We start from the raw sequence: 143,060 nt of genomic DNA on the forward strand, positions 1-143,060 counted from the left end.
TGTGAGAGGGTGCAGGCCAGGCTGAGGGAACGCCCCCCTCCCCCCCGCATTCCGTGCATGAATTTTGTGCACTAGGCCTCTAGTAAACAATAAAGATGTAATCAACACTATGATACAAGATGGGGAAAGGGTAGGGATGTCATCAGGAAAAGTTTTTGAAAGAATGTAAGTTTTGCCCTAGCTGGTTTGGCTTAGTGGATGGAGCATCGGCCTGCAGACTGAAGGATCCCAGGTTCTATTACGGTCAAGGGCACATGCCTAGGTTGTGGGCTCAACCCCCAGTGTGGGGCACGCAGGAGGCAACTGATTAATGATTCTCTCTCATCATAGATGTTTCTATCTCTCTCCCTTCCTCTCTGAAATAAAAAATTAAAAAAAGAATGGAAGTTTTCATCCATTCAGCCATCCATCATATGTTTATTGGGTACTTAATGTAATCCAATCTCTAATCTTTGTGCTAGATCTATAACAGGGAACAAAATACACAAAAATCCTTGCTTGCATGGAGCTTAGATTCTAATGAAGGGAAAACCTCATAAGATGGATAATTGTATATAGTGTTAGTTGATGAGTAGTAAGAAAAAAATAAAGCAAGAAAAGAGACAGAGTATTAGAGTGACTACGACTTCTGAAGTGACCTTTGAGTAAAGACCCAAGGGAGAGGAATTTAAGCTTATGAACATGATTGAGTTGTATTGGACTTTTCCTCCTGCATAAATAACTAGAAAACTTGGCAAATATATGAAACAATATCAGACATTGGACAACAGTTAACACAGGACTTGATTCCTGGAAAAAGAAGACAAATAAGATGAGCCTGATGATCCTCCTAACTTTAGGCCTGAAGGCACTTTCTCAAAGAACATGGAGGGGAAACCCAAGTAGAAAACGGGGGTATTTTTGTTTGAGGAGAGAAACATTGAAGTTTGAAAAGGCTGACACACTAGAATTTTCAGGGAAGAGTATCAGAGAAGAAAGAGTGACTGAGAGCTCTGGAAACCTGTATGGGGTCTCCCTTGAGTCTCTGTAGGGGTACTAAGTTGTGCATGTACAGGCTGAAACGCCATGAGTATGGGCAAATAATGATTACCAGGGAGCTGTAATTTCCAGAGTTTAGACTTGGTTGGGGACATGCATACTCTAGCTGGTTAGAGGGGAGAGAACTTGTTTAATATCTGGGGTATTCAGTAGAGACTTCAAAGGGGTCATAATAATAAAGGCTACTCTAAAGCTACCTTAATAAAGTTTAAAAAAGAACCACACTGATCCATAAGTAACTAAATTGCTTGCCCAAACAAAATAAACTTCAACATTCTTTAAAGGAAGCAAACAAAATTTAAACTCTCAACAATGGAACATTCACAATATTTAACACCTAATAAAATTCCCACTTGTGCATCCCCGTGTGTGGAATGATGCCAGGCTTGATTCTGTGCCAGTCCAGAGAGCTGAGACGAGAGTGCAGGTGTGCCTTCAAGAGGTGGAGCGAGGCACCTACAAATCAATACTACAGACAGAGTCTCTATTAATTCATTTCTCCTCAGGGTCCAGGTCACGACAGGAAGACTCAGTTGGAATTTTTGGCAGACAAATCCCGGAAGACTTTGACACTCCAGGTTTCAGGAGCACAAGGGCAGGGAAATCACAGATCAGGAGACTATCAGCCCTGATCTAGCCTGATAGGATGACCTCATGATTGCTCTTGCCTCCTTCCTAGTCTTCCTGACGACAGGCTCACCCCTCCCTAACCTCCATTCCATCCCACAGTGCTACCACAGCAATCTTTCTACATCAGAGACCTGGGTGTTTTGATGAAAGATGGTCTTGGATGGTATGTCTGGCTCCACCTCTGTTCAGATCACCAATGTCATATTTGCTTTGATGAAGTCTCACTGGTCCAACAGATTGAGAACAGCTTCAGACCTAGGAAATGGGGGCCCTGACTTAGTCACTTTCTTAGTCCCCATCCTACCCCTATGGTTGAGGCTGTTGGAGGTGGCTCAGGACCTGTATAGTTCCTTAGTCTTGTTTCTCATAGTGGCCTAGTTCCCCTTCTGCTCAGCAGATATCCTTAGCAACCTGTAGGATAAAATGTACTGGCCTTTTTTCTTTGAATGTTAACTTTTTCTGAAAAGCCCTTTCTTGTCTCTTTTACCTGGATACATTCTAGGTGCTCTTCAGTGCTCAGCTTAGGTGTACCCGGTTCTGGAAGCCTTCCCTGATTCCTCCCAGGTGGCTGAAGTGCTCCTTCTTCTCCTCCTCCTCCTTCCCCCCTCCTTCCCCTGCTCCTTCTCCTTCTTATCTCCTCCTCCTCCGTCTCCTTCCTTTTTCTCTTAATTAACACCAGCTGCACAAAATTGGCTTATCTATAATCTTGGCTCATGACACTATCATTAGTCCTTGTACAAACCTCCTCTCCTTCCCTCTTCCTTCCTTCCTTCCTTCCTTCCTTCCTTCCTTCCTTCCTTCCTTCCTTCCTTCCTTCCTTCCTTTTCCCTCCCTCTCTCTCCCCCACCTCTCTCTCTCATAAGCTTACAACTCAACCCAAGAAGGAACACCAACAAAAATTACATTTAAGTATCCATTCCCTTTTCCACCCCCAGAAAACACCATCTTGGAATTTGTATTTGTTATTTTTTTGTTTTTAAACACACACACACACACACACACACACACACACACACACACACACACACACACCATGCTTTTAATTTTTTTGAAATTTATAAAAAGTATCATTCTGCATGCAATATTCTGAAACTTGCTTTTTTCTTTCAGTATGTTACTAACTTTCATCCAAATTGTAATATGGGCTGTGGCTAATTCAATTTTGCTGCTATACATAAAATATTTTTTGTGCAAATATATCACAATTTATTATCCATTTTCCTGTCAGTGGGCATTGGAGTTGCTTCCATTATTTTCCTATTATGAACAGTACTGATAAAATAGTATTGTACATGTCTTCTGGTGCGTGTCTCCTTGTACACACTCACACTTACATACTCATATGTACATATCTTGAAGAGTAATTTCTAGGGTGTAGAATATATGAAAATTCAACTTTACAAGATAACACTAAATTGTTTTTCAAAATGGTTGTTGCAATTTACATTCCCACCAACAATGAATAGTAGAAAGATTGACTCACATTCTCTTACATTTGCTTTTGTTAGACTTCTTACTCTTTGTAAAATGAATAGGGGTAATTGGGATATCATTGTAGTCTTTATTTTCATTTGCCTAATTACTAAGGAGGTTGAGAAAATGTTTACTGAAGATATAGTTTCCTTTTCTGTGAAAAGCCTGACCATGATTTTTGTTCATTTTTAATTGCTTTTCTTTCTCTGAGTATTATAGGCATCATGTAGATTCTTGGTATAAATCCTTTGTTAGCTATCTGTTATAATTCTTTTTCTCCAGTATGTAAATTATTGCTTATCATTCTTTAAAATGTCTTTTATGAACAGAGGCAATTATTATTATTATTTTTAATAAACCTTTATTTTAGAACAGCTTTCAATTTGTAGAATTACTGCAAGGATAGTACAGAGTTTTCATGTACCTCATGTCCAGTTTTTAAATTTTTTTTTATTGCTTAAAGTATTACAAAGGGTATTACATATGTGTCCTTTTTTTTCCCCCCTCCCTTGACAGTCCCTGGCTTTCCCTACCCCCCAGTGTCTTATGTCCATGGGTTATGCTTATATGCATGCATACAAGTCCTTCGGTTGATCTCTTACCCCCCTCCATCCTGCCCCCAACCCTCCCCAGCCTTCCCGCTGCAGTTTGACAGTCTGTTTGATGCTTCTCTGCCTCTGTATCTATTATTGTTCAAAAGTTTATAATGGTCTCTATTATCCATGAATGAGTGAGATCATGTGGTATTTTTCCTTCATTGACTGGCTTATTTCACTTAGCATAATGCTCTCCAGTTCCATCCATGCTGTTGCAAATGGTTAAGAGTTCCTTCTTTTTTACAGCAGCATAGTATTCCATCGTGTAGATGTACCACAGTTTTCTAATCCATTCATCTACTGATGGGCACTTAGGCTGTTTCCAGATCTTAGCTATGGTGAATTGTGCTGCTATGAACATAGGGGTGCATATATCCTTTCTTATTGGTGTTTCTGGTTTCTTGGGATATATTTCTAGAAGTGGGATCACAGGGTCAAATGGGAGTTCCATTTTTAGTTTTTTGAGGAAACTCCATATTGTCTTCCATAGTGGCTGCACCAGTCTGCATTCCCACCAGCAATGCACGAGTGTTCCTTTTTCTCCACATCCTCTCCAGCACTTTTCGTTTGTTGATTTGTTGATGATAGCCAGTCTGACAGGTGTGAGATGGTACCTCATTGTTGTTTTGATTTGCATCTCTCAGATGATTAGTGACTTTGAGCATGTTTTCATATGTCTCTTGGCTTTCTGAATGTCCTCTTTTGAAAGGTGTCTATTTAGGTCCTTTGCCCATTTTTTGATTGGATTGTTTATCTTCCTTTTGTTAAGTTGTATGAGTTCCCTATAAATTTTGGAGATTAGGCCCCTATCAGATATGACATTGGCAAATATGTTTTCCCACGCAGTGGGTTTTCTTGTTGTTTTGTTGATGGTTTCTTTTGCTGTGCAGAAGCTTTTAATTTTGATGTAGTCCCATTTGTTCATTTTCTCTTTAGTTTCAAGTGCCCTAGGAGCTGTATCAGTGAAGAAATTGCTTCGGCATATGTCTGAGATTTTGTTGCCTTTGGATTCTTCTAGTGTATTTATGGTTTCCCGTCGTATGTTTAAGTCCTTTATCCATTTTGAGTTTATTTTTGTGTATGGTGTAAGTTGGTGGTCTAGTTTCATTTTTTTGCATGTATCTGTCCAATTTTCCCAACACCATTTATTTATTTATTTATTTTTTATTTTTTTTAAAAAAATATATTTTATTGATATTTTACAGAGAGGAAGGGAGAGAGATAGAGAGTTAGAAACATCGATGAGAGAGAAACATCGATCAGCTGCCTCCTGCACATCTCCTACTGGGGATGTGCCCGCAACCCAGGTACATGCCCTTGACCGGAATCGAACCCGGGACCTTTCAGTCCGCAGGCCGACGCTCTTTCCACTGAGCCAAACCGGTTTCGGCCCAACACCATTTATTGAAGAGACTATCTTGGCTCCATTGTATGTTCTTGCAGAGGCAATTATTTTAATGTAGTCCAATTTATTATTTTTTCTTTTATTATTAGCTCTTTTTTGGTAAATTGTTTAAGAAATTATTTCCCAGGTCAAAGTTATAAAGGTATTAACCTATATTTTATATTAAGTGCTTTAAAGTTTTATATTATCCATTTTGGTTCTTAGTCCATCTTAAATGTATTGTGTGTGTGTGTAACAAAATATAGATCCAATTTCATGTTTTTCATTTTAAAAAAACATTTAAAATATGTTTTTATTGATTTTAGAGAGGCCAGTTGTAGAAAGATCTCTTGGCATCCCTCTGTCCTTGGAGAGGTTTGAGCACCAAGGTCTCCTTAGGAAATCCCAGTGTCCGTGCCCCCCCCCCCCCACACACACACATAATGAGGCCCATATTAGATCTGGGGCCCTTCCAGCTGTGCTTGGGAGCAGTAATTTGCTAAGGGATCAAGATCTCGAAAGGCCATCACAGGGGCTGCTATCCTTGGATAGACCTTTCCTATTCAGTCAATTTGAGAGATAAGCTAAGACTTTTCTATGGGCCCCAAAGTGACCAGTTAGCTCTGATTCCTCAGAGATCATTGGGTCACCATCTACCCTAGCAGCCCATTCTCCCTTGACCCAGCTGTGACAGCAGATGGCCTGTAAGCCTTCAGCCTGGGAATTCCTGGAGGTGGGGGAAAGTCCACAAAGGGCCCATCCCAGGATCCTAGCCTTAGGCTGCAAAAGACCAGTTAAAGTTGTGTCTTCAGCCTAAAGCTGTGCAGCTTTTGTCAGGTTGGGAGTAGCCAGACCTAAAATTCAGGGACTCATATTAGTGAAAATAGTCTAGAGCTTAAGGGTAGCCATGGGTGAGAGGAAATGTTCCCCCATCTATAGCAACATCTGTCTTATATTGCTGTAGAAAAGCAGCTATGTCTCATCCAGAAGTCCTGAAATATTATTGGGGGAGATAAATATGCCTCAAATCTAAGCTACATTGGGATCATTATCTCAATCCATTGAGGTACTGCTTCCCAGCAATTGTCGACAGTTTGGCTCAAATCCACTCACAAAAATTCTTAAAAAGAAAAAAATCTCAGCTACTTTCTACATCACAAATGAGCATTATGGTTAGCACTGAGCTCCCTGGAAGCCAAGGCACAAGGGGAACCACGACAGATATCAGCATTTTGTTTCATGAAACCCACCCATAAGCTGTTAATAAAGGTGCCTTCAAAGGAACCTGAGAAGCACTGCATGGACTACACGCACATTCCATTTGCAGATTCATAAGGCATTAAATAGTGAAGGCTCAGAAGCATCTTGCAATAAAATTCCTTTTACTCAGAGTTTCCCACATGGAGATCCTTTTTCATATAAAATTTATTAACATCTTAGAAAAAAAGGCAGCATTTTGGGGATTTAAGTCTGGAAAATACTCATTTATATAGTTTTCTCCCTGATGCTAAACTCTAAGGGAGGACCAAGTATGTCTCTGTTTCCCCGCCAGTTTGTCCCTGCCCATCTGTCCGATCCTCTCTCTGCCCATGTGACTCTTTGTCAGTATCCATGTCCTCCTAAATTTCTGTGGGTTTTGGAGCCCAGGATAAATTTCCCTGGTGGAAACCCACCTAACATGGCTTAGCGAGGTGGAGCCAAAGCAAAGCTTTGTAGGTGAGCACAACGCCCTCAGGAGCTGGTCCAGGAATCCCAGTGGGAAGGTATTACAAAGTGCAGCAAGGTCTTGAGAACCTTACCTGAATACAAGATGGGTTTATGCTCAGAGACAGCTGTGGGTCTAAGCAGTTGACTTTGGTGACCCCCTTCCACATTTCTCCGTTTGCTTCTTTGGGGGAGATGGGCTCGAGGAGCAGAAAGAAGGATTATGCCAAGAGATGCGATGATTAGAGGCCTGCAGGTCACCCTGGACTTGGTTTTAGCCTCTTCCTTTTCAGGCCTAAAAAGCTGGGTCCTTGGAACAGGCTAACCCAGTGGTCGGCAAACTGCGGCTCGCGAGCCACATGCGGCTCTTTGGCCCCTTGAGTGTGGCCACGAAGTTTCAATCGCACTGTACGTGTGTGCCTGCACGTGGTATTTTGTGCAAGAGCCACACTCAAGGGGCCGCGGTTTGCCGACCACCGGGCTAACATAACAGCAGGTCTTTCCTTGACTCCTCCAGGCACACACAGTCTGCATCCCACCCTATTTGCCTGAAGCATGACTGTCTCTCCCACCAAGAATGGAGCTCCTCAAGGGCAGAGCCAGCTTCTTGTGTCATCATGGGGTTCCCAGCACCCAGCGTGGTGGGGAAGGGGCATCAGGAAGTGCTTGGCCATTAACATTTGTGGGGTAGCTCAGGTTTTCTAAAACTTCCACAGGTATGATCTCATTTGGGATTCACATCTCCTCTGCAAAACATGCCAGGGACTGTCACCCCATTTTATAGCCAAGGAAACAGAGGCTCAGAGAGGTGCTGGTAAATGGCTGGTCTATATGGTACACCCTATGTGCAGCTTCTGGAGGGATTCCCATGTGGGACGCTCAGTATAGGGGGGTTCCTACTTATGAGTGAGGAGACAGGGGGCTCTGTCTGGTCTTAGCATCCTGTGATTTTCTTCTTAGTGGAATTTTCCCATTTTGGCCAGCAGAGGGAAGCATCAAAACACAGAACTTTCTGAAGCCTAGGACTCATTAGGGAGCACTCCCACGTTCCATTAGAACCTCAGCAGAGTTCTAAGCAAATATAATGACTGCTATTTACTGCCATGTGCCACAATTATATATATGTTATTATTTCTAATCTTTAAAATAACTAGGCATGGAAGGGATGGCCATCTCTATTTCCCAGCTAGGGAAACTGGCTCACTTGCTTGAGGCCATGGAGTTAGTAAATGGTATACCTGGGGTTTGAACCGGGTCTGCTGGTCCCAAAGGACTGGTGCATCAACCTTAGCAGGCCCAGCACAAATGCCTGTTGAATGAACTTGTTGAATGAAGTCAAAGCAGAATCCTCCCCCTTCCCAGATACCCTGCTCCTCCCAGCCATTGTGCTTCTCTAAACACCACAGCAGATCCCCAGCTCAAGGAAGAAACCATCCTGCTCCTGGCTCCTACCTCCCTATCTGCCGCTATCGGACGACTCCCAAATGCCTTCTTCTTTTTGAAGGTGCCTTCAATGCTTCTTTTCCATTCTAAGCTGCCACCGAAAACAAGAGCTGGGGACTAGAATCTGGGACGTTCGATCAGGCTAGATCCTGATCTCTGGCCTCTGGCCTTCCTGCTAGTCCCACATCCAGGTGACCCTCAATGGCCACTGCCCTGTTATAAGCCTCCTCCTGCTCCCCCATCCTCCAGGTCTTTCTACCTCCCCACATTAATCCTCATATCATAACCAGAGTGGGCCTTGCTGGCAATGCCTCAATTTCCTTCAAACCTTCTGGTATTCCCCATGGCCTCTAGGACATGATCTGGGCTTTGCCACCCTCTCCATCTTCTTCCTTCAGTCTCCACCCTCATGCCCAGTCCCTAAGCTTTCTCCAACAACTGGCCAGCTGTCCCCTGTTTCTGTGGCCTTGGTCATCCACATTACTTCCTTCTAGACTCAGCTCTAGTCACGACTCTCCTGGGAAAGCTTCCATGACCTCCCTTTCCATCCTAGCTAGAACAAATTCTTCCCTCCACTCCCCTCCCTGTGGATCCAACACCAAAAACATGTGACCACCCTAATTTGCTTTGTGTCTTTCTCTCTCACTCCTCTGTGAGTTTCTGGACAGCAGAAACCATGTCTGAGATTGCTCTGTGTCCCAGCCCTCAGCATTGGGCCCAGCACACAGTAGTAGCTTAGTGGGTGTCTGTAGAATGCATTCTGAGATGACATTCATCTCAGATGGCTTAACTGCTCAGGCCGATGCTTTCAGGTTGCTGCTGCTCTAGTCTCCTCTGAGATTATAAAAAAACTGTGCAAAGTGGTATAAAGAATGATCTAGCTTCAGCGTCCTGTCTCTGATCAGACAGCCCCTTCTTCCAGACATTCTTCCACAATAAAGGCACATCTTTCACCACATCCCAGCATGGCCAGATGGAGACCCTGCCTTTGAGTTCTGTCTTGTCATAAGCTTTGAGGCACATTCCCTGCTTCCTTCTTCCCTAACAACTCCCCTTTCCAAAGGTCTGTCCACAGTCTTTATAAAGTCTCTGCACAGCTTCTAGCCTCCCACATTACTCACCCTCTGCTGCTGTCATTTATCAGGAGAGGAGAAAGAGAAAGTGAGGTTGGAGATAGCAGAGACTGACGGTACAGAGGGTGAGTAATACAGTAGTCACCCCTTACCCACGGGTACACGTTCCAAGATCCCCTGTAGATGCTTAAAACCATGGATAGTACCAAACCCTATATACAGTATACAGTTATGTTTTTTCCTTATACATACCTATGATAAAGGTTACTTTATAAATTATGCAAGTAAGAGATTAGCAGCAATAACTGATGATCAAATAGAATAATTACAATGATATACTATAATAAAAATTATGTAAATGTGGCCTCTGAAAATATGTTATTGTAGTGTACATACAGCGTGGATACACTGGACAAGGGATGATTCATATCTCAGACAGGACACAAAGGAATGGTGCAAAATTTCATCACACTCTTCAGAATGACATGTAACCTAAAACTTACGAATTGTTTATTTCTGGAAATTTTCATGTAATATATTTGGACCTTGGTTAACTGTGGTTAACTAAAACCTTGGAAAACAAAATTGTGGATAAGGGGGGACTGCTGTGCCTTTATATTCTAGGGCTTCACTTCTTAAGAAGTGGCAAGCACTGGTTAAGAAGAAGTAATTCCTCCTCTTCAGCATGTGCTGCAGGGAAGGGGGTGAATGATTTACTGCCAGAATCCTCAGCATCTTCCCTAGGGAGTGCCCTCAGAGACAGCAGGAGATGACAACCCATACCTTCTTCTTTTTGGTCTTCTTTTGGCAGAACTGGATTCACATCTTTTGCCCTTGTCTTGTCCTCTCCATTCACATATGTAATACATACAGTCTGATTGGTTTATTATTAGATACTAATCATGGTGTGGAGGAATTCATTTTTTAATGTATCTGTGCTGATTTTAATTGCCTGATTTAGTTTGGGGGTTTTGATCATGGAGGAAATATTACCTAGCTCTGGGTATGTCCAGAGAGTCTGTGTCAGTCCCAAAGTCAATTCCAGATGCTCGTTCCCAAGTCTGGAAATTGCTCTATCCTCTCTTGTGGCAACATTCCATTAAGCATCATAAATGTTACACATTTATCAGATTCCATGTGCATTCCATGAAAACAAACCCTGAACACTTCCAATTTCCCTGGGTTACTTATTTACCAATGTTTTCCAATGCCCAGGGCAGGGGGTGGTGAGTTTACTGTCTACTAGGAGTGTCAGATGAACTGGTGTCACTGCCTTGGGTTCTTCAAAGTCCTCTAGCCTCTGAGATCACCCTGTCCTTTGCTACTCAAATAGAATCATCTGGGACCTACTTCCACACATGGTGGGAAGACTAGCATGACCTTCACAATCAATATTTCAGAGATTCTCAGGGGCTTGCATTTTTCCTGGAGACCTTTTGGTTTTTGTGGTGATTTTACACATGTCTTCGAATTCTTTGATCCTCTCCCTATCAAGAGGTGGAGTCTAACTCTCCTCCCCTTAACTATGGGCTAGACTTAGTGATTTGCTCCTAATAAACAGAATGAAACAGGTGATACTGCTTGATGCCTTAGGCTGGATCATACAAGATTTTGGAGTTTCTGTCAGGCTCTCTCTCTCTGGAAGCTTGCTTTTGGAACCCAAGACATTCAGAAAGGCCATGTGCAGGTGTGTTGGTCGATAACCTCAGCTGAAGTCCAGGTGTCATGTGAGTGTCACGTGAGTGAGGAAGCCTTTGAGAGGACTCCAAGCCAAGCTATGTCCTGACTGCCATCACTCTATGTCCCGGTGGTTCTGTTCTCTTTCTTTGCTGCTTAGATTCATACACACCATTGCCCTTCTTCCTTCAGCCTCATGAAGCATCACTAATATGAGGCTACTATGTGTAATGGGTGATGCTAAAGACTAGGGGGCACAGAGGGGAGCTGCATCAAAAACAAATGAGAGTGTGGTCATGGGCGTGAGAGTGGAGCATTTTGTGGGTGTGGAGCCAATAGGCTGGTGCTTTGATATTTTGGAAAACAGAAAGTGGAAGACAGGAAGTGGCAAATGTTGGGAAATCTGGCTCTCCCCTGAGGGCACGGTTTCTTTGAAGACTTCAGAGCTGATGGCTACTATCTATTATTCTTAGAGTCTCTGAGCCTGGAGGCAGGATTCAAGAACTCACAAATTCACTGTGACCTCTTCAAACGTGTGAGTGAGGTGAAGAAGGCAGAGAAACACATCTTTTAGTGTTGCCTGAATCTCAAAGGTTAACCACAGACTCTGAGTTGAACAAGACCACCAAGATGGTCTGGTTCAACATCTCTACACTACAAGATAACCATCTGCTTGAATTGTTATCCAAATAAGGTCCATATAGTCAGGTCATGTCAGATGAATGGCAGTGTGAGAGATCCCTTTTGCCTCTCCCTTGGAAACTTTAACAAGTTGATCAACTATAACTCAATAAAGCATTTCCTGCTCAATATAGAGGCATGTCTGAGAGACCCACACATTGAAACATCTGAAAGTGTCTTTTGTATGTTTTTGTTTTGTTTTGTTCTGTCCGCACCAGCACAACAGCTCACACAATGTAGTCAGGGGTGAGCCTCACAGTCAGCCAACCTGAGGAGAAATCCCACCAATGAACAGGACAACATTCAAGACCAACTTACAACAGGAGAGCTCAAATAACTCATCAAAGGACATTCCTAGAGCATCCAGCTCAGAAGATCAAAGAGACTGAACCACTGGGCCCTACAGGACAGTTACTACATAAGACCACTCCATGAAGACTGGGAAGCATAGCGGTTCTATCTAATACATGGAAACAAACACAAAGAGACAGCAAAAAGGGGGAGACAAAGAACCCCAAAATGAAAGAAAAAGAGGAATCTCCAGAAAAAGAGCTAAATGAACTGGAGGCAAGCAATTTATCAGATATAGAGTTCAAAGTAATGGTTATAAGGATGCTAAAGGAACTTAGTGAGAATAACTGAAGATTGCAGGTAGGGAGGGAACATCAGAGTGACCTGCAGGAATTAGAGTGTGCCAGGCCTGAGTGGCAAAGGGTTTGGCTTCCATCCTGAGGGTAAGAGGTACAATTCCATTGATAGCTTCTAGACAAGGGAGTGCCATGTTTCAAATAGTTTTCTCTCTGTTCCCTCTCCTGTTCTTTGCTCATTCCACTCTCCCCATCTGAAGTGGCCAGTAGTGGCATTCTCTTCCTTGCATGGGAAGGATTTCTGGTCTCGCTCAGTCCTGCATCCCATCTTCTTCCCCTTTACTCCTAAGCCCTGCATCTCATGGCATCTTCATTCAGCTACCCTGAACTTGCAACTTATGAATATCCTCTTCACTTTTCTACCTCCAGGTCTTTGCATTTGCTGTCTCCTCTACCTGAAATACCCTTCCTAGACCCTTCTCTGCCTGATTATCTTTTACTTATCCTTCAGGCCTTGACTCTGTAGCTACCTCCCCAAATCATATCAAGCTCTCTTCCCACAGATGTTTCTGACCTGTGTCTTCTCTAGTGCCTTAAAGGGGGACCCACACTAGTGCTTGGCCTGTAACCTCAGCCCCCAGCTCAGACCTACCTGGGCAAGCTGGCTGAGTTGTTTCCTGCAGTGGTTTTCTTGGGCAGAGGCAGCAGAGAGGTAGGTGTGGGCACCTGGCACCTGTTTCTGCCCAAGGTTAAGAGCACATAGTGTACAATAGGATTATGGTGTAAATAATTTGGCAACTACAAGGGAGGATGTGGTCCCAGGGAGGGGAGCAAAAGCTCATTCTCTGGCCCTTACTCCGGCTTCTGAGTCAGAAGATCTGGCTCCTAACTCAGCACCTATAAGGACTTGCTGTGAAACTGGCAAGCCTACTTTCTCCTCCCCAATTTCCTTATTTACAAAATGAAAGGGTCAGACTAGATAGATGATCTGTCTCTGGGGTCTTCTCAATAAATAATCCTGAGTACCTTGCTGAGTCTGCTGGTGACACGGGGATGAACAGACCCCATTCCTGCCCTAAAGGAGCACACAGTCCAGAAGTGGGGCAGATTCATACTCAGATGGTTCCAACACAGAGACAAACTTTAAAGGACGGACTTTGTGATCAAACTGAACTGGATAAGTTCTGGCTGAGTCATCTCAGGCAATTGCCTTTACCTGCCTGAACTCCAGTTTCCCCTTTGGTAAAAGGAGGATGATAACTTCTGTTTATGGAGGCTGTGTTATGAGGGATAAATGAAACAACAACAACAACATGTCTAAAAAACTTGGTGCTCTAGTCATTATTGTGGGAATTTCAATGATCAAGAGAGTCCTGTGGAGAGAGGGGTTCATTCTGCTTGGGGTAGGCAGGTCCACCTAGCCCACCATTGCTAGCCAAGGGGCTGAGCTTTCCATACAAGGTGTTTGCCATCCCTGTTCTGGCATATTCTGCTCTCCTTCAGCTTCCCTCAGTATTCTGGGTTCCAGCTCTGCCCTGTGTCCTTTCTGACTGTCCTGAGCTTCTCTGGATGGCCACCATTTCCTACTCATCTTTCCTACTCTGCTCTGACCAAAACCTGCCTCCTCTTGCCTAAAAAGGATCCAGCAGTATCCTTTTTGGTTCCCTCAAAATTCCAACCCCATTCTCATGCCTCTTCTCCACGTAGGCACAGCCAACCCTTACACTGCAGTTCTCATGTCCTCTTTCATGCTTGGCACCTGGACCCACCTCTTTTGCTCCCCTCTGTCCTGAATTCACAACCTTGTTCTCTACTAGCATCTTCCCTTCAGCATTACAAAAATTCTCAGGTCTCCCGCTCTTCAAAGTCAAACACCCTTTGGTGCTCCTCAGCTTCTTATCACAGCCATGTTCAGAGTTCACTGTTGACCCTCACTATTTACATTCCTCACCTTCCACTCACTCCTCCCCGCACTGCTTTCTGTTTTCTGGCCCCAGAGTGGTTCCTAGGTTAGCAAGGCACTCCCCCAACTTGCTATTGTTGCTCAATCCATAGGACCTTTCTCTTTTCTTAAACTATTCAGTTCCCCTGAGGGCCAAGCAGTGTTTGTTTACCACAGAAAAGGGAATCTTTCCCAGGGCAGGGCAGAAAGCTGAGCAGGGAGCCAAGGTACTTAGTGAGCTCTCAAAGGTTTTGGAAGCTGTCCTAAGCCTACCTGTTCTCCACTTGCCTGAGCAGGACCCATAGGATAGTGTTACTATAACCTGAGTCAGTAACTTGATCACTTGCCCGGACCTGCACCTGACCCAGAATCTTTGGTTGTCCTGGCTAGAGACGGGACCACCATTGGGCCTGTTTTGCTGAAGTGGAGCCCTGCTCCCTGAATTAGAGAGGGAGGAGTTTCTGAGGGCATTGACTGGAACTCTGTCTCACTGACTGGAACTTCAGCTCTGCTTGCTCACTTCCAGTGATGGGGAGCTCACCATCTCATAGCTCAGAGGTACCTGCCTGTCAGGCTAGTTGTGTAATGGGCCTGGCATGGTAAGAGCTCTGTAACAGTGAGTTCCTTCCCTCTCTCCAGGAAGTGCTGCATTTTCCTACCATTGGGTGTGATACCAAGCCTTAAAAAAATTATCTTTACTGTTGAAAGTATTACATATGTCCTCCTTTCCCCCCCATTGACCCCTTCTAGCCCACCCCAGGCCTTCACCTCCCTATTGTCTATGTCCATGCGTTATGCATATATGCATACAAGTTTTTTGGTTGATCTCTTCTCACCCACTCCTGCCTTCCCTCTGAGATTCAATAATCTGTTTCATGCTTCTATGTCTCTGGATCTATTTGTTCAACAGTTTATTTTGTTCATTAGATTCCATATATGAGTGAGATCATGTGATACTTGTCTTTTTCTGACTGGCTTCTTTTGCTTAGTTTCCCTCTCTCTAAGAAGTGCTGCATTTCCCCCCATTGGGTCTGATACCAAGCCTTTTTGATGAGTCCCTACAATTGACTCAGCCCTGCCCTATGGCTCAGGAGAAGAAACCCAATGAAAGATGCATTAAACTTCATGGAGCACCTTGTTCATATGCATATGCAAATGAAATCTTGGCATCTAATCTTCACAAGAATCCTGGTTGGAATAGGTGGTATGTTTTGGGGGTGGAATGCGGAGTACCTGGAGTACTTGTTTTTTGCACTTACATAACAAGTACTTCACTTTTTACTTATATTGTACTTCTAAGGGACATGTTTATGGGAGACTCTTGGGGATTATTCAGGGTTTGGGTGGGCTAAGACACCCAAATTGCTTCTTGGGTACTGTCACCAAAAGTGTCCTCAGTATGCTTCTGTAGAAATCCCCCGCTATCCCCCTCTCTGCTGGGTGCAACATTGTTCCCTTCCCCACCCTCCCTCATGGGGTTATATCATCTTTCTTCCATTTTATTTTGTGCTTTTTAGTTTTTATTTCTATAAAAGTTGGCTTTCCCTACTTTTTCTATATTGCTCTTTCTTTTCTTTCTCACTTTCTTCTGTATTAATTGATCATTTTCTCATTCTATTTTTCACCTTCAAGTTTAAAAGTTGTTAAATTATATTCCTCTTTGTTTTTGTTGTTAATTCTCACTGGACGATATTTTTTCCATTGATTTCTAGAGAGAGTGGAATTGGGGGGTGGGGGAGGGAGAAAAACATCCATGTGAGAGAGACACATCAATAGGTTGCCCCTCGCACCAGCCCTGACCAGGGTCAGGGATTGAGCCTGCAACTGAGGTACATGCCCTTGCCTGGAATCAAACCCACAACACTTCAGTCTGAGGGCCAACACTCCAGCCATTGAGCCAAATGAGTTAGGGCTAAAAGTTGTTAAATTATATTCTTAAGTGGCTACCTAGAAATTTTAAGGTGTATACTTTACATAGCCAATTTTAGCATTAAAGTAAAATCAAGAGTTTATCCCCTTCTGAATAATTTAAGGACCTCTGAACACTAACTCTTACCTTCCCCTCCTACTGCCTACATATTATTAATATCAGTTAATTTAGTTATCATATATATATATATATATATATATATATATATATATATATATATATATTCCACTAGAGGCCTGGTGCATGAATTTGTGCACTGGTGGGGTCCCTCAGCCTGGCCTGCGCCCTCTCGCAATCCAGGGCCCCTCAGGAGATGTTGGACTGCCAAAACCAGCAGTCCAACATCCCCAGAGGGATGTAGTAGTGTGCGAAGCAGCAGGCAGCCAAGGAGGAGCCCAAGCCACGCTGCTCCCACTCATCCCGGCCCTGCTATGCCTGCCACTGCTCAGTAGCACTACCACAGAGGCGGGAGAGGCTCGTGCCACCACAGCTGCACTCGCCAGTCATGAGCCCCATGTCTGGTGCCCATTGGTCAGCTGAGCAGTGCTTCTGCTGTGGGAGCTCACTGACCACCAGGGTGCAGCTCCTGCATTGAGCGTCTGCCCCCTGGTGGTCAGTGCACACCATAGTGACCAGTCGTTCCGGTCATTCTGGTCATTCTGTTGTTCTAGTCACTTGGCTTTTATATATATACTAGAGGCCCAGTGCATGAATTCCTGCATGGGTGGGGTCCGGCCGGCTCAGCGCCAATCAGGGCGGATTGGGACTGAGCCTGTCGGGAGGAGGAAATGGTGGGAGGTTGGCTGGATGGCTCGCCCCGATCAGGGCCCGATCAGGGCCAGGCTGGTTGGGGGAAGGGGCCGCGGGCAATTGGCTGGCAAGCCCCACACCCAATTGGGATTGGGGGGCCAATTGGGGGTGGGACCAGCCATGGGGAGGGGCTGTGGGTGGTGGGCCAGCTGGCCCCACTCCCAAATGGGGTGGGGGGTGCCAATCGGGGGCCATCAGACTGGGGGAGGGACCATGGGTGGTTGGCCAGCTGGCTCTGCCTCTGATGGGATATAGGGGCCAATCTGGGGTGGGACTGGGCAGAAGCAGGGGCCGCAGGAGGTTGGAAGGCCGGCCATGCCCCCTATTGGTGTGGAGAGTGTGATCAGGCATGGGGCAGCCAGGGGGAGGGGCTGCGAGTTTGGTCACCTAGCCCCGTTCCCTATTGGGGTGGGGGGGTGTGATCAGGGACGGGCTGGCCCAGGGGAGAGGCTGCGGGCCTATCATGGGGGGGTGGGCTAGTCAGGGTGAAGGGAGGGGGCGTTTGGCTGGCAGCCACTCTTGATCCAGGTGGGATAGTCCAATCAAGGGCAGGCTGGCAGGGGGCAGGGGCTGTGAGGTTGGCCAGCCCCACCCCCTGATCGGCTGGTTCACTGGCCACAGTGGGCATCATAGCGACCAGTCATTATGGTCATTATGGATGTTGCTGGCTTTATATATATATAAACTAGTGGCCCGGTGCATGAAATTTGTGCACATTAAAAGGGGATTAATTAGAGGAAATATTTTAATATTGCTATTTGTCCTTTCTCTATAATAGAAGTGTCAGAGATGAAAGAAAATTAGTAAAATGTATATGAAAATCTTCCTCCTGTCAGAGTCTGGGGCATACCACAGGACCCAGAGTCAAGTCCCTCGGCATGCCTGCCCACCCACGGTTCCTCAAAATCGTGCAAGACCCAGACTCAGCCAGCTCCACCCCCATTGGGCGAAATCCAGACCTGGCCGGCCCCACCCTTGTCAAGCCCCACTGGGTGGGGGGGCGCAGCCTCAGGTCCCCCAGTGCACCCTCAGGTCCCTGGGCCTGGCACCAGGATGGGCGGTGCCGCCTGAGGTCATCTGGCCCAGCACTGGTGCGGGGGGCGTGCCTTGAGGTCCCCCATCAAGCCCCACTGGGTAGGGGGAGTGTTCTGAGATACCCCATCAAACCCTGCCAGGCTGGGGGGCGCAGCCTCAGGCCCCCGACCCAGTGCCAGGAGCGGGGAGCAGTCTCAGGTCCCCCTTCAAGCCCTGCCTGGTGTGGGGCGCAGCCTCAGGTCCTCCCGTGCTGGAATGGGGTGCACAGCCTGAGGTCCTCCAGCCCAGGGCAGGGGGAGTAGCCTGAGGTTCCCCAGCCCAGCACCGGGGTGGGGAGGGCATACCTTGAGGTCCCCTGTCAAGCCCCACCAGGGCAGGGGGTAGAGCCTCAGGTCCCCTGCCCCAGCCCAATGCCACGCAGCCTCAGGTTCCTGCTGATTGCTCGTTAAGGCTCGTTATGGAAACTTGGCCTCCGCTGTGGGTGCAGCCATCTTGTGTTACGGAAACCCCACCTCTGCTGTGGGAACAGCCATCTTGTGTTACAGAAACCCCACCTCCGCTGTGGGCGCAGCCATCTTGTGTTACGGAAACCCCACCTCTGCTGTGGGCACAGCCATCTTGTGTTACAGAAACCCCACCTCTGCTGTGGGGGCAGCCATCTTTGTGATGACATGATGGTCAATTTGCATATTCCCTCTTTATTAGATAGACTAAGACCTTATGATTGTTGTTTTATACAGTCAATGTTTATTTACATTTACCCATGTAACTGCGACTTTCTCTATGCACTATTGCAATCAGACCTTCCTTCCAGAATCTACTTTCTTTAGTTTTGAAGTATGTTTTTTAGAGTTTTCTTTAGTTAGAGTCTGCTGGTGACAAACTCTCAGCTTTTCTTTGTCTGAAAATGTCTTTATTTTCTCCTCATTTTTGAAAGATAATTTCTCAAGGTATATAAATTTAGGTTGATAGTTATTTTCTCTCAGATTTTGAAGCTATTAGCCTACATCTTTTAGCTTCATTGTTGCTGTTGATAAGAAAGTAATTAGTCTAATTTTCTTCCTTTATTGGTGATTATCTTTTATCTTTGCTGTTCTGTACACTCACTATAATATATTGAGACTAGAGGCCAGGTGCACGGGATTCGTGCACTGGTGGGGCCATGGCCTGTGGGGATCGGCCTGCTGTGGGAGCGTCTCTCATCCTGGTCAGCCAAGTGGCTGTGGACCCACCCTCTGAGTGGCTGCTCCCTGGTCTGGCATCTTCTGTGGAGCTGGAGCACTCACCTCTCCAGGGGACCCAGTCAGGGCTGGGCCCAGGGACAACAGCACTGAGAGGCGGCGAAGTAGGCCTCAGTCCCACGGCAGCCACAAAACTGCCTCCCAGCCTCTGGGGTCAGCTCTGTGAGCCTGGCTGCAGCATTCCTGCATGGCCTGCGGGCATTTGGAGGGGGTGGCAGGGAGCGAGGAAGTGACGATTGCAGCCTGGGTTCCTGCCTTTCAGCCCCAGGGTTTTGCAGTGGGAGCAACCGCTCATCCCGGTCAGCCGAGCAGTGCTCCCACTGTGATAGCACTGACCACCAGGGGGCAGCTCCTGTGTTGACTGTCTGCCCCCTGGTGGTCAGTGCGCATCATAGCGACTGGTTGATCGGCCGTTCTGCCGTTCAGTTGTTGGACTTTTACTATATAGGACAGTGATGGCGAACCTATGACACGCTTGTCAGAGGTGACAAGCGAACTCATTTTTTTGGTTGATTTTCTTTGCTAAATGGCATTTAAATATATAAAATAAATATCAAAAATATAAGTCTTGCCCTAACCGGTTTGGCTCAGTGTATAGAGCGTCAGCCTGCAGACTGAAAGGTCCCAGGTTCGATTCCGGCCAAGGGCATGTACCTTGGTTGAGGGCACATCCCCAGTAGGAGGTGTGCAAGAGGCATTTGATCGATGTTTCTCTCCCATCGATGTTTCTAACTCTCTATCCCTCTCCCTTTCTCTCTGTAAAAAAAATCAATAAAATATATTAAAATATATATATATATAAGTCTTTGTTTTACTATGGTTGCAAATATCAAAAAATTTCTATATGTGACACGGCACCAGAGTTAAGTTAGGGTTTTTCAAAATGCTGACACGCCAAGCTCAAAAGGTTCGCCAGCACTGATACAGGATGTCGATTTCTTTTTCATTTATCCCACTTAGAATTTATTAAATTCTTGATTCTAAATAAATTGTTTTTCATCAGCCCTAAAAATTCTCACTAATTAATAATTAAATAATAATTTCCTCAAATTGTCTCTCCTCTGTGCTCTCTCTCTCTCTCCTTATTGTAGAATTCTGATCAAGTAAGGTTAGACCTTTTCACCAAATTCTCCATGTTTATTAACCAATATCATGTGTTCTTTTTATCTCTTTATGCTTTATTATAAAAAAATTGTCTCATACTTATCTTTTAGTTTATAATTGTCTGTTTGGCTTAATCTGTCATTAAAGTTATCAGTTCAATTTTTAATTTAATATTTCTCATTTCTAGAAATTATATTTTGTTTCTTTTCAAATATACTTTGATATTTTTTATAGTTTATTCCTGACTTATATTTTTAATCTTTAAAACATTTCTTTAAGCTTAATGGAATCATGCAGGTAAGGAGTGTGTGGCACAGAGAAGTCACAGACTGGGTACCCTCAAGGCCATCTAGCCTAGTGTTTTATTTAGCCCCCACAATGTTTGTTCTTTGTTATATTTCATGAGGTGCCAAAATTTAAAAAACTGGGAGATTTCATATAAAATAGAAATGTGTGCTCTCTCTTTAGAATTCAGAAGATCTGGCAGTCCTGGGCCTTTGTCCTGGCATGGCAGTAAGCTAAGTGTCTTCTCTCTCTTAGGTGGGGTATGAATCCTCCATAGCCTCTGTGGCCCTCTAGTGTCATTTATTGCAACCTTGACCTGCTCCTTTCCTTCATGTCAGCACTCTCCAAACCTGTTTGCTTGCACCCCTGTATAAAAATAAATGATAATGTCTAGTGCTTACCCCCTCCCCAAATTTCTTTAAGATTAAAGAATACTTATTTCATAAACTGTGGCTGATAATGACAATACCTAAAGTCTCTGTGGGTCTGATTTTAATGTTTGTTGTTCCTTTTGGGTCTTGCTCATTGGTGTCTTGTTTCCTATTGTGTTTTGTAAGTTTAGACTAGAGCTATTCTTTTTTCCTGTGGGATTTCTTTGAGGCCTATGTTGCATATGAGTTCCTCCTCATAAGACTTGCATTTACTTGTTCAGGACCTGGGGTAGATAGGGGGTAAAACAAATCCAGGAGTACTCTAAACTGAATGCTTTGCTTGAGGGTCTTGCAACCACCCAAGTAGAAATTTAGGTTGAAATCCAAAATTAGGTTCAGTTTGTGGTTATGAATTCTCTAAGGAGAGTTTTTAAAAAAAATCTCTTACCTAACATTAAGGTTTGAGAGTCACAATTTTCTTTGCTCTCCCTTTAGGAGGAGATTACTTTCTAGTAAACACTTAAATAGATGGTGCAGATGTTTGGTATCTCAGAATAACAAATAGCAAGTATTTAAAAAGTGTCTCTCTTCTTTCCACTCAACATTTTATTATGAAAAAATCCCAAATTTATAGAAAAATTAAAAGCATAGTATAATGAATAGTATACTAGATTCAGTAATTAATATTTCAGCATATTTGCTTTCTCTCTGTGGTGGCCATGAGAATGCTCCTTGCAGACCTTAAATTACAGAGAGCATAGTTGACTATAATAGATGTTGCACTTGGTAGTACATTGCCTTATTTGCTCCAAGGTCACTCCCATGGGCTGATCTTAGGTCATAACTGAGAGCAACAGGGATACTAAGGTAGACCTGTTCCTAGGACACATGGAACTCTTCTGATGGCGGATTTGGCTTAAAGACTCTTGCCCAACTCCCTTAGACTGCCATTTCCTTTATGGCAGTCCAAGACACTTCTACCTAAACTTGCTTCCTTCTCTCCTTCACTCAGGGTCAAACTAGCATCAGTCTGATGGCACTCCCAGCCTTTTCAGACTTCCTGTCTTTTTTCTCACATAGGCATTTCCCCCCATAATAAAATCTTTGCACATTTAATCCTGTCTTGGTATCTGCTTTATTTATTTATTTATTTATTATTTTTTAAAATATATTTTATTGACTTTTTTACAGAGAGGAAGGGAGAGGGATAGAGAGATAGAAACATCAATGAGAGAGAAACATTGATCAGCTGCCTCTTGCACACCCCCCACTGGAGATGTGCCCGCAACCAAGGTACATGCCTTTGACCGGAATTGAACCCGGGACCCCCCAGTCCACAGGCCGATGCTCTATCCACTGAGCCAAACCAGTTAGGGTGGTATCTGCTTTTTTTTTTAATAGTTTATTTTTTTGTTATTTATTTATTTTTTTAATCTTCACCTAAGGATATTTTTCGATTGATTTTTAGAGAGAGTGGAAGAGAGAGGGAAAGACAGAGAGGAATATCGATGTAAGAGAAACACATCGATTGGTTGCCTCCTGCAGGAGCCCTGACTGGGGCCCAAGCTGGGGAGGCGCCTGCAACCGAGGTATATGCCCTTGAGCAGAATTTAACTCTCGACCCTTCGGTCTGCAGGCCCATGCTCTATCCACTGAGCAAAACCAGCTAGGGCTTGGTATCTGCTTTTTGAAGGACCTAGACTCTCCTTCAGACTCTCTCTCTCTCTCTCTCTCTCTCTCTCTCTCTCTCTCTCTCTCTCTCTCTATATATATATATATATATATATACACACACACACACACACACCGAGTGGCCAGATTATTATGACCACCTGACGTTTGTAGGCAAATTAGCTATAATTTCACGCTGAAGTTGCTTGAGTGCCAGACCATTATAAATAGGGAAGCAGGTTGTTTACCACGATAGTAGAAGTGATTTTTTTCCTGAAGATATGGGTAAACAATGCAATTTAACAGCCTTTGAACGTGGGATGATTGTTGGCGCTCAGAGCCATGGAGCGAGTATCAGCAAAACAGCCGAAGGCCTGTTCGAACAGCTTTGCTGTCTGCAGTTACCAAGATAAAACATCTCCGATTCGCACAGGAACACAAGGATTGGACAGTGGAGCATTGGAAAAAAGTCATGTGGTCCAATGAATCACATTTCCAGTTGCATCATGCAGATGGCAGAGTAAGAATTTGGCGGAAACAGCATGAAAGAATGCACCCCACATGCATGAGTACAACCCTTCAAGCTGGTGGGGGCAGTGTTATGGTTTGGGGCATGTTTTCCTGGCTTGATTTGGGCCCTTTAATTCATGTGGAACAACGTCTGAATAGCACAACATACCTAAGTATCGTTGCTGATCAACTTCATCCTATCATGTTGATGGCGTATCCCAATGGAGATGGCTTCTTCCAACAAGACAATGCACCATGCCACGGTGCTCGTATTGTGCAGGAGTGGTTTCAAGAACATGAGGGAGACTTTACCCTGCTTAGGTGGCCCCCACAATCACCAGATCTCAATCCAATTGAGAATTTGTGGGACGAAGTTAAAAGAGCCATCAGGCAGCTGGTTCCACAACCATCAAATCTCACAGAACTGGACAGTGCTACTCATCAGGCATGGTGTCAGATTCCTCGCATCACTTTTCAACATCTTGTGGAGTCAATGCCAAGAAGAATTACCGCAGTATTGAAGGCAAAAGGTGGCCCAACGAAGTACTGATGGGGTAGTCATAATAATCTGGCCACTCAGTGTATATGTAGATTCGCACACACATCAACATACATATTCTTTCTATCTATCTATCTATCTATCTATCTATCTATCTATCTATCTATCTACAGATTATTATTCTATCTATCTATATAAATAATTTTTTTTTCTGAACTATTTGAAGGTGAGTTGCATTCAGCATGACACTTCACTCCTAAATACTTGGTCTTTCGTATTTGAATGTTTCAGAAATAAAAATTACAAATGCAGACAGGCATTTATTCAAAATGCCATTTCTCCATTTCATGCCCATTGAGCAATTCCATATAGTAGTGTGTGGTTCTGACTCAATGGTGCAAGAAAGGAGAAACTGACGATCCTAGGGGAGGAAACATCTTGGAGCTGGATCCTGGAGAAGTAAGATGCAAAGAGGAGGGAAAAAGGAAGGACGACAGCATGAGTAGAGGCACAGGGCTGGTATGATCTGGTGAGATGAGGCAGATTTGTGAGCAGATGTCTTCAACTACTCCCTGGAAAACCTGTTTGGAGGTGAGATGGGGCCGGATTGTCAGCTTCCCTCAGTCCTCACCTCCCCATTGTTCTACTGGAGCTGGAGACTTGCTTTTCACCTTTGGCTCCAGGTTGTACCCTCTGGATAGACTAGAGAATTAGAGAAGGTCCTGGAGTTTGTTCCTAGGGAGGCAGGATAGTAAGAAGCTAGGGAAGTTCCTGAACAAGTGAAATGGGGAAACTGAGACAAAAAAATTAAACACGGCCAAACAATTTGAACAACTTACAGCCAACTGGTGAATTGCAAGACCTTATTTTCCCTAAACAAGGACACTTGAGAGCAAATGGTTTATACTTCTTCTCCCTAACCAGAGAATACATGGCTTAAATCACCTTGGTTGGGGACACAGAGGCCAGAGACCCAATTAATGCTATTTGTGCCAGCTAAACCCAAGGATGGATGAAGTCAGAGAAACAAACCACAAAAACCCCATTAGAGCCAGACAGGCCCAACATAAAAGTAAAACAGTAAAGCAGACCAAAGAATAATCCCAAACTCCCCTATACGTTCATTTTTTTAATTTTAATTTTTAAAAATTCTTTATTGATTAAAGTATTACATATGTCTCCTTTTCCCCCTATTGACCTCTCCCTGGTCACTCCCACCCCCCAGCACATGCCTTCACCCCCTACTGTCTGTGTCCATTGGTAATGCTTATATGTATGCATATAAGTCCTTTGGTCAATCTCCTCCCCCTCCCCCTCCCCTGCCTTCCCTCTGAGGTTTGACAGTTCATTTGATGCTTCTCTGTCTCTAGATCTATTTTTGTTCATCAGTTTATGTTGTTCACTATATTCCACAAATGACTGAGATCATGTGGTATTTATCTTTCTCTGACTGGCTTATTTTGCTTAGCAAAATGCTCTCCAGGTCCATTCATGCTGTTGCAAATGGTAAGAGTTCCTTATTTTTTACAGCAGCATAGTATTCCATCGTTATTCCATTGTGTAGATGTACCACAGTTTTTTAATCTATTTGTCTGCTGATGGGCACTTAGGCTATTTTCAAATCTTAGCTATTGTAAATTGTGCTGCTGTGAACATAGGAGTGTACCTATATGCTCATTTTGATGTATTTGCATATTAAAACTGCAACTAGAAAGCTAATGAATTTTCTACTGAAACCCTCCCCTAAGACTCTCTCACCCCAGAAGAAAGATCAAAACCCTTAAGACAAAGATTCATTGCAGGCACACTCTAGAGCAGTGGTTCTCAACCTTCTGGCCCTTTAAATACAGTTCCTCATGTTGTGACCCAACCATAAAATTATTTTCGTTGCTACTTCATAACTGTAATGTTGCTACTGTTATGAATCATAATGTAAATATCTGATATGCAGGATGGTCTTAGGCGACCCCTGTGAAAGTGTCGTTCGACTGCCAAAGGGGTCGAGACCCATAGGTTGAGAACTGCTGCTCTAGAGCATACCCATACCCCTTTTTGGGCATAAACTTTTACTTCCTCCTAAACTCTAAGTGTCCTCACGATACTTTCAACCAGTGGAGCAGCAAGCAGTGGCAGCTTGTCCCTGGCTTACTCCCTGATCCTGCCTCCAAGTTCCCCTTTTTTTTTCTGACTTTCCAGTGAGCTAACAGCAGTCTACCTTGGCTCACTTCTTTCTTATAATGTTTCTAGGGAGCCAAAGCAGAGCACTGTCTAAACTCTCTCCTGTTGCTTCTTCTACCCTTAGTCCTTTAGTTGTTTCACTGTCCCTACCTTTAATAAACATACGAATATCCTGGACTTGTATTTAGAAATCTTTCCTACTCAAAGTCAAGAACCCACACTACAGGCTGGCCAGAGGCAGACCTGCTCTGGGCTGGTTCCTGTCTGGTAACGCTAGGACCCCTGCCCTTTGAGCCACAGAACTCAGGACCCTCAGGTTACTCCCACTTGCCAGGGACTCTTTCCAATGAGGTCTGCCTCCCCACTCTGGGCTCCATCCCCTGAATAGCTGAGACTTCATGCCTCCCTACCCTGTGCAATTTTCCCTCGGGGCTTCCAGCTCTATCAGGGACTTTTATCTCAGAGATTGAACAAATCGAGAAATGGAAGTTCTCTTCCCAGCTCTTTCAGTGACTTTCTGGTTAAGTTCCTCACCTCTCTAGGACTTATCCATAAGCTGAAGGACTTACCACTAAAATTCCCAGCCCTAAACTGGGTAGTTTTGATTGTAGGAAACTGATACATTGATCATTGGCCAAAAAGCTGGGAGTCAAAATGGAGGCATGTGCCTGTGTGCTACTGGAGACAGAGCACATTTGCTGGAGGGATCTCAGATTCTGAAGAAGACTTCATGGCAAAGAGAGCTGCCTTAGTAGTTGGCAACTTTAGGCAACAATCCCACCCCATTGCCAAACTGGAACCTTCCTTGATTCTGGGACTGTGGAATGTTGGGTGCTTGCTGAACTGGCAGCAGTGAGTCATCTGGGAGCCAGGACTCTGAAATCTACTCCCAGCTCTGCCCAAGACCCTCTGGGTCATCTCAGTCTGAGAAAGTCATTCTCAACCCTGGGTTCTGAGTCCAGGAATGGGATCTTCAAGCAATTTCCATTCAAAAATCAAAATAAAAGTAGCATTACTTTCTATCTCCTTTTAATACTCTAATGAGAAAGCTGGATTTCCCACCTTCCACATCTCTGAGAACGCCCTTTGCTCCTCTCTGGATGTCCTGCTGCTGTGACCATCTCAGGAAATCCCCAGGAACTGGCTGGGATAAAAAAAAACACTTCTGGTTGAGTTTTGCTCAGGTGAGTCCCTCTGGAGCCAGGAAGACACCATAACTATCATTAGAAGCTAAAGAGACCATCTCCTCACTGTATTGCCACTGCCACTGCTGAAAGCTGTCACGAAATCATGTCCCATCTGAGACCACTGTCACACTGCTCCAAGCTCTGCCACAGACCTAGTACACACCTCATCCCTACCAAGGTGATGCTTTAAATTTAGGTCTTAAATTACGAGACAATAGTTCAAACAAACTGAAAATACAAAAAACAATGTAACAGAACCTATGAACTTACCTCCCAGATTTAATTGAACAGATGTGAATATTTTGCCAAATTTGTTTCAGATGCCTTTTACTCTCTTAAAAGCAATTAAATGTTACATATAGCTAAAATCCTACCCTCTTCCCTTCCTCTCTCTACAAAAGTCTAACCTGAAATAAAGAATGTTTCCATATAGGTTTTATAGTTTTTAAAAGTATGGTATGTGTGTAATACATACTATTGCTTTTTGTGTTTCAGTGATATTGAAATATCATCTATGACAATAGTATAATTACAAATCAGGAGGGATAAATGAAATAAATACTCAAATAGTGCTGTGACTATTGACTGTCCATGTGGAAATGGGAAAATTAGATCTCTATCTTATATCATGCCCAAAATTTCAAATGGATCAAAGACCTACACACCCCACACTGTTTATTCCCAGGGACCTGATTCTGGCCTTCCAGCGAAAGGCCCTGAGACCATTATAGAGGCAGAGTCCTGGATTGCCTTCCTGGATAGTGCCTTCATGGAACATGGCTGTCTTCCAGGCCTCCTGATCTTGCCCTGCCCTACCCACACTCCACAGCCAGAGCCTCCTCCCTCCACTTTATATACACCCAGGCTTAGGCACCAGCCAGGGGCAGCTGGGATTATTCTGAAGCAACTCTGTCTTAGTGAGACAAGCCATCTGGAAGACAAAGGAACCTCAGAATCCCGGCTAGAGGCTAGAGGTTATCTCACCCATTCTCTTTTTATTAACTCTCCATCCAAAAAAACACAGCTATGCAAATATTTAACTTAATTGTACTGAACACTCGGTGTAGAAGCTGGATGCTTTACATATGTTATCTTATTTAATCCTCCAAATAACTTTATGAAGCAGATACTATTATAACCTGTTTTCTACAGATTAGCATCTGAGATTTAGAAAGGTTAAAAAACTTGCCCAGGCGAGTCTCTGGGGACCGAGACTCAAAGGGAGAAACGGGACTGTCTGGCTTCGGTCGGAACTCGAAGGCAGCTTTCTCTCCAAGGGTTGCAGCCATTGCTGGGGCTCTGAGAGGCAGAGCCCCTGGGGAAGGAACTGAGAGTCGCCATAACTGCTCCCCGGGGACCCGTCCCGCCCAAGCCCTGCACAGCGCCATTTGCCGGATAGCCTCAGGCAAACGCTAGATTAGCACTTCCCTAGAGATCCAGCACAGAAGCCCTCCCACTACAGACACAGCAGACTCTCATAGCCAGTTAGCCTGGAGGTCAAATCACCCCGGTATTGCCGACATCAATCAAGGCTTAAAGGCAACAAGACTGCGGACAAAGACCACTAGGGGGTGCACCAAGAAAGCATAAAAAATGTGGAGACAAAGAAACAGGACAAAACTGTCAATGGAGGATATTGAGTTCAGAACCACACTTTTAAGGTCTCTTAAGAACTGTCTAGAAGCTGCCGATAAACTTAGTAAGGCCCTCGAAAAGACTGGTGAGACCGCCGATAAATGTAGTGAGATCCTCAAGAAATCTAATGAGACCCTCGATGTTGTGATAAAGAACCAACTAGAAATTAAGCATACACTGACTGAAATAAAGAATATTATACAGACTCCCAACAGCAGACCAGAGGAGAGCAAGAATCAAGTCAAAGATTCGAAATGCGAAGAAGCAAAAAACACCCAACTGGAAAAGCAAAATGAAAAAAGAATCCGAAAATATGAAGATAGTGTAAGGAGCCTCTGGGACAGCTTCAAGCGCACCAACATCAGAATTATAGGGGTGCCAGAGGATGAGAGAGAGCAAGATATTGAAAACCTATTTAAAGAAATAATGACAGAAAACTTCCCCTACCTGGTGAAAGAAATAGACCTACAGGTCCAGGAAGCGCAGAGAACCCCAAACAAAAGGAATCCAAAGAGGACCACACCAAGACACATCATAATTAAAATGCCAAGAGCAAAAGACAAAGAGAGAATCTTAAAAGCAGCAAGAGAAAGAAACCCAGTTACCTACAAGGGAATACCCATACGACTGTCAGCTGATTTCTCAACAGAAACTTTGCAGGCCAGAAGGGAATGGCAAGAAATATTCAAAGTGATGAATACCAAGAACCTACAACCAAGATTACTTTATCCAGCAAAGCTATCATTCAGAACGGAAGGTCAGATAAAGAGCTTCACAGATAAGGAAAAGCTAAAGGAGTTCATCACCACCAAACCAGTATTATATGAAATGCTGAAAGGTATCCTTTAAGAAGAGGAAGAAGAAAAAAAAGGTAAAGATACAAATTATGAACAACAAATATGCATCTATCAACAAGTGAATCTAAGAATCAAGTGAATAAATAATCTGGTGATCATAATAGAATCAGGGACATAGAAAGGGAATGGACTGACTATTCTTGGGGGGGAAAGGGGTGTGGGAGATGCGGGAAGAGACTGGACAAAAATCGTGCACCTATGGAAGAGGACAGTGGGTGGGGAGTGAGGGCGGAGGGTGGGGCGGGAGCTGGGAGGAGGGGAGTTATGGGGGGAAAAAAAAGAGGAACAAATGTAATAATCTGAACAATAAAGATTTAATTAAAAAAAAAAAAAAAACTTGCCCAGGGTTGGATGTGTAGTCAGAAACTGCAAGATGATGTTCTTAAATAAAGCTCCTGTCTGTCTCAGGCATTTGGTATGTCTGATGAAGAGGCCAGTCAAAGCTTAGGTAGTGGGTGGCCCGAATGAAGGGTTTGGCTTTCTCCTGGCTGCCCCCGTCAGGCCTCAAAGGATAGAAACTGTTGGAACCATATGTCTGGAAGATGCCAAATTGGGTAGAGTTGGACTGGGAATTACAGGAGGGCTGTAAGCCCACGTGCCAAAGTTCATTCTCTATCTGGGTTCCTCTAGAGGGGAACAAAAACACTGTTTGCTTGAGGTCACACTGCCAACTGGTCTAGCTAGCCAATCAGGAAAAATTCTGAGTCCTCATCCCTGGAGATAAAAGGGAAAGGAAAAGGAGAAAAGAAGAGAAGGAAAAGAGACAAGGAAATAGGTGTCTCCAACCTTTGGACTACCATCCTCAACTTGATCCCTACCACAATTTCCCAGGGACATTCATTAGACTGAGGGAGTGGTAAGTGTGAATTCCTGATAGGGAGAGGAGGGACCAGATTACATTTAGGGGAAGGAAATGTTATGTCTAGAACAGTCGTTCTTGATCTTGGCTGCACACTAGAATTACCTGGGGAGCTTTAGAAGCACCTGATGCCTTCACGCATCCCAGTCCTCTGTGCTTGCCCACATCTGTATCTCCTACTTGCATGGCCTTCTTCATGGGGTTGTGGTGAGGATCTTGAGAGCATGGCATTGCTTTGTGCACATTATAAGGCTGGTGCAGGGCTGAAGGGTGGTTTTCATTGCTACTGTGGTTAGTGCTCAAGGTGAGTTGGGGGAAGTAAGGGGTCAGGTTGAGGTGAACTTTGAACTTTGAACTCCCCACCAGGCTACTGGAACCCAAGCACAAAAGGTGCCAAACGCACTGTCCAGCCCTAGCTGGTTTGACTCAGTGGATAGAGCACCGGCCTGCATACTCAAGGGTCCCAGGTTCAATTCCGGTTAAGGGCATGCACCTTGGTTGCGGGCACATCCCCAGTGGGGAGTGTGCAGGAGGCAGCTGATTGATGTTTCTCTCTCATCGATGTTTCTGACTCTCTATCCCTCTCCCTTCCTCTCTGTAAAAAATCAATAAAATATATTTTTAAAAGTGCACTGTCCAGGAGGGCACAGATTCTAATATATTTTGCATTTGCCAGACAACCTTTCCTCATTTTCTCCTCCCCACGCCTATAATTGCCAATCCCTCTTGCATCCATTCAACAAAAAATTATTTATTAAATGCCTACTGTGCCAGGGAAGTGGAGAGGACCTGAACATGGCGCCTCCCTGAGTGTGGTAGGTGCACATTGCCAGCACTCTCTCAACTCATACAAAACTCAGCACCTGCAGATTTCTCAAGGTGGTCCATTCTCTCATGTATATACTTGATCATGGGTTCACTGCATGCTTGTGTCTTGTCTGATTTCAGCCAGTGAGTGGAGAGCAGGATGTGTGACAAATAGACTGTGAGTGCTGGGCCAAATTGCTGGCAGGAGAAGGAACGTAGGACCTCTAAGGCCATAATCAACAGCTACCCTGTTCTCTCTCTGACTTCCTCTTCCTGATTGCCAACCGAGGCCCTATACCGCTTCCAACTGGGCTAGCTCAGGGCTACTGACTGCACCCACACAGAGGGGGACATCGTCCTGGAGCATGTCAGTTGTTCCTCTGTTTAAGACCCCTCTGTGGCTCCCTGCAGCACAAAAAAGTCCAACCTCCTTACTCCTCTGTTAGAGACTTCGTGTTAACTCTGCTCTTGACACTCCAGTTCCCTAAGATGCTCCTCTGCTTATGTTTTTGCTTCATACTTCATACTTAGGTAGTGGCTTTTCCAAACCATGCCCTTCACTTTCACCAAAATCAGATTATTTCTTGCCCTTACTTATGGGAGGCTTGCCCAGGGCAATCTCATTTAGAATTCCTCTATGAGCCCTCTCAGTACTTCTCAAGTTAGCTCCACTACTCCAAGCATACCAGGTTTATCCCACTTAACCCTTCCCATGTTAATTCCATTCAGTTTGTCACAGGCTAGCCCCCTAAATATGTTTCAGCCCAACTAAACCAAGTCTTTGCCACTTTTCTGGGCTTTCCCCAGTATGCCACTTAGGAAACCTTTGGATTCAAGTAACAAAAACCCCAACTCAAATGGAATTTAAGTAATAAAGTAGATTTATTGGCTCACATCATGTAAAGATCCAAAGGCATTCCTAGCTATAGGTGAAACTTGATCCAGGAGTTCAAACAATGTGACTAGTATTCAGTTTTTCTCTGTATATTTCTCAGTTTAGTTCCTTTGGCATTGAGTATCTTTTTAAAAAAATATATTTTTATTGCTTTCAGAGAGGAAGGGAAAGGGAGAGAGAGATAGAACATCTATGACGAAAGACAATCATTGACGGGCTGCCTCCTGCACGCCCACACTGGGGATTGAGCCTGTAACCTAGGCATGTGTCCTGACTGGGAATCGAACCGTTACCTCCTGGTTCATAGGTCGAACTTAACCATTGAGCCACACTGGCTGGGCGGCATTGAGTATTTTCTTGTCAGGCTTTCCTCACATTGATTACTCCTGAGAGCACATGCTTCCAGGTTCAAATCCAATATCAGAGAGTCTGTTTACAGAGGGCTTAAATTATAGACCAAAATTGAGTGTCATTAGCCCTGATTGACTGACTTTGGTTGAGTGCCTATCCTTGACACAGACTATGTGAATGCAGATTGTCATAAAGAAATATGGGTCAAGCCCACTGCACCCCAAAGGCAATAAACTCATGGTACTGCTTGGAAAGGGGGAAGCAGGGCATGGATACTGGGAGTCAATCAATAAATACCCACTGTACCCACTTACCATCTTCTAGGCTAGTCCTATTCACTTCCCAGGTGCATCCTAAATGGTTCTTGCCAGGATCCATGGCTCCTTCAAGAGGTGGGAGCTCCCTCAGGCTCTCCTCAAATACTCCATTATACCATCAGGCTGAGATCATATGATAAACAAATTCACCTTAAACTATGGAAGTCTTCTGGTAGCTCTTTATGCACCCCTACTCTTTGACCTGGATGACTTCCATTTTAAAAGGAGCACTCCATGTCCTGATCTAATGAAATGAAGCACAAATGTGGAATTTCAGGAACTCCCTAGGGTTTCTCTGCTTATGGGTAGGACTAAATAGGGTGTCTCCCAGGGGAGGAGTTGGAGGCCTTGTTGGCATTGTATCATTCTCTGAGTCAGAACCTGTCATCTGAGTTCTAGGTTCACCTGTTTGCTGGTTCGCCCACTGCTGCCTCCATGCCAGGCCCAGGCTTTGTTCTTTGCCCTGCTGGGAGGTTGATTTCTGCATGCTGACTCCCTCAGGCTCCCTTGCCATCTCACTTCGGGTTGGGTTTGGCTGATCTCATCTCACTCAGAGAATGGAGGGGGTGGAGAGGAAAGGTGGGACATTTCTTCTCTGCTCCTCCCCTCTCTAGAGTAATTTCTCTGGCAATAGCTGCCCCCATCAGCTACAAGAATGCTATTTTCCCCCTTGTTCCTTTAGCTTAGGGGTGTGAATGGGCTTCCTGCTGCTGCTAGTCTCTGGAAGCCACACCCTACCTTGTTTGATTCCTTAACTCTGCCTATCCCTCTGAAAGGAGCCCTGCATCCATGTCTTTTCATCTGAAACATATGCAGTGACTTGTTTCCTGTGGGGCCCTGACTGTTACAACCCGGGACTAGAGGGAGAAATAGCAAACTCTCCCCAGGAGAGTTAGTACAGCTGGGACCTGGATCAACCTTGTTCTTTAACAGAACTCTGGGCTGGGCAATTGAGAGCTACAGTTGCCTTGCTGTGAGGCTTTGGACAATTCCCTGCCCCTCTCTGGGCCAAAGTGGCTCCCTTCATCAATCCAGGAGGGATTGAATTTGGTGATCCTCCTGATCACTCTGAAGGTAATATTATATATTCTTTAGTGTCAAGTTTGTACTATGATCTTGGGGTGAAGTTGGCCCTTTTCTGACCCAGATCTCCCTTCTGAGGTTAGAACCTTGTTCCTGAAGTGCCTCATAAAAAAGGGACTCAAAGCATCATGAGCCTGGCATAAATGCAAGCCCTCCCAGTGGCCCATATGGAAAGGGACAGTAGAAAGCACAGGCAAGCTGAGCCTCAGGTTCATTATCTGGAAAATGGGTATAAAGAGTAGTACCTGTGACCTCCTTGTTTGGGTTAAATGAGATCGTGTGTAGAAAGCACCTGAAACAACAAGGTGCTAATAGGCAGTCGTTATGCCAATGATTATAGAAAGCATTGCCTTCTGTTTGCTCCTCCAAGGAACCAAGGCAGGATAACCGCTGTCTGATCTCTTTGGAACCCACCATCTCTTTTCTCTCCAGCCCTTTGGAACTAGTCAGCCAGGCAGACTGTCTCTGCTGTTGTCTGTAACTTTTGGGGCTGCTGTCTCTGCCTTATGAAGCTCTGCCCATTCTGGGCTGCTATTGGCAGGGCTGTGGGAGGAACTGGCAAAGTGCCTGGGTCTAGAGTATAAAGGAACCTGAGGGCAGTGGGAGGAGACTGGTGGCTGCAACTCCAGCCATGGTGCCTGCCTTGCTCTCCCTGAGCCTTTCCCGCCTGGGCCTGTGGGCTTTGGGACTGATCTTGGTCTTAGGTTTCCTCAAGTTCATTCGTCTGTTGGTGCGGCGACAGTTCTTGGCCAAGGCGATGGACAGCTTCCCAGGGCCCCCCACCCACTGGCTCTTTGGGCATGCCCTCGAGGTACGTGGGGGATATGAGGAGGGAGGAGTAGAGAAAGAAAATGGCCTCTTTTCCTTTAGAGAATCCAGTCCAATCTCCTGGGGGCTATGGAGGGAGACCTAGTTGGGCAGGGAAATGATATCCTGGGAGCAAGCCATGGTTCCCATTCAGCTTTCCCACCTCAATTTCCCATTCAGGATCTCCACCTCAATCCTGCCTTCTGAGCTGGCCTGGGCGGGGGCACTTTTTAAAAAATATGTATTTTTATTGATTTCAGAGAGGGAGAGGAAGAGCGAGAGAAAGATAGAAACATCAATGATGAGAGAGAATCATTGATCAGCTGCCTCCTGCGTGCCCCCCTCTGGAGATTGACCTGGCAACTTGGGCATGTGCCCGGACCCGGAATTGAACAGTGACCTCCTGATTCATAGGCCGATGCTCAACTGCTGAGTCACTCCAGTGGGGGCACTTTAAAGTTGAGGACCAGGCAGGCCACAGACTCCTTTCCATCATTCTGAGGCCCAAGGTTCAGACAGAGCTCTCTGATAAGGGCTTGTTTATGGTATCAGTGCAAAAACCCTGGATAGTCATAAAATTACGCAATCTCATTTAAAGCTTAGCGAGTGTCCTTTTTGTTCTGTGCAATGTAAATATTTCAATTTTTAAGGCAGAAAATTGAAGGCAAAGATGAGTGCTATTACCTGAGAGACCTCCCAGGGCATCTAGCCATTGGTGCCCACAAAGGTGGGGTTCTCCTGGCCACGTCTAGAGGCTGATTCAAGAGCTGTGGCATCTTCCTGGTTCAGATCATGACTTGTCCTCCCCAGTTACCTAAGGGTGGGGAGACCACCTTAACACTCATTGTCAGAAACACCCCTTAGCTCCCTACCTAGATGGGGAAGTAGACCAGAGGTTTTTTGAACACAGGGCAAGGAACACCTGCATTGGAATCAACTGGGAGAAGTAGATTCCTTGGCTCCCAGTCCCTGGAGATCCTAATTAGCATATTGCAAGTACCAGCCTCAATTTAAAAACCTTCATGAGTGTTTTGCTCTGCAGCTGGGTTTGGGAGCCCAAGGTATAGATGCCAGAGTTTAAGACTCAGAGAGAGGCATAATTACTTCTTCTACTTCCTGAGTACCTTCCCCCATTCTCAGTCTGGGGAATTGCCTCTCCTCTATGGTTGATGCTGGGAATGAACTTGACTTTTAAGTGAGGATTGTCCAGGCTTATTTTTTTTGTCCCTACAAATAACTCCTCTCTCAGGATGGCCTAGTAATCTAAATGCACCTTGGAGACACCCAGAAAGGAAAGGATGCATCAGGGAGATGAATCAGACCCAGGCCCTGCTCTCAAGAAGCTTACTGTCTATAGAGGGGAAAATTGACACTAGAGCGTCCCCTGCCCCAGGCCGGGTAGGGTGCCTAACCAGGAGTTTGCATCAGCCCATGCTCTGTATCTCAGCACTTGTCTCATTGGGTTGTCATCTTCTGTTTATTTGTTCATCGTCCCCACTAGACTGTGACCCCTAGAGGATGGAGACCTGGCCTGATTAATCCCTGTACCCTCTAGGTCTAGCTCAGAGTAGGCATCACTGAATGAACAGTGAATGTTGGAGAGTAGGGAGGGGTATCTATAGAGGAGAAAGAGTGATGGAGAAGACAAGCGGAGGAACCAGGAGGAGACTGGAAGAGGCTTTGCTAAGTACAGAAGGAGGTAATGGAAAGATTGTGGTCTAACCCTAATGGTCTGAGAGGCATTTGAGAGACCTTCAATCCCTTTTCTCTCATATCCCCTCTACTTCCTCTTGCTCTATCAAGCTGGGTTTTCTAGAAGAGGGACCTTGCTCTCCTACCCCCTTATCAGACCTGGCTGTCTTTTCTCCCCAAATCCCCCCATGGCCCAACTTGAGAGTGCGTAGAAGGCCTGGAACATGGCTTAGTTCTGGCTTCTTGACCCTAACACAAATATGTGAAAGGTCCTGGCACCAGGAAGGGCAGAGAGGGGTGGTTGTTCTCTAGCACTATTAAGGTTTCCTGGGGAACCATGGCACACCTAACTCCTCTGCATTCTCCTGGGACTTGGCACCTCTGGTCTGGTTGGATCCACACTGGATCTTAAGAAATGGGAGGGGAGGGATAATTTTTCATAATGTAAAAAGTAGAAAATTGAGCTTCATAAAGGGCAAGGAATTTACCTATGTCCATGTAGTAGTTCAGAAATTGAGTCAAGGCTGGACCCTAGATTCCTGCCTTTTCATTCACACATAATCAGGTCATAAAAATCAGGTCTAGGTTTGATTCCTAGACCTAGTGATGGTGGGAGTAGGAAGGGAGGAGGAGGACTAGTGATGAAAAGAAGGGCCTGGGGCAGGGAAGAGCTATCTGTTGGAACTAACTTCTACCTTCTGTTCTTCAGTTATAGTCTGGAGGTCTGGAAGCATCTACCTGTCATCCTTCTCAATTCTCAGAATGTGTCCCCTTGAGGTGGGGTTATGTCCTGTTCTTCTAGGATCCTGTTCATTCCACCCTGGGGCTCAGGGAGGGCTTTGTACATAACAGATGCTCAGCCATATTATTGGCCTAAAGTTAGGGATCTTGGGAGGGACCCACAAATCTGACCTGCATGCTGGGGTTGGGAAAAGGAGTTCCAGCTCTCAACCCAGGAAAGGCACTCTCCTGAGACTGCATGGAGATGTTGGTCCTCTCCTTACCTGGGCCCAGCAGAGAAGGGTATGAAGACGAAGGGGTGGCATTCAGTCACATTCTCAGAGAAATGTGCAGGGGATCAAAGACCTGAACGGTCAGGCCTTACTTAAAAACTTGCCAGGTCCAGGGGGTGGGTGACTCCCACATCCTTCTACCCCAATTCACCTCTGGGCCCAGGAATAAGGTACCGCAGTGTTGGGTCACACTGTGCTGTACCTATGGAGGGCATAGATGTGCAGAGAGACCAGGCTGCCTATGGACAGAACAGAGGGCAGGTGACCAGTTGTGTAACTTAGAGAAGCTGGCTAGGTGTGCCCTGTCTCATCCCACCCTCTGAGAAAGGACACCCTAGCCCTTTTGATGGGGATGCAGCTCCAGTAGTGGGGTCAAGAGCTGTCCTCAGCCCTACCAGATTTCTGAGGCAATCGGGAGTACATAGGAGAAAGCTGGGCATGGGGAGCCAGAGGGCTGGTTCAAGCTGTGGACATGGTCAGCATGAGGTCAGGGTCTCCTGACCCTGGTGGAGATGCTACAGAGGGGCACACCCATGGCTGATGTGGGAAGGAGTGGAACTGAGATGAACCAGATCAAGCTAGGGCTCCTTCCATCCCTGAGATCCTGTGAGTCTGGCTTCTTTGTGACTTAAGCCTCTCCCTGCCCCTGTCCACTTGGGTTCTCTGAACCTGGGAGGGATGAAGAGAAGGGGAGCAGTCAGGGTGATCAGAAAGTAAATTGGTAAGGAAAACCGAGGAGGTCAGATAGAAAAATAAGAGAGACACAGGAGGAAAGAGGCAGAAAAGGGGTTGGGAACACCAGAGTTCCCTCTTACTGGTAGATGGAGATGATGTAGTGATAAACTTTTTGACATTGTGTGCACAAGGGCACTGAAACTCTTACACCCCCACCCGCCCTGGTTAAACTCATGATGGTAAATTCAGAAGCAATGAGTGAGGAGATCTATGGGGAGATTACATTGGACTCTGCACTGGGCTTGAAAGGAGAAGAGCCCCAGAGAAGGCAAAAGATGGGTAGCTGGAGACCAAAGTAGCCAGGCGCAGTCCCCAGAGCCCTTTGGGAAAGTGGCTTGGGTCAGGCAGGATCCCTGGGGGTACATTGTCAGATGCTCAGTCTCTTTCTTCAAGGCTGTTTCCTGGAAGACACATGGGTTAGTTGGGTGGGTGAGGACCATGAAAGGGAACTTTGCATGAAGGAAAAATAGGGCCAGCACTTGCACATGACTAGCACACCCTAGGACTATGAGGTGCACAGCTTATGCCACTGAACACCACAGCTCTGACAGACTTCAATGTGCAGAAGAGAATGTAGAGCAAGCATGTCAAACTCAAAGGCTAACACGGGATAAATAAACAAGGATTAAGTTTATGTGGGCCGCAAAAAAACAAAAGCTTTAATTTTCATAGAGATGTAGGTTTATTTTGATAAAGACATGCTGAATACAAAGGGCTGAAATAAATGAGTAATTGTTAACACAAAATAATAGAACATTTTAATAAAAATTAATATTTTTTCTTGAACATTAACTTACCAGACACTAAGTAACTGCACAAATTAACAAGCATAACACAAATAAACCTATTTTTCTTGGTCTCTGAAAGTGAAATATTTCCTGTTGCACACACCAAACAAGTCAGTACAAGACTAATGATGTGGCAATCGGTGGCTGAAATATTCGCTGCTAGTATTAGTGGGGAGAAATGGTGCACTTGCGTGTAAGGCACTAAGGTAAATAAATGCAACATGATTATAGTAATCAGTCATTAGCAAATGATGTACTTCATTATTAATAATCCTATATAATAAAGAAGTAATATGCAAATTGACCATCATACCCTCACACAAGATGGCTGCCCCCTGTGTGGGCACAAGATGGCCGGCAGAAGAGGGCAGTTGTGGGTGATCAGGTCAGCAGTGGAGGGCAGTTGGGGGTGACTGGGCCAGCAGGGGAGGGTAGTTGGGGGCGACCAGGACTTCAGGGGAGGGCAGAGGTGACCAGGTCAGCAGGGGAGGGCAGTTGGGGGGGGACCGGGCTGGCAGGAGAGGGTAGTTGGGGGGAACCGGGCCAGCAGGGGAGGGCAGTTGGGGGCGATTGGGCTGGTAGGGCAGCAGTTAGGCATCGATCAAGCTGGCAGGGGAGTGGTTGGGGGTCATCAGGCTGGCAGGCAGAAGCGGTTAGGGGCAATCAGGCAGACAGGCCGATGAGCGGTTGGGAGCTAGCAGTCCCGGATTATGAGAGGGATGTCCGACTGTCAGTGTAGGCCCAATCCCTAAACTGGCAGTTGGACATCCCCCGAGGGGTCCCAGATTGGAGAGGGTGCAGGCTTGGCTGAGGGACACCCTCCCCCCCAGTGCATGAATTTCATGCACTGGGCCTGTAGTTATGTATAACAGGCATTGTAAAGATTAAGTTATGAAATTTTTATTAAAGCATTTCTTATATACCATTATATTGGCTGGGTCGCAAAAATATTCATTGTGGGCCACATGTGGCCTGTGGGCCGTGAGTTTGAAATGCTTGATGTAGGGGCTCTCATCTGAGTTAGAGCAGCACTAACCTACAAGAAATGGACAAGTCAGTTCACATCTCTGCACCTTAGTTTTCTCATCTGTAAAATGGGAGTAATTACCTATTCTGCATGAGACAATCTATGAATTCACTCACATAATACTTGACATAGGAGACACTTAATTCATTTCTGTTCCCTTTCCTTTCCTATGTTAAGAGATAGAATGCAGAAATGAGAGGCAAATCTGGACATTAGCCAGAGCAGGCAGCTTAGGGCTGGCTGGGAAAAACAAATAAAAATCTGCAGCTGTTTGCCAAACTGCCTGTCCTCATTGAGCAAGACTTTGGGCTGGTACCTCAGGAGTGTAACTGACTTTGGCCAGTGTTTACATTAGTCAGATGCTTGCTGTGCTCTCTCCCCTCCTTTCCTGCCTTACTTTTTCTTCATTTCCTTTATTTACTCAATTCACTCAACATGCACTTTATCAAGTATGTACTATTTCCAAGGCCCTGGGGTGAGGCCCTTGGTGACCTGGAGATGTCACCTGGAGATGTATCTCTGCACGTGGGAAACTCACAGCCAGAGTAGAATCAGGGGTCTTGGTTGTGAATCCTAGTTCCATTGCTACCTTGCCATGTGACCAAGCTTTTTTTCCTCATCTATAAAGTGGGAATTATGACAGTGTCTATCTTGTAGAGTTTTCTGAGGATTAAATGAAAAAATTTGTAGAGCAGGATTAGTGCAATACGCAACCACATTAAATGCTCAATGATGGCCAATTATAATATTACTAGTGGCCAGTGTATGAAGTCATGCACATTGAAAGGAATTTAATTAGAAGAAATATTTTAATATCGCTATTCACCCTTTCTCTATAATAGAAGTGTCAACCAAATTCACGATCGACAATGACAGATCGAAACACATGTGTGCGATTGGCGCCAGTGAGAGTTTTATATGTATTGTGCATGCACGAGTCAACTTAGCCTTTTATATATATAGATTAAACTTGCTTAATTAGACCTGCTTTCTGATGTAGCTAAACTTTTTCCAGCCCAGTGAAGCACTCCAACTTCTCTTTCAGGTAATTGTCAACAACACAGCAGTAAATATCAACATGAAGCAGATTATTATTGTAGATCACGCAGGGAGAACAAAGGGTAAAATATTTAACTGCAGCGGTGTTTAACTATATTCTGTGCAGTGAGAAGACCTGAAGTAATTTTCAAGGTCCACCATTTCTTACTTCTTTTCAGTTGGGTCAAGTTTCTAACTTTCTAAATCTCCATTTTCTAGCTAATGAAAAGAAAATAGGATTCCACCGAATCTCCTCTCTACCTACTCCAGGACTTCTGTGAGGATCAAATGAGATGAGGCATGGGAAAATGCTTCACAGACATTTGGTTAAAGTGTGAAATGTTTGCACCTGGCTATAAAGCAAGTCGGGTTCCTGGGCCTCTAGTCTAGTATAAAAGGCTAATATGCTTAGTGTCCTTCCCACCTTCCGACCGGTTTCTATGACACTCACTGACCACCAGGAGGCAGGCGATCAATGCTGGAGCTGCCATGCCACTCACAGACAAACAGCACCATGGATTTGGTCCCCACAAAGCAACACTTGGCTTCCCCCAAGTGGGACATAGGCTCCACCACCACCCCAGAGCAACAGCCCACCAAATCACAACTGACGCTGCTGAGAATCCATGGCTCAAATTGTGGCCCATAGGTATCAAGTGTCCAGGGGGACAGAGTTGCAGAATGTAAGCCAACATCAGTTTTCTGTTTGACAGGGGATAAGGTTTGGTTAGGCCTTTATCCAAAGATGGAAATATCTTAGGGCATGTTCAGAGCACATTCTCCAGTGTAGTTGTGGGCATTTGGGAGTAGGATGTGTCAGGAGATGCAGGGAGGAGGCTTGGGGAAAAGTAGGCATGAAGAGGAGGGAACTACCTGTCAAGGGCTCACCTTCTGCAGGATCCAGCTCTAGGTCCTTGACTGTCACACGACCTCATCCAATAACACATGCACCTGCATGATTTCACTAATGTCAAAGCAGTCCTATAAGCTAAGTATTGTCATCCCCATTTTACAGATGAGGAGAGCAAGATTCAGAGAGCCTAAAAAACTTGCCCAAATTCACATACATTAAAAAGTAGGGAAGCCTTAACCGGTTTGGCTCAGTAGATAGAGCATCGGCCTGCGGACTCAAGGGTCCCAGGTTCAATTCCGGTCAAGGGCATGTACCTTGGTTGCAGGCACATACCCAGTGGGGAGTGTGCAGGAGGCAGCTGATCGATGTTTCTATCTCATCGATGTTTCTAACTCTCTATCCCTCTCCCTTACTCTCTGTAAAAAAATCAATAAAATATATTTTTTAAAAAAGTAGGGGAAATCCATATTCAAACTCAGGTCTGTCAAGCTTGGAAGTTTGCTGGCCAGGGAGTCAACTTTCCTGATTCAAATCCCCGCTCCCTTATAAGCTGTGCGGTCCTTGGCAAGCAACCTCAGATCTCTATACCTTAGGCTCCTCTTCCCTAAAATGGGGCTTCATAGACTTTTTTAAAAAAATATTTTTATTGATTTCAGAGAGAGAGATAGAAACATCAATAATGAGAGAGAATCATTGATTGGCTGCCTCCTGCACGCCCCCTACTGGGGATCAAGCCTGCAACACAGGCATGTGCTCTTGACCATAATCGAACTTGGGACCCTTCAGTCCACATGCAGGCCGATGCTCTTTCCACTGAGCAAAACCAACTAGGGTGACTTGTAAGCATTGGATGAGGTCAAGATGCAAGGTGTGTGGAAGAAGGCCTGGCACACAGCAAGTGCTTAATATAGATTAGCTATGCCTCCTCACAACTAATGAAGCTCACACTTTATTCTGAGACCCATGGCCAGGCTTCTGAAGGATCTGAAAGACCCTCTCAAAATAGGAAAAATGGGTAAATACATAATGATACATTCTTATAGTGGAATACTATGTAATTGTGAAAAATATTGAGGGACAGTAAATTGCACTAGTTTGAAAAGAAGGACAAGATAAGTTAAATGAAAAAACGGGCAGGTTTGGAAAAGTGTTTATTGGATACTCCATTTTTACATAAACACCTCGGTGTGAGTAGGTGTGGTTAGAGAAACTCCCAGAGAGCACACAACACTCTCTGAATGGTCTCTCCAACCTCATCTTAAGTCACTGTCCCACATGAGGCAGCTGTTGGAAGACACCATACTTTTTCCCACCCCAGAGCCTCTGTGCTTGTTCCCTCGGCCTGGAATGCTCTTCCCTTACTCTTCACATGGCCAACTCCTTATCATCCTTTGAGTTTCACTTTAAATGTCATCTCCAAAGAGAGGCCATCTGGATCACTCTTATCCAAGCAGATCTCCCTATTAGTCTCTTGTGTAGCACAGTGTTTACTTCCTTCTTAGCACTTACTATTGTCTGAATCATTCCGCTTAACTGTTTACTTGTTTCTTATCAGTCTTCCCCATAGGATGAAAGGGCAGGACCATGTCTGCCTCATTCCCTTGAGATGTCTAAACAATGCCCTGCACATACTTGGTCCTCAACAAAAATGTGTCAAGTGATTTAACAGGGCTGGAATTAAGGTGGTTTCCTTCTTGCACAGCAAGCTGATATTATCTTTCTAATGAAAAGCTTCAATGCTGAAAAAAAATCCCTTTTTGGCTGCAGTTTAGATAGAGGGGTGGTGGCACCAGGTGGAGGCAGGTTGGCCAATTTAGGGCTGTTGAGCTAACCGAGGTACAAGTAGGTGGCTTGGACTTAAAGCAGTGGCTCTGGGTCTGGAGAGGCACCTGGGCCTAGAGATCGATAGGCCTGAGTGACAGGCTAGGAGAGGGCAGGCTCAGGGACTTGGGGCATGGCTAGTAATGTCAGGTGTCTGAACGGCCTGGCCTTCTGTCATCATTACAGATACAGCAGACAGGGAGCCTGGACAAGGTGGTATCCTGGGCTCATCAGTTCCCCTACGCCCACCCACTCTGGTTTGGACAGTTTCTTGGCTTCCTGAACATCTATGAGCCTGACTACGCCAAAGCTGTGTACAGCCGAGGGGGTGAGCATTCTTGGAAGAAGGGGGTACTTCCTGAGACCAAAGACACCATATGGGGAGGAGTCCTGGGTCTGCGCCCTAAATCTGCGCAGATGAAGTTCACATCCTGCTTACCAATAAGCCTCTTTTAGGAATCTCCCAGTTTTGGCTTTACCTAATCTTCTCTGTCTCCTACAGACCCGAAGGCCCCAGATGTGTATAACTATTTCCTCCAGTGGATTGGTAAGTGGCTACCTTCCCTGCCCTTGGTGCTGGGTGACCAGGATCCTTCCCTGCCCGGTTCCCACTCAGTCAGTTATTCATCCACTGGACCACCTGGTCCCATGTGCAGTTCCTAACCTCATCTGCTCAGTGAGAAGACAGGGAGGAGGCAGGAGAGTTCCTGGGTAGTCAGGGAAGTAGGGCCCAGGTACCTTATCCTTCTGGATGTCTTCTCCCCTGGAAAGGCAGGGCAAGGGATCTGGAAAATCTGAGTGTAAGGAACAGCACTCAGGAGAGGGTGGCACTAGAGTTGATCCTAGGAGATATTACAGATGGCGCTGGCCAGGGTAAGGGCTTGAAAAAAGGTATGGTGGTGGGTTCATGGCTGGTGTTACTAGAGGCTGCGTGGCTGGAAGGCAGAGCTGGGTCAGGAGATGAGGCTGGGTGGGGAGGAATGGGGTGGGTGAGGTGGGGTCAGCTTGGCCCCAGGCTGCCAGAGATGGGGCGGGATGGTGTGCACTGACAAGCCCTCCCTCTCCCATCCCTTCCCCAGGGAAAGGCCTGCTGGTCCTGGATGGGCCCACGTGGTTCCAGCACCGCAAGCTGCTCACACCTGGCTTCCATTATGATGTGCTGAAGCCCTATGTGAAGGTGTTTGCCGACTCCACACACACCATGCTGGTGAGCTCCACATGCCAAGCTCTAGAGGGCTGTGCTATTGGCCAGCCCCTCCCCACCCCAATTTCCCCTGGAGGAGAGCAGCGAGGAGAATTGCTGAGGCACTGGGGTCCTTCCTGCCGGAGCAGTGCCAAACCTTGTTATGCCAACTCCTTTTTTTTTTTTTCAGTTGATCAACAGCCTAGCCAGAATCTCTAGCCAAGTTCTGGTCAGGATCTCCAGCGAAGTTCTGGTTAGGATCTCCAGCCAGGTTCTGTGTCCATGTTCTCTTGCTAGGTTCTCCAGCCAGGTTCTGTAGCCATGTTTCCTCGCTAGGTTCTCCAGCCAGGTTCTGTCCAGGTTCCCCAGCCAGGTTCAGTCACCAGGTTCTAGTCAGGTTCTCTTGCCATGTTCTATCCAGGTTCTGTAGCCAGGTTCTGTCTCTAGTTTCTTTGGCCAGTTTCTGTCCAGGATCTTTTGCCATGTTCTCTCCAGCGAAGTTCGTCTGTCTCTAGGTTCTGTGTAGGTTCTGTGTCTAGGTTCTGTGTAGGTCCTGTGTCTAGGTTCTGTCTCTAGGTCTAGGTTCTGTCCCGACTCCTTTTCTCTGCTGGCTGCTCACTAGGTGTGGAGCTCCATGTGGCCAGGCATCGCTGGCCCCTGTCTCCACCAGGAGACCCAGCCATTTCTCCCACACCAAAGGGCCTCTGTGGGACCTGACAAGGCTCCTACTGTAGCACGAGGGGGTGCCTATATTTGGGAATATGAGGACATCCATTTATATCTAAAAAGTGTCTCCTCATTCTCTTTCTACCACAACTGCCTAAAGCAACACCATTGACAAATCATTTCTAAAAGCATGCCAGGGTTCCAGGTCAGGCTCAGCATCTCAGGGCTGGATAATCCCTAGAGGTTATTCAGGGTAGTCTTTCCCCTTTAGAAAACTCCTCCCCCAGCATCACGGCTGGCCTGATTTACACACTCACTGTGCTGGGCAGCTCACCACCTCTTTCTTGGCTCTTCAATTTCCTTATATGATGGCTGCTCTGACAGGGAGAAAAGTGTCTATGCGTCTGTGTGCTGTTCAAGGCCTGCCTCCTAGTCCTGCCCTGTGAGCCTGAAGCCCTACCTGCCCCACCCCCACATTCCAGCAGAGTCCTGGAGGGCAGGGATGGGACATGAAGCCTGCTGGCCCCCACATTACTTCCCTTCTCTGGGTTCCAGGACAAGTGGGAGGAAAAGGCTCGTAAGGACAAGAGCTTTGACATCTTCAGTGATGTGGGCCACATGGCGCTGGACTCACTCATGAAGTGCACCTTTGGCAAAGGAAACAGCGGCCTGGGCCACAGGTCAGAGGGCACTTGGAGCTGTCCATCGTCTCAACTCAGGCCAGCTCAGAGGGGAGAGTTGGCAGGACTCTTGGGTTCTGGTCTGAGAGGAGACAGGGTCTTGCCCCAGGGAAGACACATTCAAACTTTAATGGGGAGGCTTAATGGCAGGGAGGGTAAGGGAGAAAGCACTGTACCTGGGGCTAGATTCCTGGAATGGGGCAGCCGAGACTCTACTGTGGGTCAGTATCTAAATGCTCCCCCCCTTCTTCTGCTGTGCAGGGACCATAACTACTACCTGGCAGTCAGCGATCTCACTCTGCTGATGCAGCAGCGCATAGCATCCTTACAGTACCATAACGACTTCATCTACTGGCTTACTCCGCATGGCCGCCGTTTCCTGAGGGCCTGCCAGGTGGCCCATGACCACACAGGTGGGCCTTTCCCATACGGTCCGCCCACAGGAAGTCTAGGGTCTAAGCTAGCTCCTCTGGGCCCCTCTGAGATGTTTTTCATGTAGACTTCTGTTCCTCTGGGGGCAGAGGATGAACCCCAAGCAGTGACACCCTGTACTTCTGACCCAGATCAAGTCATCAGGGAACGAAAGGCAGCCCTACAAGACGAGAAAGAACAGAAGAAGATCCAGAACCGGAGGCACCTGGATTTCCTGGACATTCTCCTGGGGGCTCTGGTGAGTGTACAGTTGCCCAGCTCCTTCTGAGAACTGGTCCCAGAGGGGTCTTCAGACCATCCTCCTGGGACAAGGATCACTGGACAGCTGCAGGGGGTGTTAAGTATTTTCCTCTTCTTTCTCCAGCAAGTATGATCTGTTCCTAGTCTCATGACACACATCAGCAAAGGCTCAGAGGTGGGGAGGTGCAGGATGTGTCCGGCTGTGGCAATGGGGAGAGATGTAGTGGCCGGGACCCTGGGTAACATGTCAGAAGGCTCAAAGACCCATTCTAGACTTCTAAGACTCTGAAGAATCTCAGCACCTTAGAATTTTAAAATCTTAGACTTCATTCATTCACTCATTTATTCACTTCATAAATTCACTGAGCCCTGCAATGGGTTAGTTACTCTGCCAGGGATGCAGAAGATGAGGAAGACCTGGCACTACCCTCCAGATGCTTACAGTCTAGTGAAGAAGGATGTTGACAAAGATCTCTTCCTCTGTTGGGTGGCATTCTGTGTTTCAAATGAGCAGAATCAACAGTCCAGGCTGGGTAAGGTTGCAGGTCACTAGCAGAAGGGTCAGGAAAGGCTTCCTGGAATAGGATGCATCCAAATGATTTTGGGAGATCAGATAGAAATCTGGGGGAGGGTTCTAACTTTCAGTCTGAAACACAGCTTTCACAACCTCCCTCAGACCTTCATTTGACAGCTGCTGTTATGAGTACTTCTTGGTCCCTACCACACATGCCTTGGTTGGCTCCATTATGCCTAACTTAGGATGAAAATGGGCTCAAGCTGTCAGACGCAGACCTCCGGGCGGAGGTGGACACATTCATGTTCGAAGGTCATGACACCACCACCAGTGGCATCTCCTGGTTTCTCTACTGCATGGCCCTAAACCCAGAACACCAGCATCGCTGTCGGGAGGAAGTCCGTGAGATCCTCGGAGACAGGGACTCCTTCCAGTGGTGAGTGAGTCTGCGGGGAAGCGCAGTTTGTCCTGCTCAGCTGCAGGCTGTGTCCGTGCTGTCTGATGTCATCGCAGATGACACAGAGCCATCCCTGGAAACCAGGTGAAGGCAGCAGCAGCTGTCCTGTTACCTGCAAGGAGGGATGCTCCCCGGAGCCCCTTCTCCAACTGCAGAGTCTTTTCCAATGTGAGTAATGTAGAGAAGGTGGTCAACAGGAGGCCAATTTCTTGTGTGTTGATTCTGATGGTAGAACCTGACTACCTTTCTGGGTTCCTGGAGAGAAAGAGGTGCAAATTGAGGATGAACAGAGTTGGGAAAACCAAGGGAGCTGACCCCTTCTCACCTGCCTTTGGATGGTCATGTGCAGCCTCCAGACTCTTATGGTGAAGGAGAAAATACTGTTTTCTAAACTCCATCAATAAGAAACTGAATTATTCTGTCTCCTGGTTCAAGTTGAACTCATTAACTCAATACTATTGATGCTGACCTTTCTTTGCTGCAGGCTCTCTGGGAACCTCTCACACCTCTGCCTCCACATCCCTCTCTCCCTGCCTTCTCCCCTCTTGTCATTACCTGGACTATGTATTGGGCAGGGGTGCAGAAAGTGCTCAGCGGATGGGAGAAAGTTTAGATTTATTTGAGGGAGACACACAATTCCAGGGTCTAAGATTTAGAGGATGAAGTCTCCATTACTTATTTTTAGTGGTTGGCTGTTGGAAATCTTCCAGGGTGTCCAGCCACATGTCAGGTGCTATTGAGGGTGTGGGTTAGAAGAGGAGGAAGAGGATCCAATTTGCTGTCCTTGGACATTTTAGAGAAACTAACTCACATAACTAAAAAGCTAGAGAAAACCAAAGAATGAGTGACCCCATGTTACAGGCAAAGAAATCAGAAGGGGTGGAGCTTAAGTTGACTTTCTAAGGAGAGGTGAAACTCCTGCAAAGGGAGAGAGCTGGGCATTCTAGGTTGGGAAACAAGGTGAACACAGGCTGGAGGCATGGAATTGAAATATTTATTTTATTTTCCTTTATTCCATCTAGAACTTGAAGCAACTCAAAGGATACTTTTTCAATAAAATAGTAAAACACAAATAAAAAATGAGGACTGGAGGCAAAACCTAGGGGTTATGTAATGATGTATTGCATAGTAGTTATATTCGGACATCACAGTTGGGTCTGAGCTTCTTATTGGCAAAAGGGAGAAGAAATATATATTTATCTGAGCTTGTCGTGATTAATGCATTTATTACTTCATTCATCCAATGGATATTAGCTTCTGTTCCTTTCCATTCCAGCTCCAGAAGGGAATCTAAGCAGAACCCAAACAACTGTCTCTTGTGTGGCTTCTGTGGGGCTCTGAGAGACACAGGAGTGACCTTGTCTTTGATGGCTGGGTGCACACACTTCTCTAGGGTCCTGGGCTTTCCCCTCCCAGCAGTGAAGATGAGCGAGGGATAGAGAAACGTGGAGTCAGAACCCTGGGTCTGAGTGGCCACCCCATGTCCAGTGTGGCCCGACCACTTGGTGCACTTGTGTTCCTCTGAGTCCTGGGGTTGTGATGGTTGTGGAGGGAGGCAGTTGGGGCTGGAATCTGCCTTCCCAGAGGGCCCTGTGGCTCCCCATCTCCAGAAAAGACTGGTTGTGTTGCCGGCAGGGATGATCTGGGCAAGATGACCTACTTGACCATGTGCATTAAGGAGAGCCTCCGTCTCTACCCGCCCGTGCCCCAGGTGTACCGCCAGCTCAGCAAGCCTGTCAGCTTTGTGGATGGTCGCTCTCTACCTGCAGGTGAGATGGTGTGGATTTGGGGCTGGAACTGGAGTTCTTGAGGATGCTTCTCTGACACTTGCTGTGCCTTTGGCTCACTATTTGCAACAATGGAGGAGAACTCATGCTTTGTGTTTGGCCTGGGTCCAATCCTGGCTCTTTATAATGAGCAAATTTCTCCACCTCTAAGCCTCTTTTTCCTTCTCTGTGAAATGGCTGTGAGGAGAGTACCTTCCTTAAAGGGTTAATTTCAGGGTTGTTACGTACCACCACGCAGGTAGTGCCTTCAACAACTTCAGGAGGCACCATTCACATAGCAGAAAGTGTGTAAGAGTCTTTGCCTGTCCTGTTTGTGTTGGGTTAGTCCTTTTTGTTCCATTCCACGAAAGTCTGTGTTGGGTGCTGTGCTCAGTGCTGGTGCTACAGGAAATAGGTATGATGATGATCATAAGCACAGTGATGTGCTGAGGGTTGTCATAAACCTTCTGTCACTAGCAGAGCTGAGGCAGGGGCTGGCGCCTAGTTAGGCAGATATGAGAGGATTTGGGTCCTGTGAGGAGGTGGGCCTGGGTGTCCCAGGACCACCTGGTCACCTGCCCTCTACTCTGCCCACAGGCAGCCTGGTTTCTCTGCACATATATGCCCTCCATAGGAACAGCGCAGTGTGGCCCGATCCTGAGGTACCTCATTTCTGGGTCCAGAGGTCAAATGGGGTGGGAGGCTGTGGGGGTCACCCAGCCCTTGAACCTGGCAGCTATTTAAGCAAGGCCTGTCCCCTCAGGTCTTCGACCCCCTGCGCTTTTCCCCTGAGAATGTGACTGGACGCCACCCCTTTGCCTTCATGCCTTTCTCTGCTGGGCCAAGGTAAGGAGATGCCAGAATTTCCAGGTCCTCAGGACTAGGGAGGAGAGGATGGATGATGTTGTGGGCAAGGCATCACTTTGGGGAACTCTGTGATGAGGGCAACCATGCTGGGTGATCCTAATGCTGGCTATGTTCCAGGAACCTTCTTCCTACCATCAATATATTCATGTCCCTAGCAGGTGGTGGGGTGGGTGAGTCATTCCAAGAGAGACCCCCCAATGTGGATCTCCTTAGTCTTGGACCTATTATGCTCCCAAGCTCTGTTTCTTGAGTCCAGCCAATGATTCACACAAACATCGTTATTGATTTTTGTTGCCCCCTGAGAACACTGGATTTCATCACTCCAGACACTCCATGGCCCGATGCCTCTTTATGTGCTCACTGCAGGAACTGCATTGGGCAGCAGTTTGCCATGAACGAGATGAAGGTGGTCACGGCCCTCTGCTTGCTCCGCTTTGAGTTCGCCGTGGACCCCTTGCAGCCACCCATCAAATTGCTGCAGCTGGTCCTGCGCTCCAAGAATGGCATCTACCTTCACCTGAAGCCACTGGGATCAGGCACTGAGAAGTAGTTCTGCCAAGAGTAGGGCCTAAGATAGCTCAAGTTGTGGTCTCTCGCTGAACGTTGCTCCCTCCAGGCTGGACTGTGGAGCAGCTGTGGCTTCCTGCCTTTGGGGGGCTTTATTATAGATGGTGAGTAGGTACCCACATACAGAGTCACTGTCAGGGCAGAGTCATGGAAACATGTGTGTCTATAAATGCTTATCATACATGTAGTCTAGAGCTGACTCATTCATTCAACAAATGTGGTGAGCACCTATTTGTTTCTAGGATCTTGCTTTTTCTCCCATAATTTGCAATCTTTCTAAAATGCAGCAGAAACTTACATTCCAGCCTGGGTGATACAGCTAATGCAATGCAAGGTGTTCCGTGGGATTCATGGTTATGACCAGGCATTCACTCACTGCACATAATAGAAGAATGCCTTTTGAGGCTTACCCCTTAACTGAGATGGCTGTCTTTGTTTAACTATATGTATGTATGTGTTTTTGGAAAATAGCATATGGAGAATTTGCCAAAAGCAAAAAAATGTATAGAGCAATACATTTCTAAAGCAAGCACCCAGGAAACCACTGCCAAGGTCAAGGAATATGGAGTATGATTTCATAGGTATGTTTTATGACCTCTTGAAATGGGTATCTGTGACACTCATGCCAATGTAAATGTCTGGATCACCCCATGCTCTGGGTGTATGGGCATTGGCTGGGGGAGGTGGTAGGATGACATGGAAGCTTTCTGAAAAGTTGGTGCCTGAATTAGGCCTTGAGCCATGTATGAGATGCAGAGAAGGAATTTGGGGTAGAACCTCAGGCTGGGGCCACATGAGGAATCAGAGATCCTTCCCCAGTATAGGGAGGCAGATGAATGCATCCCATCACAACAGGAGGTGTGACTATGGCATTCAGGACCCTGACCTAGGAATGACATAGGATGGGACAGGAAGGGGACCTATGTTCAGATTCGGCAAGAGAACAGGCCTGGGTTGAGAGAGGCTGGTGGAGTAGAAAGGGAACAGAGCCCAGGGTCAGGGGGACCATCAAGCACATAGTCACCAAATGTGGCAGGAAAGGGAAGACAAAGGAGATAAAGAAAAGACAGACACATCACATTACGTTGTAAACTTTATTCCAAGGAGGAAGGAAAAAGGAGAGGGTGTGGAGATGACAAATGGGTAGGAAACACACAGAAGGCCACCAGAACGCAGACTGATGGTAGTCATATGGGGACCAATTCGGCTGAAGAATGGCTCCCAAGATGTCCACGTCCTATTCCCTGCCAGGTGTGACTATGTCCTGTTTTATCTGTGTGATAATTTATATGATTATCTATATAATCATAAATGTCCTCATAAAAGAGAAGGCAATGTGAAGATAGAAGCAGAAAGATATTTGAAAATGCTGCTGGATTTGAATATGCAGGATGTCTCCAGGAGCCAAAGATATAAAAATGCAGCTCTAGATTCTGGAAAGACAAAGACAGGGAATCTCTCCTAGAGCCCTGGAGGTTGGGTGGCCTTGCCCACACCTGGGTTGTGGTCCAGTGAAACCCATGTCAGACTTCTGACTCCAGAACCCTAAGAGAAGAAATTGGTGGCGTTCTAAGTCACTGAGGCTGTGGTAAATTATTATAGCAGCTAAAGGAGACTAATACAGAGAAGCACAAGCAGGCAGCAAGTGAAAAGTACAGAGAAAGGGGCAGACAGGCAGAGGCTGGAAAGGAGGACATCAGGTGGAAGGGCAGGTGGAAAGCAGGAATTGGGGAGATAGACAGGGAAGGGCAGGAAGGAGTTCCTCAGAGCCTGCCCTTGTCCCAACAAGGACTAGAGGAGCTTTCTGAGCTTCAGGTGGATCCCATTCTTGGAATCCAAGACGATCTTTGGGACGGGGATGGGAGCTTGGAGAGGATCTGCCGCCAGCTCAAAGCGAAGCAGGGTCAAGGCCACAGCCACCTTCAGCTCCTTCATGGCGAAATGCTTCCCAATGCAGTTCCTGGGCCAAGATGACAATATGAGGAAAACAACATGAGAAATGGCATCAAATCCTGTTTTCAGCTGGGCAGGCATCTGTCACTGAGCCCATGCCTGGAACAGGGCATTCTGATGTGAGTCAATCCAATCCCCTTCCTTTAGGTCATGCACTTCTACCCCACAAGCCTTGCTTCACATTCTGCCCCTTGACAAAGCCTATCTCTCTTCCAGAAGTATTCCTAACTCCTACTTCTGTTCTCAGCAGCCATGAAATCCTGTTAGAGAAATTCAATGCCCTATGTCATTGAATCAAGTCAAAGAAATCACTACAAAGTTAATTACTAGTTTGTTTACTCCTTCCACAAGTAAATTCTGGTTTCACAACGTGGTGGCCAGGTCAGGGCATGACATGGAGTGGGGTAGGCAACACACTCAGGTCCTAACCATCTAGGAGGATGCCTGGGACTTTGATGCTCAAAGAGAAGGAGAGATGGGATTGCTGGTGGAAATCAGAAATGCAACAAGGGAGTTTTCTGGGACAATCAGTTGCTCCACCTGCCTCCCAATGAATGTTCTGGGCTCCTGCTTCTCTCTCATCCCCTCAGTCAACCAGCTTCTGGAGCCTTCCTATTCTACTTCAGAAATGTCCCTCCTTGACATCCATTAGTCTCCTCACCTGGACTTTTCTGTCTCCCTGCCTCCCCTAACACTTCACTGAAGCTACACCCAGCTCAGCCCCTTCTAGGCCCCCAATCACAGGTAGGACATGTCCAATGCCTCAGCTGGCATCAAAGCCCTCCATGGGTTGTTGCCTCACTCACCTCTTACCTGTCCAGCTCCATTTCCTAGCTCAGCTCATGCTGTTGAGATCACAGAGAATGCCCGCCCTGCACCTCTGCCTGCCACATGTTCAAGTCTGATCCCAATGACATGCCATCCTCATCCCCCCCCCCCCCCCCCCCCGCTAGCGGTACCACTTCCTCCCAGAACCCCCAAAGCAGCATTAGTGTTTTATTTAAGAATACCTCACCATCCCGTGCCCTGGACAGTGCAAGGAACATGGAACATTCAACAGTGTGCTCAGTGAGTGAATGAGCAAGTGAAAGGATGGATGAATATTGTGTCATGAGTAGAGGTATTTGTTTCTTGACTGTGAACTCCTGGAGGCTGGGACAGTATCTTTCCCATCTCCTAGCACAGGACTTGGCACACAGGCACAGGCTTAAGAAATACGTTTATATGGGAATGGAGTCAATTGAATTGAAAAAGTAAATTAACATTGGAAGAAGAAAAAAAAGTAAACCTGAGTTCTGAGCTAGGGATTGAGCTGCCTAGTGCTCTCCTGCCCTCTAGTGGCAGGCACATGACTTCAAGCCAAGGTCTATGAGGAAGGACTCAATCCTGGGAGAAACCAAATGGTACAGCTAATCAATCTCTGGAAGAACAGTTTTGGAAAAGTGTGTTCTGTGAAAGTTGATTCGCCATTTGAAGAATTCACAGACACATGGATTCAGAAAAATCTTGTTTCTTTCTTTTTTATTTTTTGTTACTCCTTACCCGTGTTGGGTTTTTTTTCTGTCCATTGAATTTCAGAGAGAGTGGAAGGGACAGGGAGAGACACACAGAGAGAAACATTGATGCGAGAGAGACACATTGATTGGTTGCTTCCCTCAAGCACCCCAACTGGGGCCATGGATCAACCCTGCAATCATGGTACATTCCCTTGGCCGGAATCAAACCCACAACCCTTCAGTTTCTTGGCTGACGCTCTGACCCCTGAGCCAAAGCAGCTAGGGCAGAAAAAGCTTGTTTCTAGTAACCAAGTACAAAGTTTATGGAAGTTACTATTTCACAAGAGGAATTCTGTAGTCTTTGCAGATTTTCAAACAGCAGGCCATCTGGAGTGTACTTTTCCAGCTCCACAGCTGTTTCAACTATGTTTTATATTTTACACACCAGGAACCTTTCTAATGCTATGTGTCATGTGCAAAGTAGTGGGTTTTCTCTCAAAGCAATAATTGTCCTTATTTTTATACTTCTTGCCAATGTTGGACAGTGTTGACTTTGGAACTTTGCTACATAAAACCCATTTTATATAAAGAACTAGAGGCCCAGTGCACAAAATTTATGCATGGGCGGGGGGGGGGGGTCCCTCAGTCTGATCTGCACTCTCTATAATCCGGGACTCCTCGGGAGATGTCCAACTGCCAGTTCAGGCTCGATCCCTGCTGGATGGGGCCTAAACTGGCAGTCAGACATCCCTCTTGCAATCTGGGACTGCTGGCTCCTAACCGCTCACCTGCCTGCCTGTCTGATTTCTCCTAACCACTCGCCTGCCTGCCTGATCTCCCCTAACTGCCTCTGCTTGCCAGCCTGATAGCCCCCAAACTGGTCCTCTGCTGGCCTGGTCACCTCCTAAGTGCTTCCCTGCAGGACCGCATGATCTCCCCTAACCACTCTACCTGCCTGCCTGATCACCCCTAACTGCCTCTTCTTGCCAGCTTGATTGCCCCCTAACTGGACTCTGCTGGCCTCATTGCCCCCTAACTGCCCCCCTGCCGACCTGGTTGCCCCCTAACTCCCCCAGCCCCCACCAGCCTGGTCACACCTAAACTGTCCAGAAGGAAGTCAGACGTCCAGAAGATGTTCAGTTGACCTGGTCTAATTAGCATATTACCCCTTTTTAGTATAGATTAGTGGCCCAGTGCATGAAATTCCTGCTTGGGGGGGGGGGTGTCCCTCAGACTGGCCTGCACCCTCTCCAATCAGGAACCCACAGGGATCGGGCCTAAACTGGCAGTGGACATCCCTCTCATAATCCGGAACTAATGGCTCCTAATTGCTCACCGGCCTGCCTGCCTGATCGCCCCTAACCACTCTTCCTGCAGGCCTGATCACACCCAACTGTCCCCCACTTCCAGCCTGATCACCCCTAACTGCCTCCCCCTGCCAGCCTGATAGCCCCCAACTGCCCTTCCAGCCAGCCTGCTACCCCACAATTCCGCCCCCCCCCCCCCCCGCTGGCCTGCTCGGGCCCCAACTGCCCCCCCGCCCCCCGCTGGCCTGATCACCCCTAACCGCCTCTGCCTTAGCCCCGCCACCATGGCTTTCTCTGGAAGGACATCCGGAAGGACTCCCGGCCCAATTAGCATATTACCCTTTTTTTAGTATAGATTTTACCTCCTGGAAAGGTAGTCATGCTTATTTGAATATCAATATAGAGTCAAGCTTTTGTAGGATCGTCTGCAAAATTAAAGAGGCAGACATTGGAGTGAAACTCTCTTCAAAGGGCTAGTGCACCATTCCTGATTAAGGCTTGAGCAGTTAGGACAAGGAAGGTGCTAGAAACCCCAAAACACACAAATGTCACAGATACAGTGAGTGGCTGATCAGTGAAGTAGAAAAGGCCGTGGTTTGACTGCCCTGTGGGAAGAGAAAAACCCATTTTTTAATAGTACTGATAACTGAGAAAAGTAATCTGAAATTTAAATTTGTATGAAAAATTTTAACTTGGAGAATTCGTATTTGTGAAATGAGAAAATTGCTGGACTCACTGAACTTTAGAACAATAATTGACACTGAATTGTGCAAGCCCATTGGGAAAGTAGCCATTTGAGGAGTTTTGGAGCAATATGTGCCTCTCTATTTTTGCAGTCTCCCCACAAAAGTTGGACTTCACATTAACATTCACATAACCATGACACTGACAGTAGGCAAAATTCTATATATAACTTGGGATTTATATACCACAGTTCTACCGTCTACACAGTCCAACGTTGGCAAAAAGCAAAAGAAAACAACAATGACAATCAATTGCTTTTCAGAGAAAATCAGCGGATCAAGTGTTTGTGCCCTGCCCTGAAATGCCACCTTTCTTTTGTACATATAGAAAAACGCCTCCTTCTCAACACAACAATATACAAGGGCATAACAGCAGACACCACATATAAATGCAGGTCACACTAATCAAGGTATGCCCCCGGTGATGCCCACCACCCAAGTACAGGATGCCTCACCTTGATCCTCCTGAGAAGGGCAGGAAAGCATGGCTGTGTGAATCAGAACCCGGTGCAAAACGGGAAGGGTCAAAAACCTGCAGAGAGAGCAGTAGGGCCAGGACAGGTAGGGTCAGCCCCTCCTTCCAATCCATGAGGGCACAGGAGGAGGTGTTGTCTAGAGAGATCAGCTCATCCTCCCTCCCACAGCCACCATACCTCTGGGTTAGGCCACACCTTCGGATTATGGTGAAGTGCATAAAAGCTAAGTGAGACATGGACTCCTGTTGGGCAGGTAGAGGAGAGAAGACTGATTATACACATGCCAGCAGGGGGCAGATACATGCACAAAAAGCTTGGGAGCCACAATGAGAGTCACTCTGAGTGGATTGATCCTATTGCAATAGAGGTGGGGTGAAAATGGCAAAGCACATGTGCACACATTAGGAGTCTATAACCATGACCCAGGAGTGAGGAGGAAGAAAGAAGTGAAGACCTGCTTTTGGAGCAATTCAAGATAAAACTCACATTTATCAAGTGCCATCCACGAGTCCCTTGGGGATTATGCTTTAACTCATCTATCCTCACCACAACCCTCCAAGGAGGGTGCTAATACTCTCACTGTTCAGATGAGACACCTGAGCTTCAAAGAGGCTGAGCAACCTGCCCATGATCACACAGCTAGGACGTAGCAGGGTTGGGATACAGACCACCAAAGGTGAGCTAAAGAGTGGCCTCCAACCATGGCAGTGTTCTCAGATCTGGTCATCAGCTGCTCTCTGACATCAACTTGAGGGCTCCTTAAAGACTGGCCCATCAGACCTATGACCTTGGATTTCCAGATTTCCCTCATTTGCCTAGAGCCAAGATCCCATAAGAAAGAAACCATGGCTACACCTACCTCTGACTGATGGTCTCTGCCACCCTCACATCTCAGGGAATTAGACAGAGTAAAAAACAAAAAGCCACATCAAGTATCCAACATCTTGTGAAGAACATTCCATGGACTGAGTCAGAATTATATTAACTGCCATTTATACAGTTCTTTGCATTTGTCAAAAAGGACTTATGCATACATTACCTCAGATATGGAGGGAGTCAAATAAATGTGACCATGCAAACAAAATTGCCCCTAGAGTCTTGTAATCTGGAGTTGGGATTGGAACATGGAGTGTTAGAATCATAGAGCATCAGTGCCATAGAATGGAATTACTGTAGCAGGATAAAACCATGCATTCTATATGTGATGGAAGGCTAGTCCTGGAGAATGATAATTCTTAGGATCCTCTTCATGTGAGGTGTCACATAGGCATGGAACCTATTTAGGTGAATGTACTGAAATGACTTATTCTCTCTGAGTTGGAAGGGGAACTAATATTTATTGAACTTTTGCTGTGGTCCAACTCAGTGCCAGGCATTTTATATTTTTCATCTAAATTATATAGTAAGCATCCAATTAATAATGAAGAAACTAGACCAGAGAGGTTCAAAACTGCTCTAGGACACATGGATCTGATCTGCCACGGGTTCTTGCAGAATTCCTAGGTTAGTAGTATGGTAAGGTTCAGACCTCTGGGTAAGGAGCGTCCATCAGGGAAGGTGATGGGCTTGCTGAGTTCTCTGCCAACAGTTGGTACAGGTGGATAGAGTCGCAGTGCCTCCTTGATGCACATGGTGGTGTAGGGCATCTGATCCAGGTGATCCCTGAAATGAATGAAGCCCAACCTGAGGGCAGGCAGGGCCCAGGCAGACAAGGGCTTCTTGTCTTGCTGAGTGGGCAGGGCTCTCCCATCTCCTGAGCACTCACCAGGTGATGGAGGCACCATCCCCCAGGAGGCTCTGGATCTCCTTGCGGCACCTCTGCTGATGCTCAGGGTGGGTAGCCAGAGCATAGAGGGTCCAGGAGATGCCACTGGCTGTGGTGTCATGGCCCCCGAACATGAATGTATCTACTTCAGCACGCATGTCCTTGTCAGTCAAGCTACTTTCATTCTTCATCTGGAAAAGGAAAGTAAGAGTGCACTGCTTGCCCCTTCCTCTTGTCTTCTAGGCAAAGCCTCAGGATCCCCCTAATGCACTCACTCTGGCAAAGAGGAGGATGTCCAGGAAATCCAACTTCCTCTTTCTCCTGACCTCCTCAAGATCTTCCTCATCCTGCAGATGTGCCTTTCTCAGTTTGATCACTTGGTCTGTAGTAGAACAGTGGTTCCCAGGCAGAGTGGAAGGCTCTGGGTGCCCCAAAAGAGCAACCCACAGCGGCCCCATCAGCTGCTCACCCTGCTCCAATATGGGTGCCAGTGAATCAGGATGGATATGGGAGAGGTGTCCACATGAGGGGTGAGAGGTCTAACACCATCTGATTGCAAGTTAGGCCTCCCCTTTATAGCACACCCATGGAGTAGGCTCTGCTTGAATGCTGCTTGGTGAGGGTGACATCACTATGTGGTGACACATGTGAACACCAGCACAGTCCATTGCACCCTGACATTTTTGTTCCCAAGCCCTGCACCTGGTATGTATCCAGTGGGGAATGTCCTAGCTCCCAAAAGACAGTAGAGGCCAGGGCCACCCTTTTTGAGATGTGCATGATGAAGGAGGGGAGCAGTCCAGGAGGGGGAGTCCAACCTGTGTGTTGATGGGCGATCTGGCAGGCCCGCTTGCTCCGGAGGCCATCAGGCGTCAGCCAGTAGATAATGTCGTTCTGGTAGAAGAAATTCCTCACTCGAGAATAAAAAAGACTTTTCACATCCCTAATGGCCTGGATGTAGGATTGGGATTGGGATTTCCTGCAGGGAGAAGACACAGAACTGATTAAGGTATTGGGAGGTGAAATGGGGCTCTAGATGGGAGTTTCCCCAAATAGTGGGTACAGATGACACTGAGGCATGCATTGCTCCTGTCCTACAGCCTTTGTGACCCTCCATCCTTCATAACCAGAGGAACTAGACTTCTCCCTGTGCTAGTGATCAGGGATCTGTGGCTGATTCAATTTTGGTCAGGTCTGGAATTATCTATGGTCAGGAGCTCTGGACAGACTCTGGCTTTTTGTGCTCATGAGCATCCAAATTGCCTGAACTGCCTCTCCAGTAAGTCCATATCAGTTGGTAAAACAAAAGCCCAGCAGCTGCATAATTATCACTGACCTGTCCATCTGGATGCTGCTCTGCTGGCTGAAGGCGCACTTCATGATGGTGTCCAGGGTCATCAGAGAGATGTGTTCAAAGATCTCCAGATGAGAGTCTTGACTGATGAGCTCCTCCCATTTGTCCTGTGGGAGGAGGAGGACATTGACCCTACTCTGCTCCCCCAGAGGGCCTCTGCTGACCCAGCTAAGCTCTCTCTCTCTCTCTCTCTCTCTCTCTCTCTCTCTCTCTCTCAGATACCTCACTGTCCTGAATAGAGGCATTATAACATATTAAGACTGTACAGAAAACATTAGTAATGTGAGTATTGTACTCTCAGAAACTGTGATTATATAATTAAACAGGTTTCCTCATAAGAGTCTGAATTAGTTTTGAATTTTAGGAATAATTTCTGATAATTACTACTTTTTGCCAAACCAGAAAACATTGTTATTCAGGCAACAATTTGGGAATATTCCTGTCCTAGGTTTGAGCTAAACCTGAGGGATAGGTACACTTCAACTCTAGGAAGCAAATGTGTCAAGATAAGAGGTAACCTAAGAGACCAGTACTGGGGATCCTAAGGACAGGACATCAGGGACTTTAATTTCTTCCCTCATCAAATGTTAGCTGAGCATAGCTAGTAGATAAGGATCCGGGTCTGTGAGTGCAGATGTAATCTCCATTTCCTTCCATGGAGTGTCTCCATTTCATGATGAAGCCCTGGCACCTAGGCCAGAGCCCACCTGAAGGACATTCTGGGATGTCCACCCTGTCACTGAAGCTGCCACTGTCCATGCCTACCAGTGTCCAGGGGAATGACTATTGCTCTAGTCCACTGTGCTGAAGACATGGGGGTGAGAGCAGAGCAGACGCTATTTCTACCATGGTTCTGCTTTCTCTTGGCAGTGACCAAAGTAGTGTGGATCCAAGCTGGTGCCCAGGTACATCCTGTCCCATTCACTTTTGGGAAGCTCTGTCACATTGTGGGATATGAGCATGTTATTCTAGCTGGTCGTATATGATGGATGTCTGAAGGACACACGTATCCTAGTGTGGACTATATGAGCTCTACTGTGAGTGCATGTGATCAGGTGAGAGAGGGATGGACTTACCAGCATCACTTGGACAGAGTCGGCCATGAGGCCTACGTAGGTCTTCAGGATGTCAGAGTGGAAGGCTGGGGTCAGCATCTTCCGGTGTTGGAACCAGGTCTGCCCATTCAGCAGGAGCAAACCATATCCTGGACCACAGAAAGGTGTGTGTGTGTGTGGGGGGAGGGGAGATGGAATCAGGATGACTTGGGATATTTTGGGAGGAACCAAGGGTGTCAGAAGAAAGCAAATGATGGGCAAAGGCAGGAAAGGCCAGTACATTTCAGGAATGTGAATTTCCCAAAATAGCAAGTAAATTGGATGTCATCACGACAACTGTGAGTTAAAGGCTGAAGTAGAGTAGGCAGGTCATAGAAGATCATAAATGAATATTACCCTGAAAACATTGGAGAGCACTGAGAAGTGATGGGAAGAAGCTGAGTTTCAAGGGGGTGAGGGGCCATCACCATTACCCAGAGGGGTGAAGGTTTTATTAGAAGAGAAATCAGGCTTGATTAAGAGATGAGGGTGGTGATATAGTGCTGGTTATCTGTTGTTCTTTGTGAGCCAAAGAGATAGCTCTTGGTAAGTCTACCTGGCAAAAGTCTACCTGATTACACATACTTACCAATCCAGGGAGACAGGAATCTGTATGAACCATGATCCTTTGGGTCTGAAAGAAAAGACAGGGCAATGTAGGAACCTGGAGGGGACATGCTCCTTGAAGCAGCTATGGTCTAGAACACGGGCTGCTATTCCTTCCTGATCATTGTCAGCTGGCAGTGTGTCTCAAGAGAGCGTCCTCAATCTCCCACCCCAAGTTTCTCTTTTCTAATAGTTAATGTGGGCTCAGGAAAGCAATCCCAGCAGCAGAACACCCATAGGATGGTGAATCAGCCAGAAATAGTCTCTATCCTCAGTGCTGGAGAAACAGAAATCTGTGATCTTCCCACTTATTTGTGGGGGCTTAGTCATTCCATGACTCAGGATAGGCACCAATGAGGGTGCCAAACCCAACTCAGCATGGATAGGAAATTGTTTTTTAGATCTGGGCAAATTTACACAATTGGTCATCTCAATCTGGTTAAAAGAAGAATAAAAAGAATGAAAGAACGAGAGAGAAATTTTAAAAAGTGGCCCCACACCACTCTTTAAGCATTCCCTTTCAGCAGACATTGTTGGCCTTAAGCTGGCTTGTGGGCTGGCAGGGTGGTTGTTAAAGGGTTCGGATAATGATGATAGAACTGCAAATCTATTCTGGAATTATCAACTCAAGGTCATGTACCCAAGCAGAAAGAACTGCTCCAGCTGCAATTCAGGTTTCTGTCTCACCTGTTCTTGCCAGGACCACCTTCATGTAGTCAGGGTCATAAATGATGACGGTGACTCTGCTCCCCCATAGCCAGCGAGGACAGGCACATGGGAATTTCTCTACCCATTTCTGAAGCTGCTGTAGCTCCTGGTCCGTTTGGAACTATAAGCAAGGGAAAGACAAATCAATAAAACCTTTCTCTTTAGGTCTGGATTTTGGAGTGATGGTGAAGGGTAGAATGGCCACAGGGAGATAATTCAGGATCCATCAGCAGTTATTAGGAGCCTGGAACTGTATCTGATGAGCCAGGATCTGATCTGGATTCTCACTCTTCATCAAGCCTTGGTCTAAGGTTAGGTTTTGGCTTCTAGTTGGACCCTGACTCAGTACTGCCTTTAGAGTGTTACACATAGTACATGTTTTCTTTTTTTTATATATATATTTTTTATTGATTAAGATATTACATATGTGTCCTTGTCCCCACGTTACCCTCTACCCCCCCCCCCCCCCGCTCATGCCCTCACCCCCCCGTTGTCCGTGTCCATTGGTTAGGCCTACATGCCTGCATGTAAGTCCTTTAGTTGATCTTTCCCCCTTACCCCCACCCTCCCCTACCTTCCCTCCAAGGCCCGACAGTCCAATCAATGCCTCTCCGTCTCTGGATCAGTCCTTGTTCATCAGCTTATGTTGTTCATTATATTCCACAAATGAGTGAGATCATGTGGTATTTATCCGCTCTCCAGTTCCATCCATGCTGTGGCAAATGGTAAGAGTTCCTTTTTCTTCTTCCTCTTCTTAAAGAATACCTTTCAGCATTTCATATAATGCTGGTTTGGTGGTGATGAATTCCTTTAGCTTTTTCTTATCCGTGAAGCTCTTTATCTGACCTTCTATTCTGAATGATAGCTTTGCTGGATAAAGTAATCTTGGTTGCAGGTTCTTGCTATTCATCACTTTGAATATTTCTTGCCAGTCTCTTCTGGCCTGCATGGTTTCTGTTGAGAAATCAGCTGACAGTCGTATGGGTACTCCCTTGTAGGTAACTGACTGTCTTTCTCTTGCTGCTTTTAAGATTCTCTCTTTATCTTTTGCTCTTGGCATTTTAATTATGATGTGTCTTGGTGTGGTCCTCCTTGGATTCCTTTTGTTTGGGGTTCTCTGCGCTTCCTGGACTTGTAAGTCCATTTCTTTCACCAGGTAGGGGAAGTTTTCTGTCATTATTTCTTCAAAAAGGTTTTCAATATCTTGCCCTCTCTCTCCTTCTGGTACCCCTATAATTCTGATGTTGGTACGCTTGAAGTTGTCCCAGAGGTTCCTTACACTATCTTCATATTTTTGGAATCTCTTTTCTTTTTTCTTTTTCGGTTGGGTATTTTTTGTTTCTTTGTATTTCAAATCTTTGACTTGATTCTTGGGATCCTCTTGTCTGCTGCTGGATCTCTGTAAATTATTCTTTATTTCAGTCAGTGTATGCTTAATTTCTAGTTGGTCCTTTTTCATGTCCTCCATGGTCTCACTATACTTATTGAGGGATTCATTAAATTTATCGGCGGTTTCCATAAAATTCTTGAAAAACCTTATAAACGTGGCCTTGAACTCTATGTCCAATCGTTTGCTTTCCTCCATTTCTGCCATTTGTGACCTGTTTCTTTGTCTCCGCATTTTGGCAGCTTCCCTGTGTTGATAGAGTGGCCCTGCGCGCCAGGTGTCCTGTAGGGCCCAGTAGCTCAGCCTCCCCAGTTACCTGGGGTGGACACTTTTGGTGCACTCTTGGTGCCTTGGTTGTTGTAGAATCACTGGGAGGAATTGACCTCCAGGCCAATTGGCTGTGAGAATCAGCTGTGTCTAAAGTGGGAGAACTTCTGTGCTGAAGACACCCTTCTGGGGCAAGACTTGCTTCAGTGGGGCTTTGGTGCTCACTGAGCCTGCTCCCTGAGTGTGTCCCTTATGGATCTGAGGAGTTGCAGTCTGGATGGTCCCCCTCTGACCACTGGGTACAGTGGCTCCTGGATCTAAGGAGGTGCTAATTCAGCCTCTGCCTGAGGCCACACAGCAGGAGCCACGAAGAGGCTCACAGCCGCTGCGGGGCCTTGGGCCTTCTCTTGGAAGTTCCGGGTCTGCCTGGCTCGGCTGCAGTTAGGTACATTCACATGCAAAAGCCTCTGCCACAGCCTGGGTGGGGCGGGGTCTCAGGGAATCAAAGGGCGGAGAAAGCAGCTATGGCCGATTCTCCGCCCAGAGTCGCGCATCTCAGTGTCCCGGTAACGGCTGCAAGCACCTCTGAGGGAAAGCCGCCCTCAAGTTCGCCCGCTGCCGGACAGACTAGCCTCTCCCCGTATGAGTCCTGGGTCCCCAGAGACTTCCCGGAACCGGAGTTCAGAGCAGTTGGGAGCTTGTGATTCCAAAAAGACAGCCGCGTCCTCAGGCGCCACCCCCTTTCCTCGCGCGCGCGAGCCGCCGTACCTCTGCACTTCACCTCCGCAGCGCCTCTGGCTCTCAGCATGCTTTTCTTTCCTTCTAGTTGTAGAATTTACACTCAGCCAGCCTTCCTGTTGTTCTGGATGATGTTTGCTCAGTCCTTTGCGGTAATTTTCAATTGTTGTGTGAGGCGACAATTTCCCGGTGTTTACCTATGCCGCCATCTTAGTTTTCCTACATGTTTTCATAAATGTGCAGTTATGGACTAAGTGGTGTACACACTTTTTTCACACACTTAGAGTTATTGGTTGAACTATATCCCTTTCAAATTCATATGTTGAAGACTTAATCCCAAGTATCTGAGAATGTGAGTTTATGTGAAGATGGTGTCTTTATAGGAGTAATTAGTTAAAATTAGGTCATTAGACCTAATCCTATATAATAAAGAACTAATATGCAAATGGTCATCACACCCTCATGCCATCATGCTGTAATGGCTCAGACACTCAATAATGGGGAGTGAGGAATGGAGACCAGCTAGGCACAAATGAGCTCGCAAGAGAGGAATGGGGACCAGCCAGGCTGTGGCCTGGAAGTGGGACAAGCTGCATGCTCCACAGTACCAGGCGCCGATGGCTGCAACTGCAACAGTGGCCCAGACAGGGAGAGGGACAAGCCACACACAGCACAGTCCCGGGTGCCAGGTGCTGGGGCGGCAGCCTGGGAGAGGGACAAGCCGCCAGCCCCGTGGTCCCGGGAGTGAGCTGTTGCATCTGTCGCCTGGGATAGGGACAATCCACCAGATCCATGGTCCTGGGCATCAGCGGCTGCACTCGCGCCTGTGGCCCAGGAGAGGGACAAGTAGCCCACCTCGTGGTCCCAGGCTCCTGTGGCTGTGGCCCCTGGCGAAGACACCCTCCCACGTTCCCCTGTGACTACGGCCGGCCCTTGCGAAGTTGACGCGGGTCCTGGGCGCCTGCAGCTGGCCAGAGGGAGAGAAGCCAGGATCCAGGGTGCCACCGACTGAAGTCCCAGGTGTGGGGCAAGGCATAGGTGGTTAGAGGTGGTCAGGCCAGCAGGGGAGCAGTTAGGAATGATCAGGAAGGCAGTCAGAGGTGGTTAGGGGTGATCAGGCAGGCAGAGGTAGTTAGGGGTGATCAGGCAGGCAGGAAGAGGGGTTAGGGATGATCAGGGAGGCAGGCAGGTAAGCGGTTAGGAGCCAGCGGTCCTGGATTGCGAGAGGCAGTCAGACATCCCCCAAGGGGTCCCGGATTGGAGAGGGTGCAGGCCAGGCTGAGGGACATGCCCTCTGTGCATGAATTTCATGCACTGGGCCTCTAGTCCAATATAACTGTCTTTATAACAGGGGGGAAGTTTGGACACAGAAATAGTCTCTTGGAGAGGGATGATGATATGAAGAGCCATATGGAGAAGATCATGGTTTGATAGTCAGGTAGGGCGACCTGGAGCAGATGGTTCCTTCACAGCCTTCAGAATGAGACAACCCTACCAACATCTTGATTTGAATTGTAAGACTATCAATTTCTGTTGCTTCAACCACCCACTTTGTTAAGCAGCCCTAACAAAGTAGGATAATTGTGTAATGTTCAAGCACACTTATGAGTGACTTATGAGTGGGGATGGATTATTACATTATCCTGTTTCCCTGAAGAATGAGGAAACTGTTAAAGCATATGCCCAGGTGGCTGAGGACCCTAGGGTGTTTCACAGAGCCCAGGGGCCAGAAGCAGCAGGTTGCAGAAGGAGTAGATCCTGGGACTGGAGAGCTGCCAGGGCTGAGTCTCTCATTCTTTCTCTCTGCATCCATTCTCTTACCAAATGTTTATTGGGACTCTACCTGACAGTTTTCTAGAAGCTGGGAATATGCTCACAATAGACAACCGTCCCTGCCTGCGTGGAGCTAGGTCCAAAAGGTGAAGAGCACTTGAACCCTTTCTGGATGGTTGTCATTCTACCACATGTCCTATCTATGTGACATTGTGAATTCTATTTGAGAATTTGATTGTAATATAGCCAAGGTGTTCACCTGCTACAAGCCACTGTGGCTGGGGTTGAATAGGGCATTCAGAAGCTCACTCATGTTGGCGAAGAGGTCTCAGAGCTGGTGGGCTGGGAAGACATCTCAAAATGTTTCCACTACAGTGAATGATAAAATACATAAATGAGCAGATGAGTAGATGAATTTGCTTATTCATTTATTGGGTAACTACGTGTTGAGCACTTACTTTGGGTCCATTGCCATCCTAGTTGCTAAAGATGCAGTGATGAATGACACATTTCCCTGCTACCGTAGAGTTTGTGTTTGAGTGGGGGTGATGGTGGGCAGACAATACTGCTGTGACCTGGGAAGTGTCCTACTTGAAGGACTTAGGAAGAGACTTCATGCTCCAAGGTCATGTACATTATTGGGGCTGCCCTTCCCCTTTGACCCCATGTGGGGACGGATCAGTGGAAGCCTCTTGCCACCCCAGCTATGTTACCTGATCCTCTAGGGTCCCTCCTACTGGCCCAGTAGGGGCCTGGAAGACCCTTTTCAGCACAGTAGCATGCTCTCTTTCTAATTGCTTGATGCCCATGCAGTCAGCTTCCTGAAAATTCCTGCTGCTGGACACTGTCATTACTTCCCTTTGGGGACCCAAAGGAGGTAAAGTGTATTCTGCATTTTCTTTCTCCTATCTAGGCCATTTGGCATCCACTGCTCTGTCAGCCCTCCAGTCAACAAGTTTGGAATGCCATCTGTCCCTGAGCATGTGTGACTAGAGCCAGTGGAGACTCTTGTAAAGGGAATAGTGCCCATGGTGGCAGGGGTGACAACCCTGTGCGCAAATACCCAGTGCCCATGTGGCCACCACACTTCAGTCACTCCATGCAGACAGTGCTGCCCTGGAGTCATCCTCACTTGGCTGACCCTGGCAACTGCCACACCAAGAAATTTCCACAAAGGGAGTAAGTAGGTGGACAGGTAATAATGTGGCCACACGGCCATCCTCAGATGTGCACTCTGCTGGCCTGGCATGGACTCCTGGTTTAGAGGGAGGACATGAGAGTTGGGGGTGAAAATAGGGCGGTTTGGATTATTTGAAACCCAAAGATGTTAGAAACTCAAAGATGTTATTTCCACTTTCCATAGTCCCTGTGAAATACCATATCAACTAATACAGTGATTTTGTATTAACGTGTTTGCCCTTCATAGGCATTAATATTATTGTAAATTCATACAAATTAGAGTGAGTGGAACGGTGGCCTTGTTCTGTGCCAGGCACAATTCTAACATTACTAGAGGCCCGGTGCACAAATTTGTGCATGAGTGGGGTCCAGTCTGCCCTGGCCCCAATGGGGTCCAATCAAGGCCAGGCAGGTAGGAGGGGATGTGGGAGGTTAATCAATCAGCACCACCCCCAGTCAGGGGTGATGCTTGAGTGTGGGGCTGCCCAGGAGGTTGAGAGGCCAATCAGGGGCAGGGACAGGCTCGAGGGTGAGGGGGCTGCAGGAGGTTGGACAGCCAGCCACGCCCCCCATTGGGCTGGTTGGCCAGCGCAGTGGGCCTCATAGCGACTGGTCATTCCAGTCATTCTGGTCTCTCCAGTTTTCTGGTTGCTGGCTTTTTATATATATCGACTAGAGGCCCGGTGCACAAAAATTTGTGCACTCGGGGGGTGGAGGGGTCCCTCAGCCTGGCCTGTGCCCTCTTGCAGTCTGGGACCCTTCGGGAGATAACGACCTGCTGGCTTAGGCCTGCTCCCGGGTGGCAGAGGGCAGGCCCAATCCCTAGGTGCAGCCCCTGGTCGAGCTCAGAGCAGGGCTGATTGGGGAGTTGGGGCACCGCACCCTGTCATGCACAGAGCAGGGCGGATCAGGAGGTTGTGATGCCACCCTCAGTCATGCTCAGGGTAGGGCCGATTGGGGGGTTGGGGCACCGCCCCCTGTCACACTCAAGGCAGGGTCGATGGGGAGGTTGCGGCGCCACCCCCTGTCATGCACAGAGCAGGGCCAATCAGGGGGTTGGGGAGCTCCCCACTGTCATGCACAGAGCAGGGCCAATCAGGGGGTTGAGGAGCTCCCCCCTGTCACTCACAGAGTAGGGCCAAGGTTATGGCTCTACCCTGTCATACACAGAGCAGGGCCCGTGGGGGGCGGTTGGGGCACCACCCTCTATCACCCACAGAGCAGGGCCGATCAGGGGTTTGGGGCGCCACCACTGTCACTCTCAGGGCAGGGCCGATGGGGAGGTTATGGCTCTACCCTGTCACACACAGAGCAGGGCCCATGGGGGGTGGGCGGCTTAGGGCGCCACACCCTGTCATGCACAGAGCAGGGCCGATTAGGGGATTGGGGCGCCACACCCTGTCACACACAGAGCTGCAGGGCGATCAAGGGGTTTGGGCGCTGCCCCCTGTCACGCTGATCCCGGTGCTGGGAGGCCTCTCAGCTCCGCTGATCCCGGTGCTGGGAGGCATATTACCCTTTTACTATATAGGATAGAGGCCTGGTTCACGGGTGGGGGCTGGCTGGTTTGCCCTGAAGGGTGTCCTGGATCATGGTGGGGGTCCCGCTTGGGTGCCTGGCCAGCCTGGATGAAGGGCTGATGGCTGTTTGCAGCTGGTCACACCCCCTTCAGGGTGGGGGTCCTCACTGGGGTGCCTGGCCAGTCTGGGTGAGGGGCTGAGGGCTGTTTTCAGGCTGGCAGGTGACTGAAGCTCCCAACCGCTTCTTTTTTTCTTTTTTTTTTATTCTGGGCCAGCTTTAGCTCTGAGGTTTGGCTCCAGTTCTTAGGCCTCTGCTGCTGAAAGCAGGTATCTGGTTTGTTTGGGTTCTATAATCGAAACACTGTTTCAACTCCAGCTCTGAGATCCCGGCTGGTTGAAAGCAGGTTTCTGGAGTTTGTTTAGCTTCTATATTTGTAACAATGTTTCAAACTGCAAGCTCAGAGGCCGGCAGCGGCAGGCAGGGAACGTTGGAGTCCTACGTCACTGAAGCAAGCAAGCCTCATGTTCACTTCAAGCTGCCTGGCTGCCGGCCGCCATCTTGGCTGGCAGTTAATTTGCATATCGCCCTGATTAGCCAATGGGAAGGGTAGCAGAGGTACGGCTAAGTACCATGTTTCTCTTTTATTAGATAGGATAGACTAGAGGCCCTGTGCACGAAATTCATGCACTGGGGCGGAGAAGGGTTGTCCCTCAGCCCGGCCTGTGCCCTTGGGGAATGCCTGTCTGCCAACTTAGGCCCAGGGAATCAGGCCTAAGGTGGAAGGCTGACATCCCTCTCACAGTTCGGGATCCCTCATTCCTTACCATCCACCTGCTTGCTGCTTCTTACTGCTTGGCTTGCTGCTCCTCAGCACTGCCGAGGAGGCAGGAGAAGTTCCCACCACCACTGCTGCGCTCGTCAACTGTGAGCCTGGCTTCTAGCTGAGTGGCATTCCCCCTGTGGGAGCACACTGACCACCAGGGGGCAGCTCCTGCCTTGAGCGTCTGCCCCCTGGTGGTCAGTGCAGATCATAGTGACCGTTCATTCTGGTTGTTCCACCATAATGGTCGCTTAGGCTTTTATTATATAGACTATTGGCCCAGTGCATGAAATTCATGCATGGGGGAGGGGGTGTTCCTCAGCCCGGCCTGCACCCTCTCCAATCTGGGACCCCTTGAAGGATGTCCTACTGCCAGGTTACAGGGATTGGGCCTAAACCGGCCGTTGGACATCCCTCTCGCAATCCGGGACTGCAGGCTCCTAACCGCTCACCTGCCTGCTTGCCTGCCTGATTGCCCCTAACCACTCTGCCTGCCAACCTGCTCACCCCCAACTGCCCTCTGCCACCAGCCTGCTTGCCCACAAATGACCCCCCACCAGCCTGATCACCCCCAACTGCCCCCTGTGCCAGTGTGCTTGCCCCCAACTGACCCCTGCTGGCCTGCTCACTCCAAACTGTGCCCCCCTCGCTGAACTGATCACCTCCAACTGACCCCCACTGATGGCCTGCTTGCCCCCAACTGGCCCCCTGCTGGTCTGCTTATCCCCAATGGCCCTGCCCCCCACCAGCCTGATCACCCACAACTGCTGTCCCATCCTGGCCTGATCACCCACAACTGCCCTCCTCGCTTGGCCTCTAACCGCCTCTATCTTGACCCCGCCACCATGGCTTTGTCCAGAAGAACGTCCGGAAGTTCTCCCAGTCTAATTAGCATATTACCCTTTTATTAGTATAGAAGATAGAGGCCTGGTGCATGGGTGGGGGCCGGCTGGCTTGCCCTGAAGGGTGTCCCAGATCAGGGTGAGGGTTCTCTTGGGGCGTGGGGTGGCCTGGGCCAGAAGCCTGTGGTAGTTTGCAGGTCGCCCATGACCCCATGGGGTGAGGGTACCCACTGGGGGGGCGTGGCCATCCTGGATGAGGGGCTGAGGTCTATTTTCAAGCTGGCCACACCCCTTCTGGGTGGGGGTCCCCACTGGGGTGCCTGGCCAGCCTGGGTGAGGGGCTGATGGCTGTTTGCAGGCTGGCCACCGCCCCTGGCGACCCAAGCTCCCAGCCCCTCCTTTTTTCTTTTTTCAGTGTCTCCTTAAGTGGAGGGAAGCAGGTATCTGGGATTTATTTATCTACTTATATAAAAACCCTGGGTGTAACATCATGGCCAGAACCACAACCAAGAGGAAGGAAGTCAGTCCAGCAGCGGTTGTCTTGGAAACAGCTGCACCCTCCCCCCAGCTGTTTCCTGAAGCTGTTTCCTATAAGGACAGGGTTTGAGGCAGGAACCTGCCCTCAGAGCGTGGTGGCATATCTTTATAAAGTGTGCCGTGCCAGCACAGCCAAGGGTGAACTTGAGTGGTGGCGGCTGAAAGGCTTAGAAAAGACAGAAAAGAGAATGGAATCTGGATCTCGGTGGGGCGCTGCTTCTCTGAGAGACAGCGACCACGCACATAGCTGTGTCTTTATTTTATAGCAGATGCCACAAGGCAAAGTAAGGGCATGACCAAGATATTTACAACATTCTCCTGGGTTTCAATCCTACTCAACTACATGCACCTGACCATTATGGTGGAACAACCAGAATGAATCAAGCTTACATCACTCAGGCAGGTGGGGCCACGTGTTTGGACCATAGGTTCAAGCTTACAACGATAGCTGTTGGCTATAATTGTGCTGGGAGGGCCCTGCCCTCCAAGCTGGGACTTGCACATGGCTATGAGAGGACTGTGCCCTCTCATTAGTCCAAGGCTTGAACCTGTGCAAAACACTGTAGCAGCTCCCCACAATAAAGTTTTAACACATTTCGTACCGCCCAGGAGTTTTCTGGTGTTTCGCGCGCCATCTGTTAAGGACCGCTCACGAGTGTTCTCATTTTTCACGCCCATGGAAAAAGGAGCGAATCTAGATACTTATGTAAATTTTTTTTGGTCCCTCTTCATAGAGGAAAATGTTTTACGCAGTACCATATGCTAAAAAAGTACTAGGAACTTTAATTGTTTAATTGTTTTTGTAAATAAAAATGTTATAATTATTGAAAAACAACACCTAAAGAGCATTATGATGATTTAAATAACGTGCAGTTTACCCCAAAACGTGCGGTCCCTGACGTATGTCTTAGAGATTTCTATGCAGTACGCAATGTGTTAATACATTATATTAGAGCTTGTGGTGGTACTGTTTTACCCACAGCTTCTACAGGAATTGCTGCAAATTTACCTCTCGGTGGAAGAACCTTTCATTCCCAATATAAATGACCAATTCCATTAAATGAAACTTCAATTTCTAGACTCAATATTAACAGTGAAGTTGCTAAAACGATTAAAAAGGCCCAACTTCTCATTATTGATGAATGCATCATGGCATCTAGTCATGCTATAAACCAGTGGTTCTCAACCTTCTGGCCCTTTAAATACAGTTCCTCATGTTGTGACCCAGCCATAAAATTATTTCCATTGCTACTTCATAACTGTAATGTTGCTACTGTTATGAATCATAATGTAAATATCTGATATGCAGGATGGTCTTAGGTGACCCCTGTAAAAGGGTCGTTTGAGTGCCAAAGTGGTTGCAACCCACAGGTTGAGAACCACTGCTAGAAATGCCATAGACAGATTACTAAGAGAAAGTATGAATTTGAATGTTGTATTTGGTGGGAAAGTTCTCCTTCTTGGAGAGGATTTTCGACAATGTCTCAGTACTGTACCATATGCTATGGGATCGGCCATAGTACAAACAAGTTTAAAGTACTGTAATGTTTGGAGACGTTTCAATAAATTGTCTCTTAAAACAAATATGAGATCAGAGGATTCTGCTTATAGTGAATAGTTAGTAAAACTTGTAGATGGCAAACTTGATAGCAGTTTGCATTTAGGAATGGATATTATTGAAATCCCCTGTGAAATGATTTGTAATGGATCTATTATTGAAGCCACCTTTGGAAATACTATATCTACAGATAACATTAAAAATATATCTAAATGTGAAATTCTTTGTCCAAAAAATGAGCATGTTCAAAAATTAAATGAAGAAATTTTGGATATACTCGATGGAGATTTTCACACATATTTGAGTGATGATTCCATTGATTCAACAGATGATGCTGAAAAGGAACATTTTGCCATCGAATTTCTTAATAATATTACTCCTTCGGGAATGCTGTGTCATAAATTAAAATTGAAAGTGGGTGCAGTCATCATGCTACTGAGAAATCTCAATAGTAAATGGGGTCTTTGTAATGGTACCAGATTTATTATCAAAAGATTACGACCTAACATTATCAAAGCTGAAGTATTAACAGGATCTACAGAGGGAGAGCTTGCTCTGATTCCAAGAATTGATTTGTCCCCATCTGACACTGGCCTCCCATTTAAATTAATTTGATGACAGTTTCCTGTGATGTCAGCATTTGTGATGATTATTAATAAATCACAAGGACAAACTCTAGATAGAGTAGGAATATTCCTACCTGAACCCGTTTTCGCACATGGTCAGTTATATGTTGTTTTCTCTCAAGTTTGAAGAGCATGTGACATTACAGTTAAAGTTCTAAATACTTCATCACAAGGGAAATCAGTCAAGCACTCTGAAAGTGTTCTCACTCTTAATGTGGTGTACAGGGAGATATTAGATAAGTTTAATCACTTTATCAGTCATTGTTTGCATCACAGTTGTTTTTATATCATTTTTTTTGTTTTCATATCATGTTTTTGTTGTTTTTATATGATGCCTCTGTTGTTATATCCTTTTGTTACTGTTTATTTACTAATAAATTTATATATTATTTTTATATACATTTTACTAATTTCGTTTCATCTCTCACACTTCTATTATAGAGAAAGGGCAAATAGCAATATTAAAATATCTCCACTAATTAATTGCCTCTTTGAAAAAATATATTTTATTGATTTTTTACAGAGAGGAAGGGAGAGGGATAGAGAGTTACAAACATCAATGAGAGAGAAACATCGATCAGCTGCCTCCTGCACACTCCCCACTGGGGATGTGCCCACCACCAAGGTACATGGCCTTGACCGGAGTCGAACCCAGGACCCTTGAGTCCGCAGGACGATGCTCTATCCACTGAGCCAAATTGGTTAGGGCAATTAATTCCCTTTTAATGTGCACAAATTTCGTGCACAGTGCTACTAGTCTTCTATAATTGAAACTTTGTAGCCTTGAGTGGAGCCCAGGGCCAGACAGGGCAGGCGGGAAGCTTGGCTTCCTCCATCGCCGGGGGCAACCCAAGCCTCCTGCTCACTCCAGCTCCATGGCTGCCACCATCTTAGTTGGTTTAATTTGCATACTCGCTCTTGATTGGCTGGTGGGTGTGACTTGTGGGTGTAGCAGAGTTATGGTTAATTTGCATGTTTCTCTTTAATTATATAGGACTAGAGCCCTGGTGCACGAAATTTGTGCACAGGGGAGGGAGTTGTCCCTCAGACAGGCCTGCACTCTCTCGAAATCTGCGATGCCTCAGGGCATGTCCAACTGCCGGTTTAGGACCAATCCCGCAGATCGGGCCTAAACTGGCAGTCGGACATCCCTCTCGAAATCCTGGACCACTGGCCCCTAACTGCTTGCCTGCCTGCCTGATCATCTGTAACCCCCTCTGCCTGCCTGATCATATACCTAAGCACTCTGCCTGCCTGATTGCCCCTAACCACCTCTGCCTGCTTGATCTTCCCTAACTGCCTCTGCCTGCCTGATCCTCCCTAACTGCCTCTGCCTGCCTGATCACCCTAATCCAGTGATGGCGAGCTCTGACACACGTGTCAGAGGTGATATGCGAACTCATTTTTTTGGTTGATTTTCTTTGTTAAATGGCATTTAAATATATAAAATAAATATCAAAAATGTAAGTCTTTGTTTTACTATGGTTGCAAATATCAAAAAATTTCTATATGTGACACGTCACCAGAGTTAAGTTAGGGTTTTTCAAAATGCTGACACGCCGAGCTCAAAAGTTCACCATCACTGCCCTAATCACTCTGCCTGCCTGCCTAATCACCCCTAACCACCTCTGCCTGCTTCCCCAATTGCCCCTAACTGCTTGCCTGCCTGCCCGATTGCCTCTAAACACTCGGTGGTGGTGGTGGTGGGGGGGGGTGGCGGCCAGCCAAGGTGAGGTGCTGTAGTCATTCTGGTCTCTGGTTGTTCTGGTCGTTCCACCATTTCGGTCACTGGGTTTTTATTATATAGGATAGGAACTCACTTGAGTGCTATAATCATCATCATCATCATCACCCCCAACTTACAGATGAGGAAATTAGGTTGTAGAGCAGGCAGTTAAAGTATGTGTAGAGCCGGGATATGAACTCAGGTAGCTCGGAAACAGAGCCCCATATGTTCAACTGCCCACCTTGTCCCTTGTCATCTTGCCTGAAAGATCAGCTTCAATCTGAATTCAACATATGGCAGTCAATTCCAGACTTAGCCAATTACAGAGATATTGAATAAATGAAAAACTCAAGCAGTATTATAAAATCAAGGATTAGCCTGAACCGGTTTGGCTCAGTGGATAGAGCATCGGCCTGTGGACTGAAAAGTCCCAGGTTTGATTCCGGTCAAGGGCATGTACCTTGGTTGTGGGCATATCCCCAGTGGGAGGTGTGCCGGAGGCAGCTGATCAATGTTTCTCTGTCATCGATGTTTCTAACTCTCTATACCTCTCTGTAAAAAAAAAAAAAATCAATAAAATATATTTAAAAATAAAATAAAATCAAGGATTATTTACCTGCACTATCTCCTGCAGGATTACAGAGATGATTCACACCATGCATAATACTAGTTATGGAAAGAGCATTACTCACTTACTGAGTTTACATAACATCTAATGCCATCAATACATGGAAAAGTCACTGTTGGAATATTCAGTGGTTCCTTCAGACAAATCCCAGCCCAGAAAGGTGACTCCTGCATCAATAAAAGTCACAGTTTCTCCAAATCAACAAATCATCTGGAAGTCCTTTGTACCAATTTTGCATGAAGCAACTGGGCTTTGGTTGTCTCTCTGTGGCTGGTATGAGCAGTTCCCATTTGGGGCTCCACTCTGCAGATAATCTCTTGGCATCCTTCTCTGAAACCTTCTCAGATTTCTGCCGCACCCCACCTCCTAAGGCTTATTCAACCCACACACCCACCCAGATGAGCCCCTGTCCATGCAGCCCCCTCACCTTGCTCTGTGCCCTTCCCCCAGGGACTAGTGCTAACAGAGCTGGCTGGGGAGCACTGTCTGTCATCCAACCTGCCAGCTGCTCCTTTCTGTCAGTCTGCACACCTGAGTCAAGCTCCCTCTGTGTCAGGTTCTGTGCCGGGGATGAGCACACAGAAAGGGGGATGATATCCTCAGCCTCAAGGAGCTTACAGGGCAGGGGCGTGGAGAATAGGAGCTGGCAGGTAAAGAGATTCTCATAATTGGTGCGCTGCAGATTCCAGTGCTCCTTCCCTGGGACCATCTGGAAGCCTTCTTGCTCAGATGTGCCAGTAACTTGCCAGGGTTATAGCACTGTAGTCACCAGTCTGAAAAACCCCATGGTCTCAGGCCAAACAAGCTTGTTGGGCCCCTACACCCAATTTTATCCCTTTTCCTGGTTCCTGATATCTTCTCTAAATTCCTGCCTATCATCCCCACATGCTGTGAACCCCCACAGGCAGGGATCCTGTGTTCCTAGGCAAGCTCAGGGCCAGGCAGACAGGATGGAATTGAGTGAACACGGGCAGGGAAGCATGGAGAAGTTCTGTTCTGTGAGCCTGGAGCAGGGAGATTCAGAAAGGAGCAGCCCTTGTCCTCAAAGGCTGGCTGACAAAATAGCTTGCAGTCCTACCTAAGGAAGGAGGATCTGACAGACTGAGAACACTAGCACATGGGATGAGGAGCCAAGATCTGAGGGGTAATCTGGGTTTTGTTCCCATGTCCACGTGCTTCTCACAACAAGGCTTTGTCCTATAGACTTGCTGACCATGACCTCGCTCAGGGAGCCTCTGCCCTTCTTGCCCTCCCTCTCCCCTGTCCCGTTCCCATTTACCTCCTGGTTGTGCCCGAACAGCCAGTGGGAAGGAGGGGATGGGAACTCCCGGAGAGCTTTGAGCAGCCACTGCCTGAGCAGGTAGAGCTGGGCTGCCTTGAGCAGCAGCAGAACCAGAGCCAGCAGGGAAGCCACCTGCAGGAGCCCAGAGATACTGCCCAGGAATCTTGTGGGGCTCAGCACCGAGACACTCATGGTGCAGTGCGTCTGGACCTCTGACTGCCTCTGACCACCTCAGGCCAGTCTGGAAGTTTTGTCCCACCCACCTGTGGGGAGGGTGAAGGGTGAGGGCAGAGCTTGGAGCTGCCACCAGAGTTGATTAACTGTGGAGGAGCTATCTTGGGACCAGGAAGAAAAGCTTTTTTAGTTGACAGTGACAATGGCTGTGTACATTTCAACTTCCACTTATCACTTCCTAACAAATACTTAATGAGCACCTGTTATGTGCCAGCCAGTATGCCAGGTGCCAGGAAACAGCTGCAAGCAAAACAGACATGACCCCCGAGTTCCAGAAATCTCAGTCTAGTTCATCAAATGTTCAGTAGGTGTGGTTACAGAATTGTATTATCCTTTCCATTTCAGATATAAGCTAGTTACAGATACGTAAAGTGGCCAGTGGAAAGCAGCCTTTGACAGCTTGAGTTGGGGTTAGAATCCTTCTCCCTTGTCTCCAGAACTGCCTGCCTACCTGCCTCTGAAGTTTTCCCCAGGGCTTGTCCCTGTCCCATGTTCCATGTGGCCCAAGGGGGAGGTGCTGGAGGACAGAGTACTGAATCTGGACTCACAACGTTCAGCCCCAGGTCAGGCCCACCTCATATGAAGTCACCAACTGACTCCCTCTGTGCCTCAGTTTCTCCATTTGTAGGTAGAATCATCATCTTCTTTCTAAGAGCGGCATAGAAATGCTCATTCATTCGTGCATTCATTCACTCAGCATATGTTTCTTGAGTGCACAATTTAGTAGGTAAAGTCAGAAAACACTCAGTACAATGAAATAAGAAAAGTCTTTTCTTATACATCAGGGAGGGGAAAGAAAGATGTGAGCTGTTTTATTTATTTATTTATTTATTTATTTATTTATGTATTTATGTATTTATGTATTTATTTATTTATTTTTTAGTAGCACAAGAAAAATTTTATTATACTTAAAGTTAGGTCCTTTTCCATCATCTTCTTAATATCAGGACTTTAGAATCATGCTATAAACCATTATCTTGTTAAAACTTCTCAGCATTTAAGGTCTCTTCAATCTGTTCATTTCACAAAGATATGCAGAAATAAGAAAGACCCTGGAGAATTGTCTTTCAATACTCAGGGCTCTTTTTCCACTAAGTTATTCAATGAATCCCTCATTATTTTGGTGAATTCACTTCACTTCCATTGTGTGGTTCACAGCATTACTATACATTCCCTTTGGGGTCCAGCCCCAGCAGGTCCAGGGGTTCCCAAAGGTGTGGATAGAGTCGGCGAAGAAGGAATGACATGGAGACAGCGTTCAGTTGATCAGCATAGCGAGGTTCTCTAGCCAGGTTCTGTCGATGTGAGCTGTTTTAAAGAGTTTACATTGTCTACAGTTAAAGAAGGGGGGGGGGGCTGAAGCAGAGCTAGCTCTGGGATAGGTGCAGAGTTCATCAGGAAGAAACGCTTGCTCCTTTGGATGGTGTGGGCAACAGTCTGGAAAGTTCATGACTAAGCAAGAAGCATAGGTTCCTAGGGCTCCATCGCACCTAGCTGTTCTCTCTAGGTAATTGGAGAAATAGCCCCCTGAAAGTTAACTCAAAGTTTCAATGCACACTCAGGAAGGTAAGTAGTCTTTGTTGGTTTGCCCTGCAATTACTAAAGGATTAACCTCTCTTTTCTCATCCTTTCACCCTCTGGATACCTGTAATTAGTTAAGGACAACTCAGATTTTTTTCCTTTTTAGTAGAAACCATAAGACTTCAGATCTGAAAGGTAAGGAAGGGCATTATAGGAAAACTGGAGGGGACCAAACAAGGCAGACAGGCCCTCGAGGCAGCTGTGGTTCTGAGCTTGGGCTGCATCCATTCCTGATCATTGTCAGCTGGAAGTTTGTCTCAAGTGGCCCTCTATGTGCCTGCCATCCCAATTGGCCATGTCCTGATAGTCACTGTGGGTCAGGAAGGCGGACTCAGTGTCCCAGCAGCAGAACACCCAAAGCACTAGGATGGTGAATCTGCCAGAAATATAGGCTCCATCCTCAGTGCCAGAGAAAACACAGAAGCCTGTGGTCCTCCTACAATTTGTGGGGTTTTAGTTATTCCATGGCCAGGACAGGCAAAAATTAGTGGTGCCAAATCCAACTCAGGGTGGGTAGAAAATTACCTTTCAGTTCTGGGGTAATTTATATAATGGATCATCTCAATATAGCTGTGAGAGAAAGAGAGAGAGAGAGAGAGAGAGAGAGAGAGAGAGAGAGAGAGAGAGAACACAGGAAGGAAGAAAAAGAGGGAACAGGGAGAGAAAGAAATAGCAGAAGGAAGGAAGAGGCAAGTAGAGAGAGGGGGGAGAGAGGAGGAGGGAGAAAGGATGGAACAAAGGAAGAAGTTAGAAAGAAAAGAAATTGGGCCCCACATAGCTTTATAAACATTGAGTTTACGTAAATACTAGAAGACTCGTGCACAAAATCTTGCACCGGTGGGGTGCCTCTGGGTGGCCTGCAGGGGTCAGGCCCAAACCTGCAGTCTAACGCTGCCTGCAGCTCCTACATGCCGCTCCTGCTCATCCTGGCCACACTGTGCCTGCTGCGGGCTCCTGCCCAATCAATCCCAATCCAGAGAGGCTCTCGCTGCCACAGTAGTGCTCACCAGCCATGAGCTTTGGTGTCTGGAGCCCTCCCAAGGGGCGTGGCCTGCGGTATTGGGCTGAAACCAGCTCTCTGTCATCCCCTGAATGGTCCCGGATTGCGAGACAGTGCAGGCCAGGCGGAGGGACCTCACTGGTGCATGATTGGGCTGTGGAGGGACCACAGGTTGGTTCCAGAGTGTGTCTGGCCCATCTCACTCAGTCCAGATTGGCCGGACTGCAGCAGCAACCTAACCTACTGGTCAGAGCATCTGCCCCTTGGTGGTCAGTGCACGTCATAGTGAGTGGTTGAGCAACCTTAGCATATCATTAGCATATTATGCTTTGATTGGTTGTTCAGTTGTTCTGCTGTTTGGTCTATTTGCATATTACCCTTTTATTATATAGTACTAGGGGCCCGGTGCACGAAATTCGTGCACTGGGTGTGTGTGTGGGGGGGGGGGGGAGTGTCCCTCAGCCCAGCCTGCCCCCTCTCACATACTGGGAGCCCTCAGGCGTTGACCCCCATCACCCTCCAATCGCAGGATCGGCCCCTTGCCCAGGCCTGACGCCTCTGACAGAGGCGTCAGGCCTGGGCAGAGGACCCTCATTTCCCCCCATCACTGGTTCTGCCCCCAGCCCAGGCCTGATGCCTCTGGCCCAGGCATCAGGCCTGGGCAGGGGACCCCCAGACCCCTCCGATTGCTGGTTCTGCCCCTTGCCCAGGCCTGATGCCTCGGCCAGAGGCGTAGACCCCCATCACCCTCCGATCGCCTGATCGGCCCCTTGCCCAGGCCTGACGCCTCTGCCAGAGGTGTCAGGCTTGGACAGGGGACCCCCATCTCCCCCCGATCACTGGCTCTGGCCCCCGCCCAGGCCTGAGGCCTCTGGCCCAGGAATCATGCCTGGGCAGGGGACCCCCATCTCCCTCTGATCGCTTGCTCCACCCCCCACCCAAGCCTGAAGCCTCTGACCCAGGCTTCAGGCCTGGGCAAGGGGACCATCATATCCCCTCAATCCCTGGCTCCGCCCCCCACCCAGGCCTGATGCCTCTGGCCGAGGCATCAGGCCTGGGCAGGGGACCCCCAGCCCCCCGCCCAGGCCTGATGCCTCGGCCAGAGGAGTTGACCCTCATCACCCTCCGATCACCAATCACCAGATCGGCCCCTTGACCAGGCCTGAGGCCTCCGCAGAGGTGTCAGGCCTGGGCAGGGGACCCCCAGCTCCCCGCGGTTGCAGGCTCCGCCCCTGCCCAGGCCTAACGCCTCTGGCCTAGGTGTCTGGCCTGGGCAGAGGGGACCTGCAGTGGCAGCGGGGGGCGCCGCGATTGCGCGGGCTCCGCCCCTGCCCCTGCAGGACGCCTCTGGCTGAGGCGTCCGGCCGGGCAGCAGGGACCCGCAGCTGCAGCGGCCCCACGATCATGGGCTTCGCTTTAGGCCCAGGCAAGGGACCCCTAGCTCCTGGGACTGCCAGCTTCGACCGTGCCCAGCTCCCATCGCTGGCTCCACCTCTACTTCCTGCTATCACTGGCCAGGGCGGAAAAGGCACCTGATCCTCTGATCATGGCTGGGGGGCAGGGCAAAGGCGGCCCTGGGGCCGCCTTTGCCCTGCCCCCCAGCTCTTAGCTCCCCCCTGGGTTTCTGATCACTGTCAGTGGCAGGGGGCTTCTTCCTGCTTTCCCTTTCGCCTCCCTGCATTGGGCCTACATATGCAAATTAACCGCCATCTTGTTGGCAGTTAACTGCCAATCTTAGTTGGCAGTTAATTTGCATATAGCCCTGATTAGCCAATGAAAAGGGTAGCGCCGTACGCCAATTACCATTTTTCTCTTTTATTCGTGTAGATTATTGGCTGTAGGCTGGTTTGTGGGCTAGGAGTGAGGTTGGTAGAGGGCTTAAGTAATGGTGGCTGAGCTAAGTCCCCTCTTGAATTTCACAACCCAAGGGCATGTACTCAAGAGAAAAGAGCTGATTCCCATTTAGCTCTCACTGATTTTCCCAGGATCACCTTCATGTTGTCAGGGCTCAATCTGAACTTGCTCCCCATAGCCAATGAGGACAGGCACACGGGAATGTCTCTACCCTTTTCTGAAGCTGTTCTAGCTCCTGGTCCTTTTGGATCAGGAGCTACAAGGGAAAGAAAATCAATAGAACCTTTCTCTTTAGGTCCAGCTCTTGGAGTGGTGGTGAAGGGTCGGTTGGCCACGGTTTGGAGCTGTTTCTGATGAACCTGGTTCTGATCTGGATTTTTGCTCTCTTGCCAAGGAGGGAAGGAAAAGCAAAGGCAAAGGTGTTATAGGGAATGGTGACAAGTTCAGTGTAGATGAAGAGTAAAATGACAGGTGAGCAGTGGGAGACAAAGATGAAAGTAAGGGAAGGGGCGTAATGTCTGATGAGCCATGCGTTCCATAATGAGCAAGAGGACATGACATAGGCAGTGCCTACTTCACACCCATGGTGGTTCTGAAGCAAGGTATTGACATTATCCCACAGGCCACTGAGTGAAAGGTATTTTGCTGTCAGAGTGACTAGCTGGAAGGTCTGACCTATAACCCTGGCAGCAGCATGACTTGAGAGGAGGGATCAGATTGGAAATAGTTTTCAAAGGTAGAGTCAGGAGTTTGTTAGTCATAACAGGAAGAGAAAGGATCTGTCAACACTTCAGAAAAGTTACCAGTAACCCCTCAGGGTACATAGTGCCAGTTAACCCCATGGGCACCACTAGGCTCATTAAAAAGTCTGAGTCAGACCCTGTGTAGAGCCTACGTTTCCTCAAAAATACCAAGTACCTATAAGAAGCAGCCATACTCGGGTGGGAGCGGGGAGAACAAATACTTTCTGAGCCCCCAAAATAGAGAGAATTGACTTAGGGGCGTCCACCCTGAATTTTAAAATATGGACTAATGATAGGCTTTTGGATTAGGAGTGGGTTATCTGTTCCACCCTGGAATCTGGGAGATTTGGGTCTTTCCTTATCATTACACCCTAAGGTTCTTCTCTGGGTCTTGATCCACACCTTGACCATGACTTCCTCATCTGGGCCCAGATATTGGTATCCTTTGTACCTCCTCAGGTGGGTCTCTCTGACTTATGTAACTTAGCCCGTATTTCAGGCATTGAATTTTTTTCTGACTTCTCAGCTCAGTCCATTTCAGAGTGGCTAGTCATCTGATCTCCACTCTCTCCTTCCCTACATCCTCCTTCCTTGGCAGCTCCTGCATGCCCTCCAAACAGTTCTCAGAGAATCCTGGCCAGAAAGGGCTGGCACTAATGTGAAACAATACTGTTGACTTTAACAAACAGAAAGTCAGATATTTCTCCAGCCAAGTGGTTTTATTCAGGAACAACGAAGAATCACAAGTTTGGATATGCAGTCTAATGGTTAGCCATGTGCAAGTTTTAAGTAACTAGGAAAGGAAAATCTGTTATAGAGGAGAAAAGGAAGTTGGGAGAGCCATTATTAACTGAGTTCTTCCTGTTGTGTTTCTTGATCCATGTACTGCATAGAGCTCCCCCTTCTGACCTTCTGCCTTCATTTTAATGAGGTTTCTGTTTATTTTTTACATTACACATGCCAGTTCCTTTGGAAGACTCTTAAGAGCTCAAACTGAGACCAGGGACACAAATTTAGTCTCACTTTCACTTTTGGCTTTCCCTAGGTGTCTCTGTGTCCTTATCTGTGAAAAGATTCTTTTGTTGCCTTACATTTCAGAGTGGTCTGGAGGATTATGGAGTGACTATTTCTGAAAGTGATGTATTTCGTCCAGCTCTTATTATTACACTTCCTTGTGTTTCAGGAGTGGGTTATTTCTTTTTTTACATATATTTTTTTAATTTTTCAATTACAGTTGACATACAATATAATGTTAGTTTCTGGTGTACAACCCAGTGATTAGACATATAACCTCCAAAGTAATTACCCCACAAATCTAGTACCCATATGACACCATACATAGTTATTACAATATTATTGATTATACCTTCTATGCTGTACTTTACATCCCTATGACGATTCTGCAACCACCAATTTGTACTTCTTAATCTCTTCACTGTTTTTACCCAGCCCCAGCCTGCCGGGGTCCAACCCCAGCAGGTCCAGGGGTCCCCAAAGGTGTGGATGGAGTCGGCTAAGAAGGAATGACATGGAGGCAGCATTCAGTTCATCAGCAGCCTAGCCAGGATCTCTAGCCAGGATCTCCAGCCAAGTTCTGGTCTGGATCTCCAGCGAAGTTCTGGTTAGGATCTCCAGCCAGGTTCTGTGTCCATGTTCTCTTGCTAGGTTCTCCAGGTTCTCCAGCCAGGTTCAGTCACCAGGTTCTAGTCAGGTTCTCTTGCCAATTTCTGTAGTCAGGTTCAGTCCAGGATCTTTTGCCATGTTCTCTCCAGCGAAGTTCTTCTGTCTGTAGGTTCTGTGTAGGTTCTGTCTTCTAAGTTCTGTGTGTAGGTTCTGTCTTCTAAGTTCTGTCTTCTCAGTTCTGTGTGTTGCTGTCTTGTTACATCTGTATTTATACCAGTTGATTCAATCCTATCAATCTCTATTACAAAGGTTAGGGCGTTTCTTATCTCCATTCCAGGGAGTAAAGATTATGTAGCTTAAGCATGATTGTTCATAGTTAAAGTGATTAATTACCCGCCTGGCACTTAGTTGAGGGGTTTTATTCCCTCCCTAACTTCAGGGGAAAATCCCTACCTGGGGAAACAACCTTTCTCAGAGAGGAGACCTTGGTTAAAACACATAGTGCCAAGGTGAGCAAACATATTAAGAACAGTATGCCATATATGCCAGGTCCCTTGAAACAGCAAGGATGGATCGGCTCCCGGCACCAGCCCCGTCCTATCTGGCAACTATCAAAATGTTCTCTGTATCAGGGAATCTATTTCTGCTTATTTGCTATTTTGTTTTTTAGATTCCCGTAGAAGTGAAATCATGTGGCATTTGTTTTTCTCTCAGCACAACCCCTCTGGGTTTATCCAAGTTGTTGCAGATGACAATATTTCATTCTTCTTTATGGCTAAATCATAGTCCATTGTATATAAACACCACTTCTTCTTTATCCATTCATATGTTGGTGGACACTAGGCTGCTTCCATAACTTGGCTATTGTAAATCAAGCTGCAATAAATGTATAGATGTATATGTCTTTTTAAAAATTGTTAAAATAATTTTTATTTTTCAATTACAGTTGGCATACAATATTATATTAGTTTCAGGTACATCCCAGTAATTAGATATTATATAACTTACTAAGTGATCATCTAGAAAAATCCTGTATCCATCTAACATCACACATAATTATTGCAGTATTATTGATTATATTCCCTGTGCTGGACTTTACATCTCTATGCCTATTCTGTAACTACTGTTGTAATGTACTCCGCGAATCACAGAAGGATGCCTCAAGAAGTCGAATTAAAGAGTCACATTTATTGCAATCCGGGACTATGAGGGGGCATTTCGCTTTCCGAAATCTCGCAGTGATAAGATGGCTGCAACACCAGATTTATATAGGCAAAAATCACAAATGTATTGATTACATCCCAGGGTTTGGAATGAGGCCTGGTTTGCACAAAGCAGTTACAGAAGCGAGATTGAGCCGATTAGTTATCTACAAAGATTAATTATAGTTTTGGGTCTTTGGACCACTGAGTTGACAGAAACACATTATCTAGAGCCCTTGGGTCTTGGGACCACTGAGTTGACGGGGAAACATTATCTGGAACCCTCAGGTCTTGGGATAATGGTGCTGTCCTGGTTCCCAGGTACAGAGGAATTTGCTTTCTAAAACCAGTAAGATCACAATCAATGAGATATTCACATTACAATCAATAAGGCATTCAATCGAATGGGATGATTTATACAATTCAGAAAATCAAAGTAACTTTTCTATTGTTAAACAAAGCAAATAAGTACAGAAGCCAAACAGCAGGGTTAAAGTTAAACTACAGTTTCTACCTGAGATGATTGCTACCATGCTTCACTACCAATTATTTTCTTTGTTGGTTAAGGTATTACATATGTGTCCTTGTTGTATATGTCTTTTTAATTTAGTGTTTTGGATTACTTAGGATAATTACTCAGAAGTGGAATTGCTGGGTCCTTCTTTGTCTGCTGCTATAGCCTTTGTAATAAAGTCTATTTTGTCTGGTGTAAGTATTGCTACCCCAACTTTGTTTTCATTTCCATTTTCAGGAAATATCTTTTTCCATCCCTTTACTTTCAGTCTGGGCATGTCTTTCCATCTGGAGTCTCTTGTAGAGCCTATGGAAAGGTCTTGTTTGTTATCCCTTCACTGAACCATGATGGGTGGGCTGCGTGTCTTCCTCCAACCCAGTTATTTCAAGAGGATAAAAATCTATTTTTTAAAAAAATTTAAGGTTGCAAAGAAAAATAATCAAGGGACCCATCAGAACTATTACCAATAAAATGAATTCTTTAAGTAAAATCAGTATTTGTTTTGATTGGAGCATTTAATCCATTTTATTTAAAGTAATAGTTGATAGATATGTATTTATTGCCATTTTACTATTCATATTTTAAATCTGTTTTTTCTTTTTCTTAAAGAAGGCCTTTTAACATTTCTTGTAATTCTGGTTTGGTGGTGATCAACTCCTTTAGCTTTCTCTTATCTAGGAAGCTTTTTATCTGTCCTTTGATTCTAAATGATAACTTTGCTGGGTAGTTTTGGTTGTACATCATTTCATTTCATTACTTTGAATATTTTGTGCCAATTACTTCTGGCCTGCAAAGTTTCTGTCGAGAAATTATCTGACAGTCTTATGGGAGTTCCCTTATAGGTAACTAACTGACTTTCTCTTGATACTTTTAAGATTCTCTCTTTGCCTTTAACCGTTGGCATTTTTTTCTCTCTTTTTTTATTGCTTAAAATATTACAAAGAGTAGTACATTTGTGTCCTTTTTTCCCCCCCTTGACCTTACCCCAGCTTCCCCTATCCCCCAGTGTCTTGTGTCCATTGGTTATGCTTATATGCATGCATACAAGTCCTTTGGTTGAACAAAAACAGATACAGAGGCAGAGCAGCATTAAACAGACTGTCAGCCCTAACCGGTTTGGCTCAGTGGATAGAGCATTGGCCAGCGGACTCAAGGGTCCCAGGTTCGATTCTGGTCGAGGGCGTGTACCTTGCTTGCGGGCACGTCCCCCGTGGGGAGTGTGCAGAAGGCAACTGATCGATGTTTCTCTCTCATCGGTGTTTCTGACTCTCTGTCCCTTTCCCTTCCTCTCTGTGGAAAATCAATAAAATATATATTTTAAACAGACTGTCAAACTACAGCAGGAAGTTTGGGGAGGGTTTGGGGGCGAGTAAGAGACCAACCTTTGGCATTTTAATTATGATGTGTCTTGATTTGGGCCCCTATGGGTTCATCTTCTTTGGGACTCTCTGTACTTCTTGGACTTGTATGTGTATTTCCTTCACCAGGTGAGGGAAAATTTTGGTCATGCTTTCAAATAGGTTTCCAGGCCAGGCCAGGTTTTGCTCAGTGGTTAGAGTGACAGCCCACCCACTGAAGTGTTGCAAGTTCAATTCTCAGTCAAGAGCCTATACCTCGGTTGCAGGTTTGAGCCCCAACCCTGGTTGTGGTGCATAATGGAGGCAACCAATCAATATATCTCTTTCACATTTCTCTCTCTCTCTCTCTCTCTCTCTCTCTCTCTCTCTCTCTCTCTCTCCCTCCCTCCCTCCCTCTTTTCCTCTCTCCCTCCCTCTCTCTCTCTACTTCCCTCCCACTCTAAAAATCAGTGTAAAAAATATCCTCGGATGAGGATTAACAACAACAAAAATCAAATAGGTATCCAGTGCCTTGCTCTCTCTCTTTTCTTTCTGGCACCCCAATGATGCTAATGTTGCTATGCTTGAGGTTGTCCCATAGACTCATTTAACTATCCTCATTTTTTTGGATTCTTTTTCTTTTTGCTGTTTGGATTGTGTGCTTTCAGCTGTCTTGTCTTCAAAATCACTGATTTGAGACTCTGCTTTGTTTATTTTACTATTGGTTCCCTGTAATGTATTCTTCATTTCAGTTAGTGTATTCTTTATTCCTGACTGGTTCTTTTTAATGTTTTCTATCTTTGTTTATGTGTTTCCTAGCTCTTTGTTGAAGTCCTCAGGGAGTTCATCATCTTTTCTCCTATGTTCATGGAGCTTCATTATAAGTATTATTTTAAATTCTGCATCTGGTATATTTCTTGACTCCATTCTATTTAGTTATTTTTCTGAAGTTTGTTCTGTTCTTTCATTTGGGACATGTTTCTTTGTATCCTTATTTTGGCTGTCTTTCTGTGGGGGTGGGGTGGTATATGTGTGTGTTTGATATATTAGGTAGAGCTATTACATCTACTGGTTTTGGTAGAGTGGCCTTATGTAGTGGGTGTCCTGTAGGGACCAGGTACCAGTTCCCTGGATAACCAAGCTGGCACTCCAGGTGCCCCTTTCGTGTGGGTGCTGTGCACCCTCCTGTTGTAGTTGAGCCTTGATTACTGCTAGACATCAATGGAAGGGATTTGTACCCAGACTGATCAGCCAAGAGCACTGGTCATGACCACAGTGGAAGATCTTCTGTGCAGGGAAAACCCCACGGAGCTGCACTTATTTCAGCAGGACTCTGGTGCCCAATGAGTCCACCCTTGAGTGTGTTACTCAATGAAGGTGCTTGGTGGTGCTCAGGTGTGGTCTGAAGCTTTCCACTAGGTACACTGGCTCTGGGGGCTCCCAGAAGGTGCAGGCCAAGTCAGCCATGGCGTGTGCCCTGCCTTGGGCTACCTAGCATGAGCTACAGAGTGATCTGAAGATGGCTGCTACTTGTGCTTGGTTTGGAGTTGCCCAAGAGAGGCTAAGCTTCAAACCAAGGACAGCTGGCACTAGTGTGAGTACCGGGGACACTTAACAACAGGTACAGGGTATTATGAGGCAAGATGCTGCTTGTTTAGGGTTTGTGAACCTTTGGGAGATTTCAGGAGGGTCCACAGAATGAGCCAAGACCAGCTGTTTATATGGAAAGGGTGCTGGTGGGCTTGCCAGTTAGGTGGGGCGTGGTCTCATGGAATCACCAAGGCAGAGTGAACAGTGTTAGCCTAGTTGATGTAGAGTTGGAGAAGGGTGGAGGGAAAAGAACAACAATGGCTTCCTTGAAGTCAGAGAGTTCAGTTCTTCCTCATGTGTCCCTGGAGGCATTCAAACTTCAGCACCAACTTTGGAGCTCAGAGCCAGTGAGTCCCAGTAAGTAGGTGTGTAGGCCTTTTAAAAGGAATGCCTGGGACTCCAGTGGCCCTCTGGCTCACTCAGTCACAATCCTAACCAGTGTTCATAGTTAAAAGTTATGGAAGCTTCTGGAATCCTGGACTGGGGGCCTGATATGGGGCTGGAACCCCTTGCCCCTGAGTGGGAACCTCTGCAACCAGGATATCCTCCCAGGTGGGTGTGGAACCTGCCCATTCTGTACCTCTGCCCCTCCTAACAGTCTCAATGTGGCTTCTTCTGTATATGCTTAGTTATAGGACTTCTGTTCAACTAGATGTCAGGTGGTTCTAAATGATAATTGTTAAGTAGTTTAGTGATAATTTTGATGTGGATGTGGGAGGATGTGAGTATCATTTAACTTACTTACCATCTTTACTGGATCCACCCAGATGTGGATTTTTTTAAAAAATGTATATGTTTTTTATTGATTTCAGAGAGGAAGGGAGAAGAAGAAATAGAAACATCAAATGATGAGAGAGAATCATTGATTGGCTGCTTCCTGCATGCCCCCTACTGGGGACTGAGCCGATAACCCAGGCACATGCCCTGACCAGGAATCGAGCCATGTGACCTTCTGCTTCATAGGATGATGCTCAACCACGAGCCACACCAGCTGGGCCAGATATGGGATTTTTCAAAAATTTCAGGAGTCTAAATGTCCATTTGTCTCCAATGTCAGTCAATTTCTCTGAAACAAAAAGTAATTAAAGTGTTTTACTTATTCTTATTACCTAACTCATTTCTGCACATTTGAACATCCTTGTTTCTGTTAAAAAGGTTTTGAGTACTTTTCTAGTTCTTTAGCAGCACATACAATAATTTTCAGCTTTCAGCTTCATTCTAGGGGAAAGGCCACCACACCATTTTCTCAATGGTAGATATTGTAGCTGGTTCATTCTGAGTTTTTAGAAAATGTAGAGATTAAGGCACTTAAGAAAAGATTTGAATCATGGTTAATCAGTCACTTTATATACATTTACTAGGTGGGAAATATGTGGTAGATAGTAAGCTGCATGACAATGTCTCTAGCTCTGCATATTTGTTTATTGAAGAAATATATTTGTTTAGAATACGTATTATTTGTTTAATGTATGTTTGTTTATGACTGAATGGATGAATGACATACCCCTTATTTCACTTCCCTGGGACTCTGGCTGGAGCCGTTGTTTCTCTGATGACTGCAATACTGAAATTCATATGTACACTCACTGCTTCAGCACAGTGCCCAGTGTTACCCATTTGTACCCTCATGTACTTCTCACCATGACTGACAGTGGTAGGCGCTATGTCATTCCCATTTTTCACAATTGGGAGAACTGAGGCTTAGAGAAGTTGTAACTTGGTTAAATACCGCATGAGTCCAGGAGTGATGTTCCATTTACAGAGGCCAGAATATTGCAGGAAGCTAGGCAGAAGTTTGATTTGTAAGTAGATCTGAAACAAAGCAGGATAAACTTTGCTGATATTAACCCACATTTTCTTCTTTCCTGCTCCCATATATTGGCTCAGTGATATCTTGTCTTGGCAGGTTTAAGCAGGGCAGGGACAGGGCAGAAAGACCAGTTCTCCCACTGGCTGAGCATATGCAGATTGATATGCTCTCAATGCATAGCAGAGTTTAGGCAAAAGGATTGTAAACATCATTTTTGTTATGCAGTTGACAAGAGATTATTAGGAATTATAATATTTCAAAAACTAAACTGAAGATACTGACATACTTGCATTTCTTTTTTTTGAAATGTATTTTATTTATTTTGGAGAGAAAGGGAGATGGGGAGAGAGAGATAGAAACATCAATGATGACAGAGAATCATTGATCAGCTGCCTCCTGCATGACCCTTATTGGGGATTGAGCCCGCAACCCTGGCATGTGCCCTGACCTGGAATTGAACTCTGACCTCCTGGTTCATAGGTTGATGCTCAGCCACTGAGGCATGCTTGCTGGGTTGCATTTCTTCCTCCAACCCAGTTATTTGAAGTGGATAAAAATCTATTGTAAACAAAAATTTAAGATTGCAAAAAAAATAATCAAGGGGCCCATTAGAACTATTACCTATAAAATGAATTCTTTGAATGAAATCAATAAAAATGAAATTGAAAAATTAATATTTCTGCAAATCTGATGAAATCATTATAATAAATACAATATGCATGTAAGTTTTGCAAAATAGGTTCTTCACTAATATTATTTTTATAATTCCTATTTTTGTTGCTCTAGTAGGGTGTCTTTCTCCATATTAAAAATTGTAAAAATTTAAGTAACACAATGGGGTAATAGAGCTAGTGCTGTTAACTACCGAAGTTCAACAACTGAAAAAAATAGAAGTAGTAACACTTATTTATAATTTGGCTAATATCAAATCACAAAGAAGACTACTTTAAGTTAATTTTAAAAATTTAAATGTGCTTCTTAGTCAGGGGGCCGATGCTCTGTCAACTGAGCCAAACCAGCTAGGGTTGATTACCCTCTGAAGAATTAAGGAAAGAATGTTCATACCTCCAGACCACCTGAGATCCATTATCTAGAACATTGGATCTGAAAGAGTATCATCTCAGACCAATCCAGAAGCTAAGAATGCAGGACTGATTCTACCCCAAAATGTACTTTTTACTATAAGAACTCTCAGCTTTTCTTTCTTCTTCACAACACTCTGGGTATTGTCCACTTGCGAGTCTGGTTTGCAAATCTTTACTACCCTTGAATTAATCTTTGTCATTTATTTCTAGCCAAAGCCTCCCGACTCATTTACCTTCCATCAGCAAAGTGTATTCTTGATCAGATGACTTCAATGTGCTCTTAAATTCAACTATTTTGAGTTGGCACATTTATATTAAAAAGAGAAAGGCTGGTTCTTGAAGTTGTAAAATTGAGTTAATAGAATTCAAAACTGTCTATAAAAGGAAGATTGTGAGTGAGATTTACATTTTGGCTATTCTCTGTTGTGGTATGAAATGCCACAAAATGTGAAACTCTACATCTGTCCCAACCTTCCCTTCTTCCTTCTACTTCAAGGCCAGTGACTGCACTACCAATTCCAAGCTCTCTCACTCTGCAAGAATTGGGGGTGGGGGTGTGTGATAGAGTCTTAACTTCCTTTCACTATCAAATCCCCAATTAGGTGCCATCCTAAGTCTCTTCTTTTTCATAGACAAACTTTTCAGAGTTGTTAACACTTTCTCCACAGTCTCAGTCAGTTGCCATCACATTCATTCCTCAAGCCCAGGGGTCCTCAAACTACGGCCCGCGGGCCACATGCAAATACAAATATTGTATTTGTTCCCGTTTTGTTTTTTTACTTCAAAATAAGATATGTGCAGTGTGCATAGGAATTTGTTCATAGTTTTTTTTTAAACTATAGTCCGGCCCTCCAACGGTCTGAGGGACAGTGAACTGGCCCCCAGTTTAAAAAGTTTGAGGACCCCTGCTCAAGCCACTTTATTTTGGCTTCTTTGTCATTTCAACAGCTCTTCCTTTGCTTATGACTGATTTCCATGACACTGATTCTATGAACATCTTTCAAACCTGTGTCAAGGGCACTCAACATTCATCTTTTATTTCAAATGTCTTGGTGTCTGCTTGTATTCCACAACACTTGGTGCCCCTGGTTTCTCTCATACTTCTCTCCTTGCTTCTTTTCCTCCTCTGGAGGCTCACACTTCTCTACCCAGTTTTCAAAATATGGGAACTACTCAAGATAACAGAGCAGCACAATTAGATACATTTAGAGGTTTCCTTGACTCGCCTGTTGTGTCACCCAAAGGAATTGGGGAGGTCAACATATCCGGTGTGGCTCACAGGTAGGTAGCAAGGAGGAAAGGAGAAAAGACCTTGGAATTTTCAGTCTGGAGAGAAGAGGCTTAGGGCAAGCTGCTTTCCTTTTTTGGATTTAATTACCTCAATCAGAAGAAAGAACGAGTACCAGAGAATCCATATGGATTATTCCAATTACAGCATTTATCCATTGTACTGTGTCTCTTTGCTTGCCTATCTGTCCCCTCCACCAGATTGTGAACTGTCCCAAGGAAAAGCTTACCCTTGATCCTTCTTTGTTTCCTGGCATTGCCAGCGTTGGCTGGTGTACAGGAGGCAGCAGTGAGCTTGAACTGGCTCTATGCCTACTTCCTGAACATTTCCATTCTCTTACCTCCAGGCTGTTGAGGAAGAAAATGATGGAACCATGTGTTCTTGGACCTCTGCATGAAAGCTACTATGTAAATTTAACTGGTTCCTCAATATTTTAACAACTTGTTTGTCAATGCCCTCAGCATTAATTATATAAACTCTATGACTCTGAGACACTGCCAAATAACTTCTAGTTGGGGTCGAAGGGGGTGGAAGTAGGCAAGAGGTGGGAAGGTCTAGGGAAGAGGGAGCTGAAACAGGTTTGATACAAAATGAACATCTGAGGCACCATGTTGAGTATGTTTCCCTCCACATTCTGTGTGGAGTAGAGTTCGGTATCTGAAATAGGGGCCACACACAAATGAGAGAGAAATGACACGAGATAATTTTGAAATATTGGGGGACCAGGCCGGCAGTCCGGAAGGACTTCCACTGATGCTCAGGCCGCTCCAATCTTTCATTGAGCTTGGAGTAACCTTAGGTAAGGAGATTTCAATGACACACAGATCAGCAGACAATTTACAGGAATAGACAGAGTATCTGATCAACAATAATCAACAAGGATCTACACAAATATCTAAAGAATTCAGTGAACTAAGGTGGGGATAATGCTTTAGCTACCATTATCTAGATTAACTGGGTGGTGTCTAAATTAACTGGGTGATGCACAGCCCTGACCTTTGCTAGGACTTCAAAGGTTACTAGCTTTTGGGGGTCTCTGTCTATACTCAGCTAGTGAAGACAATAAATGGTTTCCTGCATCTCCCCCTTATTATTTCTTTAAAAAATCAAGTATCTGTAGATTAGAAATATAAGAACAAGTCCCAATTTCAAAGTCCAACAGTTCTGAGTCCAAGTTTCAATGTCCGACAGTTCATGTGTACATGCCAGCAATGAAATGCTGGCTCTGGATGGTGGACAAATGCAGGTCCGGTCCTCTGGTTTGGTCTTGGGCACCCTGCAGCGATGCACAGCTGCTGACTGCTAGCATGGCAAGGCGTCTTCACCACCTCCATCTCTGAACTGTCTCTTCTGTCTTTGTGGCTGGAGCAATTTGGTCAGTTTCTTTCTGGGATCCGTTGTTATAGGAATCCACATGGTCTTGGAGCTGTTCTCTGAAAGTATACAAACATATTCTCGACCAAAGGTTAATAGAGGAAACCTTATTTGGGGTCTTTTCTTTAAAATGATCTTCTCCTGGCTTACCCTGGCATCATGTGTGTTTTTCCTGGGTGTCTTGCTATAAGCATTATAAACGAAAATAATTTAATTTAGTTTCAGGAGCTATTTCCTTATAGCGCATTTTCCACTATATTTTTCCACTATCCCCCCTTTTATTGATTTAATTAGAAGGATTTTTGGAAAATTTATAATGCAGTCTAGATAACTTTAAATGTTATTTTTTAGCAGAAAAATATGACTGCTTTAGGTTCATAGCATGTTAAGCAATTTTACCATGAAATGAAAATTTTGGTTAATACTTTTTGAATAATAATTTATTTCAAGTTAGCCAAATTTAATTAATTTGAAAACTTGACAACTATTTTACTGTCAAATTTAATATTTTAACCATAATCCTAATTTACAATGTAAATATTATTTGAAAGGATCACTTTATGTCCTTGAGGAGGCCTGAGCATTCCTGTTGTTAGGCTAGATTTAGATATAGGGTCTGTTAGCTAAGCCTCCGTTTATCTGGATACTGATTTCAGCTGGACCAAGTCTCTTTTGTTATTTGGTTCCCAATCTGGGCTGGGCATGGGAAGCGAGAAGCAGCCATGGGGACAGAAGACCTTCCTCAGAAGGAGCGAGTGTTCAAGCCCCTACACAATTGGGGGGGTGAGGATCTGTGCCCCACCTCTGTTGAACCCCAAGTTGTCTTCTACTGGCCCCCTAACTGTGCTTGTCTTAGGTCGCTCCTTCCTGAGGAATCTTACCCGTCATTGACTAACCAGCCATCCTCTGGGGCCAAGCAGGGTGATGTGAGGTTCATTTCTGTCTCCTTGTTAACCTATGTCCCTGTGGCCTCTATGCCCAGCAACTGCCTTTGGATCCCCTCACCTGCTGGCGGGGCCCCGGCATTGATCATGGGGAACCCAGGTTTCTTCTCCAGAGAGGGCCCAGCTTACGCCATTGGGCAAGAGACAGATCCATGGTACCAGCTTTCATGATCTCAGCTTGAATGGAGAACTCAGATAACAGCTGTAGACAATTGGATTGTGAGAAGAGGGAATCCTCTTGGCAAAAAAAGGTCAAGAGAGGTCAATACAGAATGCTTGAGTGCCTTCCCAGGGGGCCTTCCACACAGTTGAAGGGACTAAATCCCTTCATGTCCTTAAAACCTTCAAAGAATTAATTTGTAAGTTTGTTTGGAATAAATACACAATATACTGTTGTAAAGCATCAAAAATTATTAATGAACAATCATAGTAGGGGACTTTAATACACCACTGACATCACTGGATAAATCTGCTAGACAAAAACTCAGCAAAGAAACAGCAATTCTAAATGACTCACTAGATCAGATGGACTTAATTAACATCTTCAGAACACTTCACCCCAAAGCCACAAAATATATGTTCTTCTTAAGTGCTCATGGGACATCTTCAAAAATAGACCACATATTGGGTCACAAACAAAGTCTCCCCAAATTCAAGAAGACTGAAATCATACCAAGCATCTTCTCAGACCACAAGGCCATAATATTATAAATAAACTACAATAAAAACAACTCAAAATACTCAAACACTTGGAAGCTGAATAGCATGTTATTAAATATTGATTGGGTTACCAATGAGATCAAAGAAGAAATTAAAAACATCCTGGAAACTAATGACAATGAAAACACAACAATCCAAAACCTTTGGGACACAATGAAAGCAGTCCTGAGAGGGAAGTTTATAGCTCTACAGGCCTATCTCTACAAACAAGAAAAAATGGTAGTAAATCATCTAACTCTACAGCTCAAAGAATTAGAAAGAGAGCAACAAGAAAAGCCCAGAGTGAGCAGAAGGAAGGAGATAATAAAGATTAGAGCAGAAATAAATGACATAGAGACCAAAAAAAAACAATACAGAAAAATCAATGAAACAAAGAGCTGGTTCTTTGAAACGATAAACAAGATTGACAAACTTCTAGCCAGGCTCACCAAGAAGCAAAGAGAAAGGACCCAAATAAACAAAATCAGAAATGATAGAGGCGAAATAACAACAGATCCCACAGAAATACAAATGATTGTTAAAAAATACTATGGACAGCTCTACTCCAACAAACTAGACAACCTGGAGGAAATGGACATATTCCTAAAAATACAACATTCCAAAACTTAATCAAGAAGAATCTAAAAATCTCAATAGGCCAATAACTATGGAAGAAATTGAAGCAGTCATCAAAAAGCTTCCAGCAAACAAAAGTCCAGGACCAGACGACTTCACAGGGGAGTTTTACCAAACATTCAAGGAAGAACTAAAACCTATCCTCCTCAGACTACTACAAAAAATCCAAGAGAAAGGAACACTTCCAAGCTCATTCTATGAAGCCAACATCACCCTAATACTAAAACCAGGTAAAGACAACACAATGAAAGAGAATTACAGGCCAATATCCCTCATGAACATAGATGCCAAAATCCTCAACAAAATCTTAGCAAATCGGATCCAGCAGTACATCAGAAAGATCATACACCATGACCAAGTAGGATTTATCCCAGGGATGCAAGGATGGTACAATATCTGCAAATTAATAAATGTGATACATCACATAAACAAATTGAAAAAAAACCACATAGTCATATCAATTGATGCAGAAAAAGCGTTTGACAAAATTCAACACCCATTTTTGATAAAAACTCTCAGCAAGATGGGAATTGAAGGATCATACCTCAACATAATAAAAGCCATATATGACAAACCCACAGCCAACATCATACTCAATGGACAAAAACTAACACCATTTCCCCTAAGAACATGAACAAGACAGGATGCTCACTCTCACCACTCCTGTTTGACATAGTACTGGGAGTATTAGCCATTGCAATTAGACAAGAAGAAGAAATAAAAGGCATCCAAATTGAAAAAGAAGTAAAACTGTCCTTATTTGCAGATGATATGATATTATACTTAAAAAACCCTAAAGACTCCATCAAAAAACTATTAGACTTAATAAAAGAATTTGGCAATGTAGCAGGATACAAAATTAACACCAAGAAATCTATGGCATTTCTATACACCAATAATAAATTTGCAGAAAGAGAGACTAAAAAAGCAATCCCATTTACCATCGCACCAAAAAAATTAAGCTACCAAGGAATAAACTTAACTAAAGAGGTAAAAGACCTCTACTCAGAAAACTACAGGATGTTGAAAAAGGAGATAGAGGAAGACATAAAGAGATGGAAGAACATACCATGTTCTTGGATTGGTAGAATAAACATCATTAAAATGTCCATACTGCCCAAAGCAATCTATAAATTCAATGCACTTCCCATTAAAATACCAATGGCATATTTCACAGACCTAGAACGAACTCACCAAAAATTCATCTGGAATAAAAAACGACCCCGAATAGCTGCAGTGATCCTGAGAAAGAACAAAGTAGGTGGGATCTCAATACCAGATATCAAGCTGTATTACAAAGCCACTGTTCTCAAAACTGCCTGGTACTGGCACAAGAACAGACATATAGATCAATGGAATAGAATAGAGAGCCCAGGAATCAGCCCCAACCAATACGCTCAATTAATATTTGACAAAGGAGGCAAGAACATACAATGGAGCCAAGATAGTCTCTTCAATAAATGGTGTTGGGAAAATTGGACAGATACATGCAAGAAAATGAAACTAGACCACCAACTTACACCATACACAAAAATAAACTCAAAATGGATAAAGGACTTAAATATACTACGGGAAACCATAAATATACTAGAAGAATCCAAAGGCAACAAAATCTCAGACATATGCAGAAGCAATTTCTTCACCAATATAGATACTAGGGCATTGGAAACTAAAGAGAAAATGAACAAATGGGACTACATCAAAATAAAAAGTTTCAGCACAGCAAAAGAAACCATCAACAAAACAACAAGAAAACCCACTATATGGGAGAACATATTTGCCAATGCTATCCCTGATAAAGGTTTAACCTCCAACATTTATAGGGAACTCATAGAACTCAACAAAAGGAAGATAAACAATCCAATCAAAAAATGGGCAAAGGACCTAAATAGACACCTTTCAAAAGAGGACATTCAGAAAGCCAAGAGACATATGAAAACATGCTCAAAGTCACTAATCATCCGAGAGATGCAAATCAAAACAACAATGAGGTACCATCTCACACCTGTCAGAATGGCTATCATCAACAATTCAACAAACGACAAGTGCTGGAGAGGATGTGGAGAAAAAGGAACACGTGCACTGCTGGTGGGAATGCAGACTGGTGCAGCCACTATGGAAGACAGTATGGAGTTTCCTCAAAAAACTAAAAATGGAACTCCCATTTGACCCTGTGATCCCACTTCTAGGAATATATCCCAAGAAACAAGAAACACCAGTCAGAAAGGATATATGCACCCCTGTGTTCATAGCAGCACAATTCACCATAGCTAAGATCTGGAAACAGCCTAAGTGCCCATCTGTAGATGAATGGATTAGAAAACTGTGGTACATCTACACGATGGAATACTATGCTGCTGTAAAAAAGAAGGAACTCTTACCATTTGCAACAGCATGGATGGCACTGGAGAGCATTATGCTAAGTGAAATTAGCCAGTCAATGAAGGAAAAATACCACATGATGTCACTCATTTCTGGATAATAAAGACCATTATAAACTTATGAACAAAAATAGATACAGAGGCAGAGCTGCCTCGAACAGACTGTCAAACTACAGCAGGAAGGCCGGGGAGGGTGGGAGGGCAGGAGGGGTTGCTTAAGAGATCAACCAAAGGACTTGTATGCATGCATATAAGCATAACCAATGGACATAAGACACTGGGGGGTAGGGGCAGCCAGGGGATTGTCAAGGGCGGGGGGAAAAAAGGAGACTTATGTAATACTCTTTGTAATTAAGCAATAAAAAAAAAAGAAAAAAATTATTATTTTTTTTTAATTGCTTAAAGTATTACAAAGGGTATTACATATGTGTCCATTTTATCCCCCCGCCCTAGACAATCCCCTAGCCTCCCCTATCCCCCAATGTCTTATGTCCACTGGTTATGCTTCTATGCATGCATACAAGTCCTTTAGTTGATCTCTTACCCCCCTATCTCCTGCCCCGCAACCCTCCCCGGCCTTCCTGCTGCAGTTTGACAATCTGTTTGAGGCAGCTCTGCCTCTGTATCTATTATTGTTCAAAAGTTTATAATGGTCTCTATTATCCATGAATGAGTGAGATCATGTGGTATTTTTCCTTCATTGACTGGCTTATTTCACTTAGCATAATGCTCTCCAGTTCCATCCATGACGTTGCAAATGGTAAGAGTTCCTTCCTTTTTAGAGCAGCATAGTATTCCATCGTGTAGATGTACCACAGTTTTCTAATCCATTCATCTACTGATGGGCACTTAGGCTGTTTCCAGATCTTAGCTATGGTGAATTGTGCTGCTATGAACACAGGGGTGCATATATCCTTTCTGATTGGTGTTTCTGGTTTCTTGGGATATATTCCTAGAAGTGGGATCACAGGGTCAAATGGGAGTTCCATTTTCAGTTTTTTAAGGAAACTCCATACTGTCTTCCATAGTGGCTGCACCAGTCTGCATTCCCACCAGCAGTGCACAAGTGTTCCTTTTTCTCCACATCCTCTCCAGCACTTGTCGTTTGTTGATTTGTTGATGATAGCCAGTCTGACAGGTGTGAGATGGTACCTCATTGTTGTTTTGATTTGCATCTCTCGGATGATTAGTGACTTTGAGCATGTTTTCATATGTCTCTTGGCTTTCTGAATGTCCTCTTTTGAAAGGTGTCTATTTAGGTCCTTTGCCCATTTTTTGATTGGATTGTTTATCTTCCTTTTGTTAAGTTGTATGAGTTCCCTATAAATTTTGGAGATTAGGCCCTTATCGGATATGACATTGGCAAATATGTTTTCCCACACAGTGGGTTTTCTCATTGTTTTGTTGATGGTTTCTTTTGCTGTGCAGAAGCTTTTAATTTTGATGTAGTCCCATTTGTTCATTTTCTCTTTAGTTTCAAGTGCCCTAGGAGCTGTATCAGTGAAGAAAATGCTTCGGCATATGTCTGAGATTTTGTTGCCTTTGGATTCTTCTAGAATTTTTATAGTTTCCTGTCGTACATTTAAGTCCTTTATCCATTTTGAGTTTATTTTTGTGTATGGTGTAAGTTGGTGGTCTAGTTTCATTTTCTTGCATATATCTGTCCAATTTTCCCAGCACCATTTATTGAAGAGACTATCTTGGCTCCATTGTATGTTCTTGCCTCCTTTGTCAAATATTAATTGAGCATATTGGTTCGGGCCGATTTCTGGGCTCTCTATTCTATTCCATTGATCTATATGCCTATTCTTGTGCCAGTACCAGGCAGTTTTGAGAACAGTGGCTTTGTAATACATCTTGATATCTGGTATTGAGATCCCACCTACTTTGGTCTTTTTCAGGATTGCTGCAGCTATTCGAGGTCTTTAAAAAAAAGAAAAAAATTATTAATGAATCTTGTAGAATAATACCATGTAAGAATATCCTTTGCTCTAGGTCATGACAACTTAATTTTTTAAACTCAAGGTTTGGAATGAGGAACCTAGTTTGCAAAAAAAAAGAAGCAATTTACAGAAGCAGAGCTTGCTATCTAAATTACAGTTTTGGGTAAACATATTATCTAGAGTCCTTGGGTAACTTAGGTTAAACTTAGGCATGTTATCTAAATTACAGTTTTGGGTCTAGAACTGTTATGGGTTGACTCAGCGAGATAGACCACTGACTCAGAATTTAAATTTAAGAGCCTTTATTAAGCTGGCCAGCTGACTACAGTTACAGCGCCCTGCCGGAGCAGAGGCTGAACTGCAGCGCAGATTACAGGAGTTACATTTTATAATTAAATTTTGTGGAGGCCCAGAGAAAAATGTGTCTTTCAAATTCTGGGCCCCCCAATATGGAGGAAACTCTCTTTATTTATACTTTTTCTAGTCCTTTGTCTCCAAAATTTGGAATGAGACTTCCGGGCCTTCTGAGAAAGAAGGCCTGTGTGCTGGGAAGGGGCCATGAGACCATATCTCAAGGCCTGGCCTGATGTCAGTATCTTCCTATCTATGTGTTTTAGGAACAGATAGCACAGCATGACCCATCTGGCCAAAGCACTGATATGCAGCCCAGCACAGAACCCTTGGGTGACCTCGTTAGACTTAGGCACTTTATCTAAATTACAGTTTTGGGTCTCCAGAACACTGAGTTGACACGTTAACTGGAGCCCTCTGACCTTGGGATAGCTATGCTGTCCTTCCCAGGTAAAGGAAAAATGTTCCTTCTAAGACCAGTATGAAACTTATAGTTTTTACCTGAAATAATTGTTACCATACTTCACTTTACTGTGCCCCAGGTGGTCTCTGGGCTGTTTGTTGTCCAGCTTGTCCTCCTCCTGCTCCTCACCTAAGTCAGAGGGAGGGGCCTTTGTTGTTTCAAGATGGCGGCCCCCAGGGGAGCGGCAAGCCAGGTGGCTGACATGGCTGCCAAGTCATGCAGCCCAAAGTGGTGGCTGCCTACATTGTTTTTTGCAATTAAATTTAAACTGGTTTTTATATTAAAAATTTCGGTGGAGATCACAAATTTAACCCTTTTTTTTTAGACCAATAAGTAACATATTTTGAATTCTAATTATTTCAGAAAAAACAAAAATTATTTTCTTAAAGATAAATTTTTATTTTTTTAGGCATTTAGCTATCATAATTACACAATTTTTCCCAATTCAATCAGCTTAAACTTTTAGCTGGCAAGTCAAATATTTAGCATTTCTCAATCAGTAACATTAAGAATAAACTTTAAAAATGCAAGACATAATCAAATAACAGATTCAATTCTGTTCTTTAGATTTTGTAGGAGGCATACTCAGATCTCATTTAATTCAATATTATGTCACTTTAAGATACCTAGGTATAAGTTTTTATTATTTGATTTCGAAAACTCCAAGGTCTTAAATTTCCAACAGCTCTGGAAAAGCACACTTGGGGCTGGCAAGGCAGGCCTGGCCCAGCCCTTGATTTCAAAACGACTATAATTTTTTTCTCTGGGGAAGATCAAGAAGCAAGCTTATAGCTACATAGGGGCCCGGTGCACAAAAATTTGTGCACTCGGGGGGGAAGGGGGAGTCCCTCAGCCAGGCCTGTGCCCACTCGAGCCTGGGACTCTTGGGAGATAACGACCTGCTGGCTTAGGCCTGCTCCTGGGTGGCAGAGGGCAGGCCCAATCCCTAGGTGCAGCCCCTGGTCGGGCTCAGAGCAGGGCCGACTGGGGAGTTGGGGCACCGCCCCCTGTCATGCACAGAGCAGGGCAGATCAGGAGGTTGCGATGCCACCCTCAGTCACGCTCAGGGTAGGGCCGATTAGGGGGTTGGGGTGCCGCCAATCTCACACTCAGGTCAAGGCCGATGGGGAGGTTATGGCTCTACCCTGTCACACACAGCGCAGGGCCCGTTGGGGGGGGGGGGGTTTGGGATGCCGCACCCTGTCACACACAGAGCTGCAGGGCGATCAGGGGGTTGGGGAGCTCCCCCGTATCAGGCACAGAGCAGGGCTGATCAGGAGGTTGGGGCGCCTTCCCCTGTCACGCACAGAGCAGGGTGGATAGGGAGGTTGTGGCCCCGCCCCCTGTCACATACAGAGCTGCAGGGCGATCAGGGGGTTTGGGCGCTGCCCCCTGTCACGTTGATCCCGGTGCTGGGAGGCATATTACCCTTTTACTATATAGGATGGAGGCCTGGTACATGGGTGGGGCTGGCTGGTTTGCCCTGAAGGGTGTCCTGGGTCAGGGTGGGGGTCCCCACTGGGGTGCCTGACCAGCCTGGGTTAGGGGATGATGGCTGTTTGCAACTGGTCACACACCCTTCAGGGTGGGGGTCCCCACTGGGGTGCCTGGCCAGCTGGATGAGGGGATGATGGCTGTTTGCAGCTGGTCATACACCCTTCAGGGTGGGGGTCCCCACTGGGGTGCCTGGCCAGTGTGGGTGAGGGGCTGAGGGCTGTTTTAAGGCTGGCGGGTGACTGAAGCTCCCAACTGCTCCTTTTTTTCTTTTTTCTTTTTATTCTGGGCCAGCTTTAGCTCTGGCTCCAGCTCTGAGGCCTCTGCTGCTGAAAGCAGTTATCTGGTTTTTTGGGTTCTATAATCGAAACAATGTACAACTCCAGCTCTGAGATCCTGGTGGGCTGAAAGCAGGTTTCTGGGGTTTTGTTTAGCTTCTATATTTGTTACAATGTTTCAAACTGCAAGCTCAGAGGCTGGCAAGGCAGGCGGGGAATGTTGGAGTCCTCCGTCACTGAAGCAAGCAAGCCCCATGTTAGCCTGAAGCTGCCTGGCTGCCGGCCGCCATTTGGCTGGCAGTTAATTTGCATATCACCCTGATTAGCCAATGGGAAGTGTAGCGATCGTACGCTAATTACCATGTTTCTCTTTTATTATATAGGATTGTTTCCTGCTAGTGGCTTGCTGGCAGGAAGTTTCAAAATTGGCCGGGGGGGTGGGGGGGGGGGGGGGGAAAAGGGGGGGGGACTGTTTTCCCTGGAAAAATAGGTTTGGCCTACCCTCGACCAATCAGACGTAAATTGACCACATTCTTTAAGAATTTGCTACAGGCAGGAAGCAACTAGCCCCTTTCTCCATTAGAAAGGTTTGGCTAGCCTTTTCAATTAACAAAGGGCTGGTTTTTTACTGGGCTACTTAGATTTTTATAATTAAGAAATTTTAATAATTCTTGAGATTCAAATCCAATTATTTTAAGGCATTTACTTTAGCAAATTTTTGTGACAGAGACAATTTTACTGATTTTTCTTTTGGAGGTCTTAAAGTTAGCTTTGGAACAGGCTTCACTAACATTTCAAAAATCAGTTTATTATGGAAAAATACCAATCGTGTTGCTAGAATCAGCCTGCATTTCTTCCTTGGGTCGAATTCGCTATTTTTCTTAGGTAATAATCACTCTTGGGTTTAATTTGTACTTTGTAAAGAGACTCCAGCTCAAAACTCTATCTAAATGTCCAAAATGAGACGATGCGTGCATTAATTTCAATCCAGGTTTTCTCTTTGCACGTGAACAGAAATCCCAGATGCATTTTTTAGATTTTAAATTAGAATACTGGGGAGGAGGCGTCCATATAGGATCGCCATGTGTTCCCTTCTTCCCTTCCCCACATCCTGCTTTGGGGGAAGTTTCAGCAAATGACTTAGATGGCGTATTTTCCCCAAAGTCATGCTTAATAGAAAAAGACATTTTAAATTTTTTCCTATTTCACTTACCGAAGCAATGGCTAGCACCCAAGGTTGTCTTAGCCAAAGTTTGGTTGTCATAAGATGTTCTCCGTTAATTTTTAAATATTTTAGCTTCCAAATACAGATTAAGATTTTAATTCGGACAAGAAACCACATTGAGGTGATCATGGCACTCTTTTTTCAGTCTGATTTAAAGGAGTACCTTTCAATATTCCAATTTCTTTATAATTTGGCCTTTTTGCACTGGTGATTCTATTAACAGCGAATTTAGCATTTCAGAATTAGGTCATGCAGGTGGAGGTGGAGAGGGCCGTGAAGGCCATTCCTCTAATTTTTCTTCCCACTCCTCACTAGGAGGAGTGGGTGGAACCAGTTGAGGAGACTTCTCCTCAGCCTTTCTAAAAGGCTCTAGCAAATGCGATATTATGTTCCCCATGGAAAAAGTTTTTTGAGATAAGTTTTTTCTTGCTGGTGACCTTTTTTCAAGTTCTGACTAACTTTTTGGGCAACTTTTAAGATCTAACGTATCTTCTTCAAGAAAAGCAAAGGTTATGTTCTATAATAACACGCAAAAAAAAAAAGTGTAAAAGATAACCTTCTAAAATTTTAACACTTTAAGCATGCAAATCAAAACTCTATAATAAAATTTCTTACCTTTTAGAGCTGAATCTACTTTTTAAAGCCAAATCCTGCCCCATTAGCCTGGTTAAGTAAACCTTCCCAGCCTACTTACAGACCCGGGCTTCTGAAGTTGATCGTGGGCATTGCGTGCAGTGAATTCCCCTCACCTTTTTCTGGTGAGTTTTGCACACCTTTTCGGTGAAATTTCCTTTTCTCGCTCTAGCGAAATCTTCACTTCCAGATGTCCCTGTTCGGGCACCAGATGTCGAGTATGTTTCCCTCCATGTTCTGCGTGGAGTAGGGTTCGGTATCTGAAATAGGGGCCGCACACAAATGAGAGAGAAATGACACGAGATAATTTTGAAATATTGGGGGACCAGGCCGGCAGTCCGGAAGGACTTCCACTGATGCACAGGCAGCTCCAATCTTTTATTGAGCTTGGAGTAGCCTTAAGTAAGGAGATTTCAATGACACACAGATCAGCAGACAATTTACAGGAATAGACAGAGTATCTGATCAACAATAATCAACAAGGATCTACACAAGTATCTAAGGCAGTCGTGGTCAAACTACGGCCCGCGGGCCGGATCCGGCCTGTTTGAAATGAATAAAACTAAAAAAAAAAACAGATCGTACCCTTTTATGTAATGATGTTTACTTTGAATTTATATTAGTTCACACAAACACTCCATCCATGCTTTTGTTCCGGCCCTCTGGTCCAGTTTAAGAACCCATTGTGGCCCTCGAGTCAAAAAGTTTGCCCACCCCTGATCTAAGGAATTCAGTGAACTAAGGTGAGGATAATGCTTTAGCTACCAATATCTAGATTAACTGGGTGGTGCACAGCCCTGACCTTTGCTAGGACTTCAAAGGTTACTAGCTTTTGGGGGTCTCTGTCTATACTCAGCTAGTGAAGACAATAAATGGTTTCCTTCAGCACCAGATCTTGGTCCAGATGAAGTCATCACGCTTAACCCTTAAACTGCCAAATAAAACCTGGCTCCAGAGTCTGTGATAGCCACTTGAGGAGTGGGAGACAGTGACAGGTAAAAAAAAACAGGAAGTTGTAGCAGAGGTTGTGTTTATTGTTCAAGGCTGTAAATCCAGCACCTAACAGGTGCCTATCTTAGCATAAATGCATGAATGAATTAATGAATTGTGGACAATGCCTATGAATAAGGCTGGGAGTTGGGAATAGCAGCTTAAAAAGCTGGATCTGTTGGATCCTACTGCAGCACCTAATAGGTAATAAAAATCTTATTATTGCCCTTGTCAGTTTGGTTCAGCGGATAGAGTGTCAGCTTGCGAACTGAAAGGTCCCAGGTTCAATTCCGGTCAAGGGCACATACCCAGGCTGTGGGCTTGATCCCCAGTGGGGGGCGTGCAGGAGGCAGCCCATCAATGATTCTCTCTAATCATTGGTGTTTCTATCTCTCTATCTCTCTTCCTTCATCTCTGAAATCAATGAATATATATATTTAAAAAATCTTATTACTTTCTGATTATTTTACTACATTTACTATTATGTATGCTCTAGAGGTAATTTGTGTCTCCTGTATCCAGGGCTGGCTTCATAAGCATGGTAAGTTCAGAGGCAATGAGTGAGAAGATCTATGGGGAGATGAAGACAATATTTATCACTCTGTGTAGTGATAAACTTTTTGACATTGTGTGCATAAGGGCACTGAAAACTCTTACACCCCCACCTGCCCCGTTAAACTCACAAGGGTAAGTTCAGAGGCAATGAGTGAGGAGATCTATGGGGAGATTACATTGGACTCTGCACTGGGCTTGAAAGGAGAAGAGCCCCAGAGAAGGCATAACATAGGTAGCTGGAGACCAAAGTAGCCAGGCCCAGTCCCCAGAGCCCTTTGGGAAAGTGGCTTGGGTCAGGCAGGATCCCTGGGGGTACATTGTCACACGCTCGGTCTCTTTCTTCAAGGCTGTTTCCTGGAAGACACATGGGTTAGTTGGGTGGGTGAGGACCATGAAAGGGAACTTTGCAGGAAGGAAAAACAGGGCCAGCACTATCACAGACCTCAACATGACTGGCACTTTCTAGGACTGTGAGGTGCATAATGTATGCCACTGAACACAGAAACCCTAACAGACTTCAATGTGCAGAAGAGAATGTGGGAGCTCCCGCCTGAGTTAGAGCAGCACTAACCTACAAGAAATGGACAAGACAGTTCACATCTCTGCATCTCAGTTTTCTCATCTGTAAAATGGGAGTAATTAGCCATTCTACATGAGGCAATCTATAAATTCTCTCACATAATACCTGATATATAGGATTTACTCAATATATTTCTGTTCCCTTCATTTTCTATGTCAAGACATAGAATACAGAAATAAGCAGTAAATCTGGACATTAGCTTAGGACTGGCTGGGAAAAACAAAAAAAAATCTGCAATGCTGTTTGCCAAACTGCCTGCCTTCATTGAGCAAGACTTTGGGCTGGTTCCTTAGGCGCTTGGCTGACTCTGGCCAGTGTATACATTAGCTAAATGCTGCTGTGCTCTCTCCCCTACTTTCCTGTCTTCCTTCTTCTTCATTTCCTTTATGCACTCAATTCATGCAACGTGCTCTTTATCAAGTACACACTATTTCCAAGGCCCTGTGGTGAGGCGCTTGATGACCTGGAGATGTCACCTGGAGATGTACCTCTGCACATGGGAAACTCACAGCCAGAGTAGAGTCAGGAGTCTTGGGTGTGAACCCCAGTTCCATTGCTAACTTGCCATGTGATCTAGCTTCCTTTCCTCATCTATAAAGTGGGAATTATGACAGTGTCTACCTTGTAGAATTTTCTGAGGATTAAATGAAAGAATTTGTAGAGCAGAATTAGTGCAGCGTGCAACCTCATTAAATGCTCGATGATGGCCAATTATAATATTACTAGAGGCCCGGTGCACAAAAATTTGTGCACTCAGGGGGTGGGGGGGGTCCCTCAGCCCGGACAGTGCCCTCTCGCAGTCTGGGACCCCTTGGGAGATAACGACCTGCTGGCTTAGGCCTGCTCCCGGGTGGCAGAGGGCAGGCCCAATCCCTAAGTGCAGCCCCTGGTCGGGCTCAGAGCAGGGCTGATTGGGGAGTTGGGGTGCCGCCCAGTCATGCACAGAGCAGGGCGGATTGGGAGGTTGTGATGCCACCCTCAGTCACGCTCAGGGTAGGGCCAATTGGGGGGTTGGGGCACCGCCCCCTGTCACACTCAAGGCAGGGTTGATGGGGAGGTTGTGGTGCCACCCCCTGTCACGCACAGAGCAGGGCCAATCAGGGGGTTGAGAAGCTCCCCCCTGTCACTCACAGAGTAGGGCTGATAGGGGAGTTGGCGCACCGCCCCCTGTCACACACAGAGCAGGGCGGATCAGGGGGTTGGGGCACCGCCCTCTATCACCCACAGAGCAGGGCCTATCAGGGGGTTGGGGCGCTGCCACTCTCACACTCAGGGCAAGGCCGATGGGGAGGTTATGGCTCTACCCTGTCACACACAGAGCAGGGCCCGTTGGGGGGGGGAGGGGCATTGGGATGCCGCACCCTGTCACACACAGAGCCGCAGGGCGATCAGGGGGTAGGGGAGCTCCCCCGTATCAGGCACAGAGCAGGGCTGATCAGGAGGTTGGGGCGCCTTCCCCTGTCACGCACAGAGCAGGGTGGATAGGGAGGTTGTGGCCCTGCCCCCTGTCACATACAGAGCTGCAGGGCGACCAGGGGGTTTGGGCGCTGCCCCCTGTCACGCTGATCCCGGTGCTGGGAGGCCTCTCAGCTCCGCTGATCCCGGTGCTGGGAGGCATATTACCCTTTTACTATATAGGATGGAGGCCTGGTGCATGGGTGGGGCTGGCTGGTTTGCCCTGAAGGGTGTCCTGGGTCAGGGTGGGGGTCTCCACTGGGGTGCCTGACCAGCCTGGGTTAGGGGATGATGGCTGTTTGCAACTGGTCACACACCCTTCAGGGTGGGGGTCCCCACTGGGGTGCCTGGCCAGCCTGGATGTGGGGATGATGGCTGTTTGCAGCTGGTCACACACCCTTCAGGGTGGGGGTCCCCACTGGGGTGCCTGGCCAGCGTGGGTGAGGGGCTGAGGGCTGTTTTCAGGCTGGCGGGTGACTGAAGCTCCCAACTGCTCCTTTTTTTCTTTTTTCTTTTTATTCTGGGCCAGCTTTAGCTCTGGCTCCAGCTCTGAGGCCTCTGCTGCTGAAAGCAGTTATCTGGTTTGTTTGGGTTCTATAATCGAAACAATGTACAACTCCAGCTCTGAGATCCCGGTGGGCTGAAAGCAGGTTTCTGGGGTTTTGTTTAGCTTCTATATTTGTTACAATGTTTCAAACTGCAAGCTCAGAGGCTGGCAAGGCAGGCGGGGAATGTTGGAGTCCTCCGTCACTGAAGCAAGCAAGCCCCATGTTAGCCTGAAGCTGCCTGGCTGCCGGCCGCCATCTTGGCTGGCAGTTAATTTGCATATCGCCCTGATTAGCCAATGGGAAGTGTAGCGATCGTACGCTAATTACCATGTTTCTCTTTTATTATATAGGATTGTTTCCTGCTAGTGGCTTGCTGGCAGGAAGTTTCAAAATTGGCCGGGGGGGTGGGGGGGGGGAGGAAAAGGGGAGGGGACTGTTTTCCCTGGAAAAATAGGTTTGGCCTACCCTCGACCAATCAGACGTAAATTGACCACATTCTTTAAGAATTTGCTACAGGCAGGAAGCAACTAGCCCCTTTCTCCATTAGAAAGGTTTGGCTAGCCTTTTCAATTAACAAAGGGCTGGTTTTTTACTGGGCTACTTAGATTTTTATAATTAAGAAATTTTAATAATTCTTGAGATTCAAATCCAATTATTTTAAGGCATTTACTTTAGCAAATTTTTGTGACAGAGACAATTTTACTGATTTTTCTTTTGGAGGTCTTAAAGTTAGCTTTGGAACAGGCTTCACTAACATTTCAAAAATCAGTTTATTATGGAAAAATACCAATCGTGTTGCTAGAATCAGCCTGCATTTCTTCCTTGGGTCGAATTCGCTATTTTTCTTAGGTAATAATCACTCTTGGGTTTAATTTGTACTTTGTAAAGAGACTCCAGCTCAAAACTCTATCTAAATGTCCAAAATGAGACGATGCGTGCATTAATTTCAATCCAGGTTTTCTCTTTGCACGTGAACAGAAATCCCAGATGCATTTTTTAGATTTTAAATTAGAATACTGGGGAGGGGGCATCCAAATTGGATCCCCACGTGTTCCCTTCTTCCCTTCCCCAGCATCCTGCTTTGGGGGAAGTTTCAGCAAATGACTCAGATGGCATATTTTCCCCAAAGTCATGCTTAATAGAAAAAGACATTTTAAATTGTTTCCTATTTCGCTTTCTAAAGCAATGGCTAGCACCCAAGGTTATCTTAGCCAAAGTTTGGTTGTCATAAGATGTTCTCCGTTAATTTTTAAATATTTTAGCTTCCAAATACAGATTAAGATTTTAATTCGGACAAGAAACCACATTGAGGTGATCATGGCACTCTTTTTTCAGTCTGATTTAAAGGAGTACCTTTCAATATTCCAATTTCTTTATAATTTGGCCTTTTTGCACTGGTGATTCTATTAACAGCGAATTTAGCATTTCAGAATTAGGTCATGCAGGTGGAGGTGGAGAGGGCCGTGAAGGCCATTCCTCTAATTTTTCTTCCCACTCCTCACTAGGAGGAGTGGGTGGAACCAGTTGAGGAGACTTCTCCTCAGCCTTTCTAAAAGGCTCTAGCAAATGCGATATTATGTTCCCCATGGAAAAAGTTTTTTGAGATAAGTTTTTTCTTGCTGGTGACCTTTTTTCAAGTTCTGACTAACTTTTTGGGCAACTTTTAAGATCTAACGTACCTTCTTCAAGAAAAGCAAAGGTTATGTTCTATAATAACACGCAAAAAAAAAAAAAGTGTAAAAGATAACCTTCTAAAATTTTAACACTTTAAGCATGCAAATCAAAACTCTATAATAAAATTTCTTACCTTTTAGAGCTGAATCTACTTTTTAAAGCCAAATCCTGCCCCATTAGCCTGGTTAAGTAAACCTTCCCAGCCTACTTACAGACCCGGGCTTCTGAAGTTGATCGTGGGCATTGCGTGCAGTGAATTCCCCTCACCTTTTTCTGGTGAGTTTTGCACACCTTTTCGGTGAAATTTCCTTTTCTCGCTCTAGCGAAATCTTCACTTCCAGATGTCCCTGTTCGGGCACCAGATGTCGAGTATGTTTCCCTCCATGTTCTGCGTGGAGTAGGGTTCGGTATCTGAAATAGGGGCCGCACACAAATGAGAGAGAAATGACACGAGATAATTTTGAAATATTGGGGGACCAGGCCGGCAGTCCGGAAGGACTTCCACTGATGCACAGGCAGCTCCAATCTTTTATTGAGCTTGGAGTAGCCTTAAGTAAGGAGATTTCAATGACACACAGATCAGCAGACAATTTACAGGAATAGACAGAGTATCTGATCAACAATAATCAACAAGGATCTACACAAGTATCTAAGGCAGTCGTGGTCAAACTACGGCCCGCGGGCCGGATCCGGCCTGTTTGAAATGAATAAAACTAAAAAAAAAAAACAGATCGTACCCTTTTATGTAATGATGTTTACTTTGAATTTATATTAGTTCACACAAACACTCCATCCATGCTTTTGTTCCGGCCCTCTGGTCCAGTTTAAGAACCCATTGTGGCCCTCGAGTCAAAAAGTTTGCCCACCCCTGATCTAAGGAATTCAGTGAACTAAGGTGAGGATAATGCTTTAGCTACCAATATCTAGATTAACTGGGTGGTGCACAGCCCTGACCTTTGCTAGGACTTCAAAGGTTACTAGCTTTTGGGGGTCTCTGTCTATACTCAGCTAGTGAAGACAATAAATGGTTTCCTTCAGCACCAGATCTTGGTCCAGATGAAGTCATCACGCTTAACCCTTAAACTGCCAAATAAAACCTGGCTCCAGAGTCTGTGATAGCCACTTGAGGAGTGGGAGACAGTGACAGGTAAAAAAAACAGGAAGTTGTAGCAGAGGTTGTGTTTATTGTTCAAGGCTGTAAATCCAGCACCTAACAGGTGCCTATCTTAGCATAAATGCATGAATGAATTAATGAATTGTGGACAATGCCTATGAAGAAGGCTGGGAGTTGGGAATAGCAGCTTAAAAAGCTGGATCTGTTGGATCCTACTGCAGCACCTAATAGGTAATAAAAATCTTATTATTGCCCTTATCAGTTTGGTTCAGCGGATAGAGTGTCAGCTTGCGAACTGAAAGGTCCCAGGTTCAATTCCGGTCAAGGGCACATACCCAGGCTGTGGGCTTGATCCCCAGTGGGGGGCGTGCAGGAGGCAGCCCATCAATGATTCTCTCTAATCATTGGTGTTTCTATCTCTCTCTCTCTCTCTTCCTTCCTCTCTGAAATCAATGAATATATATATTTAAAAAATCTTATTACTTTCTGATTATTTTACTACATTTACTATTATGTATGCTCTAGAGGTAATTTGTGTCTCCTGTATCCAGGGCTGGCTTCATAAGCATGGTAAGTTCAGAGGCAATGAGTGAGAAGATCTATGGGGAGATGAAGACAATATTTATCACTCTGTGTAGTGATAAACTTTTTGACATTGTGTGCATAAGGGCACTGAAAACTCTTACACCCCCACCTGCCCCAGTTAAACTCACAAGGGTAAGTTCAGAGGCAATGAGTGAGGAGATCTATGGGGAGATTACATTGGACTCTGCACTGGGCTTGAAAGGAGAAGAGCCCCAGAGAAGGCATAACATAGGTAGCTGGAGACCAAAGTAGCCAGGCCCAGTCCCCAGAGCCCTTTGGGAAAGTGGCTTGGGTCAGGCAGGATCCCTGGGGGTACATTGTCACACGCTCGGTCTCTTTCTTCAAGGCTGTTTCCTGGAAGACACATGGGTTAGTTGGGTGGGTGAGGACCATGAAAGGGAACTTTGCAGGAAGGAAAAACAGGGCCAGCACTATCACAGACCTCAACATGACTGGCACTTTCTAGGACTGTGAGGTGCATAATGTATGCCACTGAACACAGAAACTCTAACAGACTTCAATGTGCAGAAGAGAATGTGGGAGCTCCCGCCTGAGTTAGAGCAGCACTAACCTACAAGAAATGGACAAGACAGTTCACATCTCTGCATCTCAGTTTTCTCATCTGTAAAATGGGAGTAATTAGCCATTCTACATGAGGCAATCTATAAATTCTCTCACATAATACCTGATATATAGGATTTACTCAATATATTTCTGTTCCCTTCAATTTTCTATGTCAAGACATAGAATACAGAAATAAGCAGTAAATCTGGACATTAGCTTAGGACTGGCTGGGAAAAACAAAAAAAAATCTGCAATGCTGTTTGCCAAACTGCCTGCCTTCATTGAGCAAGACTTTGGGCTGGTTCCTTAGGCGCTTGGCTGACTCTGGCCAGTGTATACATTAGCTAAATGCTGCTGTGCTCTCTCCCCTACTTTCCTGTCTTCCTTCTTCTTCATTTCCTTTATGCACTCAATTCATGCAACGTGCTCTTTATCAAGTACACACTATTTCCAAGGCCCTGTGGTGAGGCGCTTGATGACCTGGAGATGTCACCTGGAGATGTACCTCTGCACATGGGAAACTCACAGCCAGAGTAGAGTCAGGAGTCTTGGGTGTGAACCCCAGTTCCATTGCTAACTTGCCATGTGATCTAGCTTCCTTTCCTCATCTATAAAGTGGGAATTATGACAGTGTCTACCTTGTAGAATTTTCTGAGGATTAAATGAAAGAATTTGTAGAGCAGAATTAGTGCAGCGTGCAACCTCATTAAATGCTCGATGATGGCCAATTATAATATTACTAGAGGCCCGGTGCACAAAAATTTGTGCACTCAGGGGGTGGGGGGGGGTCCCTCAGCCCGGACAGTGCCCTCTCGCAGTCTGGGACCCCTTGGGAGATAACGACCTGCTGGCTTAGGCCTGCTCCCGGGTGGCAGAGGGCAGGCCCAATCCCTAAGTGCAGCCCCTGGTCGGGCTCAGAGCAGGGCTGATTGGGGAGTTGGGGTGCCGCCCAGTCATGCACAGAGCAGGGCGGATTGGGAGGTTGTGATGCCACCCTCAGTCACGCTCAGGGTAGGGCCAATTGGGGGGTTGGGGCACCGCCCCCTGTCACACTCAAGGCAGGGTTGATGGGGAGGTTGTGGTGCCACCCCCTGTCACGCACAGAGCAGGGCCAATCAGGGGGTTGAGAAGCTCCCCCCTGTCACTCACAGAGTAGGGCTGATAGGGGAGTTGGCGCACCGCCCCCTGTCACACACAGAGCAGGGCGGATCAGGGGGTTGGGGCACCGCCCTCTATCACCCACAGAGCAGGGCCTATCAGGGGGTTGGGGCGCTGCCACTCTCACACTCAGGGCAAGGCCGATGGGGAGGTTATGGCTCTACCCTGTCACACACAGAGCAGGGCCCGTTGGGGGGGGGGGAGGGGCATTGGGATGCCGCACCCTGTCACACACAGAGCCGCAGGGCGATCAGGGGGTAGGGGAGCTCCCCCGTATCAGGCACAGAGCAGGGCTGATCAGGAGGTTGGGGCGCCTTCCCCTGTCACGCACAGAGCAGGGTGGATAGGGAGGTTGTGGCCCTGCCCCCTGTCACATACAGAGCTGCAGGGCGATCAGGGGGTTTGGGCGCTGCCCCCTGTCACGCTGATCCCGGTGCTGGGAGGCCTCTCAGCTCCGCTGATCCCGGTGCTGGGAGGCATATTACTCTTTTACTATATAGAATAGAGGCCTAGTGCATAGTGGGGGCTGGCTGGTTTGCCCTGAAGGGTGTCCTGGATCAGGGTGGGGGTCCCCACTGGGGTGCCTAGCCAGCCTGGATGAGGGGATGATGGCTGTTTGCAGCTGGTCACACACCCTTCAGGGTGGGGGTCCCCACTGGGGTGCCTGGCCAGTCTGGGTGAGGGGCTGAGGGCTGTTTTCAGGCTGGGACTGAAGCTCCCAACTGCTACTTTTTTTCTTTTTTTTATTTATTCTGGGCCAGCTTTAGCTCTGAGGCTCCAGCTCTTAGGCCTCCGCTCTTGAAAGCAGGTATCTGGTTTGTTTCGGTTCTACAATCGAAACTCTGTATCAACTCCAGCTCTGAGATCCCAGCTCGCTGAAAGCTGGTTTCTGGGGTTTTGTTTAGTGTCTATTTTTGTTACAATGTTTGAAACTGCAGGCTCAGAGGCCTGCAGTGGCAGGCGGGGAACGTTGGAGTCCTCCGTCACTAAAGCAAGCAAGCCTCATGTTAGTTTCAAGCTGCCTGGCTGCCGGCCGCCATCTTGGCTGACAGTTAATTTGCATATCTTGCTGATTAGCCAATGGGAAGGGTAGCAGTCATACGCCAATTACCATGTTTCTCTTTTATTAGATAGGATTAATATTTTTTGTCATAGATGCAAGCAATTATAAGACAAAGCAGACCATGGGTAAGGGACTAACAGTGCCGGAGACGCCCAGAGGAGGCAGAGTTTAGTCAGTGGGGGACAGTGAAAACAGTGACACTGTCACCAGTGGCATCTCCTGGTTTCTCTACTACAATGGCCCTAAACCCAGAACACCAGCATCACTGTAGGGAGGAGGTTTGTGAGGTCCTTGGGGACAGGGACTCTTTCCAGTGGTGAGTGAGTCTTTGAGGGAACTCAGTCTGTCCTGCTCAGCTGCAGGCTGTATCTGTGCTGTCTGGTGTCATTGCAAATGACACAGGGCCATCCTGGAAACCAGGTGAAGGCAGCAGCAGCTGTCTTGTTACCTGCAGTGCGAGGATGCTCCCTTGAGCCCCTTCTCCAACTAGTCTTTTCCAGTGTGAGTAATGTAGAGAAAGTTGTCAACAGGAGGCCCATTTGTTGAGTGTTGACTCTGATGATAGAATGACCATCCCTTTGGGTTCCTGGAGAGAACAGGGAATGCTGGGAGAGAAGGAGGTGCAAATTGAAGATGAACAGAGTTGTGAAAGCCAAGGGAACTGACCCCTTCCCACCTGCCTTGTGATGGTCTCTTCTGGTGAACTTTCTCGAGAAAATGCTGTTTTCCAAACTCCATCAGTCAGAAACTTTGAATTACTCTGTCTCCTGGTTCCAGTTGAACTCATTAACACAACACCATTGATGCAGACCTTTCTCTGCAGCAGGCTCTCTGGAAACCTCTCACACCTCTGCCCTCAGATTCCTCTCTCCCTGTCTTCTCCCCTCTTGGGATAGGCATTGGGCAGGGGTGCAAAAAATTCTCAGCTGATGGAAGGAAGTTTGTATTCATTTAAAAGAGACACACTCAACTGCAGGGCCTAATATTTGGGGGATGAAATCTCCCTTAGTTATTTTTATTGGTTGGATGTTGGAAATCCTCCAGGGTGTCCAGCCACATGTTAGGTGCTGTTAAGGGTGTATGTGGAAAGAGGAGGAAGAGGATCCAATTTGCTGTTTTGGGACATTTTTAGAGAGACTAACTCACATAACTGAAAAGCAAGAGAAACCAAAGAATGAGTGACCTCTTATTGCAGGCAGAGAAAGCAGAAGGAGTGGAGCCTAAGTTGGCTTTCTTAGGAGGGGTGAAACTCTGACAAAGGGAAAGAGAACGGGGCATTTTAAGTTGGGTAACAACATGAAGACAGCCTGGAGGCAGGGAATTGAAAATTTTTTTTTTTTTCCTTCATTTTATCTGGAAGCAGCTCAAAGATACTTATTCAATAAAATAGTAAAACACAAATGAAAAATGAGGACTGGGGAAGTGTGAGGGGAACCTAGTGGCTCTTTAATAAGGTGTTGCATAGTAGTTATATTTGGACTTCACAATTGGGTCTGAGCTTCTTAGTGACAAAAGGAAAGGGGGAAATATATATATATATATCCTATCTAATAAAAGACAAAAAGGGTAATTAACCGTACCTCCACTACACTTCCCATTGGCTAAACAGCAAGATATGCAAATTAACTGCCAACAAAGATGGCAGCTGGCAGCCAAGCAGCTGAAGCGAGCAGGAGGTTTGCTTGCTCCAGTGATGGAGGAAGCCAAGGTTCCCCACCTGCCACGGCCTGCTCTAAGCTCCAAAAGCAACAAAGTTTCAATTATAGAAGCCAAACAAACCCCAGATACCTGCTTTCAGCCAGCTGTGGCCTCAGAGCTGGGAGTGCCAGTGAAGGCAACAGATTTTCAATTATACAAGGTAAATAAGTCCCAGAATTAAAAAAAAATGAAAAAAGGAGAGGCTGGGAGCTTCAGTCACAGGCCAGCCTGAAAACAGCCCTCAGTCCCTCACCCAGACTGGCCAGGCACCCCAGTGGGGATCCCCCAAACTGAAGGGGGTGTGGCCAGCCTGAAAACAGCCATCAGCCTCTCATCCAGGCTGGCCAGGCACCCCAGTGGGGACCCCCACCCTGAAGGGGGTGTGACCAGCTGCAAACAGCCATCAGCCCCTCACCCAGGCTGGCCAGGCACCCAAGTGGGACACCCACCCTGATCCGGGACACCCTTCAGGATAAACCAGCCGGCCCCCACCCGTGCACCAGGCCTTTATCCTATATAGTAAAAGGGTAATATGCAACCTTACTCTAACAGCAGAAAGACTGGGAATGACTGGTCACTATGACACACACTGACCACCAGGGGGCAGATGCTCAATGCAGGAGCTGCTCTCTGGTGGCCAGTGTGCTCCCACATGGGGGAGCTCTGCTCAGCCACAAGCCATGCTGATGGCTGCCAGCACAGCAGTGGTGGTGGGAGCCTTTCCTGTGTCCTCAGCAGCGCTAAGGATGTCTGACTGCAGCGTAGGCCTGCTCCCCGCTGGCAAATGGACATCCCCCGAGGGCTCCCGGGCTGCCAGAGGGATGTCTGATTGCCAGCTTAGGCCCAATCCCCCGGGGAGCAGGCCTAAGCCAGCAGGTGGTCATCCCCCGAGGGGTCCTAGACTGCAAGAGGGCTCAGGCCGGGCTGAGGGACCCCCCTCCACCCCCCCCCCCCGCCAAGTGCACAAATTATATACATATATAATATATATATATCTGAGCTTGTCATTGTTAATGCATTTATTACTTCATTCAACCAATGGATATTAGCCTCTGTTCCTTTCCATTCCAGCTCCAGAGGAGAATACAAGCAGAACCCAAACATCTATCTCTTGAGGGGCTTCTGTGGGGCTCTGAGAGACACAGGAGTAACCTTGTCTTTGATGGCTGGGTGCACACACACCTCTAAGGTCCTGGGCTTTCCCCTCCCAGCAGTGAAGATGAGCGAGGGATAGAGAAATGTGGAGTCAGAACCCTGGGTCTGAGTGGCCACCCCATGTCCAGTGTGGCCCGACCACTTGGTGCACTTGTGTTCCTCTGAGTCCTGGGGTTGTGATGGTTGTGGAGGGAGGCAGTTGGGGCTGGAGCCTGCCTTTCCAGAGAGCCCTGTGGCTCCTCATCTCCAGAAAAGACTGGTTGTGTTGCCAGCAGGAATGATCTGGGCAAGATGACCTACTTGACCACGTGCACCAAGGAGAACCTCCACTTTTACCTGCCCGTGCCCCAGGTGTACTGCCAGCTGAGCAAGCCTGTCAGCTTTGTGGATGGCCACTCTCTACCTGCAGGTGTGATGGCGTGGTTTGGGGGCTCAAATGAGAGTTCCTGAGGATGCTCCTCTGACACTCGCTATGCTTTTGGCTCATTCTTTACACCAATAGTGGAGAACTCATGCTTTGTGTTTGGCCTGGGTCCAATCCTGGCTCTATAACAGGAGTAAATTTCTCCACCTCTAAGCCTCTTTTTCCCCTTCTGTGAAATGGCTGTGAGGAGAGTACTTTCCTTACAGGATTGTTATCTGGATTAAATCATCAGGGCTGTCATGGGCCACTATGCAGGTAGTGCCCTGAACAACTTCAGGAAGCACCATTCACATAGACTGTGATGCTATGCAGGGCCGACCTGTGCAACCATATTTGGGGGCTTTGTAGAGTGTTCAACTCTGTATCTGGCCCATGGTATGCATCCAATGACTGGTAGCAGTGAGTACTTTAACATAATGTTATGAATAACTTGCCTTGAGAGTCAGTGATTCAAAAGCAAAAGAATGTAAGAGTCTTTGCCTGTCCTGCTTGTGCTGGGGTGGGTTCAGTCCTTTTTAATTCCATTCCACGTGTATCTGTGTCATGTGCTGTGCCCAGTGCTGGCGGGACAGGATGTTGTTATGATGATGACCAAAAGCACTTTGCTGGGTGTCTTTGTTTAACTATATGGATCTGTTTTTGGAAAATTGCATAAGGAGAATTTGCCTAAAGCAAAAATAATAATAAAGAGCGGTAAATTTCTTTTTTTTATTATTGCTTAAAGTATTACAAAGGGTATTACATATGTGTCCTTTTTTTCCCCCCGCCCTTGACAGTCCCCTAACCTCCCCTATCCCCCAGTGTCTTATGTCCATTGGTTATGCTTATATGCATGCATACAAGTCCTTAGGTTGATCTCTTACCCGCCTCGCTCCTGCCCCCCCAACCCTCCCCGGCCTTCCTGCTGCAGTTTGACAATCTGTTTGAGACAGCTCTGCCTCTGTATCTATTATTGTTCAAAAGTTTATAATGGTCTCTATTATCCATGAATGAGTGAGATCATGTGGTATTTTTCCTTCATTGACTGGCTTATTTCACTTAGCATAATAAGAGCAGTAAATTTTTAAAGCAAGCCCCAAGGTAACCATTGCCAAGGTCAATGAATATGGAGTATGATTTCACAGGTATGTTTTCTGCCCTCCTGAGATGGATCTCTGTGGCACTCGTATGATTATCAACGTCTGTGTCACAGACACCTGGTGCTCTGGGTGTATGGGCTTTAGCTAGGAAAGGTGGCAGAATGATAAAGGAGAGCTTTCTGGAAGATTTGGTGCTTAAATCAGGCCTTGAGGCTGGATGGGGTATGAGGTGCAAAGAAGGAATTTTGGGGATCACCTCAGGCTGGGGCCACACGAAAAATCAGAGATCTTCCCCAGTCATCCCTGCAGCAGCTGCCTGATGGCTACATATACCTCTAGGGTTCAAGGTCTAAGGCCATTAGTGAGCTCCAGTCCAAGAATTAGACATTTATAGAAGGGAGGGCACCTGATGCCGTGGGATGGTCAAAAGAGGAGAATTATAGCCCTGGGATGTGGGGATGTTTCTATGTTGCGCCGGGGATGGAACATCTTGAGACACATCCTACCTGCTATTGATGCCTCTTTTCTCAGAAGAAGGCCACAGCCCTGGACGGTTGGCCATGGGCACCTGCTCATTCCTGAAAAGCCCTGTTAAGACCTAGACCTTCTTGCCCACCTAAAGTTAGGATGCAGAGACCTAGCCAGAATGTTCACCATGCCATCAACATCTCTCTCTGTCCTGGCCCTAGATAGACTTTTCTCTGCACAAGTGAAGATAGTTTCAAAGCTGTTACCTGGGAGTTGAACCCAGTGGTCATAATCAACCTTGGCTCATGGGTGGCGCCCAATTTTAAGACTTGTCTCCTTTTCTTATCTGTGGACAGTCAGGAGGCCTGTGAGGCAGGATTGGAGGAGGCCATTATCCTACTTCAATATTAAGGGAAGGACCCTGCCAAGATGCTCATCAGGGAGGCATGTGAGCTGAGCCTTCAGTTTCTGGATTCTTTAACCAAGGCTTCATAGGTAATGTTGACTCTCTCTGAGGGTATGTGTTGGTGAGATATAGAGCTGAGAGTTCTGGAGCCAGAGGTAAAGCAGAGACTCCAAGTGTGAGGGGAGGACAGAGGTTGAGGACTGGAGAGCACCAGGATGAATTCCATTCCATCCTTCCAGCTCTCTAACACACCCTGCTCCCTCTCTGATCCCAGGCACTTGTGGCACAAGTGTGTAGATAGAGTGTGGTGTGTGAGGGGCACACATGGGTGTGGATGCACAGGAGTGTCTCTGTGTATGTGTCATGCAGGTGTGCATGAGAGCATGAACTCAGCCTGGGTTTGTCCCATTGTATGAAGCAGGAGGGTCATTCTTGGTCCGTCCCCGGACACCTGTGAAATTCTGTGGTTAGAACATTTGACATGGCTGACCACCCAGAAGTACAAGTTCCCATTGTCCTGTGCTCTCTTAGCATGGCCACTAAATCCTTCTGCACCACCTGATTTCCAGGGACCTGCCAAAAGTCCTGTACAGGATGCTCTTAGCTCACTTTCCTGCTCTATATCTCAGTCAAACACTGTTTGTCCACTCTTCCTCTTGTTAGAGCAGTGACCTGGGAGGCCATGGGACTGGGAGGGAGAGCCTTGTTGGAGGAGAAGGCCGTCAGGGAGCAGAATTAGGCATCCTACTGCAACAGGAAGTATGCCAGGAGGTCCGTCTATGGCAGTGGTTCTCAACCTTCCTAATGGCGCGACCCTTTAATACAGTTCCTCATGTTGTGGTGACCCCCAATTTTATTGTTACAAATTGAACATAATTAAAGCATAGTGATTAATCACAAAAACAATATGTAATTGTATATGTGTTTACGATGATCTTAGGCAACCCATGTGAAAGGATCGTTTGATCCCCAAAGGGGTCGCGACCCATAGGTTGAGAACTGCTGGTCTATGGCATTCAGGACCCTGACTTAGGAATGGCATGGGGTTGCATAAGAGGAAGACATATGTTCAGAACCAGCAAGAGAACAGGCTTGGGTTGAGAGGCTGATGGAGGAATAAAAAAGGGAATAGAGAGCCCAGAGTCAGGGGACCATTAACCACGTAGTCACCAAATGTGGCAGGAAGGGGAAGACAAAGGAAATAAAGAAAAGACAGACACTTCTTACTGACATTGTAAAATTTTTTCCAGGGAGGAAGCAAAAAGGGGAGGGTGTGGAGATGACAAATGGGTAGGAAACATAGAAGGCCACCAGGAACACAAACTGATGGTAGTCACATGGGGACCAATTAGGCTCAAGAATGGCTCCCAAGATGTCCACAGTCTATTCCCTGCCAGGTGTGACTATATCCTGTTTCATCTGTGTGGCCCATGTAATCACACATGTCCTCACAAAAGAGAAGGCAATGTGAAGATAGAAGCAAGGAGACATTTGAAGATGCTGCTGGATTTGAATATGCAAGATGGCTCCAGGAGCCAAAGAAGTAATAATGCAGCTCTAGATGCTGGAAAGACAAAGACAGAGCATCTCTCCTAGAGCCCTGGAGGTTGGGTGGCCTTGCCCACACCTGGGTGGTGGTCCATTGAAACCCATGTCAGACTTCTGACTCCAGAACCTAAGAGAAGAAATTGGTGGTGTTCTAAGTCACTGAGGCTGTGGTAAATTATTATAGCAGCTAAAGGAGACTAATACAGAGAAGCACAAGCAGGCAGCAAGTGAAAAGTACAGAGAAAGGGGCAGACAGGCAGAGGCTGGAAAGGAGGACATCAGGTGGAAGGGCAGGTGGAAAGCAGGAATTGGGGAGATAGACAGGGAAGGGCAGGAAGGAGTTCCTCAGAGCTTGCCCTTGTCCCAACAAGGACTAGAGGAGCTTTCTGAGCTTCAGGTGGATCCCATTCTTGGAATCCAAGACAATCTTTGGGACGGGGATGGGAGCTTGGAGAGGATCTGCCGCCAGCTCAAAGCGAAGCAGGGTCAAGGCCACAGCCACCTTCAGCTCCTTCATGGCGAAATGCTTCCCAATGCAGTTCCTGGGCCAAGATGACAATATGAGGAAAACAACATGAGAAATGGCATCAAATCCTGTTTTCAGCTGGGCAGGCATTTGTCACTGAGCCCTTGCCAGGAACAGGGTGTTCTGATGTAAGTCAATCCAATCCCCTTCCTTTTAGGTCATGCACTTCTACCCTACAACCCTTGCCTCACATTCTGCCCCTGAACTTTGACAAAGCCTATCTCTCTTCCAGAAGTAGCTCCTAACTCCTACTTCTGTTCTCAGCAGCCATGAAATCCTGTTAGGGGATCGTCAGCGCCTTAAGCCACCAAGTCAAGTCAAGTGAATCACTACAAGGTTAATTATTAATTTGGTCACTCCTTCCACAAGCAGTTTCTGGTTTCATAATGTTGAGGCCAGGTCAGTGCATGACATGGAGTAAGGTGGTCACCACACTTAGTTCCCTACTTTCTAGGAGCATACACTGAGACATTGATCCTTAAAGAGAAGGAGATATGTGATCATTGTAAAGCAATCAGAAATGCAACAGGGAGTTTTTGGAACAATCCGGGATTAGTCAGCTTCACCCAGTTGCACCACCTGCCTTCCAATGAATGGTCCAGACTCCTGCCTCTCCCGCATCCCCTCAGTCAACCAGCTTCTGTAGCCTTCCTATTCTACTACAGAAATGTCTTTCCTTGACATCCATCAGTTTCCTCACCTGGACTTTTCTGTCTCCCTGCCTCCTCTAACTCTTCACTGAAGCTATTGCCCAACTCAACTCCTTCTAGGCCCCTAATCACAGGTAGGACATGTCCAATGCCTCAGCTGGCATCAAAGCCCTCCATGGGTTGTTGCCTCACTCACCTCTTACCTGTCCAGCTCCACTTCCTAGCTCAGCTCATGCTGTTGAGATCACAGAGAATGCCTGCCCTGCACCTCTGCCTGCCACATGTTCATGTCTGATCCCCATGACATGCCATCCTCACCCCCTGCTAGCAGTACCCTTTCCTCCCAAGACCCCCAAAGCAGAATTAGTGTTTTATTTAAGAATCCCTCACCATCCCGTGCCCTGGACAGTGCAAGGAACATGGAACATTCAACAGTGTGCTCAGTCAGTGAATGAGCAAGTGAAAGGATGGATGAATATTGTGTCATGAGTAGAGGTATTTGTTTCTTGACTGTGAACTCCTGGAGGCTGGGACAGTATCTTTCCCATCTCCTAGCACAGGACTTGGCACACAGGCACAGGCTTAAGAAATACGTTTATATGGGAATGGAGTCAATTGAATTGAAAAAGTAAATTAACATTGGAAGAAGAAAAAAAAGTAAACCTGAGTTCTGAGCTAGGGATTGAGCTGCCTAGTGCTCTCTGGCCCTCTAGTGGCAGGCACATGACTTCAAGCCAAGATCTATGAGGAAGGACTCAATCCTGGGAGAAACCAAATGGTACAGCCAATCAATCTCTGGAAGAAAACTTTTTAAAAAGTGTGTTCTGTGAAAGTTGATTCCCATCTGAAGAATTCATAGATTTATGGATTCAGAAAAAGCTTGTTTCTGCTCCCCCCCCCTTTTTTTTTTTGGTTTTGTTAAACCTCACACGAGTGTTTTTTCCCCATTGATTTTTTCTGAAAGAGTGGAAGGGAAGGGGAGAGACACAGGGAGAGAAACATGGATGTGAGAGAGACACAATGACTGGTTGCCTCCCTCACCCACCCCAGTTGTAGCCGTGGACTGCCTGCACCAAAGGTATGTGCCCTTGACCGGAATCAAAGCTGTGACCTTTTTGTCCCTGGGCCAATGTTCTAACTACTGAGCCAAAGCAGGTAGGGCAGAAAAAGCTTATTTTTAGTAACCAAGTACAGAGTTTGTGGAAGTGACTATTTTACAGGGGGGCTTCTGTAGCCATTACAGATTTTCAAACAGCAGGCGTTCTGGAGTACATTTGTCCAACTCCATTTCAGTTGTTTCAGGTATGCTTATATTTTACACACCAGGAGCCTTTCAAATGTTGTGTGTCGTATGTAAAGTAGTGCGTTTTCTCTCAAAGCAGTGATTGACCTTCTTTTTAAGATTTTTGCCAACGTTGGACTGTGTAAACTTTGAAACTTTGCTATATAAAACCCACTTTATATATAGAATTTTGTCTCCTGGAAAATTAGTCATGCTTTTGTGCATATTAATATACAAGACATGCTTATGTGAATATCAATATATTAGTCACATTTACTTGGTACGTGAATATCAATGTACACTCAAGCTTTTGTAGGATAGCCTGCAAAATTGGAGAGTCACACATTGGAGTGAAATTCTCTTCAAATGGCTAGTAGGCCTTTCATGATTAGGGTTTGAGCAGTTAGGACAAGGAAGGTGCTAGAAATCCAAACACATGCAAATGTCACAGATACAGTGAGTGACAGATCAGTGAAGTAGAAAAGGCAGTTCCTGGACTGGACTGTGGGAAGAGAAAAAACATACCTCTTTTTAACATTACTGATAACTGAGAAAAGCAATCTGAAGCTTAATTTGTATAAAAAAAACTTTAACTCTGAGAAGTCATATTCCTGAAGTGAGGAAATTGCTAGAATCACTGAACTTTAAAACAATGACTGACACTGAATGGTGGTAGGCCATTGGGAAAGTAGCCATTTGAGGAGTTTTGGAGCAATATGTGCCTCTCTATTTTTGCAGTCTCCCCACAAAAGTTGGACTTCACATTAACATTCACATAACCATGACATTGACAGTAGGCAAAATTCTATATATAACTTGGGATTTATATACCACAGTTCTACCGTCTACACAGTCCAACGTTGGCAAAAAGCAAAAGAAAACAACAATGACAATCAATTGCTTTTCAGAGAAAATCAGCGGATCAAGTGTTTGTGCCCTGCCCTGAAATGCCACCTTTCTTTTGTACATATAGAAAAACGCCTCCTTCTCAACACAACAATATACAAGGGCATAACAGCAGACACCATATAAGTGTAGGTCACAGTCATCAAGGTATGCCCCCAGTGATGCCCACCACCCAAGTACAGGATGCCTCACCTTGATCCTCCTGAGAAGGGCAGGAAAGCATGGCTGTGTGAATCAGAACCCGGTGCAAAACGGGAAGGGTCAAAAACCTGCAGAGAGAGCAGTAGGGCCAGGACAGGTAGGGTCAAGGCCCTCCTTCCAATCCATGAGAGCACAGGAGGAGGTGTTGTCTAGAAAGATCAGTTCATCTTCCCTTCCTCAGCCCATCCTCCCTCCCACAGCCACCATACCTCTGGGTTAGGCCACACCTTCGGATTATGGTGAAGTGCATAAAAGTTAAGTGAGACATAGATTCCTGTTGGGCAGGTAGAGGAGAGAAGACTGATTATACACATGCCAGCAGGGGGCAGGTGCATGCACAAAAAGCTTGGAAGCCACAATGAGAGTCACTCTGAGTGGATTGATCCTATTGCAATAGAGGTGGGGTGAACATGGAAAAACACATGTGCACACATTAAGAGTCTATAACCCAGGAGTGAGGAGGAAGAAAGAAGTGAAGGCCTTCTTTTGGAGCAATTCAAAGTAAAACTCACATTTATCAAGTGCCATCCACGAGTCCCTTGGGGATTATGCTTTAACTCATCTATCCTCACCACAACCCTCCAAGGAAGGTGCTAATATATATTTCTGTGGTTCAGATGAGACACCTGAGCTTCCAAGAGGCTGAGCAACCTGCCTATGATCACACAGCTAGGATGTGGCAGGGTTGGAATACAGACCACCAAAGGTGAGCTAAAGAGTGACCTCCAACTATGGCAGTGTTCTCAGATCTGGTCATCAGGTGCTCTCTGATATCAACCTCAGGGCTCCTTAGGGACTGGACCAGGGGTGGGCAAACTTTTTGACTTGAGGGCCACAATGGGTTCTTAAACTGGACCGGAGGGCCAGAACAAAAGCATGGATGGAGTGTTTGTTTGGACTAATATAAATTCAAAGTAAACATCATTACATAAAAGGGTACGGTCTTTTTTTTTTTTTTAGTTTTACTCATTTCAAACGGGCCGCATCCGGCCCGCGGGCAGTAGTTTGCCCACGGCTGGACTGGACCATAGGCCTTATGACAGTGGATTTCCTGATCTCCCTCATTTGCCTAGATCCCGTAAGAAAGAAACCACATCTACATCTACCCCTGAGAGAATTAGATTAGAGTGAAATTCCGAAAGCCACAACAGAGTCCAACATTTCCTGGTGAGGAAGATTCCATGGACCGAGTCAGTATTATATTAGCTGCCATTTATACAGTTTTTTGCATTTGTCAAAGAGGAGTTATGCATACATTACCTCAGATATGGAGCATTTTAAAATAGATGTGACCATGCACAGAATTGCCCCTAGAGCAGCCATGGGCAAACTACGGCCTGCGGGCCGGATCCGGCCCGTTAGGCTGTACTATCCGGCCCTCGGAGCCGAAAGAGCAGAGGGTTCTCTTGCTCTCCCCTCCGCTCCTTCACCAGCAGCAGTGTTAACATGGCAACGTGGGGAAACACGGCCGCAGCTCCTTCTTCTGAGTGGGCGGATTTATATCCGCCCATTCAGTAGAAGGAACAACCTCTCAATCTTCCAGAGGCTCCTTGTAATGCCCGTGGATCCGTATCCCGACATCACCCTGGGAATGCGTAGACACGTTATCGTGGTGATGTAGGGAGACACGCCCCTGGAGAGCACAGTATCAGAGCCTTTCTGAGGTAAGATTAAGAGCTCTACTCAAACACAATTTTTTCCTGTTCCCACATTCTGTACATCACAATGACTTGTTAATAAAACAACAAAGACTTTCAGCTGTAAAAATGCGTGCTACAGGGCATTTGTGTTAACATGCACCACTGCACATTAGCATCAACGCAAACATGATGGAAACCTGTGTACCCTGCATTAACCCTAGCTGCACTGCATTGCAGTACTGCACCGCACTGCAACGGCAGCACGGTTAGTGTGAATGAACCCTAATTCAGTGGGTTGAACAAAAAGATTGTATAGAAATGTGATGAACTAAAGATTTTATTACAAAATTACTTAATTTCAGGGTTTCAGAAGTAATTGGAAAAATGAAAAACTGAAAATCAAATGTTCATATCTAATACTTGGATGAAACCCTTTCCTGGTAATGACAGCCTGAAGTCTTGTACTTGTGGACATCACCAGATGCTGGGTTTTCTCCTTTGTAATGCTCTGCCAGGCTGTCACAGTAGGGGTATATATATAAATATCCTGCCATTTCCAGCTTTTAATAAGAAAAACTGTTGCAATGGGCATTTAAAAGTGGCACTTGGTTGTTTTTATAGAGTCCAGTGGATGCAATCTGACATTGATAATGGGCTCTTTGACACTATGTGCACTGCGGCTGTTTTTTGCCAGTAACGGAAGTGCTAGTGGTAACTACTGGTTACCCATGTTTTGCACTGCCCTAGCACCTCCCATACAAGTGTGTCTGGAAGACACAGCAATGTGCAGCTATGTGTGTTACCATAAACAAAGGGCCTGTGTGAAAGATACACAGGTTTCCTATGGAGGAAAGGGGTTGTTTCCTCTGGTCAGTGTGTGCCTCTGTCCCATGTCTGAACTTTTTCAGATGATTTTGTTATATATATATTTTTTAGAAGACCAAAAATGTTATAGTAGAGCAAATTTAATCACTTGTTTTTATACTTTACTGTCTTATTTTAGTAAATAATTTAATAAGAGAACGGTACTGTTGGTTTTAGCCCAATATTAAACATGAGTGGACCAAAGAAAAGGAAAGTGGACAGTGAATGCCGAGTGTTTAAGAGGGAGTGGACAACAAAATATTTTTTCCCTGAAGTCCGATCAATGCCGGTATGTCTGATATGCCAGGAAACGCAGTCTTCGAAGAGTACAATCTCAGCCGTCACTTTGCCACAAAGCATGGCAACTATGCTAGCAAGCAGTCACCTCAAGAACGGGAGGCTACTGCACAGAGGTTGATGGCTAAATTACAGGCTCAGCAAAATGTCTTTCACAGACAAACTGCAATTCAAGAGACAACTACCGAAGCAAGTTTTATGCTATCATTCAAATTAGCAAAAGCTAGCAAACCTCTCTCTGAAGGTGAGTTTTTGAAAGAATGTATGATAGAGACAGCAGGTCTCTTGTGTCCAGAGAGCAAAGGCAAGTTTGAAAAACTCAGCTTATCGCGCAGGACAGTGACTCATCGAGTGGAACTGATTGATGAAGACTTGGCCAGCAAGTTAAATAGTAAGGCAGAGTTCTTTAAGTTTTATTCACTAGCATTGGATGAAAGTAATGACGTAAAGGACACTGCTCAGCTCTTAATTTTTATCTGAGGGATTAGTGACAATTTTGAAACTACGGAGGAGTTTTTAGCCATGGAGCCACTGAAAGGAAAAACACGGGGAGAGGACTTGTATGACCGGGTGTCTACTGTCATCGAGAAAATGAAGCTACCATGGAGCAAACTTGCTAATGTCACGACAGATGGATCTCCAAATTTAACTGGAAAAAATGTTGGACTGCTAAAAAGAATTCAGGATAAAGTGAAAGAGGAGAACCCTAACCAAGATGTTATTTTTCTTCACTGTATTATTCGCCAGAAATCATTGTACAAGTCTATATTACAACTTAATCATGTTGTTAATCCAGTCGTAAAGCTTGTTAATTTCATTCGAGCAAAGGGACTTCAGCACCATCAGTTTATTAAGTTTCTGGAGGAAACTGATGCGGATCACCACGACTTACTTTACCACTCTCATGTCTGCTGGTTGAGTTTGGGCAAAGTTTTCCAACGAGTGTGGGAGCTCAAAGAAGAGATTGGTGCATTTTTGAAATTAAAGGGGAAGTCTGACGAACTTACTGAGCTGAGTGACAAGAATTGGCTGTGTGACTTTGGATTTGCTGTAGATATATTTTCACATTTGAATGAGCTAAATGTGAAGCTACAGGGAAAAGATCAGTATGTACATGACATGTACACTAATGTGAAAGCCTTTAAATCAAAGCTGATTTTCTTTTCCAGACAAATTTCAGACAAAGTCTTCACTCATTTTGCCACACTAGCCACACAGAAGGAGACCATCCAAAACGTGAAGAAATACAGCAAATCACTGGATGACCTGCGTGCAGAATTCTGTCATCGGTTTTCTGATGTTGAAAAAATTGACCAGTCACTTCAACTGGTGGTCTGTCCTTTGTCACAAAACTGTGAAACAGCACCAGAAGAGGTACAACTGGAACTCATCGATCTTCAGTCTGACTTTGTCCTAAAGGAGAAATTCAGCTCTCTTGAACTAAGAGACTTTTATGCTTCATTTAATGAAGCCACTTTTCCAAACATCCGGAGGATGGCACAGAAGATACTGGTGCTGTTTGGGTCAACCTATGTTTTTGAGCAGACATTTAGCGTCATGAACATCAGCAAAGCCCCTCACAGATCCAGCTTAACTGATGAACACCTCAGATCTATCCTGAGAATAGCCACAACAAAACTAACTCCAGACTTTGATCCATTAGCTAAAAAAGGAGACCAACAACACTGTTCCCACGGAAGTTGATGTTTTAAAGACCAAAAACCTTTCAACCCAGTCTTCATTGCCATCTACATCTACGTCCTGGGCATAATTTGGAAGTTGCACTAAAGAAAATGTTTAATTTACTGTTTACACATTTTGTTCTTTTCTATTTGTTTTAGTTTTAAATTATTTTATTATGTTTAAGTTTAATTTGAAAGGCTTTTGTACCTTTCCTTTGATAGGCAATTTTATTTTGCCTTTGCCATCTTCAATATAAGGTATGTTATTGTGCTATGATTCCTCCATTTTTTGAAGTTTCAAATTATAATAATTAGTGTTTACATTCTTCTTGTTAAAATGTTTGAAATGAATAAAACTATTGAAATAAAAAAAAGACCTTACCCTTTTATGTAATGATGTTTACTTTGAATTTATATTAGTTCACACAAACACTCCATCCATGCTTTTGTTCCGGCCCTCTGGTCCAGTTTAAGAACCCATTGTGGCCCTCGAGTCAAAAAGTTTTCCCACCCCTGCCCTAGAGTCTTGTAATCTGGCGTTGGGATGGGAACATGGAGTGTTAGAATCATAGAGCATCAGTGCCATCAAATGGAATTACTGTAGCAGGATGAAACCATGGATTCTACATGTGATGAACTGTTAGTCCTGGAGAATGATAGAAGCTTAGGATTCTATTCATGTGAGATGTCTATTTTGGTAAATGTACTGATATGATTTATTCTCTCTGAGTTGGAAAAAGAACTAACTTATTGAACTTTTTCTATGGTCTAACTCAGTGCCAGGCATTTTACAGTCTTCATCTAAACTATATAGTAAGCATCCAATTAATGATGAAGAAACTAGACCAGAGAGGTTCAGAACTGTTCTAGGATATGTGGGTCTGATCTGCCACGGGTTATGGCAGAATTTCTAGGTTAGTGAGTGTGGTGAAGTCCAGACCTTTGGGTAAGGAGCGTCCATCAGGGAAGGTGATGGGCTTGCTGAGCTCTCTGCCAACAGCTGGTACAGGTGGATAGAGTCGCAGTGCTTCCTTGATGCACATGGTGGTGTAGGGCATCTGATCCAGGTGATCCCTGGAATGAATGAAGCCCAATCTGAGGGCAGGCAGGGCCTAGGCAGACCAGGGCTTCTTGTCTAGCTGGGTGGGCAGGGCTCTCCCATCTCCTGAGCACTCACCAGGTGATGGAGGCACCATCCCCCAGGAGGCTCTGGATCTCCTTGCGGCACCTCTGTTGATGCTCAGGGTGAGTAGCCAGAGCATAGAGGATCCAGGAGATACCACTGGCTGTGGTGTCATGTCCCTCAAACATGAATGTGTCCACTTCAGCACGGAGGTCCTTGTCAGACAAGCTACTCCCATTCTTCATCTGGGAAAGGCAGACAAGAGTGCATAGCTTGCCCCTTCCTCCTTATTTCTGGGCAAAGCCTCAGGTCCCTTCTATAGACACTCACTCTGGCAAAGAGGAGGATGTCCAGGAAATCCAAGTTCCTTTTTCTCCTGACCTTCTCCAACTCTTCCTCCTCCTGTAGGTGTGCCTTCCTCAGCTTGATCACTCTGTCTGTCCCAGAACAGTGGTTCCAAGGAAGAGTTGAGAGCAGAATGCCCAGAAAGAGAAACCCACAGTGACCCCATCTACTCCCCACCCTGCTCCAATAGGGGTGCTAGTGAATCAGGATGAGTGTGGGAGTGAGTGTGCACATGAGCGGTGTGAGATCTAGCACATTCTGATTCCAAGTCAGGCTTTTCTTTAATAGCACACCCATGAAGTAGGCTCTGCTTGAGCGCTGCTTGGAGGGGGTGACATCACCGATGTGGTGAGACATACAAACTCTCACACCGTCCCTTGCACCCTGACATCTTGGCCCCAAAGGTCAGCAGGGATCAGACTCCTCCTGAGGGTCAGTGCCTTTGAGATGTGCGTGATGAAGGAGGGGAGAAGCCCAGGAGGTGGAGTCCAACCTGTGTGTTGGTGGGCGAGCTGGCAGGCCCGCTGGTTCCAGCGGCCATCAGGAGTCAGCCAGTAGATGATGTTGTTCTGGTAGAAGAAATTCCTCACTCGAGAAATAAAGAGAGTTTTCACATCCTTAATGGCCTGGATGTAGGATTGGGATTTGCTGCAGAGAGGAGATACAGAACAGAGTAGGGTACTGGGAGGCCTCTGACCTGGAGGTGAAGTGGGGCTCTAGGTGGGAGTTTCCCCAAACAGTGGATACAGGTGGCACTGAGGCATTCATTGCTCTGTCTTACAGCCCTTGAGACTCGCAGTCCTGTATAATTGTTGTGAGCAACCTGTGCCAGGTATTAGAGATCTGTGGCTGAGTCAAGCTTTGATCTGGACTGGAATTTGTCCGTGGTCAGGAGCTCTTAACAAACTCTTGCTTTTTCATAAAAATAAAAACCCAGTAGCTGAAGGATTATCACTGACCTGTCTGTCTGGAGGCTGCCCTTCTGGCTGAAGGCGCACTTCATGATGGTGTCCAGGGTCATCAAAGAGATGTGTTCAGAGATCTCCAGGTGAGAGTCCTGGCTGATGAGTTCCTCCCATTTGTCCTGTGGTTGGAGGTGGACATTAAACCTGTTCTACTCCCCCAGGGCATCTCTGTTCTCTAGTCTCTCCAGATACCTTACTTTCCAGAACAGAGGCATTGTAGTATATTAAGACTGTAAAGTGCCATGGCCAGTATTCTCAGTGGTTAGAACATCGACCCATGCACCGAAGGGTTGCAGGATCGATTCCTGGTGAAGGGCATGTACCTGGGTTGCAGGTTCCATCCCAGGCTCTAGTTGGGGTCCATGGGGGAGGCAACCTATCAATGTGTCTCTCAAATCGATGTTTCTCTCTCCCCTGCCCTCCCTTCCACTCTCTCTAAAATTCAATGGGAAAAATACACTTGGGTTCAGATTAACAACAACCAAACAAACAAAAAGATTTAAAGCAAATGTTACTAAAGTGAGGACTATATTCACATAAAGTTTGATTATTAATTAAACAGGTTCCCTCATAATAGTCTGAATTAGTTTTCATTTGCAGAATAAATTATGACGGTAACTACCTTTTACCAGACCAGAAAACATTGTTACTCAGAGGACATAGGGTGAATCTTCTCTGTCCTGAGATTGAGCTAGACCTGAAGGACAGGTGCACTCCAACTCTAGGAAGCAAATATGTCAAGGCAAGAGGTAACCTAAGTGGTCAGTACTGGGGATCCTAAGGATGAGACATCAGGGACTTCAATTTCTTCCCTTCATCAAATGTTAGCTGAGCATAGCTGATAGGATCAGGATCCGGGTCTGTGAGTGCAGATGTAATCTCCATTTCCTTCAATGGAGTTGCTCAATTTCATGCTGAAGCCCTGGCACCCAGGCTATAACCCTCCTGAAGGACATCCTGGGATGTCCACCCTGTCACTGAAGCTGCCACTGCCCAGGCCTGCGAGTGGCCATTTGTCTTCTTGTCCACAGGAATGACTATTGCTTTAGTCCACTGCGCTTAAGACATGGAGGTGAGAGGTGAGCAGACCTTGTTTCTACCATAGTTCTGCTTTCTCTTGGCAATGACCAAAGTAGTGTGGATCCAAACTGGTGCCCAGGTACCTCCTGTCCCATCCACTTTGGGAAGCTCTGTCACCTTATGGGATATGAGAATGTTATTCTAGCTGGTTGTGTGTGATGGATGTCTGAAGGACACTCGTATCCTAGTGGACTATATGAGCTGTGCTGCAAGTGGGTGTGACCAGTGAGAGAGGGATGGACTTACCAGCATCACTCGGACAGAGTCGGCCATGAGCACTACGTAGGGCTTCAGAATGTCATAGTGGAAGGCTGGGGTCAGCATCTTCCGGTGTTGGAACCAGGTCTGTCCATTCAGCAGGAGCAAACCATATCCTGGACCACAGAAAGGTGTGTGTATGTGGCAGGGGAGGGGAGATGGAATCAGAAGGATGATTTGGGACAATTTGGGAGGAACCAAGGGTGTCAGAAGAAAGCAAATGATGGGCAAAGGCAGGAAAGGCCAGTACATTCCAGGAAGGTGAATTTCCTAAAATGGCAGGTAATAAGAGGTCATCATGACAGCTGTGAGATAAAGGCTGAAGTAGAGTAGGCAGGTCATAGAAGATCATCTATACTAATAAAAGGGTAATATGCTAATTAGACCGGGATACCTTCCAGGAGACCTTCCAGACCTCCTTCTGGGCAAAGCCATGGTGGAGGGGCCAAGGCAGAGGCAGTTAGGGGTGAGTAGGCTGGGGGGGGGGGCATTTGGGGGCAAGCAGGCCAGCAGGCAGAGTGGTTAGGGGCAATCAGGCAGGCAGGCAGGAGAGTGGTTAGGAGCCAATGGTCCTGGTTTGTGAGAGGGATGTCTGACTGCTGGTGTAGACAGGGATCAGGCCTAAACCGGCAGTTGGACATCCTCTGAGGGGTCCCAGATTGGAGAGGGTGCAGGCCAGGCTGAGGCACACCCTCCTCACCCCCCTCATGCATGAATTCCATGCACTGGGCCACTAGTAAATGAATATTACCCTGAAAACATTGGAGAGCACAGGAAGAAGCTGAGTTTCAGGAGGGCTCTTGCCACCACCCGGGATGAGTGAAGGTTTTATTAGAAGAGAAATCAGGCTTGATTCAGAGATGAGGGTGGTGATATAGTGCTGGTTATCTGTTGTTCTCTGTGAGCCAAAGAGATAGCTCTTGGTAAGTCTACCTGGCAGGAGAACAGCAGTCCTGATTACACATACTTACCAATCCAGGGAGCCAGGAATCTGTATGAACCATGATTCTTTGGGTCTGAAAGGAAAGGTAGGGCAATGGAGGAACCTGGAAGGAACCAAACAAGGCAGGCAGTCCCCAGGAGGGCTGTGGCCCCAGACCACGGGCTGCCATCACTTCCTAATCATTGTCAGCTGACAATTTGTCTCAAATGACCTCCCACATGCCTCCTATTCCCAAGTCTCTCTGTCCTAACAGTCACTGTGGGCTCAGGAAGGCAGACTCAGTATCTCAGCAGCAGAACACCAATAGGACTAGGATGGTGACTGTGCCAGAAATATAGGCTCTATCCTCAGTGCCAGAGAAAACACAGCAGTCTGTGGTCTTCCTACCATTTGTGGAATCCTAGTTGTCCCATGCCTCAGAAAAGGCAACACTTAAAGGTGCCCAACCTAAGTCAGGACTGAAAACAAATTGTTTTTCAGATCTGGTCAAATTTACATAACAGATCATCTCAATCTAAGAGAGGGAAGGGAGGGAGGGAGGGAGGGAGGGAGGGAGGGAGAGAGAGAGAGAGAGAGAGAGAGAGAGAGAGAGAGAAGAAAAAATTGGCCTCACATAGTTGTTTAAGCATTCAGTTTAGAGCATGGGTCCTCAAACTTTTTAAACAGGGGGCCAGTTCACTGTCCCTCAGACTGTTGGAGGGCCGGACTATAGTTTAAAAACAACAACTATGAACAAATTCCTATGCACACTGCACATATCTTATTTTGAAGTAAAAAAACAAAATGGGAACAAATACAATATTTGTATTTGCATGTGGCCCATGGGCCGTAGTTTGAGGACCCCTGGTTTAGAGAGATATTATTGGCCTTAAGCTGGCTTGAGGGCTGGTAGGGTAGTTGGTAGAGGGTTCAGGTAATGAGGGCAGAACTGCAAACAATTCTGGAATTCCACAACCCAAATAACATGTGCCCAAGAGGAAAGAGCTGTTCCAGCCACAATGCAGGTTTCTGTCTCACCTGATCTTCCCAGGACCACCTTCATGTAGTCAGGGTCATAAACCATGAGGCTGACCCTGCTCCCCCATAGCCAGCGAGGACAGGCACATGGGAATTTCTCTACCCATTTCTGAAACTGTTGTAGCTCCTGGTCCGTTTGGAACTATAAGCAAGGGAAAGACAAATCAATAAAACCTTTCTCTTTAGGTCTGGATTTTGGAGTGATGGTGAAGGGTAGAATGGCCACAGGGAGATAATTCAGGATCCCTCAGCAGTTATTAGGAGCTTGGAACTGTATCTGATGAGCCAGTTTCTGATCTGAATTCTCGCTCTTCATCAAGACTTGGTCTAAGGTCAGATTCTGGCTTTTGGTTGGACCCTCACTCAGAACTGCCTTTAGAATCTTACACATAGTACAAGTTCGATAAATGTTCAGTTATGGACTGAGTGATGTACAAGCCTTTTTCAAAAACTTATATTAGAATTATTGGTTGAACTGTGTCCCTTTCAAATTGACATCTTGAAGACTTAATCCCCAGAATCCCAGAATGTGGGTTTATTTGAAGATGGGGTCTTTATAGGAGTAATTTAGTTAAAATTAGTTCATTAGAGTGGGACCCTAATCCAATATACTTATCCTTAGAAAAAGTGGTCAGTTTGGAGACAGAAACAGTCACTCATAGAGGGAAGATGATATGAAGAGCCATATGGAGAAGATCGTGGTTTGCTAGTCAAGGAGAGAGGCCTTCACAGCCTTCAGAAGCAGCCAACCCTAACAACATCTTGATTTGGACTTCTAGTCTCCAGAACTGTGAGACACTCAGTTTCTGTTGTTTCAGCCACCCAGTTTGTTAAGCAACCCTAACAAAGTAGGACAATTGTGTAATGCTCAAGGCAAACCTATGATTGGGGATGGATTAGTACTTTATCCTGTTTCACTGAAGAATGAGGAAACTGTTACAGGATATGCCCAGGTGAGCTGCGTTTACACCCAAGCCTGTTGACCCCAGGGTTCCCACAGCTCCCTGGGAGTCTCTATTATTGTATTTCAACCCAGTGTTCTAATTTCTTGGCCCCATGTTGGCAAACTTACCTTTAATATCTGTAATCTCTGTGTTCTTAGAGCTTGCATAGAGCATGGCTCTTAGGAATTGCGCCTTATTTTTAAAAGAATCTAGAGGTGCAAGAAAGAATGAATGAGCACATGTGAGAGTGAATGAGTGAATCTTAATTAAAATTCTTGTTGCAAGTGAAAGATATAATCATGAGGTAATGTAAGAAAGAGAAAAGGGATAAAGAGAAGGCTGAGGACCCTGGGGTGTTTCATAGAGCCCAGGGGCCGGAGGCAGCAGGGTGCAAAAGGGGTAGATCCAGGGACTGGAGAGTTGCCAGGACTGAGTCTCTCATTCTTTCTTTCTGTACTACATGCATTCATTTTCTTTTTTTTTTATTGTCTAAAGTTTTACGTAAGTCTCCTTTTTCCCCCAATTGACCACCCCTCCCTCAACCATTCCCACCCCAGGCAAGCCCCCACTGCTCCAGTGTCTGTGTCCATTGCACGCGTTCATTTTCTTACCAACTGTTTATCTGAGTTTTACCTGACAATTTTCTAGGCAATACTGCCATACTGTGTCTGAGTGGCACTGTGAATCCTATTCCAGAATCTGATTGTAATATGACCAAAGTGTTCATTATCAACTGTGGCTGGGGTTGAATAGGGCATCCATGGGCTCACTCATGTGGGGGAAGAGATCTCAGAGCTTGTGGGCTAGGAAGACATCCCACAATGTTTTCACGACAGTGATTCACTCATTCATTTATTTGATAACTATGTATTGATCACTTACTTTGGGTCAGTTGCCATTCTAGTTGCTGGAGATGCAGCAGTGAACAACACAAGTCTCTGCTACCATAGAGCTTGGGTTCGAGTGGGGGTTAGGATGCGCAGACAATCCAGCTGTGACCTGGGAAGTGTCCTACTCAAAAGACTTAAGGAGGATACTTCATGCTCTCAGGTCACATACATTATTGGGGCTGCCCTTCTCCTTTGATCCAATGTGGGGACTGACCAGTGAGAGCCTCTTACCACCCCATCTATGTCACCTGATCCTCTAGGATCCCCTCATACTGGCACAGCAGGGATCTGGGAGACCCCATTTCAGCATAGTAGCATGCCCTCTTTCCAATTGCTTGGTGTCCATGCCGGTCAGCCTCCCGAAATTCCTGATGCTGGGCACTGTCATTGCTTCCCTTTGGGGACCAAAAGGAGGTAAACTATATTCTGCATTTTCATTCTCCTATCTAGGCCATTTTGGCATCCACTGCTCTGACAGCTCTCCAGTCAACCCACTGGGAATGCTACCTGTCCCTGAACATGTGTGGCCAGAGCCAGTAGGAACTCTTATAGAGGGAATGATGCCCATAGTGGCAGAGGTAACAGATTTGTAGGCAAATACCCAGTGCCCAGGTGCCCTCCAAGCTTTGGCCACTCAAGGCAGGCAATGCTGCCTTGGAGTCGTCCTCACCTGGCTGACCCTGGTAATTTCCCTACAAAGAAATTTCCACAAAGGGAGTAGGTGGACAGGTAATAATGTGGCCACACAGGCCATCCTCAGATGTGGGGTCTGCTAGCATGGCCAGTACTCCTGGTTTGGAGAGAGGACATGAGAGTTGGGGGTGGGAATGGGGCAGTTTGTGTTATTTGCATCCCAAAGATGTTAGTTCCCCTTTCCATAGTCCTTGTGAGATTCCATCACTACTTAATGCAGTGATTTTGTACCTTTAACATGCTTGTCCTTTATAGGCATTAACATTACTGTAAATTCATACAAATTAGAGTGAGTGTAATGGTGGCCTTGGTCTGTGCCAGGCACAATTCTAACATTATAGGAACCCACTTGAGTGCTACAATCATCTTCATTCCCAACTTACAGATGAGGAAATCAAATCTTAGAGCTGGCATTTAAAGAATGTTGCAGAGAATGGATGGACCTGCAGAGCATTATGCTAAGTGAAATAAGCCAGTCAGAGAAAGACAAGTACCCTATGATTTCATGTAGATGTGGAATTTAAGGAATAAACGGAACTATCAAGCAAAATAGAGACAGACTCCTAGATAGAGAGCAGGCAAACAGCTCTGTTGGAGGTGGGGAGTGGGGGTTGGAGGGATTGAGCAAAAAAGAGAGAAAGAACTTGTAGACAAAAACAACAGTTTTTTTGGGGAGGGTGGAATTGGAAGAGGGGATAAATGGTGATGGGGAATCTATACATATAAAGAGGTAATATGCAAATTAGCCAGGACACCATAACACGTCATGACCGGACCATTAGCATATCATCTCTTTATTAGCTCCTATCATCAGGAGGCTGCCTGCGAGCACCACAGATGTTGCTCTGGAGATGGGGTGGAAGTGGGGATGCAGGAGTGGGGAAGCAGGGAGATGGGGTGGCAGTGGGGAGGCAGGAGCCGGGAAGTGGGGAAGCAGGGAGGTGGGAAGGCGGGAGAAGGCGGGACCAGCCTGAGGCAACTCAAGGGTGGGCGGAGCCATGCGAATTCACAAGCTGGGCTCCTAGTATAAAATAAATAAAATAAAATAAAATAAAATAAAAGTATGTGCAGAGCTGGAATATGAACCCAAGTAGCTTGAAAATGGAGCCCCCCATGCTCAACTGCCCACCTTGTCCCTTGTCATCTGGCCTGAAAGATTAGCTTCAATCTGGATTCAACATGAGGCAATCAATTCCAGACTTAGTCAATTACAGAGATATTAAATAAATGAAAAACTCAGGCAGTATTATAAAAGCAAGGAAAATGTAACTGCAGTATCTCTTAGGCCAGCAGGATTAGAAAGATGATTCACACCATGAAATGTAAGCTATGGAAATGGCATTACCCAATTATTGAGTCTACATCCCATCTAATGCCATCAGTACATGGAAAAGTCACTGGAGGATTAGAGTGGTTCCTTCTGTCAAATCTCTGCTTAAAAAGGGACAACTGCAACAACATAAGTCACAGTTTCTCCAAATCAACAAATCATCTGGAAGTCCTTTGTACCAAATTTGCATGAAGCAACTGGGCTTTGGTTGTCTCTCTGTGGCTGGTATGAGCAGTTCCCATTTGGGGCTCCACTCTGCAGATAATCTTTGGCCTCCTTCTCTGAAACCTTCTCAGGTTTCTGCCGTACCCCACCTCCTAAGGCTTATTCAACCCACACACCCACCCAGATGAGCCCCTGTCCATGCAGCCCCCTCACCTTGCTCTGTGCCCTTCCCCCAGGGACTAGTCTAACAGAGCTGGCTGGGGAGCACTGCCTGTCATCCAACCTGCCAGCTGCTCCTTTCTGTCAGTCCACACACCTTAGTCAAGCTCCCTCTGTATCAGTCTCTGTGCCGGGGATGAGCGCACAGAAAGGGGGATGATAACCTCAGCCCCAAGGAGCTCACAGGGCAGGGGCGTGGAGAATAGGAGCTGGCAGGTAAAGAGATTCTCATTAATGGCGAGCTGCAGATGCCAGTGCTCCTTCCCTGGGATCATCCTGGAAGCCTTCTTGCTCAGATGTGCCAGTAACTTGCCAGGGTTTTAGCACTGCAGTCACTAATCTGAAAAACCCATGGTCTCAGGCCAACCAAGCTTGTTGGACCCCTACACCCAATTTTATCCCTTTTCCTGGTTCCTGATATCTTCTCTAAATTCTTGTCTATTGTCCACACATGCTGTGAATCCCCTAAGGCAGAGATTCATGAGATGATGTCTGTGTTCCCAGGCGAGCTCGGGGCCAGGCAGACAGGATGGAATTGAGTGGACATGGGCAGGGAAGCATGGAGAAGTTCTGTTCTGTGAGCCTGGAGCAGGGAGATGCAGAAAGGAGCAGCCCTTGTCCTCAAAGGGCTGGCTGGCATAATAGTTTGTAGACCTACCTAAGGAAGGAGGATCTGACAGACTGAGAACACCAGCACATGGGATGAGGAGCCACAATATGAGGGGTAATCTGAGTTTTGCCCCCATGGCCACGTGCTTCTCACAATAAGCCTTTGTCCTATAGACTTGCTGACCATGACCTCGCTCAGAAAGCCTCTGCCCTCCTTGCCCTCCCTCTCCCCTGTCCCGTTCCCATTTACCTCCTGGTTGTGCCCGAACAGCCAGTGTGAAGGAGGGGACGGGAACTCCCGGACAGCTTTGAGCAGCCACTGCCTGAGCAGGTAGAGCTGGGCTGCCTTGAGCAGCAGCAGAACCAGAGCCAGCAGGGAAGCTACCTGCAGGAGCCCAGAGATACTGCCCAAGAATCTTGTGGGGCTCAGCACCGAGACACTCATGGTGCAGTGCGTCTGGACCTCTGACTGCCTCTGACCACCTCAGGCCAGTCTGGAAGTTTTGTCCCACCCACCTGTGGGGAGGGTGAAGGGTGAGGGCAGAGCTTAGAGCTGAGCCACCAGAGTTGATTAACTGTGGAGGAGCTATCTTGGGACCAGGAAGAAAAGCTTTTTTAGTTGACAGTGACAATGGTTGTGTACATTTCAACTTCCACTTATCACTTCCTAACAAACACTTAATGAGCACCTGTTATGTGCCAGCCAGTATGCCAGGTGCCAGGACACAGCTGCAAACAAAACACACATAAACTCTGAGTTCTAGAAATCACAGTCTAGTTCATCAAATGTTCAGTAGGTGTGGTTACGATATTTCATTATCATTTCCAGAGTTAAAAGCCCATTACAGATAGGTGAAATGGCCAACGGAAAACAGCCATTGACAGCTTGAGTTGGTGTTAGAATCCTTCTCCCTTGTCTCCAAAATTGCTTGCCTACCTGCCTCTGAAGTTTTCCCCAGGGCTTGTCTCTGTCCCCTATTCAGTTGTGACCCAGGTGAATGTGCTGGTGGACAGAGTACTGACCTTAGGGTCAGGAGGCTCAGCCCCATGTCTGGCCCACCTCATATGAAGTCAGCAACTGATGCTCTCTTAGCCTCAGTTTCTCCTTTTGTAGGTGGGCTAGTAATCTTTTTCCTAAGAATGGCATAGGAATGCTCATTCATTCATTTATTCATTCACTTACTCAGCAAATGTTTCTTGAGTGCGCAATCTAGTAGGTAAAGTAAAAAACAAACAAACAAACAACAACAAAAAACATTAAAAAAGATATGATAAGGCCTTTGCTGGAGGAATGAATAGTGAGCTGGGTCCATCCAGGAAAGGAGAAAACTAAGCCAAGAGAATTGGGTCTTAAAGGATGAATACAAGTTCATCAGGAGAAGAGTGCTAGATAGAGGGATGAGCACTGAGAAATCATGGAGATCTTATATAAAAGAGTAAGGGATAGGGGCAAGTTAATCTCTTACCCTCAGTGTTTTCATGATTCTTTTCCCCAATATCAAATCCAAGGCCTATCATTCAGGTAGTAAAACACAATATATTTCAGGAAAATTCCTTGGCAGGCAGCCTTCCAAGGGGCTCCATTTCCTCCCGACCTGTTCCTTCATCCATCTAAATTCTACTCCCAACAACCTCCACCATTGCCCTACCATGTGACAAGTGATCATCACACAACCAGAGTTCTTTTCTTTCTCCCCTAT

At 46.0% G+C, this 143,060-nt stretch overlaps 3 protein-coding genes across 7 annotated transcripts; 1 reads left to right on the top strand and 2 right to left on the bottom strand.

Moving 5' to 3' along the window:
- Window positions 1-34,446: 34,446 nt before the first annotated feature.
- LOC118675985 (cytochrome P450 4B1) lies at window positions 34,447-51,416 on the top strand. 4 transcript variants are annotated; one of them, XM_036349131.1, is made up of 12 exons: window positions 34,448-34,664; window positions 43,814-43,955; window positions 44,130-44,174; window positions 44,707-44,834; window positions 46,032-46,156; window positions 46,418-46,569; window positions 46,720-46,826; window positions 47,588-47,778; window positions 49,435-49,568; window positions 50,163-50,227; window positions 50,329-50,411; window positions 50,799-51,416. In XM_036349131.1, the coding sequence occupies exons 1-12, from the start codon at window positions 34,485-34,487 to the stop codon at window positions 50,980-50,982; spliced, it is 1,536 nt and encodes a 511-aa protein (XP_036205024.1). In that variant the 5' UTR covers window positions 34,448-34,484; the 3' UTR covers window positions 50,983-51,416. The 4 variants fall into 4 exon arrangements, 3 of the variants coding, with proteins under 3 accessions (XP_036205026.1, XP_036205024.1, XP_036205027.1); XM_036349134.1 differs by having other exon boundaries at window positions 49,511-49,568; window positions 50,799-50,941; XM_036349133.1 differs by lacking the exon at window positions 50,163-50,227 and having other exon boundaries at window positions 34,447-34,664; window positions 49,511-49,568.
- A 663-nt stretch (window positions 51,417-52,079) lies between these two features.
- On the bottom strand, window positions 52,080-77,658 carry LOC118675984 (cytochrome P450 4A11-like). The gene is made up of 12 exons (XM_036349130.1): window positions 77,383-77,658; window positions 62,481-62,622; window positions 61,777-61,821; window positions 61,170-61,297; window positions 60,076-60,200; window positions 59,558-59,718; window positions 59,015-59,121; window positions 58,740-58,930; window positions 58,503-58,636; window positions 57,152-57,216; window positions 56,954-57,030; window positions 52,080-52,959 (listed from the first exon to the last, which is right to left on the bottom strand). The coding sequence occupies exons 1-12, from the start codon at window positions 77,575-77,577 to the stop codon at window positions 52,791-52,793; spliced, it is 1,539 nt and encodes a 512-aa protein (XP_036205023.1). The 5' UTR covers window positions 77,578-77,658; the 3' UTR covers window positions 52,080-52,790.
- A 44,533-nt stretch (window positions 77,659-122,191) lies between these two features.
- Window positions 122,192-142,961, bottom strand: LOC118676913 (cytochrome P450 4A11-like). Of its 2 annotated transcripts, none has more exons than XM_036351575.1 (12): window positions 142,827-142,961; window positions 136,511-136,652; window positions 135,522-135,566; window positions 134,539-134,666; window positions 133,207-133,331; window positions 132,741-132,895; window positions 132,233-132,339; window positions 131,957-132,147; window positions 131,720-131,853; window positions 126,506-126,570; window positions 126,288-126,364; window positions 122,192-123,273 (listed from the first exon to the last, which is right to left on the bottom strand). In XM_036351575.1, the coding sequence occupies exons 1-12, from the start codon at window positions 142,839-142,841 to the stop codon at window positions 123,105-123,107; spliced, it is 1,353 nt and encodes a 450-aa protein (XP_036207468.1). In that variant the 5' UTR covers window positions 142,842-142,961; the 3' UTR covers window positions 122,192-123,104. The 2 variants fall into 2 exon arrangements, with proteins under 2 accessions (XP_036207468.1, XP_036207467.1); XM_036351574.1 differs by lacking the exon at window positions 142,827-142,961 and adding an exon at window positions 141,611-141,865.
- Between the last annotated feature and the right edge of the window lie 99 nt (window positions 142,962-143,060).

The sequence above is a fragment of the Myotis myotis genome, unplaced genomic scaffold (assembly GCF_014108235.1).
Source record: "Myotis myotis isolate mMyoMyo1 unplaced genomic scaffold, mMyoMyo1.p scaffold_m19_p_2, whole genome shotgun sequence".
NCBI lineage: Eukaryota > Metazoa > Chordata > Mammalia > Chiroptera > Vespertilionidae > Myotis > Myotis myotis.

Coding starts and splice junctions, on each gene's coding strand:
- LOC118675984 (XM_036349130.1), bottom strand. CDS start 77,577: ATGAGTGTCTCGGTGCTGAGCCCCACAAGATTCCTGGGCAGTATCTCT. Junction 59,719..60,075: donor AGCAGCATCCAGATGGACAG/GTCAGTGATAAT, acceptor TTCTCCCTGCAG/GAAATCCCAATCCCAATCCT. Junction 57,217..58,502: donor TGGACGCTCCTTACCCAGAG/GTCTGAACCTTA, acceptor CCTGCCCAACAG/GAGTCCATGTCTCACTTAGC.
- LOC118675985 (XM_036349131.1), top strand. CDS start 34,485: ATGGTGCCTGCCTTGCTCTCCCTGAGCCTTTCCCGCCTGGGCCTGTGG. Junction 44,175..44,706: donor CTATTTCCTCCAGTGGATTG/GTAAGTGGCTAC, acceptor TCCCTTCCCCAG/GGAAAGGCCTGCTGGTCCTG. Junction 49,569..50,162: donor TGGTCGCTCTCTACCTGCAG/GTGAGATGGTGT, acceptor CTCTGCCCACAG/GCAGCCTGGTTTCTCTGCAC.
- LOC118676913 (XM_036351574.1), bottom strand. CDS start 141,805: ATGAGTGTCTCGGTGCTGAGCCCCACAAGATTCTTGGGCAGTATCTCT. Junction 132,148..132,232: donor ACATCCTCCTCTTTGCCAGA/GTGAGTGTCTAT, acceptor TGCCTTTCCCAG/ATGAAGAATGGGAGTAGCTT. Junction 126,571..131,719: donor TGGACGCTCCTTACCCAAAG/GTCTGGACTTCA, acceptor CCTGCCCAACAG/GAATCTATGTCTCACTTAAC.